The sequence below is a fragment of the Gopherus flavomarginatus genome, chromosome 2 (assembly GCF_025201925.1).
Source record: "Gopherus flavomarginatus isolate rGopFla2 chromosome 2, rGopFla2.mat.asm, whole genome shotgun sequence".
In the NCBI taxonomy this organism is placed as follows: Eukaryota; Metazoa; Chordata; order Testudines; family Testudinidae; genus Gopherus; species Gopherus flavomarginatus.
In genome coordinates, this window is record NC_066618.1 from 198,008,438 (window position 1) to 198,152,616 (window position 144,179).

The following is a 144,179-nucleotide window of genomic DNA, read 5'->3' on the forward strand; positions in this document are numbered from 1 at the left end:
GCCTGTAAAGGGTTAACAAGATCAGTGAGCCTGGCTGTCACCTGACCAGAGGACCAATCAGGGGACAGGATACTTTCAAATTTTGAGGGAGGGAAGTTTTTCGTGTGCGCTCTTAGATTTTGGTTGTTGTTCTCTCTGGGCTCTGACAGTGACCAGACGTGCAACCAGGTTTCTCTCCAATTTCCCTGATACAGGTTCTTATAGATTCAAATAGTAAGTACTAGGTGATAAAGCGAGTTAGGCTTATGTTTGTTTTCTTTATTTGCAAATGTGTATTTGGCTGGGAGGAGTTCAAAGGTGTATTTGGCTGGGAGGAGTTCAAATTTGTATTTGGCTGAAAGGATTTTAATTTGTACTTGTATACTTAGGCTGGGAGGGTATTCCAGTGTCTATAGCTGAAAGACCTTGTAACATATTCCATCTCAAATTTACAAAGATAATTTTAACTGTTTTTTTCTTTCTTTAATTAAAGCTTTTCTTGTTTAAGAACCTGATCGTTTTTTTATTCTGGTGAGACCCCAGGGGACTAGGTCTGGATCCACCAGGGAATTGGTGGGGAGAAAGAGGGAAGGGGGAGAGAGAGGTTAATTTTCTCTCGGTGTTAGGATTACTTTCTCTCTCAGGGAGAGTCTGGGAGGGGGAGAGAGAAGGAGGGGGGAAGGTGAATTTTCCTCTCTGTTTTAAGATTCAAGGAGTTTGAATCACAGTGATCTTCCAGGGTAACCCAGGGAGGGGAAGCCTGGGAGAGGCAACGGTGAGGGAAAAGGTTTACTTTCCTTGTGTTAAGATCCAGAGGGACTGGTCTTGGGGGTCCCCGGGCAAGGTTTTAGGGGGACCAGAGTGTACCAGGCACTGGGATTCCTGGTTGGTGGCAGTGCTACATGTACTAAGCTGGTAATTGAGCTTAGAGGAATTCATGCTGGTACCTCATCTTTTGGATGCTAAGGTTCAGAGGTGGGGAATTATACCATGACACTACCTTTGACAGAAAGAGAATGGTTGGGAAAGGAATCTGCATTTCTAAGTCAGCTGCTTCTTTTTGTCAGATTTTTTAAGTCTGAAGACCTTTTCACCAAGACCATAGATAAGCTGCGGCGAGGAGACATCATAGGAGTTTTGGGATATCCTGGAAGAACCAAGCATGGAGAACTTAGCATCATAGCTACAGAAATAACTCTGCTGTCACCATGCTTGCATATGCTGCCTCATCTTCATTATGGATTCAAAGATCAGGTAACTTCAATCAGGGACAATGGTTGGGGAGCCCATCGCTGGCTGCCTAGAAGCAATTGTTCCATGGGATTTACTTTTGATATTTTTGTACAAGTAAATTCATGTTGGCCTTTTTTTGTCTGTACAGTTTGAACACAAAGCTATAGATCTCATATAATATCTTGAATTAATATAACACTTTTCAGCTCAAACTGCCACAAAGTGATTTATGAAGAATATGCATGCAAACACCATTACTGAATTTCAGCCACTGCTGGGGTGTAGGAGGGCAGAAGTCAGCTTGCACAGAGAGGGATGGGGAAATTTTGTACTAGGTTATTCGGGCAGTGATTTCCAAACGAAGCTGATAGAGAGAGAGAGAGTGTGAGTGTGTGTTTGTGCGTAAGGGTTGGGCAGGGGGCAGCCTGAAGGAAGGCAGGCAGACTGTATCCACTGAGGCAGAGCAATCGACAGAGGTAGGACCAAACTGTGAGTGAGACTTGGCTGGAAGCCTAACCCCCACTTCCCACCTTTCCCACCCTTTCCTTGACTAGGGGCAACAACTGGACTCTGAGTGAGTTGGGAAGCCCCCATCTCCCACCAGCTGAGGCTCTGAATTCCTGAGACTTTGTTTTCCCTTCAGTTTGGGGCATGGCCCCAGCTTTTTGCTTGTAGAGAAGGTAGAAAGCAGCCCAGGGGAGGCAAATCTGGAGTGGCAGCCAGAAGTGACAGAGCCACCCCATCCTCTCTCCCCTTGAGCCCTCAGAGGGGACCTGGTGGAGAACGAGGGCCTAGGTCCTCCTATGCTTCCCTTCAGGGCTGGCTCTAGGTTTTTTGCCGCCCCAAGCAAAAAAAGTTTTGGCTGCCCCCCTCCCCAGCCCTGCTGCCCCAGCGCTGGGCTCCCTCCTTTCCTCCCCACCAGTGCCTTCCCCCCACCCACACTCCCCTGTCACCCCAGCCCTGGGCTCTCCCACCAACCTGCAGCCTCCTGCTGTCCCAGCCCAGGGTCACTGGTAACTCGCTCCCAGGGCGGATCATTCAGCAGGAATTTTGGATGTGCACAGAACACAGACAGATTGGTTCCCATATGGTTACAGAATTGCAGTAAAGTGGAACAATTTTCAGCTTGTGTGATTGGAGGATATCGGATGCATATTATAAGACTGTCCTACGTAAATGAGGAAAGTTGAGATGCCATTTTATTATTCTTTTGTTCCGCTCTTTGTTTCTATGGGGAATTTGCCATGCAATATCACTTGTCTCCTTTTAAACAAATAAACTTAAAATAAAAAAAAAGGCAATAGCTGTTGATAATAGCAATTCCAGTCCTAAAAACCACTGGGAAGCATTTCTTGCTTCTTCATTTCTTATCCGACTTTTTCTACAGCAAGTTACAGTGGATCAGTATATTTGATTTGGGAGAAATGAAGTAACAGTTGCCCAAATTGAGCTTGAGCACTCCTGAATTTTGAGGTGTTCAAATCTGGAAGGCAGGTGCTAGATTCCCTTTCTGAATATTAGCTAAATCTGGAAAGGAAAAGTCAATTTCCGCTTCCATGGCTCAGACATGCAAATTCTCCTACGTGCCTGGTACAGTATCTAAAGCTGCCGAAGTCCCCTAGCAGAGCCTCCCCTCCCTTACTTTTTATTTGAAATTCTAGTGGGATCCACGTACCTCCCTTGCTAGGCTTCAGATGGAGAGGGGCAGTGTCCATTTAGTCCACCCAATTCCTTCTTTGTGGGCTGCAAGGTGAGGTCACACCAGTATCCGTAATGCAGTCTGGGGAAGTCTTCTGAAGGGGACATCTGGGGCAAACCCTTCTACTACTTGGGCACACTTATTTCCCATTCGCAGTGCCACCTCTTTCGACTCGCAGCATGGCTCAGCTACCTCACTCACTACCCCTCCCTTTCCTGTTGATAGCGGCCAAGGGATTGCTGGGAAATGTAGTTCTTTCCCTGCTCCAGGGCTGGCTCTATAGGCAGGGAGCTAGGAAAGGAACTACAGCTCCCAGGGTCTCATGGGTTCTCAGCTCCCATTGTGGATCCCCAGCTGCTCCATGGCTCCACTTCTGCAGGGTTGTGAGAGGGGAGGAAGTGAGTTTAAAAAAAAAAAAGAAAGGATGACCAAAAGTACCTGCTTGTTTTGCTGGTGCCTAGAGCCAGCCCTGCTTCCCTTCTCCGCCAGCCACCTGAGACGTCGCAGAGGACTTCAGGGGACAACGAACTGTGACTTGGCTGCTGGGCCCTCTGGACTGCCCAGAAGAGCAGTCCCAAGACCAGAGAGAGAGAGTTTGGCCATGGCCTGACCACTAGGCCTGATGGCCCCCAAATGACGCCTGCTATAGTACCCTACAAAAGACCCCATCTCAGAGTTCTTCATGGCACTCAATATACTTACTGTGAAGACTAAGTAGGACTTGCTTAATTTGAATTCAGTTCAAGGGAGTCTACATATTCCAAGGCTGATGCTTAGACCACAGATACATCCCTGTGTTGTTTTTTAACACTTGGATAATGTTATGTTTCAAAAGGAAGGAATTTGGGACAGTTAAACTGAAACATAAACTTGATTTTTAAAAAAATGTGGGGTTTTATTTTTTAATTTGTATTTCTGTTTGGCAGGTCATAACATATCTGTTTTCTTGCTTCTTTCTGGAATAGGAATGCAGGTTATTCTTCCTACTGAGGGAAATATCTGAGTCAAAAGAAATTACATACTTGAGTAGTAACTCGATTAATTTTGAATGTTGATTTAATAGCTGGATATTGTGCTTCATCAGTATCTATATTATCATTTTTTGTGATTCTTTGTAGGAAACCAGATATCGTCAACGTTACCTAGATTTGATCATGAATGAGAATGTGAGGCAGAAGTTTATTACGAGGAGTAAAATTATCACTTTCTTACGAAACTTCCTGGATAACCTTGGATTTCTTGAGGTATGGCCTGAGAAGATGATTGACATGATGGTTGCATTATGTCACGACATGCTTCGTAATCATTCAGATACATAATATTTTAATGGCCAAGACTTTCAAAAGTAACACACAATTTTGAGTGCCCACCCAACCTGAGACAAGTTTACAGGGTCAAGTTTTCAGCTGAAGGATGGTAAATACTTTCTGAAAATCAATCTCTCTTAAGGTGTGTCAAGTTGGGCACCCAAAATCATTAGTTGCTTTTGAAGACTTTGGCATATGTGTTCAAAGCACTGTACAGACATTAATTCTCACAACACTCCTCAGAGGTAGGTGGGTAACTATTCTCCATGCTTTAGCGGGTGAAACTGAGAGAAAATGGTTAAATGACTCGCCTAAGGCCAGTATCTCCTGACTCCATTTCTGTCCTCATTCCTCTAGATCACACCATCTTACATGGTATAAAAAGTATCCTGTTCATTACTGGAAAAGGCTTGATTTGCACTGATCAGAATAAGTGAAAGAAATTCACATGCTGAATTAATCTAAGAATGTTTCATTGGTGATTCATAGTCAATTATAGCCTCCATGAAGATACATGTTATTCCTGGTGTTTAAAATTCTAAGGCAGGTTATACAGTATCATATACAGCAAGGATGCCCAAAGTGTGGCCTGAAGGCTATGTGTGGCCTGCAGAGTTCTAAAATGCAGCCTGCAGCTGCCCTCCAACTCGCTATGTCTTGCGCATAGAAGAGAGGTCCATGGAAAGGAATGATTCCCCAGCCAGATGCAAATTCCTTTCAAATAGTTCTGCTTTCTTTGGTGGCGAAACAAAAAAGACTAATAAACAATATCTAACCATATGTCAAGGAAGATTGAAGTGCAAGTTACTGTTATGATAGTGTAGGTATGTTTGGTTTCTAAAGTATTGATATGTAATTCATGTCCTTTACCAGGCAAAGCTCACATTGAAATCAATAAAGACTGCAGGGGCAGGCCTGAATGTAGTCTTCAGCCTGCCATCAAATTGCCAGTGTTGCCCTCGGGGTTTAGGGCCCCTCAACTGACTGTGTGGGCCTGCGTGCGGGTGCGTGCATCCATATGTTTAAAAACTCAACACACACTTAGCTAAGAAATCACAACAAGTACCTCCATTGTGTATATGAATATATACTCAAACAATACGGACATGGAATCTTGTCAGTGTCGTCTTGCAGCATTCTAATTCAAATGAATATGCCATAATAGAATATACAGAGATATTAGTTGCTGGAAAGTTATTGTACATGTTACTTTATGCTGAATTCACATCTAGTTACTGTGCCAATTCTGAGGTCTTTTGTAATCTGTGCTAGTGGGAGTCAGAAGAAGGACCTGTTTCAATGTGATATGTTGGAGCCCTTCAGCAAACTGGGTGTCAAAAGACCCAGGGGCCACTTGGGTCATCTGAATGTTTAGTGTTTCCAGTGCAGTGGCTGATTACTTTATGAGACTGGGTACTGGGATACCCTCTGTGGGGGGAGCCCACTTCACAGGCAGTGTTTCAAACATTCTGGCACCTGCTGAGTGCACTAGTCTTAGTTTGATTTTTGCTTTTTTAAGAGGTCTTTATGTAGCTTTTGTATCTCCTAGTTGACAGTATTCTAGGAGAAGCTGGTCGTGACCTCTCTGCTTGGGTTGCCCAACACTTTTCTATGGTAAAGGATTCTTGTGACTTTTTTGAGATAGTCTAAGATCTCCATTGTTTGCAGCAGGCCTTTGAAATTCACCTTAGGTTAGAAAAGTGCCTTTTTTGCCCCATAAAATTCTGTTAAGGTTTGCTGAGATTGCAAGTATTAAATCACAACTACCCTTTCATGCCTCAGGAAAATTGTGGCACCAGGCCCTATGTACACAGCGGCAGCACATGGTGCATTGGGAATGCCTGGGAGCTGCTGCAGAGGCCGGTTAGGAAGAAGAGAACTGGGCTGGGCTTCCTCCCATTCCAGAACATGGTCACAGTTCTGACAGAACCCTTGGTACCATTGCTGCTTCATCAAAATCAAACTTTCTCTGTGAAATCTTTTCATTTTGATGAATCTACATTCTCCAATTGCAACAATGTTCTGTTAGAAACTTTCCAACCTGCTCTACTCCTAAGTCAGCTAGCATATGTCTACACTGGAGCTGGGAGGTGTGATTCCTAGTGTAAAAGTCACACTAGTTTGGTTCAAGCTAGCACACTAAAAATAGGAGTGTGGAAGTTGCGGCATGGACTTGGGCTAGACACCTGAGTCCAAGCCATCCCAACCCCTGAGCCCAAGCTTGGCTAGCTAACACACGTCACTGCCTGTGCTGCAACATCCACATTGCCATTTTTGGGGCTCTAGTGCGAGTCTGTCTACTCGTGCTAGGAATCACGCCTCCCAGATGCTATGTAGACATATCTTCAAGCACTTCTGAAAATGTAACCCCAAGACAAGTTTGTATCTTTTTCTAGCTTTAATCACCAAGATCAGGGGTGGGCAAACTACAGCTCGGGGGCCACATCCAGCCCTCCAGACATTTTAATCTGGCCCTCGAGCTCCCGCAGGGGAGCAGGGTCTGGGGCTTCCTCTGCTCCGGCACTCCAGACAGGGAGCAGGATCAGGGGCTTGCCCCACTCCCTGCAGCTCCTGGAAGCAGCAGCACATCCTCCCTCTGGCTCCGATATGTAGGGGCAGCCAGGGGGTTTGCACGCTGCCCCCTCCCAAAGCACCTGCAGACAGGGCAGTGTGCAGAGCCACCTGGCTGCGTCTCCACATAGGAGCCAGAGAGGGGACATGCCGCTGCTTCTAGGAGCTGCTTGAGGTAAGCGCTGCCCAGAGCCTGCACTCCTGATCCCTCTCCTGCATCCCAACCCCCTGCCCCAGCCTAGAGCATCCTCCCACTCTCCGAACTCCTCGGTCCCAGCCCGAAGCAACCTCCTGCACCCCCAACCCCTTATCCCCAGCCCCAACCCAGAGCCTGCACCCCCAGCTGGAGCCCACGCCCCCTTGCACCCCAGCCTGGAGCCCCCTCACACATCCTTGCCCCAGCCTGGAGCCCCCTCACACACCCTGAACTCCTAATTTCTGTCCCCACCCCAGAGCCTGCGCTCCCAGCAGGATCCCACTCCCCAACCCCTAATTTCATGAGCATTCATGGCCCACCATACAATTTCTATACCTAGATGTGGCCCTCGGCCAAAAAGTTTGCCCACTCCTGACCAAGAGGATAGTTCTGAGTGTGCCACTGAATTTTCTTCCATTCTGATTCTTTTTGGTTTGTTATAACAAAAAAGATGCATCTTATAGTGCCACCTGAATATAGGGCCTTATCCAGCAAAGACTTAAGCACATGTGTAAGTTCGAACTTGTGAGTAGTCCCTCTGAAGCCAATACTTCTACTTGAGTGCTTAGTTACACACACACTTAAGAATGTACTGGATCAGAGCAAGAGTGAAGTTGGGACTTGTCCTGTCCTCTTCTGTGACAGTGTTCTAGAATATTGAGCTTGCAACTGAAAAGTCTCTACCTCCCGCCCCCTTACATCTTGGCCTCCAACACCATTTTCTTAGTGCAAAATTCAAAAATGTGTATTTGTGCTGTCAGAAATGTGACACATTTACAGAGAAAACACAAACAGTTTCTTTCTGCAGGTGAGAAACTCACCTTTTAGTTTTGTGAATAAAAAAGTCATGATTAGGACAAATAATTATTTTGGGGGAGGGTTGCTTTTTATTGCAAACTAGTAACAATATTGGTGAGAATCTTTTTGTACAGCTGATGTTACTGAACTTTTTCTCCCTTTACAGAGTATGGTTTAGAAGTGTTTATCTATTTCTTGACTATAATAGGCTGAACTCATCCTTTACTCAAATTCTCATTAAAGCATCCATGTGGAAAAACGTAATGTGTTTCCAGTCTAAATGGCTGTCTGTGTCTAGCTCATCCTTCTGCTTCTTATCTGCCAAACTTGGCTTGTTGTAGGGGAATTGCTCTTTCATAGGTCTTTAAGGCGAGAAGGGACCATTATGGTCATTTAGTGCGACTCCCTGAATATATCACAGACCATAGAACATCACCCAATATTTCCTGCATCAAGCCAGTAACTTCTGTTTGAGCTACAGAATATCTTTTAGAAAGACATCCAAGCTCTTTCTTCTTTTAAAGGTGGAGACTCCCATGATGAACATGATAGCAGGTGGTGCAGCAGCCAGACCTTTTATCACACATCACAATGACCTCAACATGGACTTGTACATGAGGATAGCTCCTGAACTATACCACAAGGTGCAGCTTACATGCCTAACAATGATATGCAATGCTCTCACTTTCCCACAGAACAAGATTGTGCATATATTTTTGCATTATAGTGTTGTCCGTCTAATACTATAAACAGTTTAAGCCCAAAAACTTGGACTCTGCTATATGAATTAAAAATTGTACTGCTGGCAATGACTAATTGTTTTGGAAATGTTCTGTGGTGACTAAGTATATCTATTTGACTTAGGAATCAGTGTCATTCCTCTGTGGACAGGTAGGAGTTATTGAATCACATCTCTCAAATTGGTACTGCAGCATGATTTAAAGCTACCTAAGTCTTCACGGATCTACCTTTAACATTTGCAGTTCATTTACACTTAGGAAAAGCAAATACCTGCCAATTGTAAAACATCTCTTTAAAAGAGTGGCTTTAGACTTTGTGTTTTATATATTGGTTCTCAGTCCCAAATACTAAGGACTCCCCTTCTGTAAGTCGCCTCCCACAGCAAACCAGCCATTGGAAAGCAACAGGCAGTCACTGGGAGTTGTATACACAGAGGGCTTACAAGACTGGATTCTAATTTTAGACTGGCTCTTATTATTTCAATGAAGGGCTGCCATACAGAATTGGCAGGAAAAACTGTCAAAGATCACATACCCATATATACTGCTTCACCTAACGTATGGTGAATAGTATGGCTAATCATCCTTAGACAGACACTTGTAATATAGAATTATTCTATAGAATAGAATAGAAGAAAGTCACTAGGGAATAATCTGGATCTTCTTCCCAGATGCTAGTAGTTGGAGGTCTGGAGAGGGTATATGAAGTTGGACGTCAGTTCAGAAATGAAGGAATTGATCAAACCCACAATCCAGAATTTACTACGTGTGAGTTCTACATGGCTTATGCAGATTACAATGATCTCATGGACATCACTGAACAGCTGCTGTCAGGTATGTCCTTAGGTGATGATTGTATACATTCATTAATGAGTAACTTCAGTGGTTTGGGTTGGGTGAGAGTCACTCAAAGACCATAAAGGTGTGGAAATAGGTCCATAACTTATATTTCCCAAATAAAAATGCAACCAATTAAGAAATATAAAGGGGAGGAGGGGGGATAATACTTTCTTGCTTGGATAATATTGAATAATTAGATCCAGGGAACAAGATATGAGGGGACAGGAGAGAACTTTCCCTGACTTCCCTCTTGCAAATAAATTGCTGTATATGATTATCAGGTAATGTTTGGTATCTCTTGATCAGAACAGACAATATGTTGCAAGTTATACTGCAGCTGCTTATATAAAAGTCCAGGAATTCAGTCAGGTTAAGATGACTTCTCTGACACCTCACATTTTACTTACCCTAAGGCATGGTGAAGCATGTGACAGGTGGCTACAAGATCACTTACCATCCAGATGGCCCTGAGGGAAAGGCAGTAGAAATTGACTTCACTCCTCCTTTTAAACGAGTCAGAATGATGGAAGAATTGGAGAAAGTCACGGGAGAAAAAATGCCAGCACCAGAAAGTCTGGAAACTGAGGGTACATTAAACCTGTTAGGGCTTGTCTCTGGGTTTTGAATGGTGTAAAGAATTAAGTAGTAAGACATTTTCATTTTAAAGTTATTTGACATTTCAATGATCACTAAAGAAATGTTTGTCTCACAGGATTGCAACTGCATGATAGTCTCTCGCTTCTTGTAACAGTGTGTTTCACACCGTGGTTAAGTTTCACCTCTTTGGTGAGGAAAGAAGTCTGTGTGTGTCTCTACCATAATATCAATGTTTATCATAAAGTGTATGGTTATCCATTTAGTCACTTTCCCCCGCTTATTTATGCCTTTCTCTTGAATATTCCTTTGAGACAGAAATGTTCTATTCTCTGCTTTCAGCCCAAAGGTGATTTCTTTCTTTATTTCTTTCTTTTATTTTTTAAAGTTCAGGAAAAATTGGGTCCACTGTGTTTGAATGATGGAAATCTGAGAAGACACTTTTGTATTGCAGTGAAAAATTACTGACTACAAAAATGCTAGGCCTGGCATATGAATAGGTCTCAGTGAGGGATGAGTTGCTATTCTGGTGTTAAAGAAAAGTGATTTAGTAATGTAAAAAGGGTTTTATATGGTTGCACAAATGCACAAGTTTAATTTGCATGATTGTATTAGCATGAATTACTTCCTACCCAGGTCCAAGGTGTAGCATCAGGAATACATACCAGTGTATGTTATGTGAAGTAACCTATATCTATGTGAGGACTCAGATTAGGGGGCTCTTTATTCCAGCCCTGTGGAAGAGGAACCTCAAGGCTGGAATGAAGGAGCTGGCTTCCTGCCAGGGAAGCCCAATTCCTGGGTAGGAGTGAGGTAGACTCATATACTTTAAGGTCAGAAGGGACCATTATGATCATCTAGTCTGACCTCCTGCACAACGTAGGCCACAGAATCTCACCCATCCACTTCTATAACAAACCCCTAACCTATGTCTGAGTTATTGAAGTCCTCAAATTGTGGTTTTGAAGACCTCAAGCTGCAGAGAATCCTTCAGCAAGTGACCCGTGCCCCATGTTGCAGAGAAAGGCGAAAAATCTCCAGGGCCTCTGCCAATCTGCCCTGGAGGAAAATTCCTTTCCGACCCCAAATATGGCGACCGGTTAAACCCTGAGCATGTGGGCAAGACTCACCAGCCAGCACCCAGGAAAGAATTCTCTATAGTAACTCAGACCCCAACCCATCTAACATCCCATCACAGACCACTAGGCATACTTACTTGCTAATAACCAATGATCAATTGCTAAATTAATTGCCAAAATTAGGCTATTCCATCATACCATCCCCTCCATAAAATTATCAAGCTTAGTTTTAAAGCTAGATATGTCTTTTGCCCCCACTACTCCCCCTTGGAAGGCTGTTCCAGAACTTCACTCCTCTAATGGTTAGAAACCTTTGTCTTAGGCAGGGATCCCGTTCCCCAATAAAGGGGGAAGGAAGAGGAGCTGCCTCAGTGCATCCTATTTGACACATGCTTCTAGCTCTAAAGGGAATAGCAATTCTTTTTGGAACTTGTCCTGTAAAATAAATTTTGAGATGCTGATGAAAACTGCTAAGAGTTCACAACTGATCAGGGTTGGAAGGGACCTTAGGAGATCATCTAGTCCAACCCTCTGCTCAAAGCCAATCCCCAGGCAGATTTTTACCCCAGTTCCCTAAATGGCCCCCTCAAGGATTGAACTCACAACCCTGGGTTTAGCAGGCCAATGCTCAAACCATTGAGCTATCCCTCCTTGCAAGACCTTAGCCAGTGGAGGTTGTGTTAATAGTTTCTGCTGTTTGCACGTGTGTTTCTATTCATGTTATTTCACATGAACCACCACTCTTTTTTTTTTTTTTGCTTTAAGAGAGAGCTCTGAACAGAGAAATCCATCCACCAAATGATTGTAATAGAATGAGGAAAACAGTGTGAGCAATGAGATTTAATGGAGGGGAGGGGGATAAAAGCTTATGCATATAAGAGGAGTGAGCCAAGGATGAAGGAAAAGATCAACAATGGGTGGAACACTGGATGAGGGGGAAGAGAGAGAAGAAATACAGGTGTGGCTGTTAGAGGAAAGGGTGGGCATAAGAGAATGGTGGGAAAAAATGGGGAATGATGGGAGGTGGCAGAAATCCTGGAGTAGTGGGAAGAGGTGAACTTCAGGCAAAAGAAGGGGTGGTTGGGAAGAGTATAAGGAACATGAGAGAAGTGTCTTTGTAGGATACCTTACATAGGTACACTGGGGGAGAGGAATAGTCATGGCTTATACAGATGGTTCTTGTAAGTGGACAGGAAGGTGGCTGACAGAAGAGCTTCTTTCTAGTTGGGAAGCTCCTCTTCCACAGGGTTGGAATAGAGAGCCCCCTAATCCGAGTCCTCACATTCTCAGTCATTTCTTCCTGTCCCTTTTAGCTTTTGTTCTCCCACATTCTGACCTAGCAGTGGTGTAAAAGGAAACGAGTTGTACACAGCCCTTGATCTAAATGTCCATTGTTATGCAAGGAAAGCAACTGGCCATGTCTAGAGGATAGATATGTTTCTCTGTTTGCAACTGGGGCCTGGTCTACACTATGCGTTTAAACCAATTTTAGCAGCGTTAAACCGATTTAACGCTGCACCCGTCCACACAACGAGGCCCTTTATATCGATATAAAGGGCTCTTTAAACCGGTTTCTGTACTCCTCCCCGACGAGGGAGTAGCGCTGAAATCGGTATTACCATATCGGATTAGGGTTAGTGTGGCCGCAAATCGGCGGTATTGGCCTCCAGGCGGTATCCCACAGTGCACCATCATGACCGCTCTGGACAGCAATCTGAACTTGGATGCACTGGCCAGGTAGACAGGAAAAGCCCCGTGAACTTTTGAATTTCATTTCCTGTTTGCCCAACGTGGAGCTCTGATCAGCATGGGTGGCGATGCAGTCCCAAATCCAAAAAGAGCTCCAGTATGGACCGTACGGGAGATACTGGATCTGACTGCTGTATGGGGAGACAAATCTGTTCTATCACAGCTCCGTTACAGAAGACGAAATGAGAAAGCATTTGAAAAATCTCCAGGCTATGATACAGAGTCCACAGCACAGTGCTGTGTGACAAGCGTAACGGAAAGCCAAAGAATCAAATGGACGCTCATGGAGGGAGGGAGGGGGTACTGAGGACTCCAGCTATCCCACAGTCCCTGCAGTCTCTGAAAAGTATTTGCATTCTTGGCTGAGCTCCCAATGCCTGTAGGGTCAAACACATTGTCCAGGGTGGTTCGGGGTATATGTCGTCAATTTACCACCACCCCCCATGAAAGAAGAGGGGGAAAAAATCGTTTCTTGCCTTTTTTATATGTCACCCTATGTCTACTGCATGCTGCTGGTAGACACGGTGTTGCAGCAATGAATAGTAGCATCCTCTCCCTTCTCCTCCCCGGTAGCAGATGTTACCGTACAAAAGGACTGATAGCCATCCTCATCATCCTGTGAGTGCTCCTGGCTGGCCTCAGGTGAGGTCGGCCGGGAGCGCCTGGGTAAAAATAGGAATGACTCCCGGTCATTCCCGGTAGATGGTACAGAATGGCTGGTAACTGTCCTCATCATAGCAACCGGGGGATGAGTTCCATTAGCCCCTCCCCACTTTCATGTCTAAAGAAAAGATTCTGTACTGCCTGGACTATCATAGCACCGGGATGCTGGGCTCCTCTCCCCCACACCGTTTAATGTCCTGCCTGGACTATCATAGCAGCTGGAGGCTGCCTTCCCCTCATTTTATCTCACTAAAAACTCTATGTTTCTTATTCCTGCACTCTTTATGACTTCATCACACAAATGGGGGGACACTGCCATGGTAGCCCAGGAAGGTTGGGGGAGGAGGGAAGCAACGGGTGGAGTTGTTGCAGAGGCACCCCCTAGAATGGCATGCAGCTCATCATTGCTGCGGGATCTGACATGGAGCGGCTGTGCTCTCTGGTTCTCTGATACACTGGTTCTCTACTACACTTGCCCCGTATTCTAGGCAACACTGACTGTATTTTTAGATAAACCATAAAGGAGGGATTGACTCAGGGAGTCATTCCCATTTTTGTCTTTGCGCCCCCTGCCAACCTCAGCGAAGGCCAGCCAGGAGCACCCATAACAGCAGCAGATGGTACAGAATGACTGATAGCCGTCATCTCATCGCCAATTTACAATGGCACAGCAGACAGTACAGAATGACTGGTAACCGTCTCTGCTACCTTGCAATGGCAAATGAATGCTGCTGTGTAGCACTGCAGTACCACCTCTGTCAGCGGCATCCAGTACATATGTGGTGACAGTGACAAAAGGCAAAATGGGCTCCATGGTTGCCATGCTATGGCGTCTGCCAGGGCAATCCAAGGAAAAAGGGCGCGAAATGATTGTCTGCCGTTGCTTTCATGGAGGAAGGAATGAGTGACGACATTTACCCAGAATCACCCGGGACACTGTTTTTGCACCATCATGCATTGGGATCTGAACCCAGAATTCCAATGGGCGGGGGAGACTGCGGGAACTATGGGATAGCTACCCACAGTGCAACGCTGCGGAAATCGACTCTAGCCTCGGTACATGGACGCAAACTGCCGAATTAATGTGCTTAGTGTGGCTGCGTGCACTCAATTTTATACAATCTGTTTTACAAAACCGGTTTATGTAAAATTGGAATAACCCTGTAGTGTAGACGTACCCTGGCTTGTGGTATGAAATGCAGGCTAATGGACAGATTGAATATAAAGCTAGAATTCTCTCAAGCTCCTCTCCTGACGTAACGCTAATGAAGCACAGCGGAACTTTGAGGATGAATTCAGCCATGTGTTCCGCGTCTATGCATGGGAGCTATTAGAACACATCAGTATGGCTGAAATTACAGCGTTTTCAATGGAACACAGAGCTATCACTGTACAATTAAGATTGCAAATGCAGTACAACCTAGTTTATATCCAAAAAAGTGCAAGGAAAACACATTTGGATAAATGGAGGTCAAGTAAATTAGAGGGAGCAACTTAAGAAAGCAATTCATACTGGGGAACGTAATTGTGATTCAAATAAAAAGGAGTTGTGATTAAATGGAGGTTGGATGAACATGATTATTCTGTAAAGGTTTTCAGGAATGTTAGCAAGCGGGGTGATTTAAGATGAGGGAGCAGAAACATGAGCGTGTTCTGGAACTAGAGGAGAATTGGAATTAACTCGTTGTGCAAGGACAGTTCAACTTATCTACACTTGTGTTAACACCTCTCCAGTTAGCCTAGCTCTAGTGAGAGTGGTCTCACTGTGAAATAACACATGGATTGCACAGTTGGTATTAGCAGCACAGAGTAGCTGTTCCCTGCCTGCCCACCTTCCAGCATTACTTGCCCCAGCATCAGCAGCACTCAGACTTCAACCTACCCTCATTGTTGGGCCAGCAAGAACAGGAGTTTAAGATTTTTTTTGGTAGGCAGGAGTCAGATTAGGGGCAACACTCACATTATAGCTCGAGCTAACACTGCAGGGAAGACCAAGCCTTGAAATTCAGTTGTCTAAGGGAACTAGTGATATAGTATAGAGTCATTCAGCTCAGTCAGAGATTCAAATCGAGCCTGGAATCCAAGTGACAGAAGAGAGTTGTCTCTGTATCGGATGACAGTGGAGCAGTGGCCTATCTGAATAAATTGGAGTCTTTTTGGATAGGCTATGGTATTGCAGAAACTGCTGTCTTAATCAGCACCTTTGCCCTTTCAGCTGAGATTCTCAACAAAGAGTGCATAGGAGTGGAGATTGCCCTACACAGTCTCCCCTGACCTCCACGCTGGGGCAGAGTTCCACTGGCGGATGCGGGAGGAATTGGAGGAGGCTGTTGCCCATGATGTACTTGGTCTGTGGATAGATAGATAAATGTTTGTACATGACAGATCTGGCCTGAAAAGCTGACACTTTTCACTAACTTTAAATTCCCTGACACTTTCCTTTTCTAGCTCCTGCTCCTATCTCCTTTATGGAGACAATTACAAGCTTATTTATTAGGTGGTTTCCAGAGCTTGTATTTTTCTGTTATGTCAACATTTAAATTGTAAACAACAGTTGGTACTGAATGTTGAGAGGAAATGTACCTTTCTTTTGTTCCATTGCAAACAAAATGATTCGTAACTGAGCTCCTTTATTGACACACAGTTATAATTATTTTCATTTACAGAAGCCCAAAAGTTCCTTGACAAGCTATGTGTGAAGAAGGGAATCCAATGTTCTCCTCCTCGGACTACAGCAAGACTTCTAGATAAGGTTTTCTTGGATTTGGTTTATTTCCAGCTTATGTATCATTTTTGCTACTATTTCCAACTTTTGGTTACATAATACTTAAAAAAATCTTAATATGCTGTGTGTATTGGGGTGACATCAATTCATATTTCTGTATGGTTCTTTATATACTGTATATATAAATGTCAGCTCTACGTATTATATATACATATATAAAAACTTGGTGAGATTTTACTGAAACTTGATCAAAGATATTTTCATCATATTGTTCTTTTAGAAGATCTTTTAGAGTTGTTTTAGTTAGCTTAGAATGGTTGTCAATAATTTCAGAATTTTTCTGGTGTATTCAACTGTATGTTTGACAACATTGCAAGTAGCCTAGACAGGGTGTACATTGTGGTTCTACCATAGTGCATATAATATACTAGTAACTAAGTAGAGTGATTAGAGCTGGGTTTTTAAAGATGAGGTTTTTCAAATGTGAGTTGTGTGCTTAATTGCCTGAGATATCTTTGAAAACTTCAGAATATTAGAATGGATTATAGATTCCCTTTGTTCCCACTATTGAGGAGAAATAGTGACATCTCTTCTGAAGCTTAGCTTCTCCCCAACTCCACTCACAGTGATCAAATTGTGAGATCCCTACTCCAGTTTCATCCTCTGAAGACCTTATTGCTATCTTTGATGCAGTCAAGTGACCCTTATCTTTGAGTCTTTCTACCCAGTAGTCTTTGAACTCTGTGTTCTCCTGGTTCTACTACTGCTTTAATTTATTTTCAGTGTTAACTTTCATGCCTCCAAAGTGATTTTAGGGCCTATCAATATCCCTGAAACTAGTTGGCCCTGATAAAATTGGAATAATCTCTTAAATACTGGGATGAATGGAAATCATACTGGTGCCATCTGGGATAATAAGATGACAGAGAACAAAATGAAATGCAAGTAAAAGGGAAAAACAGAAGTCTTGTCTCTTTGCAGTTGGTAGGGGAGTTTATTGAAGTTTCCTGCATCAACCCCACATTCATTTGTGACCATCCCCAGATCATGAGTCCTCTGGCTAAATGGCAGGTATCTTCAGTGCAGGGGGTGGATTTTTAGACTTCAGCTAACCATATATTCATTTCAGGGTTTAGTAAATTGTGACTTCTGTTCATGTTGTTGTTTTATTATATTATGGTATAAAAGTTAGTCAGCTGCTGATGCTGTAGTTAAGGTTTTTGAGTTCCAGCAACATGAATCCCCTCCAGATACATTACTTTCATGGACCCACACTCAATGACAATTACAGTACGTAAGGACATATGACTCAGATTTTCAAACAATTGTTTACATGCATGCAATTTAGGTCATTAATATGTAAAAGTAACATGATTGTTCCCAGAACCAGCTACATAGATGTCTGCTACCTGGACTATGCTCACACTTATTTGCACCTACAAAACTGAGGGCACAAAAGTGGAAGTCTGGTTAAGGCCAGGATGCAAATATGCCTTGAAGTCCATTTTAAATAATCCATAATACATTTTTCTGGAGAAACAGTCATTTTCATAGGCACTCTTTCATCCCCTGAAAGAGAGAGAAGTGGTTGTTGTAGGGAAGAAAAAAAATCAAAACTAACTCTAGAAAATGTTTAATTTCCATGACAATTTCACTGTTTTGGCTCTGATTTGCTGGTAGTGAGTTTTTTTCTTTTCACAGCTCTAATAAGTATTAAATAGTTTTTCGTCAGAAAATAAGTGGCAAATGGTAAAATTAAGTGGCTTTCTAAAGAACTAGGGGAAAGATGTTTGGAAACAAAGTCAAAACCCTAAACTGCTTGTATGGGTTGAACTCTTTATTGGAATTTTTTATCCCAATCTGCAGCAGGACCCCAAAATGTTAAATTGTGCCTCATAATTTGTCTTTTTCTAACTAGGCATCGTTCAAAGAAAGGCCTGAGTGAACGTTTTGAACTCTTTGTGATGGAGAAGGAGATTTGCAATGCTTACACTGAACTCAATGATCCAATGAGGCAGAGAGAGCTTTTTATGGACCAATCGAAGGTAACATCTTTCAAAATTATAACAGTATGAACTAAAATATTACATTTAAGAGCAATGACCGCAAGCTCTTGCCTTGAAAATTAACAGCCACAAGACAATATGCTGTTGAGCCAAATGCTGAATTGTTCTATATTCTCTGCACTGCACCTGAATTACTGGTTGGGCTAAATTTGCTGTGCTTAACTCAGGGGAGGTTTTCTTCTAAATGTTCATCTACTTTCAATTGGGTTTGGGTAAGATATAATTTTTAAAAAATCCTTTGAATCTTTTATTTGTCGTCTGTCTGATTTAAAAACCCTGTGGTATTACGAAAGCCTGGTTAAAGATGGATTTTCTTTTCACATCCACAGACATTTTGTCTACATTTATGTTGCATGTTATGAGCTTTTTCAGAAGGCAGGAAAAAGTGGTTTTCTCTAAAAACCCAAATTATAAAGAAAAACGTTATTCAATTTCAATTTTTTTTCCTTTCTCTTGCTAGTGCCAATGCTTCTAGGTAGTGATTGGCTGCAGAAGGGAAGGTTTAAATGTAGTGCTTAGTCAGTTCTTCAAAATGTTTTGAGCCCATGACATTCGTTACCAGTTACTTTTTTTTTTTAAAAGGGGTCCACAGCAGAAATCATATTGAGCTTTTTGACTCCCTAGCCATATTGTATTTGTGTGACCCTCCCACATGATGCTGCACTTGGCTAACATTTCCATTCTGAGACTTAGAGGTGGAGTGTGCTGACTGAGCATACCACATTTAGATGCCTTCTCTGTTCCCCAGTAAAGTCTGCTCTATGGAAGTACCTGAAGTATCTGACAACTTTACATCTGGGGGTTAAGAATCTTCCCTGCTTCAAGAGGACACTTTAGCCAGCTGGAAAGTAGCTAGTATTACATGGTGAATTGTCTAGCTTTCCTCCGGGATTAAATTATCAAGAGTATTTCCTGGAGCCATGGGTTTTGGGGTTTCTGCCCCACAGGTTTGAAAATGTTTATCAGTGCTCTGCTCCGGACAGCTCCAGCTGAATTTAAGCCCAGGTTTTCCTATAGTGAATGACAGTCCTGTATCCTGCCATCATCAGCCTAAGGAGTAATTCACTCTTGGTCACAACCAAAGCTCTGCCCTTCTGAACTGCAGCTAACGTGATATTATATATTTTTAAGAAATTTTTTATCTTGGGGAGAAGCTAAATGTAGGTCTTACACCTCTGTTTGAAGAACACGTTTATATAGATCCATAAAGACTGCTACTCAACTGCATCTCAGGCAAGGAGAGATACAGACAACAGCTTCCTAGACTGAATCAATAAACACCAGCCTCTTCCCTGCTGACAGAAAATGCTGCAGCTTCAGCAGCATGTGTCAGTAGAATGTCAGGGTGTTACTTGGGACATTCAGCAGCACTAAATATAGCTGGCACTGCATATCTTTTATCATTGAGTTACAAGTGCCTAGAGGCTTGCCAGATACTTGAAATACTGTATGTTCATATTGTTTTGGGGCCTTAGGCTAAAGCAGCAGGTGATGAAGAAGCCATGAGTATTGATGAAAACTTCTGCACAGCATTGGAATATGGACTTCCTCCTACTGCTGGCTGGGGGATAGGAATTGACCGTCTTGCCATGTTCCTCACAGACTCCAACAACATTAAGGTGGGTTAGGCTGTAATTAGAAAAAAGCAAAAGGTAGATAAATAGTTTTTATGCCTATGGTTACTGTTCTGCTATTTTTTTCCATAAAAGGCAAAATATTATTTTGCTTCCCTGCAGCTCTTTGCTGTTTGTAAAGCAGGCAGAAACGAGGATGAAGAATAGGTTTAAAATGTCCTGTACTGCAACTTTACCCAACCTGTGAGGGGTGTCCTACACCCAGGGTTGTATATGCATCCTTACTGCAAGTGTTGCTGCTTAGGGCATGTTTGTATATGCCTCAGCTTTCCCCTTCATAATGAGTGATGTGGTGGAAAGAGCAGCCACACTGCTGTGAAGCCCAATCTCACTCTGGCAGCCACCTACCAACTTCCAAGTATCTCTGCCCAGGAAAAAGATGAGATGTAGCAGTTGCAACAGAGTACAGCTCGATCATGTTGGGGGTGGATCGAACCAAAAAAAGTTTGGAACCCCTGCCCCATCTCTTTCTTTGTGTATTCTACAGCTCCCTGAAAAGCAGTACAGTACGTAAAGCTCCGTACTTCAGTATTAGACACCTACAGCTTCTTGCAGTAAATTACAATAGGTCACTAGCATTAAGGTCAAATTCAAAAAGCACTTATCCATATATTTTAGAAGTGTCTCTCTCTCCCCCTAGTACCTAAGAAACCAGGGATGGTCTGTCTCTGTACCCTCATCTGGGTCAAATGTGGCTGCCCTTTGAAGGGTCATACAAAACAACTATATTACTTTGCAGTACCTCTTTTGACAACTGTATTTGTAGCACTCATCCTTAACTAGGCGGCACGTGACTGGGCATTGAGGCAAATACCAATGCCAGTCCAGACTATGAATTAGGAGAGCAGAAGTTGTCAGTGTAACTATAACTTAATGTAGGTGCCTTAACTCTGCATCTCCAGCCAATGGTGCTGAGATGCTTAGAGAATTTAAAGGTCCATCAATTCCAATGTACAATGTCCAGCATTCAGAAGACCCAGGGCCTGATTCTCACTTACACAAAGGCTCTCTTACATTGATCTGTAAGTAAATGACATTTACTCCCTCTTTAGGACTCCTTTACTACTAGAACAGAATAAAATGGCTTTGACTGTGAATAAGAATAAGGTTGAGAGTTTGCTTTATCAAATTAACTGAAGTGAATCTAAAGCCAATAATTAGTGTTGCCAATTCTTGCAATCTTATTGCAAGTCTTGTGAGAGTTGATGTTTAACTTCCCTAAACAGACGAGCGTTTAGGTGAGAATCTCAGCTTTCTTCTTTTTCCCTCCCTCAAGTTTCTAGCCCTTATAGCTGCAGAGACAAACTTGAAAAAGTGACCCAAGTGCGCTGAAAAGGCTCAAAAATGGAAAGACTAATAAGAACCCAACATTTTTTTAATCTCATTTTTAATCTAGTTTCATTACTTTTTGGGACCTTACTCAAGATTTTTTTCAAAGTTTTGGGTTTGGCAACACTGACTTGTGGTGTATGTGTTTTTCCCCGCCCTGCTTTAGGAAGTGCTATTCTTCCCAGCGATGAAGCCCATTGAAAACAAACCTCAGTCAGAGAAACAAGAGAACTGAAGTGCAGTTTAGAGGTAAAGGGCGAAGAACTAACCTAATGGCAGAATTTCACATGGAAATTTACAAGAACGTTGAGACAACTTGTTAAAGAAAAATATATTAATACAGAGTTTCTCTACTGTAAAAATGTGGCATTTTACTAGCTAGACTAACAACATTGACACATTTTGTAAACAGAAAGTACTATATAGGGGAAAACCCTTTTTCAAGGTAGAATGCACAGTCATGCCAGCTGCATGTGCCTAATGTTTTTCCTTTGCTGTGGCTATTTGCTCTGTCCTAGTACATACAATAAAACCCTTGGAGAGCAAGTCTGTTGTAAATGTCAATACTGTGCCTGCTCATATGAATAGAACAGATAGGCACAAGCAGGGAAACATTATATGCAACACTGAAGCTTGCACATGAATATTATGTCTTAATAGTTTACTTTTTATTGCTGTCGTGATAATGTAAGAGTGATTTGAGATTCTGAAATCAAGCAGAATGTTAAAAGTTGGGGATATGGCGTGAAAGATGCTGACTGCATTACTTTCAGTGAAGTGACGTGAGAGATGAATTTGGACATTAAAGTTACCACATGGTGGAATCTCAATTTCCATAATTATCGCCTATACTTGGAATAGGAAAGCTGTAGAAACAGTTGGCAAAAGTTCAATTTAATGGCTTCTGATATAGGTAAAATTGAATTGTGGGGTTCTTAGCCTTGATGAGCTTCCTTTAAGGAACAAAGGAAATGAGTCCAACTTCTAAGGATAAGTCCAATAAAGGAGATTACTTCATACTTAATATTGTAGGAGCAACATGGTTACAACAATCCTGCAAACAACTTATTCTTTGTCATTCCACAGAAGTTCACTGATGTGAATTTGGTTTGGTCAGTCTTGGTTGATATTACTAACCTTGTAATCTGCCTCTTGTCTTCAACATAATCAAACTCTATTTCATATAACTAAGTAAAGACTAAAATGCTTTAGTGTTAATCAGATTTGTATCAATAGCTGCACATCTATGATTTGTGACCATTATTTTCTATTAGCAGTTGTGACAAAGTTCCTCCTCTATCTTGGTGGGTCCTGTGCTTATTTGGCAGATTTGCTCACCTCAGTGATCTTCCCCACAGTCTGGGTCAACTTCTCCTGTGTCTGATCAGGAGTTGGGAGGTTTGGGGGGAACCTAGGCCCGCCCTCTACTCCGGGTTCCAACCCAGGGCCCTGTGGATTGCAGCTGTCTAGAGTGCCTCCTGTAACAGCTGCATGACAGTTACAACTCCCTGAGCTACTTCCCCATGGCCTCCTCCAAACACCTTCTTTATCCTCACCACAGGACCTTCCTCTGATGTCTGATAATGCTTGTACTCCTTAGTCCTCCAGCAGCACACCCTGTCACTCTCCGCTCCTTGTGCCTCTTGCTCCCAGCTCCTTACACGTACCTCCTCTCCTCTGGCTCTCCCCTCCCTGACTGGAGTGAGCTCCTTTTTAAACCCAGGTGCCCTGACTAGCCTGCCTTGATTGGCTGCAGGTGTTCTAATCAGTCTGTCTGCCTTAATTGGTTCTAGCAGGTTCCTGATTACTCTACTGCAGCCCCTGCTCTGGTCACTCAGGGAACAGAAAACTACTCACTCAGTGACCAGTATATTTGCCCTCGACCAGACTCCTGTACCCCACTGGTCTGGGTCTGTCACACAATATACAATATATATAATTGTTGTGATGAATGTGAGTTGCTATGCATTAATTCATGAATGCTATATGGTTGTGCAATTGCTGTAAGTGTAAGGGATGTTTTCTGACTAGTGTTAAATCAAAAGGGGCTGTTAAATTTCATTTCCTGCTTGTTTTTGCTATGACTAGACATAAGATACCTTCCAGTAAACCACTTCAGGGTTGTTAAGAGAACAGGGACTGGGCTAACAACTGGGAAGACCTACCTGCTTTGGCTCTATGTTAAGAGACTTATCATGCCTAATCTTAAGGAATAGAAGGACTCTAAACAATTGGGATTTGCTAAGGTATTTAGCTAATTGACTTCCATTTGGTATTATCTAAATACCTTTTTGAATTCCACCCTTAGTCACTCTCTAGAAAGAGAAGTGCGAGTGGAGTCCGTTTCAGGGGTAATGGCTACCAAAGACACTTTACAGAGGGAATCTGAAGAAGTTGGGCTTCCTGGGTACCAATATAGGAATAGTAAGCTTGAGGTACATAATCAATTTAAAAATCCATGTTCAAAGATTGTATGGTCACTGTGTATGTACCACTGGTCACAGCTCCCAGAGTGCATAACTGCAGGAACTGAATTTAAGCTGGGTTTGCTGAGCTAATCCTGGTTAGCAAACAAGGATCCGTAACACAGGTCCTGGTCTAGAGGTGGGAGAAGCACATAACTATAGCAAGAAAGAGGTGAAAGTTTGAGGCTTGTCACCCTTGGGGTGCCCTGAGACCCAGAGAGGGATGGGGATACATCTAACCCTGTAACTGTGACAAGTGTATATATTTCAATAAATAGATACAAACCTGGGGATACTTTTTTAGTCCTGTATGGGGAGATTTTGGCAAACCAGTAAAGTGCCTGAAACCACTCTGGCTTATTGCTAAAAGCAGCCTAGTCAGCAGTCTGATTGACCAAGGCAGGAGGGGGTTTTGGGTGCCACAGAAAGGGCAGCTTGACCCCATGTCCTTCCTGATAAGAATTGTGTTGAGGTTGCTGATACATGCATTTTAAAAGAGCAGGATGTGCCACAGGAAAGTCTATGGGGGTCTCAAGGCTGCAAACTCTGAAAAAACCCACACCTGATTAATCAATCAGAAGGAACCTCTTGCTTGACCATTGAAACTGCTTACTTAACAAGTTTTCTTTAAGGGACATGTCATTCTATTACTAATGTATAAATAAGGGGGAAAAGTTTGAGGTAGTTGGACTCCTTTCGGACTCTTTTTGGACTCTCCCTCTGGATACATCTTGCGGTCCCCATCGGCAGACGGATTTGGCCACTGGAAGCCTGCCGCTGTGTCACTCAAGAACCACACTCAGCTTTGGTAATTATCAAGGGTTGGGGGTGTTTTACTAACCTGTTGAGGACGTGTGTTAAGTGGTTGTGACTAAGTGAAGTTTAGCTTTAAGTGAAAGCACCCTTGTATTGTCCTGTATGTGCCAGCCATCTATCGATCGGACAGCTGTGTCTCCCCTGATTTATTTGCTGACACCACCTCGCACACAGTAAAAGTACCAAGAGCTTTGAGTTGAAAGAACCCTGGGTAACAGTCCTGCCTGAGGTTTTGTTTTGCTGTGGAGTTTATATATCATGACTATTAAATATTCCTTTTCTGTTAGCTGTGGACTTTATAAAAATAGCCACGAGTCAGTATATTTGTTCAGTATCGCTTTCTCTTAATTTTCTTACCTGAGACTTTCAACCTGTATTGTCATGCCAAAAGGAATATATATATACAACTTCTGTAGGAAAGAACTAAGGACAACAGAGGTTGAGGTATAACCATTGATTTAACTTTTAATTTGTTAAAATAAATCTTAAGAAAATAGCACACCGCTTAGTAAATTCTGATTTTTTTTCCCCATTAAACTATTTTGGACTTTATCTTTAAAAAATCATATAATAACAGATTTAAAGTCATGCACACCTCATGGGATGCATTATTGGCTTCTTTTGCAAAAGCATGGAATCCCTGAGAGCCTATCACTGCCCTATTCCCTTTTGTGCACTTGGTTTGGACTCTGTAATATGATGTGGATACACCTGTACCCCGATATAATGTGACCCGATATAACACGAATTTGGATATAACACGGTAAAGCAATGCTCCGGGGGGCAGGGCTTCGTGCTACGGTGGATCGAAGCAAGTTCAATATAACGCGGTTTCACCTATAATGCGGTAAGATTTTTTGGCTCCTGAAGACAGTGTTATATCGAGGTAGAGGTGTGTAACATTTATACTTTGTCTCAGTCACTTTGTGTGTTTCTAATTATGGGATGGTATATGCTCCTTCAACTAGTAAAATCAACCATGAAAAAATTCAGTATGAATTTTATACAATCCTCTAATATACTTACAGTGTTGCGGGGACAATACTCCAGACTGCTGCCAAGTGGCAAGCGTCTGTGGCCACTATGCCTAGTGGCTAGAGCCAGTGATAATGTCATCCAATGGCAAGAGTTTTGGCTGCCTGGCTTAGCAGCTAGAGCCAGTGGCGGTGTTACTCAAGGGCGAGAGCCGATGGTTGGGGGTAGGGGAACCTGAGCCCATCCTGCTGCATCAGGTTCCAACCCAGGACCCTTCAAAACAATGGTCCAGATACATGGCCTAAGGGTGGATGCCCTTATGCCTGTTCCCTGGGTCACTTCCTATTTGATTCTGTTTGTTCATCTGTGCGACAGGTCTGTCTTGGGGTTCCCCTCACTGTCTTTTCAGGTCATGCTCCAAAGCATCTTCCCTTATCTGCAGAAATGCGTCGCCCTTGACCTCCACTGTTGAAAGGCTTGCGGCAGCTTGACTGTGAGGCCTGGGCCTGGTTGCTTGGAGTCCTGGTGGCTTTTTTGCTGGAGGCTGTAGCACCAAATTGCTCTCTTGTTCAGTCGGTCTAGACTGAGCTGCTCCCTTTTTGAACTCTTCCCTCCATTGGGATCAGGCCCAGCAGGGGTAAAGGGGTGTGACTTCCTGTGGCCAAAGCAACTCCGTAACCCTCACCTTTGTGGGGTTTGTGCCATCATACACAGGATCCCATTTAAAAAAACAAACCCTTTTCCTTGGCCTGCAACACATTCTGTGGCACAGAGGATTGTACAGAAGTGAAGCAAAGGGTGGAGGAATCAATTTGGCTTTTTTTTTTGTCATTTAAACAACAAGTGTCTCTTAAGCCTCCTCTGAAGAGCAGAGATATTTGCCTCATCAGTTAGGGGAAAGAGATTCAGAACTAAGGGCACCACAACTAAAGCATGAAGACCTGCAGCTCTGAAGGTTTGTTACAAGTGTTACAAGTCATTTCGGCCTGGTCTCTAAAGTGCCTGACGATCAAGGAGATACCTGGTACCAAACTGGCATTGTTTTCCATCAAGGGGCTGGTCTACACTACGGGGGGAAATCGATCTTAGATACGCAACTTCAGCTACGTGAATAACTTAGCTGAAGTCGAATAGATCGGATTACTCACCCGTTCTCACCGCGCGGGATCGATGTCCGCGGCTCCCCCTGTTGATTCCGCAACTCCGTTGGGGTTGGTGGAGTTCCGGAATCGATATAAGCGTGCTCGGGGATCGATATATCGCGTCTAGGTGAGACGCGATATATCGATCCCTGAGCAATCGATTTTAACCCGCCGATGCGGCGGGTAGTCTAGACATAGCCTAATAGACAGTGGCCACAATATGAAGTTCTGTCATTCAACTACTCCTCATAGTTATGTAGGGACTGCTTTGCAGCCCAAAATCCCCACAGTACTGAGTACTACAATCAAGTCCCCGGTCCTATATGTTTGAGTAGCTCAGAAGTTTGTACCTTCCTCATTCTATTGAGACTTCTTAGAAACTGCTAAATTTTGTTGCCTTTCATCCTAATTCATCTTGTCGGGCCACGCAATACTGTGATGCATATTCATAGCTGCATCTGCAATAAAGTCTCCTTGTATTGTTGCTATCTTCTCATTTTATCTCACTATCAAACACTAGCTGCACATAAATAAACATGTATTTTTCTACATTTTGTATGTCATTCTTTATTGAAGTGCTGTTGTGAAATATAAACAAAAGAAAAATAATTTTGAAATGTTGGAAGACAATATTAGGGGTTTGTGTAAAAATGCTATCCAGTATTAAATTCATTGTATAACCACTCTTTCCTGTCTCATGCCTTTTTGCCATAAAGGATGACACTATTTTAAAATTTGGTTCACTTCAAATCCTATTATACTTCCATTATAAATACACTGATAGTGACCAACTCTCTACTGGCTCCAGTTACACCTGTGCAATCCCAGTGCCTTCGATGAGATTCCATGGATGTAAGTAAGGGAGTAAGATTGTGAAATTGTAGATGGTATGCTGCATCACTCCGCGTTCATTTGTACACTGACTACGCATCATTCAGCACTCTTCAAGAACTGTCACAGTGAAAGAACCAAGTTACTATCTATTATCTTCAATTACAATGGTTCTTCTAGGGTAGGCCTCAACGTCCACAAATATGTAACGGTACTCATATCTTCTGCTTTCAGGATTCTGTAATAAGGAAAAATATGCAAGGGTTATTTTTTTCCCTTCAGTAGTTTAAGCATCAGGTGATGCTTGTGTACTGTATAACTCATTGAGACAATTTTACCTCTTTCACTTCCACATGGACTGTCCCTTGCTTTCCCCGTTCTGAGCCCTCAATGTAGAACTTCAAGCGCATGTATTTCAACCCATTTTTTACATACTCAGTGCGACTAAGAAAAAGGAACAAGGAAACATGTTACACATTCTGTGTATTGCAGTTTGAGAAACCATGAACAATGCAGGCACAATTATGTGAAGTAAAACATCTGTACTGACAGCAATTTTGTCTCAATGTATGATCTTACCTACATCTCAATGCCAGATTGTAATTGTATAGACAGAAGGTCTTAACTCTCACTTATTAGACATAAGATAGTTTAAGGAAAAGGTGCCAGACTGCACTTTTAAAAAAAACTGTGGCCTTCTTGCTATTTTAATGAATTGTATTTGAATTAACACACTTACCTAGAGAAGTTGTTTAGCTGTGTTGGGAGGGAATGAAGTCCAGTGCTTTCAAGAGACACTGGCATGGTCTTTTAGACAGCAAAGTTGTTTAACTTAGAACCATTTTAGGTATCTGAGGAACTACTGTGTAGGTCCCATTTTCAGAAAAAATTCTGTGGATTCCAGCCATACACGTGCATTCAATATCAGTCATCCGTTAGGAGTTAAAATCAAGAGCAAGAATGCTGAAGTAGATATATTACTCTACTATTAAAGATTGGAAAACAAAACAAATTAATGCTTATGTATAATGGTTGCTGACTGTGGTTTTATTCAACTTCAGGAAGCCGGTACATGGTTGGAAAAGAAAAAACAAAACACAAAAGCCAGTGGTTTTATTGGCTTTGAAGTTTAACTTTGATAGACTTGGTGGCTGACTAAAGATTATTTGCTTGTAGATGTCTAATCTTAAAAGTTTCATTTTGCTGGACTCTTACTACTCAACAGCCAACCAGGAGTGTGGAGTAAGTCAAAATGTTTTGTCAGGCATGGTTGCACTATATAGCTAGTTCCTCCTCCTTGGAGCTACTTCTCTTGAGGTCACTAGCATCTTGCAATGGGATATAATTAATTACCTTTATGCTAATGAAGGAGCTCCCCATTCTGGTAACTTGCAGTTCAGAAACTCCAGAGATCCAAAAATACACCCAATGAGCAGGCCCATGGTATTCTGAGACACGTGAGATCATGGGGCAGGCCACAGACTTGACTGCCACCTTCCTCAAAGTCCTGACTCAAAAATAACTTTAAAAAATGCACAGCTAGCAAAAAGTTGGAACTGAAATCATAGGAACCAATAACCTCTTCATTCAGCTATGGCCCGAGAAAAGCAGTTCCTGTTTTTATGGACAGATGCTTAAAACTTCCCTTTTACATTTTAGTATTCAGCAGATCAACCGTGAGCAGCATTTTTGACACACAATCTGGTAAAAGAATTCTTTTCCTTTAAAAAAAAACAAAAACAACCTCTCAATTTTGGGGTTGAGTTTTTCTATGCAGGCCCATCAATCTGCCTCACACTAAATCCATTTTGGTAACTGAAGCCCAAAGGCCCAAGTGGGGATTGAGATCTAATCGTGTTGGGCACTGTACTAAGCCATAGGAAGTCCATGCCCCCAAAGTGCTTCTAATTTAATTTAAGAACAGCTAGAGCAAGTGAATATGACAAATAGGAGAGAAGTGGGAATGTAATAAATTTTCACACTTTCAGAGGACTACATCCATTTCAAAGGTGTTGTGTGAGATCAAAATGATTAGTGTATAATATATGCGTAGTGTCAAATGTAAGGAACTATATGACTGAAAAGTGGTCAGTGTTGGATATAAACAGACATTCTGCTGTATCATATTAAAGCAGTGATTCTCAAACTTTTGTACTGGTGACCCCTTTCACATAACAAGCCACTGATTGCGATCCCCCTTATAAATTAAAAACACTTTTAAATATATTTAACACCATTATGAATGGTGAATGCAAAGTGGTGTGGGCGCTAACAGTATGTAACCTCACGACCCTCTGAAAGGTCCCAACCCGCAGTATTAAAAGCTTTTACAAAGCATGTTCATTTTAGTATTCTAACACTAAGGTGTTTCTTCAGTTTCCTGCCAGTCTTACAACAGAAGGAATTAGACCAATTGGAATAGAGGACCTTTGTGCATCTTTATATTCAGGACAAGGAAAATAAACCTGTCCTTGACTGACCTTTTTTTAAAAAGATCTTTTTCCAGCCTTCTCTCTTCCTTTAAAAATTAAATGCTCTTTTAGGTGGCAGTTCAGGAAACAGGGTCGAGCTACTCTTTAAACAAAATGGACCCCACCAGAATACTTTTCAATCTGCAGGTTAAATGATCAGCATAACTACAAATAGAATATGAAAAATATTGCCTCTGTGTTTGCAATCCTAAAAACTCAAATTCTGTGCCCTCAGAAAGATGAACTTGGAAAAAATCTTCCACCTAAATTTGTTCTCAAATATCCTCTAACCCTAGCAAACACTTGCAACCTATGTGCCATGTAAGTAGCCCTGCAAAAAAGGTTGCTCAGCTCCTTTTATAAATGACAGATCAAATATATCCTATGCAGCTAAATTAGTCTAGATGTAACCTTGGCCCAAAGCGTCTTTGCAGAAATTGGTGTTTGTACAGAACAAATGCAAACAAGTACCTGACAAGCTGTCGTCTTCCTCGTCGCGTTGGCTCACCATAACCTTTAATGGGTTCTCCAAAAACACCTATTACCTACGAAAAAGAACAGAGATGAGGTATAGCATGTCTAAAGGGTTACATTCAAACAGATACTCCAGTGTCATCCCACCTCCTCATCTGAAATCATTTTCATTTCACCAAATGTTTCTAGTATACTACTGATAGTGACAACCCAAGAATTTAGGAAACAAACTAGAAGAGAGCAGCAGATTCATATCAAATAGTATTTCTATATTTCAATGGATTTCTTTATAAACTAGATTATTCAATTATCCTTAAAATCCTGTAAAGACCTGCATTATGAGCATCTATCTTAGCTGACACAATTCTAACTTTTACTTGTACTGTATGTATATTATTGACTTTAGTCTTCCCAGGTTTACTATATAAAGAAAGAAAAAAAAGCAAAATCCACTCCCATCTCATCAGAGACATTGTCTTGGCGTATTTCAAAGTTGTAGTTTAAAAAGTAATCTGATAATCTAATAAAACAGCAATGATTTCTTTTATTGAAAACTAGAAACAAAAGGTTTTGTCATTTCTATAAATCTGGTTCCAAAGCACAGCAAACAATCAGCTAGGTTTCCAAACTTAAGTTTAGTCAGATCAGAGAGGAAGCATGATTTTGCGGTATGGCACCAGAATGAGGTTATTTTTATAAGCCTAGTTCCAAAGTATAGATCTCTATTTTTATCTAATATTTTTTATATTTCTAGATGAATTCCACTTACACCTTAGTAATCTTGTCTGGAGGCTATTACACACATTTATGGCTTTATCTTAAAATGTGATTTTTAAGGTCTAGCTCTGAGTTAATTTTTATTTGTATCTAGCTAACCTACACAACCGAATGGTCTTATTACTGTTAACTTCATCCTTCCTTCTCTTCTACTACAAAAGACACTTTGTTTCAAATTACATTAAGTTTTTTGGGTGAGGGGGGCCATGTCTTCCTGCAGAATTGTATAGCACTTAGCACAATGGTGTTCTGATCTTAATGAGACTCTTGTTTAGTACCACAGTATAAATAAGAAGAGACTATCATTCAGTGAAGAAAGCAGTCAGAAACTACATGGTGTATTTTAGTGGGCACCAATTCCCACTGTATTGAGTGGAATTATGTGCGTGACTAAGTCAACTGGAATTTTCTTTGGAGCTTAATGGTACATGCTCTTTGAATGGAAGATCTAAAAAAGACAGCAATTAATAAGAAATCCTTTTGTTCAACTATGAAACTGTAATTTAGGTTTGAAAAACAACCTCTGGGTGAGATTTGCATTTCTCCAAGGCATCGCCATAGATCTTACTGGGACTGGAGGAAGAGAATAGTTCTTTAAAAATCACATAGAACAATCCACCTGAAATAGAGGGAAACAAAAGCAAATAAAATGAGAATTAATCTAATCTGATGAACAATAAATAAAGAATATTTATAGGGCATACAGCTTTTTATATAACCTGTAACACCAATCCCAACGAGCACCACTATTAAGTAGGTAAAATCCCTTCCAACTTCTTTCACTGTAATAGAGAGAAAAAATATACTAGTTAAAATGTCAGTTAATATGATTAGAATAAGTGTATCATATAAATATCTTCTCTTCTATGTGCTAGTCTAAGATTCAATTTAGCATTTTGGTTAGTAGGTCTCATAGTGATAAGGGGGGAAAAAGTTAGCTTTTAGTCCATTCCTTCTGTTATATCTCAGCAGTAAAATAAAAAGACCATTAAAAGTTTTTGTTAGTTCTAGCAGAATTTTTTATTAAACTTTTCAACTAGTTTGAACCCAGAACAACCTGTGCTATTGCTCTCATGTTGACATACAGTCATTTTCTTTTAAGTTTTAGTAACACATTTTCAGCTGCAAAGTATTCAAGGTACAATATAACATTCATTTATAGCAATTTTTTAACAAAAGTATGGAGGAAAGAGTCAACACTACTGACAAAGACTATGAATGAGGAATTACCAAGTATGTGAACAATAAAAAGCAAGGATGCCACAAAAGCATATACTTTATTTAGTCAATTGTAATTTATTTATAATATTTCATCATGTACAAGAGTAAGAAGTTATTATGAGACCTCATTACAACCTCTGCTATAAAGTCTTCCTTGAGAAGTGGGAAGAGGTCACCAATTTGTGTGGATTATAAATTGTGCTTTTTAGCAAGTTCCAAATTAGTGGGGAAACTTAATAACCTCTTTTCCTTCCACTTTTCACAGCTGAGAAGGTTTTATCCAAAGAAAAGTCCTTTCACTTTCTGAAGCTGTGTAACAATCACTTCTTCCTCAAAGGAATGAATGGGAGGAACTAGGGGTCACATGATGGAACTGTCATCACACATTACATAATTACAAACATAATGAATAGAAGATAACTAAATTACTATAATTTTAAGAAAAGCCCTCTCATCCTACTCTACCTCTAAGCAAAGTATTTCATTTTTATTTCACTAGTAGTGGAACTAAATAGAAAAAACTGCTAGAGCCTTTAAGGAACTAAATTGCGTACTGTAACAAGAGCTACATATTGTAACTGCTTGACAGACGTTCAAAGCATTCAAGATCAATTAAGACATTATATTCTGATATTCACTTATGTCTATCAATGAAGTGGAACCTCCTTGGTCTCAGAGAAATAAAATTACATGGTTTAGCATTGTCTTTATTCTATTGAAGGTTTAAGCAAAGAATTATGAATGTCCAAGGCAGTTCCTGGGGATTAATACCTAGCTGAGACACCTCAAACTTGGGATCTCCAAACATGGACCACATCAAAGTCTCTTATGGGCCATCTTCCTTCCCATTTGGAACAACATGGACTGCCTCCCCTTCCACCGGTGATCAAATGACAACGTCAATGACAACTACAGTATATTAATTATGTACATGGAAATGCACTATGAGGAAAGCGTTCACTATTTTTAAGATGTACCAGTTGCAAAGAAGGAGCCAATACCATGTGATCAGCCAACTCTGCTGGCAACCAGCAAATGGACCACTGTTTGGAAACTGCTCTCTTACATCATTAAACCCAGTCAGTCTTAATCTTCAGGAAATGACATGGACATAGAATTTACATGGGCACTTATAAACAATGAATTGCAATAGTGATAAAAGTCTGAGTCACCTCTATATTCCATTCAGTTTTTTTCTGTTTGAACTGATGGATGATGTTCAATTTAAGACCATCGTTGTGGCCATATGGAAGAAATCCACAAAAGTGAGTTACAATTTCCATATTAAATAGGGACTGATGAAACTGATATCAAATATCAGCCTAATATATCGATGTGGAAATTATTAGATACAAAGCCTTTCCTTCCCACCCAAACTAAAAGAAAAAATATTTTGTTATGATGTCAATAAGAAAATTTGATGTGTGCGTTGGAGGAAGAAAATGATTTTAGAAGAGTTAATTAACAGTCTATTTGAATTTGTATTAGCCTTCAACCGAAGTGTTGCTGCAATTTTTTTCCAGCAGCTCTGAACCAGGTATCTTCCTTGTTTCCCCATCTATGATCCCATCTGACTTGGGTGGCACTTTGCAGAAGCAGAGGTTTATCCCTGAGAGTCTTTGTGTGGACTCTCTGCTTGGAAAATGTACTTTTACTTCATTTCTTGGCTTCCTGTTCCATGGGAAAGTGGGGGCAGCAGGGCTGGTGTAATACAAAAAGCTGATGGCAGGCAGGCTAAAGGCAAGGGAGTGGGAATACAGTGGTAAACCTATGCATGTCCAGGGGAGTGTTCAGCCATAACTGAGGAGATAGATGGAGAGGCACCGTGTATTACTTAAAAGGATCCTACAAAATATATTAGGCTTACTCCAATTAGTCTAAATATAAGAGGCCTGCCACTTAGCTGTTTAATATGCATGAGAAAGTGTGTGATGGCATGCAAAATACAAGCCTAAATTTGCACAACTGGAGCAGTACTGTCCAGTTTGTCAAGCATTTACAACAGGACAGTTTTCCAAAAACCAAAGTCCCTATTGCTAACAACATCATTAAAGTTGAACTTGAATTAGCAACACGTGAACTTTATTTTTTCCTCTAATGTAGACATATATTCAGAGTCCTCCTCACGCCCTCAAACACTTGATGCATCAGATTCTTCCCTCATATATAAAAATACCACTCCCAATAAAGTCAAGAAGAGCTGTAACTGGGAATCCAAGCAAAATTTTACCCTCTGTGTGTAATATACACATACAACTTAACACTATATGAAATCATGCAAAACAATGCAATGTGTACACCAGGGAACGAGTTGCAGCTGTGGGAACCACAAATTTTTAATTCATCAAGTTCTGGGTGCCTAAAATCTCAATTGCAAGGCTGCAGCTAGTTCCTGCAGCAACAATCTCTAAAAACAATACATGTTGCTCCTAATTAATAATGGCCATAGGCCCACTTACCTTTCTGAGCAGCTGACACGGGGGCTCCTCCTTTTTGACTTTTTTGTACAGACACTTGTTTACTTTCATTCCCAGCTCTCAGCGACCCCTCCTGGGTCCAGATATTTTGTTTAGCAACTTGGAAAAACATACGAGGGCGCAACACAGATTCTCTGTGGGCAAATTCCTGCCCCCACCTAAAACACCGCCAAGTCCTTAGGAACACCTTCCCATGGGGTGCAAGCAACCACTTTCCTGGCGAGCCTTGTAACTTCTCGCTGCATTGAATAACTCGCATAAACGAAGCAGAAAACATGATGAGGCAAAACAAGTCTTAGTATGTTATCAACAAACTAAGATCTAGATTAGCTGAACTAAAACATCCCTTGACTGCTGCATAGATCTATCCTACGATAGTCTGCACCTACGCAATACATGCACAGTGTGTGCACGGAAGGTGCAGCCCTTACACTGAAACAGAATTAAAGCAATCTCTGACTTTGAATTTTGCTTTTACCTTGTTGATTTACTTTAATTGAGAACCCTACATTACCCCTCGCTCGCTGACATTTGCAACTTCTTCGCCATTGCGTTTGCAAAGTTCCCTGGAAAAAAAATACCAGGAAGCTCTGGGAATTGTAGTTCACAGAAATTCTCTTCACGTCCACAGTTAATAGTAGCTTAAAGGGAAAAAAGACTACAACTACCACAATGCAAAGCGCCACCTCCCGCTGTTGAGATCAAATTTACAGCTAGACACGAAACTACAGTAATTTCAATCCACTGGTTCTGGTACAGATAGCACATAACGAAACTGTAGGGGAGGCTGGACTTTTTTGACCTCCTTTAACTTGTAATTAAAATTAGCGTGTGTTTTGTAGTGTTTTTTCTATTTTGATTTTTTTTCAAGTTTCCGATCATCTTATCTTTAGGAAAACATTATGACCATGCAATAATGCAAACTGTCTGTTTTCTTTTCTTTTTTTTTAAATAAAGTGGTAAAACTACAAATTGGAAGTACACCTCTACCTCAATATAACGCGGTCCTCGGGAGCCAAAAAATCTTACCGCGTTATACGTTATATCGAAGTTGCTTTACTTCACTGGCGTGCGCAGCCTCACCCTCCTGGAGCACTGCTTTACTACGTTATATCTGAATTCGTGTTATATTGGCTCGCATTATATTGGGGTAGAGGTGTATTTCTTCCTTTTCCAGGGTGAATAAAATTAATCACATTAAGACCTCAATCCAACAAAGATTTAGGTACACGGTTAGTCTCATTGTCTTTGGAGGATCTAAGGTTGTAGTTTTTGTTAAGGAAACTAATGGATGCAAAATCTATTTTAAAAGGCCCTGATCCAGCAACTGGATCAGCATAGATGTAACTCTGTCTGTATGGTTCAAACTCTATTTATTATTTTTCCTCAGTTTAATAATTCCTTTGTGGTCAGCATGTACATAAAACTCAGATACAATCATATATATACTTATTAATTCAACTCAGTAAATAATTGTAGAAAGCCACCACTCAAAAACAGTTGTAAAGATTTTACTCAAACTTTACAGGAAAATTCACACCCAAAAGGAATTTGTTTAAGGAAGTTCTGAGCAATGAAAAAGCAGTGGTTATAATGATAGTTGGAATTCAATCACAACTTTAGATTTTGCTGCCTCTACCATGGATGCTATAATATTGATAATAACAGAAATAATAGAATTTTACTTTAAAACATCTTTCAGAATCTATGATATGCCATTCCATAAACAGAGTTGCAGTTCTTTATGTCCTAACCTACATCAATGCACTATTGAGATGGTTTCATTGTTTACAAATTCTTTGTAATATTAGATATATTTTAATATTTTCTTTAAGCCCTATCTACATAAAACTTTCATTGGAGTTTAAATACAGTGCTTAATAACTAATAATACCTACCATCTCTGTAGTACTTTACATTTTCAAAGCACCTTACCGCCTTGCTGTTAAACTCAGATGGAAGTCCCATGTAATATATAATTAGAAGTGGACTTTTGGCGCAAAATTTGAATCCAAACGTCTCCAAAATTTGGGGGTTGTGACAAGATGAGACTTGAGGGACATAAGAGAGCAGTCCAGTTGGGTTCCAGGAAATGGGCGGGCACAAGCCTACCCATGGCTAAAGGACCTTCCCCTTCCCACAGGATGAGATGAAGCAGGTACACTGCCAGAGGGTGTTCAGATGCTGAGTTTTGGTTTACTTCAACATAGTGATGTGGGGACATCTCTACATTTGGATTCTGGGCTTTCAGTGAGTCTAGCTCTAGTTAGGTGTAGCAATAAGAACTACATTTCACCTCACATAATAATATATTGGCTTATAATTATGTCTCCTTCTAGTGGGTGAGTGCAATGACTATACCAACCTATTATCCCTAATACTTCTACTTCTGCCATATATCCTCACACTGAATTTACTCCCTGCTGGTGACTGTAGTAGTGCCTGTCTGAATATTATGGTTACCCTGAAATTCCTATTTATTTATGTATACAACTCCATAGGTTCCCTTCTCTGTTACGTATGTAATGGTTTTCTTTGGTCCAGTCTATATCATTTACCTAGCACACTTTAGGTATAAATAAGTTAAAAAGATCACCAAAACCAATAATAAAAATACTTTGGTGAAGTGGTCACAAAACCACAGCCCCCAGTAAGGTTATTATGAAAGTACCAATTGCAGCTCCATTGCTTAGATGTTTTGCACTTAAAGCTGAGGTTCAACTCTTTTGTAATGTATAAAAATCATACACTACTCTTTTACACAATTACTCTTTGAAAATAGGTTAAATTTTCTGAGAATTTACAAGTAAACCCATTAATTAGTTTAGGAATTCAAATTAATAATAAGTTAGGTCTTTTAAAAATGTAGTATGTGTCAAACTGATTTTTTGTCCCAAATTAGCTCAATAACAATACACAGACGCTTCAACCTCCCCACATAGTTTAAATTCACAGAAATCTTGTTCACAGGCCTCTTTTGGTGGGTTTTAAAGGACTGATAATTTTCTTCCAATTAGTCTTCATAACTGCAAGTTTCTCCTTCAGCAGAGGATGAACAATAAAGTTCTGCTACAGAAAATTCCAACCAGAGCTGCCCTCTTTCAAAACAACTGCCATCTCCCATTGTTCTCAACAAGCCTGAAGCCATCGGTTGTCCTCAAGTGGCCATTCTCAATAGCACTGGGCTTTATGCCAAAGTGTGGGGAAAACAATCTTTCTTGGTTTTACTCTCATCAGAACAAATGGCCAGTTTGAAAGAGGGCACTTCTTTGGGGGTTTCTCTGAAGAAGTTTAAGAACATAAGAACACAGGAACGGCCATATTGAGTTAGACCAAAGGTCCATCCAGCCCAGTGTCCTGTCTACCAACAGTGGCCAATGCCAGGTGCCCCAGAGGGAGTGAATCTAACAGGTAATGATCAAGTGACCCCTCTTCTGCCATTCATCACCACCCTCTGACAAACGGAGGCTAGGGACACCATTCCTTACCCATCCTCGCTAATAGCCATTAATAGACTTAACCTCCATGAATTTATCTAGTTCTCTTTTAAACCCTGTTATAGTCCTAGCCTTCACAACCTCCTCAGGCAAGGAGTTCCACAGGTTGACTGTGCGCTGTGTGAAGAACTCCCTTTTATTTGTTTTAAACCTGCTGCCCATTAATTTCATTTGGTGGCCCCTAGTTCTTATATTATGGGAACAAGTAAATAACTTTTCCTTATTCACTTTTTCCACACCATTCATGATTTTATATACCTCTATCATATCCCCCCTTAGTCTCCTCTTTTCCAAGCTGAAAAGTCCTAGCCTTTTTAATTTCTCCTCATATGGGACCTCTTCCAAACCCCTAATCATTTTAGCTGTCCTTTTCTGAACTTTTTCTAATGCCAGTATATCTTTTTTGAGATGAGGAGACCACATCTGTACGCAGTATCCAAGATGTGGGTGTACCATGGATTTTTATAAGGGTAATAAGATATTCTCCATCTTATTCTCTATCCCTTTTAAAATGATTCCTAACATCCTGTTTGCTTTTTTGACTGCCACTGCACACTGCGTGGACATCTTCAGAGAACTATTCACGATGACTCCAAGACCTTTTTCCTGACTCATAGCTAAATTAGCCCCCATCATATTGTATGTATAGTTGGATTGTTTTTTCCAATGTGCATAACTTTACATTTATCCACATTAAATTTCATTTGCCATTTTGTTGCCCAATCACTTAGTTTTGTGAGATCTTTTTGAAGTTTTTCACAGTCTGCTTTGGTCTTAACTATCTTGAGCAGTTTAGTATCATCTGCAAACTTTGCCACTTCACTGTTTACCCCTTTCTCCAGATCATTTATGAATAAGTTGAATAGGATTGGTCCTAGGACTGACCCTTGGGGAACACCACTATTTACCCCTCTCCATTCTGAAAATCCATTTATTCCTACCCTTTGTTCCCTGTCTTTTAACCAGTTCTCAATCCGTGAAAGGATCTTCCCTCTTATCTCATGATAACTTAATTTACTTAAGAGCCTTTGGTGAGGGATCTGGAAATCTAAGTACACTATGTCCATTGGATCCCCCTTGTCCACATATTTGTTAACCCCTTCAAAGAACACTAATAGATTAGTAAGACATGATTTCCCTTTACAGGAACCATGTTGACTTTTGCCCAACAAGTTATGTTCTTTTATGTGTCTGACAATTTTATTCTTTACCATTGTTTCAACTAATTTGCCCGGTACTGACATTAGACTTACTGGTCTGTAATTGCTGGGATCACCACTCAGGACTAAATCGAGAATTGCCTCTCCCCTTGTGGGTTCCTGTACCAGCTGCTCCAAGAAGCAGTCATTTAAAATATCAAGAAATTTTGTCTCTGCATTTCATCCTGAGGTGACATGTACCCAGTCAATATGGGGATAATTGAAATCCCCCATTATTATCAAGTCAGGGGAGGGGAGGCTGGCTGGCTGCGTGCTGAGGAATGAAAGTGAAAGTAACTCACTTCCTGGGCAGCGAGCCAGGATTGGAATGTCACACAGGGCTTGGCTGGGGTTAGCCAGATGTGTGAAAAATCAGGATAGGGGATTGGGGTAGAGTGAGCAAATATCCCTATTTTATAGGGACAGTCCCAATTTTGGGGTCTTTTTCTTATCTAGGCTCCTTTTAACCCCCCCCCCCAACCCTGTCCTGATTTTACACACTTTCTGTCTGGTCACTCTAGGTGGGGGTAATTGGTGCCTATATAAGACAAAGCCCCAAATATCAGGACTGGCCCTATAAAATCAGGACATCTGGATCTGGCCACCCTAGCTGGGGAGCGCCTCTCCCCCGGGCTGGCAGCTGCCAGCGATCCATCTCATCCGGGGGGAGCTGCACAGGGCAGGACGACATAGAGAGAAACCTTCTACAAACATTAAAACGTATTACTGGCACGAGAAACCTTAAATTACAGTGAACTTGGCACACCACTTCTGAAAGGTTGCTAACCCCTGGTATAGAGTGACCATATGTTGTACTAAGATTCTCCTGCTTTTTTTTTTCCCTGTGAGTCAGTATAACTTTTGCCAGCCCAGAAGTTGGGCAGCCAATATTTTACGTTTTCACAATGTTTTCTCCAACTTTCATAAAGTAAATACATAGTTAATATGAGTTAAAAAGGCCAGGAACACTTCTTTATGAAGAATCTGTACAGCAGATCATGCCCATAGACGATCCAGAAAAGAAATTTGAGGTTGAATTTTTAATGTTGTGATGGATAAAGCAGTATCTGCTGTTGATGAAAGGTTTAATACCTTGCAATTACACCATGAACAGTTTGGATTTTTGTATGACATAACTAAATTCAACGAAATCAGAAAAGAAGAGCAACTAATGACGAAGTGCAAGAATCTAGAGAGCCTCCTGAAGCATGGTGATACTTTTGATTTAAATGGACTTGAACTGTACGAAGAATTGAGTACACTGTCATCAATGTTGCCACATGCAAAATCGGTGATGGACATTGTACAGTTTATTCATACCCGCAAACTTGTTGACATATATCCTAATGTGTACATTGCCACTCGTATTCTACTGACAATTCCTGTAACAGTAGCATCAGGAGAATGGAGTTTCTCAAAACTAAAGCTCATTAAAAACTATCTCCGCTCTACAATGAGTCAGGAACGCTTGACTGGTCTTGCTATTCTTGCGATCGAACAAGACACGACTTTGTCTTTGTCATATGATGACATTATTACTGATTTTGCAGCCAAAAGAGCCAGAAAGATTGCTTTTAATTAAAAACAAATCTTTGTTTCAATACCTCTTCATATACATTTCCAATAAAATTTTGATAAATTAAAAAAATATATTATTTGCGTCATTCTGTCATATTAGAATTTTTTCTATAGTGCTGCTTCTTTAGTGCTAGTTCATCAGCATTACAGTGTGCTTAATTAAGTTAAACTGGTTTTAATAATGTGAATGTGGCAAGTTTTCCAATACTATAAGCTTATGTTTGTGTTGCTAAGAGCAGATCAGGCACAGGGGCACCAGTTTAATAATCTCACCTAGGGCACCATAAATCCTAAGGCTGGCCCTGGCTCCCCCAATCCCAAAAGTTTCCCCAGTTCCTAATAAACCAAACCCCCTCCTCTGTACACTATTGTCTCATCCACACTTTGAGACTCTGAAGCTTTGCCTGCCTACCTGGCCCAGCCCATGGAAGTTGAAGCATTTCTGAGAATGCCACCATAGAGGTCCTGGATTTCAGACTCTTTCCTAGCAGCCTAAATTTAATCAGGATGTCTCTCCTACCCTTCTCTATGTCACGGGTACCTACATGTACCACGACTACCAGCTCCACCCCAGCACTACACATAAGTCTATCTAGATGCCTTGAGAGATCTGCAACCTTCGCACCAGGCAGGCAAGTCACCCAGCTGTTTCTAATGATTGAATCTCCCATTACTAACACCTGCCTTCCTAATGACTGGAGTTCCCTCCCCCAGAGAGGTAACCTCAGTGTGAGAGGATACCCCAACATCATCTGGAAGGAGGGTCCCAACTATGGGAAGGTTTTCCTCTGCTCCCATTGACTGCTCTCCTTCCCTGAGCCTTTCATCCTACTTAACAGCACAGGGGCTGTCTGACCGGAGGTGGGACAAATCTACAGTGTCCTGGAAAGCCTCATCAACATACCTCTCTGCCTCCCTTAGCTCCTCCAGTTCTGCCACCCTGGCCTCCAAAGCCCATACTCGGTCTTTGAGGGCCAGGAGCTCCTTGCACTGAATGCACACATATGCCACCCGCCCACAGGGCAGGTAATCATAAATGCTACACTGAGCGCAATCAACTTGATAACCCTCAGTCTACTGCTGGGCTTCTGTCTGCATTCGCTCCTACAGCTACCTAGGTTAATGAAAGGATTTTTGTCTAAATCAAGATTTGATTATATAGTTTAGGCTAAAGATTTTAAAAAATGGCAAGTGTACCTTACCCCCTTTCCACTCCCCTTCCAAACTCCCTCTCAAAGCTCCCTGTTAGTGGCCCCTGGTTTGGTGCAGCAACCTCTGCAAACAAGCTTTCAGTGATGAAAATGGCAAAAATGAGTCAACCATTATTAATCCTATAGTCTTCTTTCCAAAAATCTATCCATTGCACCAAATCTGCTCCAAAGGGATAACAGGAAAGAGGGGGAAACTGGTATGTGTCTAGAACAAAGTGTACTAGGAAAGTACAATTTAGATGGGGCTACTATAAGGTGGGTGCATAACTGGCTGGATAACCGTACTCAGAGAGTAGTTGTTAATGGCTCCCAATCCTGCTGGAAAGGTATAACAAGAGTGGTTCCGCAGGGGTCTGTTTTGGGACTGGTTCTGTTCAATAGCTTCATCAACGATTTAGATGTTGGCATAGAAAGTACGCTTATTAAGTTTGCGGACGATACCAAACTGGGAGGGATTGCAACTGCTTTGGAGAACAGGGTCAAAATTCAAAATGATCTGGACAAATTGGAGAAATGGTCTGAGGTAAACAGGATGAAGTTCAATAAAGATAAATGCAAAGTGCTCCACTTAGGAAGGAACAATCAGTTTCACACATACAGAATGGGAAGAGACTGTCTAGGAAGGAGTATGGCAGAAAGAGATCTAGGGGTCATAGTGGACCACAAGCTTAATATGAGTTCAACAGTGTGATACTGTTGCAAAAAAAGCAAACGTGATTCTGGGATGCAATAATCCTGTTTACAACACACCAACAGGTGTGTTGTAAACAAGACACGAGAAGTCATTCTTCCGCTTTACTCTGCACTGGTTAGGCCTCAACTGGAGTATTGTGTCCAGTTCTGGGCACCGCATTTCAAGAAAGATGTGGAGAAATTGGAGAGGGTCCAGAGAAGAGCAACAAGAATGATTAAAGGTCTTGAGAACATGACCTATGAAGGAAGGCTGAAGGAATTGGGTTTGTTTAGTTTGGAAAAGAGAAGACTGAGAGGGGACATGATAGCAGTTTTCAGGTATCTAAAAGGGTGTCATCAGGAGGAGGGAGAAAACTTGTTCACCTTCGCCTCCAATGATAGAACAAGAAGCAATGGGCTTAAACTGCAGCAAGGGAGATTTAGGTTGGACATTAGGAAAAAGTTCCTAACTGTCAGGGTAGTTAAACACTGGAATAGATTGCCTAGGGAAGTTGTGGAATCTCCATCTCTGGAGATATTTAAGAGTAGGTTAGATAAATGTCTATTAGGGATGGTCTAGACAGTATTTGGTCCTGCCATGAGGGCAGGGGACTGGACTCGATGACCTCTCGAGGTCCCTTCCAGTCCTAGAGTCTATGAGTCTATGAAGCGTTGTAGGGAGATGGAGATGGAGCTGGGCTGTCCGGGTGTATGCAGGCAAATATGAGTTGCAGATGGGAAACTGGTGGTTGTGCCTGCAGTGGAAAATGGAGGATAGGAAGGAGAAGGAAATGAGAGAGCATGCGCAGGGGAGCATAGAGATGCCTGATGAGGCAGTGGGCATTTGGGGGAAGCAACGGTGGGAGCACTGAACTGGGTTCTAGAGAAGAGGGCTATAAATTAGGGGAATGCGCTTATCTTTATGTTGCCCACTATGGGGTGACACAATCCAAGGATGTTTTAGGGGGTGGTTAGGGGTGCACCCGCTCTGCCCTGGCCTGCAACCCTGACAGCATGTGGGGCTCACTACCAGATAGCACCCTAGACTGGGCCCTTCTCTGGGCTGAAATGTGTTGAGTGTGTGTGGGGGGGGGGGGGGCAGCTGAACCTCTGTAACCAGGATGTGTGGAAGAGCCAGGCCCTTCAATGGGCTGCAACCAGTAACTTCAGGCTACGGAGAGGCCGCTGCCACCTCCTGACCAACTCCAACGCCGCCCTCGAGCCGCGGGTGCCCGGCAGAGGCAACACCACGCGGGCGGGCAGGCGCGCGGGCTTGTAGCCGGGCCGCTTGGAACGCTGGGCCGTTCGGGTTCCGGTGTCACTATGGCGACTGGACGCGGCTGGATCCTGCAGCAGCACAGCCTCGGGCTAGCGTGGGCAGCGGCTGCTCCCCAGCGCCCGGCGCCGCCCGCCCTCCCCAGCCGGAGCCCCCCGACCTCCGCGGCTCTTGCCCCAGGCCCGGACCGCGGGAGCTTGGCCGTGCGGCTCAGGTAACCGCCCCCCTCGCCTGCTGGCTCCCCCTGGCTGAGCGGGACTCGGGGTCCAGGTGAAGTGGGCGCAGAGCCGAGTCACGCGAGTCCCTCTGCCTCCTCCAGACGCTGTGTTTAATTGTGCTGTGGTGCCCATGCAGCCAGGCCCGCTCCCGATCTTCCCCCGGGCCACGGGCGCTCGTGGGAGCTTTGACTCGGAACCCTAATGATGGCGTCCTCACTAGTGCGCCACGTGCAAGGGGACGAGAGCTGTAAAGGCTGCGGTGAGCCGGCAGCTTGTAGATCTGCTTCACCTATGGGCAGAGCTTGGGAAAGTGTGGCCACTTTTTATTTCTCCCCGGTAGGGTCAGTGCCAGCCACTGGGGAGAGTGACGTGATTGGAGTCTCCCCTATTCCCAGGGTTTGTCTGCTGCACTCAGCTGCTGCATAGTTTGGACTCATTGCTGCAACCGCTTAGAAAACTTTCAGGGAAGTAAGTGCATGAAAGGGACTTCAGTAGGATGACAGTGGAGAACAATCTCAAAAGGAGAACAGTTAGTTCCCTTCTTATTTCTCCTCTCAGTCATTGTGACCCTGACTGTACTGCTTCAGAGCCCTAGTACATCATGCGTTGGTCTTGCTGCCCATGTTGTACCTTAGGCCATTTTGAAACCAAAACTTCATCAGGGGTTAGGACACCAAAGGTCATTGAGAGAGAGGCAGAAGTGGTTAATCAATCTTTAGTGAAAAGGCTTTTTAGAAGGCAATAAAGGAAGAAGCTAGATCTGGTATTTTTGGTCTGGTAGTTTAAGGTTTGTAAAACTAGCCCTAGAAGTGTAAAGTAGACTTGCTGGATCTTGTGGTTTCATCTTGAATCTCTCAATATATGCTGTTTTCTTCAAGGTCCTAGCTCCTGGAGTCATGCTATTATGTAAATATTTCTAGTTTCCAGCCACAATTGGTGTGTAGAAAAGCTTGAAAACATTAACTTTAAAGACTCAAAAAAGAAGCAAATAAAGGTCTTCCATAATCTCCATCCAAAAGTAATTTTAAAAATTTGAAGATTTTGGAAGGCCTAACATGATTTTTTGACTTCTTGGACTAGTAATACAAGTGAAGAAACTGTACTGGTAGCTGCTACTCACTGTTGGGAATCATTGTCTTTTTTTCATGTTAGTCAGTCAAAACTATCTTGATTGGTACCAGTATCTGCAATAATTGAGGATCTAATCCTTGCAGGACTGGGCCTTAATATTGCAAGTCTCATTGACTCATAGACTTTAAGGTAAGAAGGGACCATCGTGATCATCTAGTGATGACCTCCTGCACAAGTCAAGCCTCTTTTCTCATGTGTTTAAATCTTTCTGGAATATTCTCTCTCAAAGGTGGCATTTTTCATGTTTGTTCATGGCACAAAGATATTTTGTTTGTTTCTGGTCTGAAAGCTTGAGCAAAATTCCGTGAACTGTTTTTGGGTTATGGAGAATGAAACTCTCTTTTTCTGTTAAAGATTTCTAACACCACTCTCATAAATGCCTGTGGCAAAAATGGCAGAAGTTTGAAACTTGGCATGGATTTTGTACTCAGAGAAGGTGTACTTTTGTCTGGTTTGATTTAACAAAATATGGCTATTTGAAAATTTCATGCTGAGATTATGACATATTTATTTAAAGTCTTTTCTATGACACTAATCATTGTAGCATCTAAGCACGTCACAAACAATTATTATTTTTCCTATCTCAAGGGAGTATTGCAAATATATTATTATCCCTATTTTGCAGATGGGGAAACAGGATTAAAGAGGTCCATAAGGGTATGTGACACTTCAGTTGTGAAAGTTATCTTGAATAAAATATATGGGGAATAAAGTGTCTTGTGTAGTTATTTACATCTCTGTAAAGTAGTTGTAAAAAGCTAACAAATCAAAATTCTCACTCCTGCTGTCGGAGGTGTTTAATTTAGAAAGGGTGTAAAGGACTAAGCAATGTGAAAGGCCAAGCAAATTGCAAAAAAGATGTATTCACTTAACATAGAGAATATATTGTTATTCCTGATTTAAATATGTATTTGATGTAATTCTCCTTCCTGCTTTCCAAAATTGCAGTTTTCTATTACAGGCAAATGTAGGTCCAAGAAAGCTGTCCACATGGAAAGCCATGGCAGTGTAATCAAACCATTTCTGAAGCAGTCTCAGGATGACTGCTGCTGGTCACATAAGTATTGCTAAGGAACACCTCAGCTTCTCTGTGGTTGGGGTGCTATCTTAGGTGGGACATTGTAGTCAAGGGGGCCTCCAGGAGGGGCATTTATTTTGAATTGGTGAGTAAGAAAGGGAGTAAAGTACATTCTAAGATTATATATAAATAATATGAAGTGAGGAAGGAACTGTAAGGTTGTGTCCAATTAATTTATATTGAAAAAACAGAAGAGGATCTGGGTTGGGTAAGGGTATGGGATAGGACTTCAAACTTTTCTGGCCCTGGAAGACCTTATTTCAGGTCTGGGTGGTGAGAACTTTGGATGGAATACCTCTAAGGGAAAACCCAGGGTGTTGTAGGACGTGGTATTGGTGATTTAGTAGGTGATACTTGAGAGAGAGTTGCCTTTGAACAAAAGGCATCAGAAGTGGTTACTTGGTTGCTAGAGGTGCGATTCTTGGATGTGATATAAAACTGAAGTCGTGCCCTCTTATTGCATCAGAAATTCAACATGGAAAACAGCCCAGTTTTAACTGTCGTGCCCACCCCATGGTCCTCCTCCACTGTTTCATTATCTATTCCTCCCCTGCCTCTTCCACTGCTACTTTAAGCATATACAGTTTTCCACATTGAAAACTACCCAAGTTTAATTGTGATGTCTCCAGGCTGCCTAGCCAGTTTAAATGCATACCTGCAGGTTCTGTGCTGTAAATATAAAGATATTATGCCTCCCACACAATGGAACTGTTATACTGCATGCGACAGGAGCCTCAGGCAAGACCAGTTCAAACAAATTTGGCCCCCTTCTGCAAAACAAATAACAACCCAAAACCAAACAAACAAAATCACCACCACACCATGAGGAACTTCCAAAAAGGTAACTTAATAAAGGCCTTTGTCTGCCAGGCTTGAGATTTGATGAGTGACTTTCTCCCTCCACCTGTCCAGACTCTTATGCCACAGAAATTGCATAGGTTTGAGTCACAGGGGTTGAAGAAAAATAGAATACATACTGTGTTCAGAACTTGTGCCTGTGTTTGTGGAGAGAGCTGGGGTTAGAGCAGATGGAGGTTTCCTGTTAAACTAAGGTGACTAGATGTCCTGATTTTATAGGGACAGTCCTGATTTTTGGGTCTTTTTCTTATATAGGCTTCTATTACCCCTCCACCCCCATCCCGATTTTTCACATTTGCTGTCTAGTCACCCTATGTTAATCAGACATTGTGGAAAACACTACAAGTTTGACAGAATTATTTGAACCAGCCATGATCTCTTGTGCCATACTGTGGACTTTGCGATCTACTTTTGGTCAGTTTAGCACTATTTTGTTTATTTATTTCTTCCCTCCACCCAAGATAAAAAGGGTCATGGTTATGGTTTGGCGGCTAGCCTAACATTTGACTTTTTTTTTTTATTGTGAACTCTCCTATATTGTCTTGGTGATACTTGTAAATAATATTTTGTTTGTATTTAGAACATAAGAACGGCCATACTGGGTCAAAACAAAGGTCCATCTAGCCCAGTATCCTGTCTGCCAACAGTAGCCTATGCCAGATGACCCAGAGGAAATGAACAGAACAGGTACCCATCCAGTGATCCATCCTGTCGCCCATTCCCAGCTTCTGGAAAGCAGAGGCTGGGGTCACCATCCCTCTCCATCTTGGCTAACAGTGAACTTATCCAGTTTTTTTTTTTTTAACTCTGTTATAATCTTGGCCTTCACAACATCCTCTGACAAAGAGTTCCACAGGCTGACTCTGCGTTGTGTGAAAAATACTTCCTTTTTTCGTTTTAAATCTGCTGCCTATTAATTTCGTTTGGTGACTCCTGGTTCTTGTGTTATGAGAAGTAAATAACACTTCCTTATTTACTTTCTCCACACCAGTCATGATTTTATAGACCTCAATCATATCCCCCCTTAGTCGTCTCTTTTCCAAGCTAAAAAGTTCCAATCTTATTAATCTCTCCTCATACGTCAGCCATTCCATATCCCTAATAATTTTTGTTGCCCTTTTCTGAACCTTTTCCAATTCCAATATATCTTTTTTGAGATGGGACCACATCTGCATGGAGTGTTCAGGTTGTGAGTGTATCATGGATTTATACAGAGGCGATATGATGTTTTCTGTCTTATCTGTCCCTTTCTTAATGATTCCCAACATTATGTTCACTTTTTTGACTGCTACTGCACATTGAGTGGATGTTTTCAGAGAACTATCCACAATTACTTCAAGATCTCTTTCTTGAGTGGTAGGGAACAGCTAATTTAGACCCCATTCTTTTTTATATATAGTTGTTTTCCAGTGTGCATTACTTTGCATTTATCACCATTGAATTTCATCTGCCATTTTGTTACCCAGTCACCCAGTTTTGAGAGATCCTTTTGTAGCTCTTTGCAGTCTGCCTGGGACTTAACTATCTTGAGCAATTTTGTATCATCTGCAAATTTTGCCACCTCACTGTTTACCCCTTTTTCCAGATCATTTATGAATATATTGAATAGGACTGGAACCAGTACAGACTCCTGACCACTTGTTCCTACTCATTGTTTCCTATCTTTTAACCAGTTACCAGTCCATGAGAGGACCTTCTCTCTTATCCCACAACAGCTTATTTTGCTTAAGAGCCTTTGGTGAGGGACCTTGTCAAAGGCTTTCTGAAAATCTAAGTACACTGTATCTACTGGGTCCCCCTTGTCCACATGCTTGTTGACTCCCCTCAAAGAATTCTAGTAGATTGGTGAGGCATGATTTCCCTTTACAAATACCATGTTGACTCTTCCCCAACAAATTATGTTCATCTATGTGTCTGACAATTTTGTTCTTTACTATAGTTTCAACCAGTTTGCCCAGTACAGAAGTCAGGCGTACTGGCTGACTGGTTGTTTAGCAGGCTTCCTGCTTCTGATGTACTTAATTTTTTCTTTTTTTGCTATTTTTGAGTCTTTGGCTAGCTGTTCTTCAAATTCTTTTTTGGCCTTTCTAAGTAGTTGAGTACTTAATGTTATTAAGTTACATTCCTAAATAGCTAAGGGTATGTCTACACTAGGAAATTAGGTCAAATTTATAGAAGTCGATCTTTAGAAAGCAATTTTAACAGTCGATCGTGTACGTCCCCACTAAGCTCAGTAGGTCGGTGGAATGTATCCTCAATATTGTGGCTAGCATCGATTCACAGAGCGGTGCACTGTGGGTAGCTATCCCACAGTTCCCACAGTCTCTGCGACCCATTGGAATTCTGGGTTAAGCTCCCAAGGCCTGATGGGGCAAAAACATTGTCACGGGCCCTGGCAATTCGGACATCATGGTGGTAATGGGGCAGGTTCATGCTGTGGAATGCCGATTCTGGGCCTGGGAAACAAGCGCAGACTGTTGAGACTGCATAGTATTGCAGGTCTGGGATGACTCCCAGTGGCTTTGAAACTTTCGCATGCGTAAGGGCACTTTCATGGAATTTTGTGACTTGCTTTCCCCTGCCCTGAAGCGCAAGAATACCAAGATGAGAGCAGTCCTCACAGTTGAGAAGCGAGTGGCGATAGCCCTCTGGAAGCTTTTAACGCCAGACAGCTACCAGTCAGTCAGGAATCAATTTGGAGTGGGTAAATCTACTGTGGGGGCTGCTGTGATCCAAATAACCAACATAAGCAAAGACTTGCTGATATCCAGGGTAGAGACTCGGTGAAATGTGCAGGTCATAGTGGATGGCTTTGCTGCAATGGGATTCCCTATTTGTGGTGGGGCGATAGACGGAACACATATTCCTATTTTGGGACCAGACCATCTTGGCAGCCAGTACATAAACTGCAAAGGGTACTTTTCATTGATGCTGCAAGCATTGGTGGATCACAAGGAACGTTTCACCGACATCAATGTGGATGGCTGGGAAAGGTACAAGACACTCGCATCTTCAGGAACTCTGTTCTGTTTGAACAGCTGCAGGAAGGGACTTACATCACAGACCAGAAAATAACTGTTGGGGATGTTGAAATGCCTATAGTTATCCTTGGGGACCCAGCCTACCGTTTAATGCCATGGCTCGTGAAGCCATACACAGGCATCCTGGATAGTAGTAAGGAGATGTTCAACTATAGGCTGAGCAAGTGCACATTCTACCATCATTCTGCATTTGGATGTTTAAAAGCTCGCTGGCACAGTTTACTGACTCAGTTAGACCTCAGCGAAACCAATATTCCAGTTGTTATTGCCGCTTGCTGTGTGCTCCACAGTATCTGTGAGAGTAAAGGGGAGATGTTTATGGCAGGGTGGGAGGTTGAGACAAATCGCTTGGCTGCTGATTACGCGCAGCCAGACACCAGGGTGATTAGAAGAGCACAGCAGGGCACGCTGCACATCAGAGAAGCTTTGAAAACCAGTTTAATGACTGGCCAGGCTACGGTGTGACAGTTCTGTTTCTCCTTGATGAAAACCCGCCCCCTCATTTCACTCTACTTCCCTATAAGCCAACCGCCTTCCCCGCTTCGATCACCGCTTGTAGAGGCAATAAAGTCATTATTGTTTCAAAATCATGCATTCTTTATTAATTCATCACACGAATAGGGAAATAACTGCAAAGGTAGCCTGGGAGGGGTGGGGCTGGAGGGACGCACTGGGCGGGGTGGTGGATGAGGGGAGGAGGGAAGGACAAGGCCACATCGCACTTCAAAACTTATTGAATGCCAGCCTTTTGTTGCTTGGGCAGTCCTCTGGGGTGGAATGGTTGGGTGCCTGAAGGCCCCCCCCCACGTTCTTGGGCGTCTGGGTGAGGATATGGAACTTGGGGAGGAGGGTAGGCGGTTACACAGAGGCAGCAGCTGCGGTCTGTGCTCCTGCTGCCTTTCCTGCAGCTTCACCAGATGCTGGAGCGTATCAGTGTGGTTCCCCCAGTAGCTTCAGCATTGCATCCTGCCTCTGCTCATCGCACTGCTGCCATCTCTCATCTTGCTCCCGCCATCTCTCATCTCGTTTGTCCCTCCTGTCCTGGCGTTCATTTTGTGCTTTCCTGGACTCTGACATTGTCTGCCTCCATGCAATCTGCTGAGCTCTTTCAGTGTGGGAGGACTGCATGAGCTCAGAGAACATTTCATTGCGAGTGCATTTTTTTTTCCTTCTTATCTGCTCTAGCCTCTGGGACGGAGATGATGGGAGTACCGTTGAAACATTTGTAGCTGTGGGAGTTAAAAATGGGAGAGTAGTATTAAAAAAGACACATTTTAGAAAACAATGGGTAGACTCTTTCACAGTGAACCAAGCTGTTAACATTACATAGCACATGCTTTCAGTACAAGGTCGCATTTTGCCTCTTATATTGAGGGCCTGCCGGTTTGTGTGAGATTACACATGCAGGGCCAGGCAACAGAATTCAGCTTGCAGCAATGCTAAGCCAGGGTAAGCCACTATCTTTCAGCTTCTTCAACCTTCATAACATGTGGGAATGGTTTCAAACAACAGTGCCCTCCTTTCCCATACCAAGCACTCGTTGGATTGGCCATTTAAAAGGAGGAGCTGTCCTGGCCGCGAATGCATCCCAAGTCTTCAGGGCAAATTAATCATTAAACATGCTTGCTTTTATATATGCATTATGTATACAAAGGTACACTCACCAGAGGTGCCTTCTCCGGCTTCATGGTCCATGAGCCTGCTTTGGGAGGGCTGGGAGGGTATTGGCTCCAGGGTGACAAACAGTTCCTGGGTGTCAGGGAGCATGCTGTGTGCTATCCTCATCCTCCTCCACCTCCTCATCTTCTTCGTCCCCAAAATCCTCATCCCTGCTGCATGAGACTCCCCCCTTGCAGATGTCCACGGAAAGGGGTGGGGTAGTGGTAGGCCCACCCCCTAGAATTGCATGCAGCTCATCACAGAAGCAGCATGTCTGGGGCTCTGACCTGGAGAAGCCATTTGCCTCTTTGGTTTTTTGGTAGGCTTGCCTGAACTCCTTAATTTTCATGCAGCACTGTTGCGGGTTCCTGTTGTAGCCTCTGACCATCACGCCCTTAGAGATTTTTTAAAAAATATTTTGGCATTTCTTCTTTTGGAATAGAGTTCAGATAGCATGGATTCATCTCCCTAAATAGCAATCAGATCCATTACCTCCCGTTCAGTCCATGCTGGAGCTCTTTTACGATTCTGGGACTGCATGGTCACCTGTGCTGATCAGCTTGCCGTGCTGGGCAAACAGGAAATGAAATTAAAAAGTTTCCGGGGCTTTTCCCGTCTACCTGGCCAGTGCATTTGAGTTGAGAGTGCTGTCCAGAGCGGTCACAATGGAGCACTCTGGGATAGCTCCTGGAGGCCAATATCGTCGAATTGCATTCACACTGCCCCAAATTCGACCCGGCGATGTTGATTTCAGTGCTACCCTCGTTGGGGAGGAGTACAGAAATTGACTTTAAGAGTCCTTTAAGTTGACAAAAATGGCTTTGTTGCGTGGACGGGTGCAGGGGTAAATCGATCTAACACTGCTAAATTCGACCTAAACTCGTAGTGTAGACCAGGGCTCAGAGGCATAGTGGAGGCAAGAGATCCAGAAGGGGGAGTAGGGGAGACTACCTATGCCAAAGCCCTGGGAATAAATTCTAATAGTCAGAAAAAGTGAACTTTTCACTTCCTGCATCACTGCTTATGACATTTCAGCTGGTGTGAGTGAAAGAATGACAGCAGGGGCAAATGTTTGAGTGACAGTTGTCAGGATGCTTAATATTAAACAAGACTTAAAGTCAGTGGGACTTCTAAAAAAAATGAAATACCAAAACTTCACTGAACTTGTTATGCAGCAGTAAAGTTGCACAGTTAACATTACAAAGTCTGGATGTGTAAATCGTAACTGGATACAATTCTATTAAATTGTTATTTATTTCTTCGGTATTGTTTTTTTGGAAGTGCTATTTGCTGAAATATTTGGGACAAGCTCTCTTCTTTCCGTTTGGCCTGATTCATTCAGCAATGACAGAATCCAGTGTTTTTGACATCGGAGGCCATCTCCATGAAATTTGTCACAAAAGATAGATTGTGGCATTACTGAATGAACTGTACAGGAAAAGAATGGGAAAGAGAAATCTGAGCAAACAGAAGCTTAGCTGGTATTTACCAATGGAAGTGTGGGAAACAAAGGAAAAAAATATGTGACAGTTAAACAAGATTTCCCATAATAATTGCTAACAAACACGCTGCCACCCGTTCCTTCCCCATTTCTAATGCAGGTAAACGCCAAACATCGAATACGGGAATCTCCAAAATTAATATCTAGTCCCATATTGCATATAACATTCACATTCTGTGACATTTATAAAACTGAGGTTTGCCAAGTTCAGCCAGTTGCATGATTGCTAAAATAAGGAAGGCGGGAATAGCATAGGTGGGGACAGGAGAAATGCGAAGCATAGGACCTCTGTGTTTTATTTTAAACCCTCAGTCCAATGTGCTTGGAGAACACAAGTCCAGGCATGTCTGGTGGGCACTGCTGAGTTACCAGGCAAGGGTGAGCAATTCCCCTAGTGTGGCCTTATGCAGCTGAGTCATTGAACCAGGGATCGGCAACCTTTGGCGCTTGGCCCATGAGAGTAAGCACCCTCGTGGGCCTGGCCTGTTATTTGGCCACACTTGCAGGTTTGGCCAATCGCGGCTCCCAATGGCCGCAATTCGCCGTCCCAGGCCAATGGGGGTGGGGGGAAGTGGTGTGTGCCAAGGGATATGCTGGCCGCTGCTTCCCGCTGCTCCCATTGTCCTGGAGCGGCGAACCATGGCCAGTGGGAGCTGCAATCGGCCAAACCTGCGAACATGTCAAAGGTTGCCGATCCCTGCATTGAACTGTAGCTCCCTTGCAGGACAATAGCTGTTAATGGTTGTTTGACACCTGCCTGGGTGTTGGTTACTTTCCTTGGCATTGTCTCTGGAGAGCTAGTATCTCAGCGCTTCCCATACTCACAGCATATTTTAGTGACAGCCATACAACTCAATTCTCATATGCACTAATGATATACGTATTTAGATATGAGTGACTTTCAGCAGATCATAACCTTTCCCCTGATACCTCACACAGCCTGCTTTATATGCAATATCACAAATATCTATAAATGGGGAATATGGGGGTTACAGGATGTGCCTCCAAGGCCTAGTGTCACACTGTCAACTTCAGTACTCTTCCTCAATGAGAGGTGGAAGCTGTCCCATTGACATAGTGTGGTGTAAACACTGCTTTAAGTCAGTGTAAATGTCGTTGAGTTAAATCATGTAATTTACATAATTTACCTAGCATAATTAGCATTAGTGTAGACAAGGCCAAAGTCTGTGGCCGTGTAGTGGCGATGGCTTAATGAACTGTAAAGGACTAAAAAGGAGCCATGAATAAGGAAAACAAGCTTCAGTGAAGTATTAAACTTATCTGGCAGATTATGGAGAGTATGTTGGGGTGAAGTGATTGTACAGATTATGAAATAATTGTGTCACACAACATTCTTGGGTGTTTGCCTGTCTTCAGGAGCTGTTAAGCCCGGAATTTTCAAAGGAGCCTAAGAGAGTTAGATGCCCAACTCTGTTAAAGTTCTAAGGGAACTGAGTGCCTAATCCCTAATGCTTCTTTGAAAATCTCAGGTTTATATATTAATCATCCATTAGGACTAGGATATAGTTTACCGATCTAAAATACATCTTAACCTGATGAGACTTTTTTTTCCCCTTTCTCCTTCATCATCATCTTGCATGTTTAGGACAGCTGTTTCTGGCAACTGGTGATCCTGGTAAATGTCAAATGCCAGGAGGTGCTGGTAAAGCACTAGTACGGAAGCTTGGTATTATTCTTCTGCAGCTGCTGACTTGAATGATAAGAAAAGGACTGAATTGATTAAGGGCACATTGGTTTCACTATAGCTTTTGACATTTAGAATGCAGAAAATTCAAAAGTGCTTCAGAGAAGATGATCCAATCTAATGGTAGGGAAGTTGTGCAGTTTTTCCCAAACTCTGGGGCACAGGTCTCGGGAATGCAAAGGACTAGCTATTGGAATGTGGACAGTTGTTTGTTCATTTAAAAAAAAAAGAGAAAAAGGATGTCTCTCTAGCTGTTATGGTTGTGAGGAAAACCTTTAAAACAAGATATTATGATGGCTGATGCAAAGACAAATTTGCACTGAGCTTGAAACAAGTTCTGAGCCGTGAACTGGGCTATTCATTTCAATGAGTGCTATCTCTGAATAGCAGTGATGATACTCAGGGTTCTCTCAACTGAATTTTTGGTGGCCTCAGCGTGCAGCCACCATCTCTCACTGGTGGCCGCACTGACATTTTTCCTTAAAATATTTAATTAACTTTAGGAAAAACAGATAAATATGCATATCCATCCATTCATCCATCCAAATCATTGTACTTCATGTAGGGTTTTTTTTTTTTCTCCAGACGGTAATAAAAATAATGCTGTGAAAAGTGATATTTGTATGCTCATTAGTATCACTTTTCAGAACACACTTAGTAGCTAGCTGAGAGGCTGTGATAAGTGATATTAACAAACATACAGGTATCACTTATCACAGCCTCCCAGCTAGTTAGTAAGTCTGCTCTGAAAATTGATACTTGCATGTTTGTTAATATCATCACTTTTCTCAGCAAGCCCCAGGACAAATTAAGTCCTAAATGGTGGAGTGAGAGGGGAAGTCAGCGGAGGCCAGGGGCAATATGGGGATGGATGTGGGGCTGGTGGGAGGCAGTGGGTGCCCAGGGCGATAGGGTAATGGATGGGGAAGGCAGTGGGGGACTGGTGTGATGGGAGGTGCCTGGAGCTGCCTGGTCAGAGCTGTGAGGCTGAAACCAGGGGTTGGAGCCTGCTGCCACATGGGTTGGGCTAGGGGTCAGCACCAGGGCCAGCTCCCGCTACCACGTGGCTGGAGCTTGGGACTGGAGCTGGGGTCAGCATGTGGAGCTGGGCACCAGAACCCAAAGCCCCATGGCCTGGATCCTGAAGCCCTGCCACTGGAGCCTGCTGCATAACCACCCTAAGGCTGAAGCCCAAGCCCCACTGCTGGCCCCCGTCCCCAGTGGGTTGAGAACTCATCTTGCTCCTGCAGCACTGTGCCATACCTGTCTCCAGAGATGGTGTAGGGCTGCGCATCCAGGAAGAACAGGGAGGGAGGGGGAGATGCCAATACTTCATCCCCCCATCACTGCCCAGGAGGCTGTTGTGGCTGCACAAAAAGCCCCTTGTGGCTGCATTTGAGAAACACTGCTCTAAATCATAGAATCATAGCAGTGTAGGACTGAAAGGGACCTCAGAAGGTCATCTAGTCCAGTCCCCTGCACTCAAGGCAGGACTAAGTAATAGTTAAGAATGTTATTAACTAGTTATTTCATTGTTCATGAAAGTACATGTAAGAAAGGAGAGAAAGCATGACATTACGAATATCTACACCAGCATTTCCAAAAGTGTTATGGGCATAGGTAAGAGTGTGCATGCAAAGATACTCCTGGGGGAATTCTGCTCCAGATTGCCCTACACAGAAACTTCTCACCCCACACCTGGATCTCCCCCACACTAAGCTCTTCCATAATTGGATCCTGCCATCCAGAGCCTGCTTGCCCCACACCTGGATTTGGGGTGAGGGCTGAGCATACATGTGAGACTCTGTCCCTCTCACTTGCTATCTTGGTGCACCTGGCGTGGAGGGGCAGGACCCTGGGATGTTTCTGCGGCAATTCCAGCTCTTTCACTGTGTGCTGGTCGCGTGCAGCCTCATCACTGAGTCCGTGTCTGGGGTGGAGGGTAGAGGAGGGAGGGACTACAGGGCGATCTCCCACCTCCATGCAGCCTGTGACTTGTGTTCCCTACTGCCATGCTGGAACCTCCACATTTATTGATTGATTTATATATTTATTCCCCTCTGTACCAGGTGCATCAGTTGTGGGCAGGCAGGCTCAGCAAGGGAGGATCCAATTGTGAGGGGATCCAGGTATGGGTTGAGAGGGTTCTGTATGGGGCAATCTGGGTGCGGGCAGCTCAGTGGGGGATCCTGGTGCAGGGAGGAGCCGGATGCACAGAGGTTTCTGGGTGCAACGGTAATGACTCTGCAGGGGGATCCAGGTGAAGGTGGTTGGGGCTCATTGGTGGGGGTCTGGGTATGGGGGATAGAGCTCAGCAGGGTGTATGGGTGTGAGGGCTCGTTGCGGGGGTCCATATGCAGCTGGTTGGGGCTCGTGGGGTGTGGATCTGGGTGTGGGCTGCTCTTTGGGGTGGTCCAGGTGCAGGGGGAGTGGGGCTCATTGGGGTGTGGGAGGGTGAGGCTCGGCGGGAGTGTCTGGATATAAGGGGGTCTGGGTGCACAAGGGTTGCACGGATGGGGGAGAAGCTCCCTGTGCAGGGTTCCTCCCCCTGCAGCTGAGGAGCGATGGGTGCAGTCAGTGGGGTGGGCAGGGGAGCAGTTTTTAGAACTTCCTTCAGCCGAGGGAGAAATCTGGGAGTGGGTCTGACCCGGCCCTGGATGCCGTGCAAGGGAAGAGGAAGTCTCGTACTCCTCAGGACTAGCAGCTGAGCCTGGCGCAGGGTAGGAGCCACCAGCTGAGTCTTCCCGAGTCCCTCCTCCTGGCCTCTGCTGGCTGCCCTGGGCCCCCGAAACATACCGCTGGGGACGGTCGCATGACCGCTCTTGTGGCTTCCCTTTGTTTCTCTGTCAGAAAGTCATTTTTCTGCGGGGAAGCAAAGAAATCTGTGAGGGACATAAATTCTGCACATGTGCAGTGGTGCAGAATTCCCCCAGGAATATAATTTATACACTTTCTGTGATTTCAGCGGGTGTGTGTGTGTCAGGTTTCATTTTTCTGGAATGGGGTTCAGCTTCCAAAGGTTTGAGAAACTCTGGCCTAGGAGCAATTTCAGAAGACTTGTGTTGTAGTCTCAATCCTTCTGTTGTGTGACCTTTGGCAAGTTTCTTATCCATTCTTCACGTCAGTTTCTCTGCTTGTAAAAGAGTTAGTAATACCCCCTCCCCTTGTAAAGCGCTTGGACATCATCAGACGAAATTAGGAATAACCATTTAAATTACTATCGTCTTTGTTTATGACTAGATATATTTTAAAATTTTGGAAACAGAATCAGTATTGTCATAACTTTAATTACAACTTGCTATGTTCTTTGAAACAGACTAGATTACTCCTTCTCTAAAAAAAAGGTTGTCTCCACTTTGCATATACTACAGTTATTGAGGTGAAAATACAGCTATAAAACTGAGTGCCACAAATTGAACAGCTAATGAATTAACCATTGAGGCTGTTGTGTCTTTGAGCTTGAATCTCTTAATATAATGATGTATGACACTTCTAAAAAAAGGTGTGTGGGGAATTAACATCTTGCATTTAGATTTTAAATGTCAGGCCAGCCTTATCTATTTCGTCATGAAAGTTTTTCTAGTGTTTGGACTGATTTCTTATCCTTGTGCACACAGTGCATGGGAAAGTGATTGAATTAGTTGATGAATTAGGGAACTGTGGACTTTTTGTTTTGAAAGATGAAAAATAATAAATGGAATACAAGTTTTAAAAACAAAGACTTTAGAAATGTGTAGAAGTAGAGTGAAAGATTTTCAAAAGCACCTTTGGGATTTAGGAACACATCCCATTGGCTTTAAAATGGATGTATGTTCCTAAATCCCTTAAGCACATTTGAAAACTTCCCTCAGAACACAGAAATCTTAATGACATTGCTTCATCCAAGATGACATCATTTCATCCCTTTTTCTAGACAGCGGTATTGCTAACCTGTGCACAGCTAAAGATTGGTGTTTTCTTTAACCTGTTAAGGATGGAGTTCTGTGTTTCAGTTGCTGAACAGTTTTACTGAAAAATGCAAAGTGACATTTTTCCCTTTCATAATAAAAAATGTCAGCTTTGATCCACAATTACCTATTAGCAGTAGTAGACATAGTCACACATACATCTGACCTTCAGGATCATATGTAACATATATTTAGAAATGTTATTACTGATTGTGCTGGTCCATTAGAGTAGTGGTTCTCAACAAGGGGTCCACATAACCCTGGGGATACACGGATGTCTTCCAAAGGGTATGTCAACTCATCTAGATACAGTATTTTCCTAGTTTTACAACAGTTTACAGGAATAGACTCAATATGGAGAAAAACTTAATTGTTGGTGTTGCTTCACTGCTTCCCAGAATGACAAGGCTCACAAGTGAAAAACAGGCTCGGGTATCACACAGAAATGCAAAGGGCAGTATTTATATTCCAATCAATTTATGTTATAATTATATGATAAAAAGAAGACAGTAAGCAATGTTTCATTAATAGTGTGCTGTGACGTTTGTATTTTTATGTCTGATTTTGTAAGCAAGTAGTTTTTAAGTGAGGTGAAACTTGGGGTACGCAAGAGAAATCAGACCCCTGAAAGGTGTACAATAGTCTGGAAAGGTTGAGAATCACTGCACTAGTGGATTGGCTTCTCAAGTGTGAACTGTATGACTTTTAGATCAGAAGGAAATATGCTTCTAATGGTGCCCAATGGGATCTTAGGGATTTCTACTGTGATGGGATAATAATTTGTGAAGGTAGCACAGTATATAGTGAGGTCAAAGTTAATTTTTGTTCCTTATCTAAGTTTTATTTCTGCTCCATGACCATAAAATGTTCTTTATTTATTACTCATGTGTATTAAATGTTCTGCTGATACATGTCCATGCAAATGAGATTTCTTTTTAAGCATCTCCAGCATCAGTTGGTTGCGTAGGTACAGAGAGTTGGATTGACCAGATATTTGAATGCCAGCTGGCAATCCAAACTCTGGAGCATTAACAAAGAGAGAATATAGGAAGCTCTGCTCTATGGCATTACAGGATGCTTGGTTGTCAGAGTCTGATTAGGTTTCTTAGGCTCCATCTACGTATTCTGCTTTTTCTTCCAGAGTTTTTGTGGGGTTTGATGATGATTAAGAATATTATGAATATATAGATAGTTTCAAATAGACTTACTGATTTGGAAACTATGGGTATGTCTAGACTACCCGCCGTATTGGCAGGTAGTAGTCAATTTCTTGGGGATCGATATATTGCGTCTCATCTAGACGCGATATATTGATCCCCAAAAGCGCTCCCGTTGACTCCGGAACTCCATCAGTGCGAACAGTGGTAGCGGAGTCAACAGGGGGAACCGCAGATGTCAATCCTGCACCATGAGGACAAGAGGTAAATCGATCTAAGATACTTCGACTTCAGCTTCACGTAGCTGAAGTTGCATATCTTAGATCGATTCCCGCCCCCCCAGTGTACACCAGCGCTTAGGTATAAAAGGTATGGCAGGTTAAGGTATGTGGCTTGATTTGCACTTGGCACAAGCATGCTACTTTTTTGTTTTGTGGGAAGAAACGGCAATTTTGTCTCACACTTCCAGCACACGTTAAAAACTAAATACATAAAAACAAAAGCAAAACCCACTTATCTAGTGATTTAGTATTCCTATAACTGCAAAATATATACTGTTAAACAAAAGCAGATCTTAAGTGGTAATATACTTGCACATTTTAGATATGATTCAGATTTATAGCTTTGTGAAATTTTTCTTGGGCTCTGACAAATTCAAAGCATAAGTTACACTGATTTTTATTTTTATTAACATACCAGCGTTAGGTGGGTCAACAAAAATGTACTATGTCTTGGTGCTAAACCTCTGTTTACAGTCTGAGCAGCTTGAGTCCTTGGCAGTCTCTTTTGGAGTATGATTATGCTGGTCATGGTGGAATTGCTCTTTGTAACAAGATGAATGGATTGTCTTAATTGGTAAAACTGATTGGGTATTGTCGTGGCACCATTCATCTCTGAGTATCAGTAGAGATTGACCTTAGTGGTCATAGCAGGGCCATATGTTCCAGCCCCATTTCTTCCCATCAGCTCAGTTATTTCACATTATTTAAGTGCTGGTTATGAAGTGAAACATTGGCCATATAACATGTACTTCTCAATCATGTTTCTTCTGTGAAGCATAGTACATATTGATACATATATTTTTTTCCAGGTAATGATCGTGTGACTATTAACAGCCTTATCTTTGTGTCTGTAGTAAGAGGTCAGGAATCTTCACTGCCATGTCTGCGAAACGATCTGAAACCCAAAATATTCGTATTCAAAGGCATTATCAGAAGACTTTTATGAAATCCAAATTTTGCCTACGCATTGAGAGGTGAGTATATCTGTGACTTCAATGTGATAATCAAATTTTAAAGGGCTGTTCTGCTCTGAAATATAATCATGTTTAAAAATAGCCTAGTGGAATTCCATGTTTGTGTCTCAGTGACTTCCATACCAAATATTTTTAGTATAAAAATGAACAGTGTTTTTTACCAGCCTACCTTGAAGCTTCAGATTGGGCCCTGAGTATTAAACTGGGTCTTTTCTTGTGCATTTTCACCCTTTAATGAAGGTTCTGCAGGCCAGGTTAGCCCCTAGTTACCTGTGTGCAACCCCATGGTCTTAATAAATGAACGAACTATCTCGCTTCTTAAAATCAAGGTTGTTACAGCTTTAGTTTAATAAATGACAGTTTGTAATTAAACTTTTCATGGTGAGAAGTATATTTAGCACACGAAATTTTAGAATGATGAGGTGTGTAAACTGGGTGGCCTCTTCCTTCAGAACAAGTCTTGAAGATGGGACTGTACCGCTGTGTCTGGTAATATTACAAGGACACCCTCAACATAAAAATCACATTTCTCTCTGAAAAATCTTGTACCTCCTGTTACAGGAAACATCTGAGATTTTTATAACTGGAAGATTAGAGAAACTTCTTTGACTTTGCTTACTTTGTACATTTGATAGCACTTTATGTGCAGCCATTTTCCTAATTTCCCTATGTAACTAATTATTTAATCACTTTTCCCTGTTGTCTATGTGGGTCTTTCACACAGCAAGAGGGAAGAGCATTTTCTAAAAAACAAAAAACAAAAAGGGAAAGTGTAGTTCTAAAATTCAAAACTGGTAGATGGGACTCTAGAGCAAGGGAATTACTTGATACTATTTTTAAATCTCTTTGTATCTTATGCTGGGATTTTGTGGTCCCCAATGAGTCTGATGCTGGGTAGAATCAAGGGACTTGGATTCAATGTGATGCGATTCAGTTCAACAAAGCTTTATTCAATATGTACAAAAGGAGAGCCCCTGGTACAAAAAATCAGGCAGAGTCCCTCCAGCAAGGAGTCCCTCCCCTTGCTATTTTATAGCACATGGCACTTACATAACAAGTTACATAACAAGGTACATAACATGAACCTCTAACCAATAAGAGTTAACCTTTCTATATATGGGTTTGTTTATCACATGCTCATAGTCCTCTATTCCACATGCTGAGCTTACCCACTCCCCCTGGCCTTCTCTAGAATGTTCCTAGACTGATGAGCCACAGCATGCTTCTCTATGCATAAGCAGCCTGCAAACCACATCTTATCCAAAATGAACATAAGCATACCCTTCACTTACTAGATATGACGTTATATTGGTACCCCAGGTAATTACTGGAGAGGCTGGCCCAGGTTGGAGCCCATGCTGCAATTGCTTCTCTGCTTCAGTATCTGAATTAGCTTGATTAAAAGGAGCATGAATTTCAGTCAGATTCCGTGACTGAAAGTGACCATACCCTTAGATGTTGAGTTTTTAACATATTTCCCTTAGTATTTAGTGGTATTTAGCAACCTGTGTTTGGAAGATCACAAATTGCTGGAGTAAACGGTAGTCTTAAATCTGCAGCTTCTTCATAAGAACCACAACTGACTTGTTCTGACCCACAGTTGATTTGCTCGGTCACTTGCAAATGGACATAGACATCAGGAAAGACGTTAAGGTTGCTGAGTCCCACAGTAGCTCCTTTGTTCAGTGGCATATCTGGCACCAGCGTACTGCAACACTCAGGGCTTGGCTACACTGGAGAGTTGCAGCGCTGGTGAGGGGGTTACAGCGCTGCAACTCAGGCTGTGGCCACACTTGCAAAGCACAGCCAGCGCTGCAGCTCCCTGGTTGCCGCGCTGGCTGTACACCTGGTCTGCCTCGGGTGTAGCGATTCCAGCGCTGGTGATGCAGCGCTGGTCAGCAAGTGTGGTCACCACAAGCGCTTTTATTGGCCTCCGGGGTATAAGGAGGTATCCCAGAATTCCTGTCCACAACAAACCAGAAGAATGGCTGAACTCCGATCTCCCCATAGCTACTTGCTAAAAAACAAACACAGCTGCTCTGTGCTCCAGCGGAAGGCAGGAGAATTGCTTTGGAATGTTCAAAGCTGTTTGCTTTAGGAGAGAGGGGGGAGGGGTAATGTTGAGCAACTGTTTATGTGGTCTATTTAGGAGTGCATAATTAGCATTTAGTGAATAAGAGACAGGTGGGGGAAAGGTCAAAACTTTTAAAATGATTGAAGGTAGGCACTGTGTATCTTCCAGTCCTTAGAACTTGCAAGGCAGGGAGCTGAGAACAGTGTCAGCTCCAAAAATCCACTCTCTCTGTCTCCCCCACGCTCCCTGTCACATTCCACCCCACCCCCCTCTTTTGAAAAGCACGTTGCAGCCACTTGAATGCTGGGATAGCTGCCCACAATACACCACTCCCAACAGCGCTGCAAATGCTGCAAATGTGGCCACACTGCAGCGCTGGTAGCTGTCAGTGTGGCCACACTGCAGCGCTGGCCTTACACAGCTGTACGAACACAGCTGTAACTACCAGCGCTGCAGAACTGTAAGTGTAGCCATGGCCTCAGAAAAATGAGGACAATAGAATAAGTTTATTTAAAATATATGATAATATATGGAGATATACCTATCTCATAGAGCTGGAAGGGACCCTGAAAGGTCATTGAGTCCAGCTCCCTGCTTTCACTAGCAGGACCAATTACTGATTTTTGCTCCAGATCACTAAGTGACCACCTCAAGGATTGAACTCGCAACCCTGCATATAGCAGGCCCATGCTCAAACCACTGAGCTATTCCCTCCAATTTTTGTACCATGCGCAAATGTTAATCTAATGGCCTGGGGGTTCCAACCCCTAGAGTCTAGACAAAGAATTCATGCTCCAGGCTATGGTTTGTACATTCCACCAGGTGACTGCAAAGCAGCAGCAGCAGCAGCAATGGGATTTCAGGGAAGGCACCTGCCCTTCACTGAGCAGCCTGACAGCCACAGTGGAAAACAGATTTGCACTTTCAGAAGTGCCCTGAGGGTGGCTGCAAGTCCTGTTGAAGTTAGCAGTAGTCTTTCCATTGACTTTAATGGCGGTTAGATTATACCTTTTACAAGTACACATGGAGCTGAGAAGAGATACAGCATCCCACCAAACTTTGGCTTGGAGTAGGCACTGTTGGTAAAGTACCTTGGGACCTGACACCACATTTGAAAGGTAATAATGAACACACAAGATTCTGGGATACATTTGAGAAGTTATTAGTGGTGAATGACTGAATGTGGAGCCATGATATGAAAAAGACTGTGAACTTCGGGGGTGTGTGGAGGAGTGAACAGAATAATTTCACATAATTTGAATAAAGTTACTTTTCACAACTTAAAGCTCAAAAAAAGTAACATGAATGCATGAGGATCTTAGCTAGCAGTTAACATCTTGTGCCACTTCAGTAGACTGTTGTGAAGTGCAGTAAGCAAAGGCTTTCGATCAGAGCAACAAATCAAAACTGAGGAGGCTGCAGATTAATGCTCTAGGTGAGAACACAGCGTTTTACATAGACAGGTTTGACATGTGGATTTATGAAGTGGTGGCTTCTCTCTTTTCTGTTCACTTTCCTGTGCTGAGGGGTTAAAGGTTTTAGCCACTTGTCAACTCTATTTTGCACATAAGTCCAGTAATATTTTCCCTTCCTTTTTGTTTTCAGTATGCCATCAGAGATACTACTGAAGATATTTTCTTATTTGGATGCTGTATCCCTGTTGTGTATCGGTTGTGTGAATAAACGCTTCTATCATCTGGCCAATGACAAGTAAGGAAGAGGGGAAACATAGTAATTTCAATCTCACAGCAATCAAGTTAACCTGAGTTATATGAGACTTTTTAATTTAGTTTCATTGATGCCAGGGAATTGATGTAATTACCCAGCAGCTATTTTTCTGTTGTATTGCAATCTATATGGTAAATTTTCAATATACTGGATGCAGTTTTAGCTGTGTGAGTTCCATTAAAGTTAATGGGACTTGTGTGGCTAAAACCAAGCACACTGCTTTGAAAACTTACCTGTTTTTTTGCATGTATTGCTTTATAAGATCAATTTCTACTTTACTTTTCTTTCTGATTTAGATTAACCAGCACAGGATGCTGGACTCCCTCCTCACAGGCAGGGATTTTTGCACCTTCTTTTCAGGTTCCTGCTTTTTCATTCCAGTTTTTCCCCTGCACTATTGCAGGGGGGTTATGTAGCCAGGCAGTTCTGGTGGTGGTTTCAGCAGCTTTCATTTGTCACAGTGCAATGAATTTATTTTTGATACAAACAGGAGAAAAAAAACAAATAGAGAAAGGTTTATCACAAGGGTATCAGTTCAAAGGGCTAAATTCTATGTTTAATTATGGTCCATGGGTCAGAGTATACATTTAAGACTCAATTCATATTGATCTCCCACTGATGTCATTGGGAGTTTTGCAGATGGATCAAGTGGAGAGGCCAACTTCTGTGTAGTAATTAAAATGTTTAGGTATCATTTTTTCAGTACCATGTTGTGGTATTTAGCATCTATTAGGGAGAAAATCTGCTTGCCTTAGACCCACCACTATTTCTCCAATTTCTCCCATTCCATTTCCCACCGCATCTGCTAAAATGATATGCACTGAATTGTTACTGTTGTCATTGAAGTGTCATCACTGAGCTTTGGAGCGGACACTCCAGTAAGATTAAAGAGTCAGGGAAATCCACACCTCTGAGTTATGGTCTGAAATGTATGCTTGCATCTGCTGACATTCACTGCATTGATTGCATTTGGTTCACATATGGTAGATTTACTTTGCAACCATGAGGGCTAGAAATATACTTTGTAAATAAGCTCCGATTTCATTTCATTTTTAAATGTGATTATATTACACAGGTCACATATAAATGCAAGGGGGCACCCCTGGTGTAGGGAGCTTGTGGCCCATAGTAACTCCTTTGCCTTTTCCCAGCTACTTTCTTCTGCTCACACCATGAATGACTGCAACTACTGCCAGTGGGAGAGATTGCAACAGTGTGGGCTGGTGCATGCCTCCCTCCTAGTTGGTAAATACTGTACTTGACGCCTCAGGGATGTTTTGGACCTTTCTGAGAACAAGGTCTCCTTTCCCATCTCAGCCTCCAGTGCTAAACATTTTCAGCTCTCTGTCCTGCTTCTGGGATTTTCTCTGAAATCTTACTTTTCCATCCTGAATTCCTTTTTCAAATCAGAATCTAGAAGGGGGAGGAGGGAGGAGGAGACTTGAAAGCTTGGGCTGTTGGTGGTATGATCTTTGCAACCTCTTACAGGGGGCAGCTCCTCAGTTGTGCCTCCCAGGCTGCATGCCTTACACAGCCTCAGCTCAAAGAGTTGAAGAGAGGAAACTTCGCATAAATCTTACATGAATTAGACAATCAGACTAATGTTGATTTCCCTACAAAAGGAATGATGTATTCATAGGAAGAGAGAGCTTGGTGGTAGTGATGTGTAATGACTTACATCAACCACTGAGGGCATGGGAAACAGGCTACTATGAGAGACTGACTGTTCTCTTGAACGGAGGTCAGCGTGAGAGCCATCTAAGCCCTGAATATTTTATGGAAAAAGACCCAGAGAAACATACTAGAGCAAGATAACATAGTTTTCATCTGGGAAAAAGCAGGGACTGGTAAGGAAGATCTGGCTGGCCAGTGGATGTGAAAATCCTGTGCTGAGGCTAATTTCTAAGTGAGAAATAAAACCCCATAATGTGTCTTTGGTATAATTACTATGGATTGTGTGGTTGATATTTTGGTAGCATATCCTGTTCATCAATTGTAAAATTGTATTCAAAGGATAAATGGTAACATATTTATTGCATACTGTCCCCCTCTCCCTTCCTATTGTCTCTAATTTGTATGATTTTTAACATGTTTTAATGAGGAAAGGACAGCCCCAGAGGGAAAGAATTATAACATGAGGAAGGAAGGGTGTTTTTTAAATGCATACAAAAATGCATGAAAAAGAGAGAGAGAGATGTTGTCTAGTGCTGCAGCACAAGGCTAGGGATTGGGAAGTCCTGAGTTCTTATTCTGGCCCTGAAAATGACTTTTTTATGAATTGGGCAATCTTTTAACTTTGCTGTTGCATTTTCCACATACATAAGTGATAGTTATCTACCTCTCTGAGGTACGGTGGGAATTAACTAGATAACATTTATAAAACACTCTTGATGCGGAAAAGTGGCGACTCTTGGGTAGCAGGGAGCCACTGTAGCAGTTTTGATGCCACCTTCTTCTAACCATGGTGGAAGGGATGTGGCTTGGTACAAAAAGGGCATGTTGAGTACATCCCTGGTATGGCCCAGCTGTTGGATTAGCCCTTGGGGACATTAGCAGCCATCACAACTTAAAGCAGCCTTCTAATTTGTACCAGGTGACTGCCCTGGCATTATGTTGGCTGAGGACAGGTCTAGGAATGCAGCACAAATGGCACTTTTGCATCTCCCTGTTGGTTATGATTATGATGTCCTTACTCAGTCTTTGCTCAGACATTCCCACTGATCTCAGTGTGAATTGTTTGAGAAGGTAATGAGTACAAGTAGGATGTCTGGTAAAACTTTTTATATCCAACAAAAATATCAAGATGTGTATAAATGCTCTTTGGTTCTCATTATGTGACTTGTCTTTCCCCCAGCAATCTAATTTCTAGCTTATCCGCACTAATACAGAATATGGGGTTTAACAACAAACTAAAAGAAGGGGAAATTATGAATACAGAAGGACATCAGCCATTGAGGCAAAACTCAGATGTTGAGACTTTCTAGAAATTGCACTGCTCTACGGCCAAAATGCTTCTGAAATAAATGTAGTCCAACTTTACTAATTCTGGGTCACTGAGAACGAAAATGATGCTTAAAATTGTTGATTGGCTCTGGTTTTCAAGATACGCAATTGGGTCAGTGTATATGACCCTTGACTTGGGAGTGGCGGAGGATAAGTGAGTTATAAAGGGAAGGGATCTCAATTTAAACCAGAAATGACTAAAATACATCTTTGACTGGATCTGTGAATAAATCTATGACTGGGTTTGGACAGTACTTGCTTTTTAGGCAAAACAATGAATGATGCAATCTGAAGCTGGTATTGCGTCATACATGATATGAATTGCATCACGTTGTTCCTAGAAGTCATGGATGATGCAATCATAACGAAGCTTATATCACTCTGCTGAAGAAATTGCCCTAGATCAGCTCTAGAAGTCATATAGTGTCGTGCTCTCTTCTTTGTCAGTGTTTAATTTTGCAAAGGGACACATCTCTGTTTAGTCAAAGTGAACAGAGGTGCCTCGTACTTGTGTGAAGAGTGCAGATAACTTCTGCTATGTTTGTGGTGAAGTGACTTTTGCATCACAAAAGCGCAATATAACCGCTATGGTTAAGAAAGCCTATCCCCTTTCTTTTGGCTGCAAAATTGGAGATCAGGACAAGAGGTGGGCCCCACACATATGCTGCAAGACTTGTGCATCAAATCTTGGCCGGTGATTGAACAGGAAAAGGAAATCTATGCCTTTTGCAGTGCCAATGATTTGGAGAGAGCCAACAGATCATAGCAGCAATTGTTCCTTCTGCATGGTGCCTCCATTTGGGAAAGGTGTGTCAAAGAAGAAAAAGTGGACTGTGCATTATCCAAACATTCCATCAGCTATACGCCCAGTACCCCCCGGAGAAGGACTGCCAGTTCCTGATGCACCAGAATAATTCTCATTTGAGTCAGACGAGGAAGAGGAAGAGGATGAAACTTCTGGTCCTGAACCATCAATGTCACAGGACCCACATTTTCTCCCATCCTCCTCCTCTGAACCACACTGCATAACACAAGGTGAACTGAATGACCTTGTCAGGGATTTGGAACTCCCCAAGAGTAAGGCAGAGCTATTGGGCTCCAGACTACAGCAGTGGAATCTCCTGGCAGGCTATCAGGGCAAATGGAGCCCATCAATGCTTGCAGACTATTGCTGGACAGTGACAAGAGATGCTCCATTTAATGAATACAAGAGACAAGCCAAGAAGCGCCGAGTAGACACTGAATAGGACTAAACTATGTACATAATAGTTTTTTGCCTTTTGTTTCATAATAAATTGTATTTATATAACCCTTTTGCTGATTTTTAAAGTGTTACATAAACAGGACAGGTGAAATATTATCCTGTAAAGCAACCATAAATGCATGAAAAGACCTAGGTTTACAATTTATGATTAAAAATCTACTATCTACACAATATACATAGACATAAAATGTAAAAACTTAAATATCTTAGAAACAGTAACCAATCAGTTGTTTTAATTGTCATATTTGAATTCAGCACATCAAAATACATAATAAATATCACATTTTATCTCTAAAGCAGATGACGTCTCAAAAATTATAGACCAGTGTAGGCCAGTATTCCCTTTCTCCACCTAAATCAAACAAACTCAACTTGTTCTTAAAGTTGGATAATACATTTTTTTCTTAATAAAATTCTCAATAATTCCTGAGATGCACATGCAACTGTATATTTTAATTCTGATGCTGGTGAGTCTGTTCTTTACTGATCTGTGCCCTCACTGGTAATAACTCTTTATGGGATTTACTTTGTCTCTTGAATGTTTTTTCCAGTGTGATCTGGTTCAAAATTTACTCCAGTTTTTTTCCACCTAAAAGAACAAATTGGAAAACTAACTCTGTTGAAAGAACAGCTGTCTTACTAAGCCATGCTACAATTCAGGACAGAGAATCAGGATATTGGAAGAATGAATATATCATGAAACAAACAGCAACTGGCAAAACTAGAATAATGCAGCTTCTGAAACCTATAAACCCTTCCACTGGCCTTCCACTTAAAACCAAAGAAGCTATCAAGTAAGTATTGTCTTGTCATAAAGTGTGTTTACTCCCAAGCTACATTCAGAATGTTGGTGTAGTGGTTTTATATGGTATCTGTGTATGGCGAAATAGAGTTGTGAATTCAGATCATGATGAGGAGATGCTCTCACAATCTGATTAATGTGATTTAGTCACAAAATAAAAGTAAGGAAAATAAAAGTGAAATAAGAAATATTTCTAAGTTTTTTGCTTGCAGGAAAGAAGATACTTTAAGAGAAATTACCTTGGTTATTTCCATTGAAAGTAATAGGAAGGATACATGCCCTTCTCCAAGGAATCCCCAGGGACATTGCTGCCTGAATTTCTAAAGTTCCATACATTCTTCTTGTCACTTCTGACAGGTTGTTTTAATAACTTTTTAATTGTTTTTACTTCCTCAATAACAGAACATATCGTTTGAGATGGGTGATTGTACTGAAGGACAGAAACGGAAAGGAACATGTAATGGAGCAAGTGGACATCTCTTATAATGACACATCTATTACTATATTTTGGTATGGTACAAACTGGCCATGTTTAGACACCTTATCAACTCTGGAATTATGTGGCGTGACACCATTGCTTCTTGACCAATGTAAAGTTCCCACCAAGAATGGGTGAGTTTAAATTAAAGTATTTTTATACAATTAAATATTGTTGGAATTGTCTGTGTGGAAATTGCCTGACCTAAAACTGACCTAACCAGTGAAATTATTTTTAGTCCTTCCACAGCTTATCCTAGGAAATTTATTTCTTGTTTTTCACTGGCACCAGGGAGTTCCAGGGAGAATAGAGAATTTAACAAAATGATATATTTATTTATTTATTATCACATTATTTTATGAACTGAGCAGGTATGATATAGTGATTGACCATGTACAATACAGAAAAATAAAGACACTTCTTGCCTTGGAAAACTTACAGTCTAAGCATAGATATAAATAAGACAGAATGGTAAATCCAGACCCATGGAAAACTTGTAATTAAAAATCCAGTGAGAACAATTCTTTACCTCTATTTAATCATATATATAAATCTAAGACATTTGTTACACAAGTAAGGAAATGTTGTTAAAATATATTTTAATCTGAATGTTTTTTGTTTAAAACAAATGTGTGTGTTTAGAAGACCTAATATGAATAAAAGGGAGGTTTTAATAAAATCTTAAAAAAAATCCATGAAAGGATTTCTTTGGTGTAAGTGGAAGGACTTCAGAGTATTAGTAATTTAAATGTTTATGTGTGACATTGTGAAACTGCACACAACAGTATGGTAGTGCATAAGACCCAGAGCACAAACGTTTTGATCTAGTGTCATTGTCCAGGAAGAGTGAGTGATGTATGTGGAGAAGAGAAAACATTATATATATATATTTAAATTCTTTGATGTTATTGGTAATATGCCCATTGACTTTCTTAGTGCCCACAACCTCATATACTTTTTAAAATTGGTGATCTAACTCTTTTTGATCTGTTAACTGAAATAGTTTACAAAGTAGACGTTCTTATGTCTGGAAAGAAGACTTTTTGAGCCTGCCTTACACAATCTGGTTTATTAGGGAAGGCGGTGTGTTTGTAGTCCTAGGAACTTACACTTTTAGTTTATTAGCTGTAGCCATCGAGAGGTGTTTGACTATGATTAAAAGAAGACCTTATGCATATAAAAAGTACAGTGTTTTCCTTCTTATTGGAAAATGTTGGCTTATTTTGGTTTCCCTGGGTAATTTCCCAATCTTTGTCTGGAACTATATTAACAAAGTATTCTAGTTAACAAATCACAACGAATTAGACTTCTGATTTTTAAGAAAAAGTACATGTGATTGTGAAATTCATTATTTTTTTCATAGGGCAATCAATACCATCAAGTTGCCTAGGATTATGAAACTACATATAATCAAAAATGCAACATTTGTTAAGGCTACATAGTCAGTTGTCTTTTCTCTTAAAATAAGTTTTCCTATATAACTCTAATGTAGCTCTATCAGAAAGTCAACCTTTTCATTTCCTTGAGAGGGGAAAATTAAGCACTTCCATATTTAATTTACAGGTCTGTTCAAATGGCTCATCCTTTTTTGTACAATGGTTGTGGAATACATTCTTAGCCAGTAGTTTAGGGACAACGCTTTAAAAGTCCATAGGCCTCCATCCCTTTCTAAGGAGAGACTTCTGTCTGTGTCATAGTAAGATGGGAGGTTGGGGTCAAAAGGGAAGTAGGTTGCACCCTTACTTTTGTATTGTACTTGTTAGGTTACAGTTTGTCAACAACAAAAGGCATGTAGACAACCTGTTCCTCTGACAAGGGTCCCCTTATGTTTGTGTGTGAGTGTAAGAAATCTAGGCAGCAGGGCATCTGGGCCATCCTAATATAGCCTCAGAACACCTCTTAAACCATGCTTTGTTCTGCTTCAGCTGTACTTTTCAATTTTTCCCCTGGCCCTCTGCTTTAGGGCTTTAGTCAACATAGCACCTCTGTTTTCAGTACAAAAACAACAAGGAGTCCAGCGGCACCTTAAAGACTAACAGATTTATTTGGGCATAAGCTTTTCAGTACTTTTCTCATTATTTAATGCTGCAAAGCATCTAGGGTTACAGCTTTTACAAAGGTAAAATGTAAAGTGTTATAGAACTCCAGAAAAAACAATTCTTTAGGGCCTCTTGAATGTAATGATAAACAAAAAAAAAATTGTGATTGTTACTTTGCAGTTACTTCTAAATATCTCCAAGCATGCAATCCCTCAGTGTTTTTGCTAATCTTATTTGATTTATTATTTCTGATAGTCCATTATCTGAAGGAAATAGTGCCTCATAAAGTTTCTGTATGACAAATGCTTGCCCATGCTCAAAGCATGACAGTTAACAAAGAATGGCCCATGACAAGACTGTTTCACTAAAAAAGATTTCAGTCAGTTATCCCTGTTGCCCTAAAATCCAGGGCATTTCTGTTATTCCCATCTCCTGTTTTGCATGTTAACCTTTTACATTTATTTTTGAAAACTTAAAAACGGTATATTTAGCAAAAGACAATTACAGTTGTCAATTTAAAAAGACATCAGGAAAAGAAGAGTTGGGAAGTGGGGTGGGGTAGGAGCTGTTTCTTCAGATAAACTGTGTCAAAGGCCACAGACTTATCATCTAGCTTCATGCAGTCACAAAGCTATTCCTTTTGTCTTTTTTTATTTTTTATTGTAAAAACCATCTGTTACCAGATTTGCTCATTACTTTGGGTACAGTCATTTATTAGGGTTACTCTTTGGGGCAGGGAGGGGGTTCTGTAATTCTGTCAATGTACTGCTTGTGTCACTTGTGTTTTCATATGGAGCGCTACTCCTCCGTTCTGCAAGTCCCTCCCAATGGAGCTGTCCTGCAGGACCTAGTTTCCCCAGGGCTGGGTTCCTCCAGCCCCGGAATCAGATGCGCGCGCATGCGCACACACACACACACACTCACTCACTCACACTCTCTCTCTAACAGAGCAAGTCTGAGTGGACTGGGTCAATCAGCACTCTCAAACTGCCACCCTTATATGCCCTTGGGCTCAATAGGCTGGGCCAAGCAGCACTTCCATGCCACAGGTACTGCACCGGAACAGAGTAAGCCTGAGCAGGCTAGGTCGAACAGCACTTCCAGGCTGCCACCCTCGTATGTCACAGGTTCAGCACATCCCTATTCCCACTTTCACGTCACAATTTTTCTGGTAGTAACCCACTTGATGAGCAAACTCCACGCTATTTTTGGACTCTACAGGGATCTTTAGCTTTAGTAAGAGGAGCGTTGCTGTTGTGGAAGTAAAGGAAGAACACTCTCCAGTACTGCAGAATAAATGGGGGAAGCCAAACCACAAAAGAGTAAAGTTCAGAGAGAAAGAGGGAGGGAAGCAACCAACTTAACCATAAAAGTTATTTATTGAATAATAGTGATAACTACACAAGGAGAGCCAAAAAAGTATAACAGTTACATTGTTAAAGGTTACAAAAGTCATATATAGAAAACTACACCTGATCAAATAAGTCAGGGTTAGAAAGTTATACCTGAGGTAGAAAAGAAAACAGAGAGAGAGAGAGTGAGCTGGGATCTCACCACTCCATGAAGCTTAAACTGGTCATGGTTCCCAGGTGATGGTGGTAGCTCAGGGTCCTCAGTGCTGGAGACAGGCCAAAGCCCCCAGCACAATCAGTCAGGAGAGGATGAAATCCTAGTGGAACTGATGCAGAGTTTGGATCCATTCATCGGAACACTTACTTGAGCGTGGGTAGTTTTTTTTGGTTTTGGTAAGGAAACAATAATGGTGCAAGGGAGAACACTAGATTTGTTTATGGGTAAACTGATAACTCAAGGGTTTTCTTTAGGCTAGACAATAAGAGCTGATCACTCTTGGATATGAGTGGTATTCCTTCCAGGGAGCTCACAGTGCAATTAGGCAGCTTCAGTATTTGGATATCAATCAAGGATTCATTACTAGAATTGGTCTGATAACTACTGAGCTGGGTGTGTGCAGGCATAGGTTCATTAACATCTGGAGCAGAGATCCCCCGGAATACAGGGCTCCCCTGCTGTTCTGGTCCCAGAATTCAGTGCGGTTCTTGCCTTGGGAATCTCTGTTCTCCATTCTGTAAGCTAATGGAGATTCTGCCCTGTCCCGTCTCTGATGCAGATGAGGCTAGGGGAGTTGCCTTAATCCTGTCGCCCTTGTCAGGAGGGAACTAGGTGTGTCTCCCACCGCCCTTCACTGCTCTCTGCAAGTCTTTTCTCTGATAGGTTTTGGTTCAAGCAGAGGCTGGGGAGGGGGTGTCCTTCATGAATCAGACAGGCTGGATACTGCGCCCTAGTTCCCCAAGAACACAGAGTGACTGGTATCACATCATTGGTGGGTTTCATACTGTACCCTAAATTGTAAAGCTTTCTTTATAGTTTCTGAGTAGAGAAATGTTTGTTTGATTGGATTTTTTACATTCTGATCAATTCATTTAGGTAAAACTCTAAAAAGCAAACTAAACAGCTCCTTTCAACATTTAGGAAGCTATGACATGTCTTTACATTTTATTTTTTAATTGTAAACCCCTTCTTTACAAGAGAGTTTTGTATAATATTGGTATTCCACGGGAACATATTTCTTCACAATTTACATTCCTGTAAACTACTTTTTGCTTCTTACTATGCAAGTCATTTAGAGAAAAAAAAGACTTAAGATCTTTATTTCAGCTATGTCACAGAGATAATAATTATTTAGTTATGGAAATTAACTTAGCATTTTCCTGCTCTTCATGTTTCTTTAGTGTATAAAAAACATGCTTACGTTATTTAGGAGACAAATCTGAGGAACTGTCCCAGATTGAGGTGTCTGTAGAGGAGGTTTTGGAACAAACTGATAAATGAAACAGTAATAAGTTACCAGGACCAGATGGTATTCACCGAAGAGTTCTGAAGGAACTCAGATGTGAAATTGTAGAACTATTAACTTATCGCTTAAATCAGCCTCTGAACCCAATGACTGGAGGATGACTAATGTAATGTAATGCCGATTTTAAAAAAACGCTCCAGAGGCAATCGTGGCAATTGCAGGACAATAAGCCTAACTTTAGTACTAAGCAAATTGTTTGTTTGAAACTGTAGTAAAGAACAGAATTACCAGACACAGATGAATATGATATGCTGGGAAAGAATCAATGTGACCTTTGTAAAAAGAAATCATGCCTCATGAATCTATTAGAATTCTTTGAGGGGGTCAACAAGGGTGATCTCGTGGATATAAGGTACTTGGATTTTCAGAAAGCCTTTTGACAAGTTCCCTTACCAGAGGCTTTTAAGCAAAGTAAGCAGTAAGGGGATAATAAGGATGGTCCCCTCTTGGATCAGCAACTGGTTAAAAGATAGGAAACAAAAGGTATGAATAAATGGTCAGTTTTCATAGTGGAGAGAGATAAATAGTGGGGTATCCCAAAGATCTGTGCTGGGACTTGTGCTGTTCAACATATTTATAAATGATCTGGAAAAAGGGGAAAACATCGAGGTTGCCAACTTTGCAGACAATACAAAATTACTCAAGATAGTTAAGTCCAAAGCAGACTGCGAAGAATTACAAAAGGATCTCACAAAACTGGGCAACAAAATGGCAGATGAAATTCAATGTTGATAAATGCAAAGTAATTTACATTAGAAAACAATCTCAACTATACATACAAAATGATGGGGTCTAAATTAGCTCTTAGCATTCAAGAAAGAGATCCTGGAGTCATGCATAGTTTTCTGAAAACATCTGTTCAATGTGCAGCTGCAGTCAAAAAAGCTAACAATATTAGGAATCATTAGGAAAGGGAGAGAAAATAAGGCAGAAAATACCATGCTTACTAACCCTGACTTATGCCACTTTATAAATCTATGGTACACCCACACTCTGAATACTGCATTGCAATTCTGGTCGCCCCCATGTCAAGAAAGATATATTAGAATTGGAAAAAAGTACAGAGAAAGGCAACGAAGATGATTAGCGGTATGGAACAGCTACTATGTGAGGAGACGCTAAAAAGACTTCAGCGTTCAGCTTAGAAAAGAGACATGAGGGATATGATAAGGGTCTATAAAATCATGAATGTTGTGGAGAAAGTGAATAAGGAAGTGTTGTTTACCCCTTTCTGCTGTTTTGAACCTTTCTCTTTCTTTTTTTCCTTTCTTGCCATTTTAAAACGTTCTGTATTTTCCTTTTGTGCAGTCTTAAGTTTCTCTTTTTTCCTTTTTCTCACTTTGCAATAATCCACTTTCTTTTGTAAATTATTGAAAAAGGGCCTAATCTCTATTTACTAAACTTCATTTAAAATGTGTAAAAACCTATTTTCTTCTGAAAATCTAACGTTAACGTGTGAAAAAACACACGGAAGCAGTCCTAATGCATCCATAAAAGAAAAACTAAAACATTTTTTTTTCAAAATGCCTGCCATATCAAAAAGTATACACTTTCAAAAATGAGGCCAGAGGGTGGGACATAAAGCAAGTAGGGGCATGGAAACCTGTCAAAATTATATGATAATGAATACTGAAAAGGTCTTCACTTTGCTATGTGCGGGTTTCTTTGTTTTTTGTTTTTTAAACCATGCACGAAGGGTTTCTTGCACTGGAGGTTTCTGTGTGTTGGCTCTTGTAGGCTGCAATGATAGCAAATTCCAGAGGTGCAAGCTCTCAGGTCTTGGAATTGGTTGGCCATTTTGATTTTGATGTTTCCCCATCTCTGCTTAACTTTTGTGATGTGCTAACATATGAGAGAGAGAGAGAGAGAGACACTCTCAAATAACTAAGTTCTAGGCCTTTTGATGATGATGATCCATACACCTTGAACAAGTCCCAGAAGCAAACTGGGAACCATTGCAGAGATTAAAAGGAGGTCTTTTATGTTCACAGCAGCCTGAGATGGGAAGTCTATTTTTTTCTTCCCTAGCTTTCTGGAGTTTCAGAGTGGACATCATAGGAAGCCGTAAGTGGACCATGGCAGTAGGCAAACTGGAAGTTGTAGAGGTGTCAGTAACTTTTGTAAGGTTCACCTTTCTTCACCTACTGCTGTATTGCTAGGTGAAGAAAGGTAATACTGCTACTATCAGGAAATCCAGGAAAAGTTTTGGATCTACTTAGGATCCTAAAGTAGTGAACTATTTTAGCAGAAGTTAGTTCTCCTCAATCGATAATACAGACTCTTTGTTCCTTACTGCCTGTTCCTCCTAAATGTCTCTCTTGCCTTATTTGGATGAGTTGCTGCTTGTTCATTTTCATCAGATCCCTGTTCTTGGTCACACACTGGGAGAGTTACTGAGCCTGCAGAATCTGAATTTCAGTAAAAGGACGTTTAGTCTTATATCCTAAAAATTACACTGTTGAAGTTCTAGGAATGAAGAACTGAGTATTACAAGCATATTGCTGTGATTGGGACGTGTTTGCAGCTGCAATCTCCTGCTGATGGCATCCTGCTTTTTTTTAAACAAACAAACACACACAAACAAACAAGCATGGGAAGAGTGACATTATGGATCTTTATAAGGGTCTGTCTGGAGAATGAGCAGTTGCCGGACAATATCTTGTGAAACTTCTCTGATGTGAAGGATTGAATACACGAAAGAGCCACTGCGTACATTCCTGCAAACAGCCAACAAGGCAGCAGTCAGTGGTATTAAATATATATTACCATTGTGATTCTACACCAATTTTTGATCCCAGATTGGTAGGGTACAAAAAACCTGAAGAATATAACCGTATTCACTAGTAAATGATCTTTCTGTTCAGATTTCACTTGTTCCAAGAAAGCTTTACCTTCCTAAGTTGCCTGCTTCATGTTGATGAATATTTCATGATTCCCTTTGCTATGGTAGCATTTTCTTTATAATAAACCATTTTGTTAATAATAAGAACCCTCTGGGATGTAAGAAATTTAGTCAGCATATCAGTTCCTCTTGTTGAACTGTACAGTGGGTATGTTATATCAGCCTGCGATAGATTTTGGTAGACACCCTTATTGGAGATTCTCTTCCCACTTGGCTTTGCAAACCTGCTGGTAAGCTGCTAGCTAGACTTTTTACTGCATTTCATATTGCACAGTTTCAGAACAATTTGTTTTAGTGCCCAGGGAGAAAATGAAAAGTGGCTGAACTTTCATATTACTAATGGCGCACTCGTGTCTTTCTTTACTCTGCTATGTCTCTTCAAAGACCTCGGCGACGTTCCTTAATTGCTGAATTCAACCTTACTAACCTCACTAAAGTGACAACAATGATTGGCTCTGACATGCTTGTGCAACTTTTCCGTTTGAACCCAGGACTCCTGATGGGTCTCTGGAAGGTAAGATTACATTCAGCTACAGTATGTTGTTCATTATGGTAGCCTGGAAGGCACAGTTTCATAGACTCTAGGACTGGAAGGGACCTCGAGAGGTCATCGAGTCCAGTCCCCTGCCCTCATGGCAGGACCAAATACTGTCTAGACCATCCCTAATAGACATTTATCTAACCTACTCTTAAATATCTCCAGAGATGGAGATTCCACAACTTCCCTAGGCAATCTATTCCAGTGTTTAACTACCCTGACAGTTAGGAACTTTTTCCTAATGTCCAACCTAAATCTCCCTTGCTGCAGTTTAAGCCCATTGCTTCTTGTTCTATCATTGGAGGCTAAGGTGAACAAGTTTTCTCCCTCCTCCTGATGACACCCTTTTAGATACCTGAAAACTGCTATCATGTCCCCTCTCAGTCTTCTCTTTTCTAAACTAAACAAACCCAATTCCTTCAGCCTTCCTTCATAGGTCATGTTCTCAAGACCTTTAATCATTCTTGTTGCTCTTCTCTGGACCCTCTCCAATTTCTCCACATCTTTCTTGAAATGTGGTGCCCAGAACTGGACACAATACTCCAGTTGAGGCCTAACCAGCGCAGAGTAAAGCGGAAGAATGACTTCTCGTGTCTTGTTTACAACACACCTGTTAATGCATCCCAGAATCACGTTTGCTTTTTTTGCAACAGTATCACACTGTTGACTCATATTAAGCTTGTGGTCCACTATGACCCCTAGATCTCTTTCTGCCATACTCCTTCCTAGACAGTCTCCTCCCATTCTGTATGTGTGAAACTGATTGCTCCTTCCTAAGTGGAGGACTTTGCATTTATCTTTATTGAACTTCATCCTGTTTACCTCAGACCATTTCTCCAATTTGTTCAGATCATTTTGAATTTTGACCCTGTCCTCCAAAGCAGTTGCAATCCCTCCCAGTTTGGTATCGTCCGCAAACTTAATAAGCGTACTTTCTATGCCAACATCTAAATCGTTGATGAAGATATTGAACAGAGCCGGTCCCAAAACAGACCCCTGCGGAACCCCACTTCTTATACCTTTCCAGCAGGATTGGGAGCCATTAATAACTACTCTCTGATTACGGTTATCCAGCCAGTTATGCACCCACCTTATAGTAGCCCCATCTAAATTGTACTTTCCTAGTTTATCTATAAGAATATCATGCGAGACCGTATCAAATGCCTTACTAAAGTCTAGGTATATCACATCCACTGCTTCTCCCTTGTCCACAAAGCTCGTTATCCTATCAAAGAATGCTATCAGATTAGTTTGACACGATTCGTTCTTTACAAATCCATGCTGGCTATTCCCTATCACCTTACCACCTTCCAAGTGTTTGCAGATGATTTCTTTAATTACTTGCTCCATTATTTTCCCTGGCACAGAAGTTAAACTAACTGGTCTGTAGTTTCCTGGGTTGTTTTTATTTCCCTTTTTATAGATGGGCACTATATTTGCCCTTTTCCAATCTTCTGGAATCTCCCCCGTCTCCCATGATTTCCCAAAGATAATAGCTAGAGGCTCAGATACCTCCTCTATTAACTCCTTGAGTATTCTAGGATGCATTTCATCAGGCCCTGGTGACTTGCAGGCATCTAACTTTTCTAAGTGATTTTTTACTTGCTCTTTTTTTATTTTATCTTTTAAACCTACCCTCTTCCCGTAAGCATTCACTATATTGGACATTCCTTCAGACTTCTCAGTGAAGACTGAAACAAAGAAGTCATTAAGCATCTCTGCCATTTCCAAGTCTCCCGTTACTGTTTTCCCCTCCTCACTGAGCAGTGGGCCTGCCCTGTCCTTGGTCTTCCTCTTGCTTCTAATGTATTGATTAAAAATATTCTTGTTTCCCTTTATTCCCATAGCTAGTTTGAGTTCATTTTGTGCCTTTGCCTTTCTAATCTTGCCTCTGCATTCCTGTGTTATTTGCCTATATTCATCCTTTGTAATCTGACCTAGTTTCCATTTTTTATATGACGCCTTTTTATTTTGTAGGTCACGCAAGATCTCGTGGTTAAGCCAAGGTGGTCTTTTGCCACATTTTCTATCTTTCCTACCCATCGGAATAGCTTGCTTTTGGGCCCTTAATAGCGTCCCTTTGAAAAACTGCCAACTCTCCTCAGCTGTTTTTCCCCTCAGTCTTGATTCCTATGGGACCTTACCTATCAGCTCTCTGAGCTTACCAAAATCCGCCTTCCTGAAATCCATTGTCTCTATTTTGCTGTATTCCCTTCTACCCTTCCTTAGAATTGCAAACTCTATGATTTCATGATCACTTTCACCCAAGCTTCCTTCTACTTTCAAATTCTCAATGAGTTCCTCCCTATTTGTTAAAATCAAGTCTAGAACAGCTTCCCCCCTAGTAGCTTTTTCAACTTTCTGAAATAAAAAGTTGTCTGCAATGCAGTCCAGGAACTTATTGGATAGTCTGTGCCCCGCGGTGTTATTTTCCCAACATATATCTGGATAGTTGAAGTCCCCCATCACCACCAAATCTTGGGCTTCAGATGATTTTGTTAGTTGTTGGAAAAAAGCCTCATCCACCTCTTCCACCTGATTAGGTGGCCTGTAGTAGACTCCCAGCATGACATCACCCGTGTTTTTTACCCCTTTTAGCCTAACCCAGAGACTCTCAACACTTCCATCTCCTATATCCATCTCCACCTCAGTCCAAGTGTGTACATTTTTAATATATAAGGCAACACCTCCTCCCTTTTTCCCCTGTCTATCCTTCCTGAGCAAACTATACCCATCCACACCAACATTCCAGTCATGTGTATTATCCCACCAAGTTTCAGTAATGCCAACAATGTCATAGTTGTATTTATTTATTAGCACTTCCAGTTCTTCTTGCTTATTACCCATACTTCTTGCATTTGTATATAGGCATCTAAGATACTGGTTTAATCTTGCCTCCCAGCTTTGCCCTGACCCTCCTTTCTCTTTGCCATTATAGCCCATGCTCCCTTCTGTTTCCGACTCATCTCCCAGGTCTTGTTCCCCACTTATCTGTGGGGTTTGCTGACCTGTCCCCGTCGAACCTAGTTTAAAGCCCTCCTTACTAGGTTAGTCAGTCTGTGCACAAATAAGGCCTTTCCCCTCCTCGAAAGGTGAAGGCCATCTCTGCCTAGCAGTCCTTCCTCGAATAGCATCCCGTGGTCCACGAAGCCAAAGCCCTCCTGGCGACACCATCTTCGCAGCCAGGCATTCACCTCCACGATGCATCTATCTCTGCCCGGGCCCCTACCTTCGACAGGAAGAATCGAAGAGAATACCACCTGCGCTCCAAACTCCTTAACCCGTACTCCCAGAGCCCTGTAGTCACTCTTGATCTGCTCAGTGTCACACCTCACAGTATCATTTGTGCCCACATGGATGAGTAGCATGGGGTAGTAGTCAGAAGGCTGGATAATCCTCAACAATGCCTCTGTAACATCTTGGATATGAGCCCCTGGCAGGCAGCATACCTCCCGGGATGAACGGTCAGGGCGACAGATGGGTGTCTCCGTCCCCCTCAGCAGAGAGTCTCCAACCACCACTACCCTAAGTTTCATATTATCAGTGGTGGCAGCAGACCTCCCAGCCTTAGGGGTACGAGGCTTCCCCTCCTTAACTGTTGGGGGTGATTCCTTCTCTCCTGTATCAAGAAGAGCATAACGGTTATCCATTACCACAGCAGGAGGGTTCGCAGCAGGGGTGGAGCACTGCCTGCTGCCAGAAATAACCAGCTGCCAGTGTCCACCCTGAGCCATCTCCTCCTCCACTGGCATGTCAGTAGTCCTGTGAACTGGGACAGCTATGTCAGCTGTCTCCACATGGATACTGTCCAGGAATTTCTCATGGATATGGATGTTCCTCAGCCTAGCCACCTCCTTCTGTAGCTTTCCCACTTGCTGCCTGAGAGATTCCTCCATCTTTCTTTCTTTTTTTTCTTTTGTAAAGTTCACACATATATATGCAGATAAAGAAGATGCGTGCAAATGACTTCCATAGCCTAATAGGAATCCACAGTCAAGGCCCCCTGTACTGTTTATGCTTTAAAAATATATGGATTTCTGATTATTTCAATGTGACATTCAGATGTGCATTGTACAGTTTATTTTCCTCTTCCAGTTTTTGATATGCCAGGGATTTTTTTAATTGACATAATGTCACATTTCAAGGGCAAGCTGCACCTGTGATCTCTCCCCCAGACTTTCTGTTTGCACTCTTTCCAAGAGACAGGCCCTGATCTGCACTTCTCCCAGAGTGCTACTCTCTGGTTCCCCCCACTTGAGAGTGGATCACCAGGCTACAACACCACCTAGTCTCACTGTACCATCACAGTTACAGGGCATGAGGTGCCTTAGACCTCTTTACGGTCCTTTAAGAGTGCTCTCCTTGGGTGATGTGCGTCACTAATTTCATCCTTCTCTGGGTGGAATCCTGTGGTTCTACCACTATTAGACTGATACTGAGTAGCACCTTACTCTTCAGCTAGTCCCACTCATCATGGCCTTAGCTGTTTATTAAGTATCTAAATTTACCTAGTTAAGTTTGTTTGGGTACTTAGCACTTCAGAAAAAGGTTTGGGGTTTTTTCCCCTGTTTTTGTTCACCTTTTTAAGAGTGCTAATTATAAGGTAGAAAAATAAGTTTAATGAATTGTTTCTGATACTGCAGAAAATCTTCCTATCTGGGTAGCTGTCCAGTGGTGCCTTATGTATTCATATGCTGAGATAATGTGTATGGTAGCATTTTATGTGAATAGTGGCCCATATATAACTACTATTAAATTTGTACTAATACTTTGTGGTAATCTCGCAGCCACAAAAGAAGAAGCATTTATCTGTGAGCTTTAATGCACAATACTTCCAGGTGAGAAATGTATTCACTGTAATTAACTTTTCAGAAAGGAAATGGAATTGCTTTTGTTATGGCGAGTCTTCATCATCATCAACTTATTGAGAGAAGCACTTTGGGCTCTGCCACTAAGTAAGTACTGGTTTCTCTTTGCCTGTGGATGTTAGGGATGATCTTTTAAATAAAACATTGAGTTTGAAAATTAAAATTGATTGGTGATAAAGTTCAGTAACAATTGTAATTCCCTCTAACCAAGAATAAGAACTCTGTTGTGCACTAGAGTTGCAACAACTGGTTTACAAAATGATATGGAAGAGGCCTATGTTTTTCAAGCTAAAATGTACTGCGGTTAAAGAGACGCTAAACTTAATTACACATGTGTCTGAAACCTTTTACTGTAACTGAAGGAGATTAGAAATTTTTCTGTATTTTTTTTCTTTCAGTTTATTTTAGTCACTTTCTCCTGATGTGTGACAGACACACAGGGAAGAGGGATGTTTTAAAAAATAGGAAAATGTCATTGTAAATCCAAAAAAGTGACAGAGTGACTTAATTTAGAATCTAAATCTAACTTTTAAATCTTATTGAAAAAGTTATTAGATTTCTAGTAGACAATGTCCTTTAAATAGGTATATTTAACATTGTATATTAATGCAATATATTAATGTGTGAGCTTTTCCTCACACATGTTAAAATAGCCAAAATAATGATTACTATGTCAACTAACTTCCATGAGCAGCTCTTTTTTTCTTCTTCGTCATACCTTTTCCTCCTAGGCTGAAGGAACATTTTATCTGGCATAGATATGCTTTCTTTCTCTCCTCCTCTCCCAATCCCCTTCATTGGGATTCTCTTCACACACAGAATATCTAATAACTTTCACTCCACGGGGACAGTCATTTATATGGGTAAAAATTTCCAATATGTTTAAGTGACTTAGTTTGGTAAGTGTAAGTGACTTAAGAGTCTGTCTCATTGACTTTCATTGCGACTTATGTCACTTTGGTGCTTCTGAAAATGTTACCCCACATCAGTGATTCAATACTCTGCTCCTTCCACTAGTTTTCAGGCACAGGGACACTATTTCCATGCCTGCTCAACCTGGTTCTCAACCTGTTGCACGTGGGCCACATGCGACCCAGTTAGAACACAGCTGTGGCCCAGGTCAGCTGTGTGTTAAAGACCATGGATGTGCCCTGGGTTCCAGGTTCCTAGCTGCCTGAGTAGAAAGGTGGCTGCCCCGCCACCTACTGCCAGGGGGTCAGGCTCCCTTGTGGCCCCAGGGTGTTGTGAGCTCTGGGGTCCAGGGCAGCCGGCTGGCCCCGCCACTTCTAGGGTCCAGGGCAGCTGGCCCACCCTGCAGGGTCTGTGGCCTGGGGCAGTTGCCTGGTCCTGTGAGCTCTGAGGGCTGGGGCAACCACGTGGCAGGGGACCGGGGCGGGCAGTTGGAGCAGCCGCATGGCTGGGGGTTGGGGGACGTGGCAGCTGACCCACCCCGAGTGGCGGGGGTCCTGGTGTTGGGGCAGCTGGCTGGTCCTGAGGTCCGGGGGCGGCAGCCCACACATATATTCCCACAATGTGTAATATGTTGAGAACCACTGTGTTAGAAAAAAGCAGGTGGCCAGATGGGTGTTCGATTCAGAGTAATGCATACAAGTCCATCTATTAAAGTTTTACATGTACACACTTTAGGTGTGTTTTAGTGGTAAATTTAGTTAGCTGCCTTTGACTAGTCTTTACAGCACATTAATAAACCTTGTAATGAATATGGTAAACTATTATGAAACTTCGAGATTCAGAAATTTAAGTAGGAAAGCAGAACACCTTGACTGCTAATTGCATTTGCCCTTTTCCAAATCTTTTTAAAATACCTCCTCTGCTGAAACTACTCAGCATTTTTTGCCATGCTAAATTGTTTTTTCCCCACCTGATTTGTCTTGATTTTATTTAAGACAATATATCCTGCCCCCTCATAAACCTATACTGGATGATGTTGACCCAGAATATGGACTGCATGGCTACCAACTACATATTGATATGCACAGCGGAGGACATACTTACATGTGTGGTACATTTCGCAATCTGTTCTGCAGAAAAGGTAGAGTTAATGGATTTTAGATTTTCCTTTAAAAATGGTTCCTGGGTTCATTTTCCCCCATTTGTATTCAACTCCTTTCTGTTCAAGGGGGAATATAGAATTGACTTTTAGGATAAACTAGTTTTTTCTTTCTTTAATTTTTGTTGTGGAATTATTTTGTTGGCTACTGCTGGCAAATTGACAGTCTAGATATTGTAATGTCTGTTGTTTCTTTAAAAAAAATGCAGGTTGCTAGATTGAAAATAAAACTGTTCTCTACCTTTTAAGGCTGAAATTGGGATAAAGCCTCTTGGTAACAAACAAAGCATTTCCAAAAACAGAATTAATTTTATAATGTATTAAACAAATGTAATAACCAGGACTTGATTTCAGTGTGGTTTTATTTTTAATTTACTGCTCTTCTGCAATTACTTAAGTTTGCTTTGACTAGATGTGATTTTTAACAAAGCTTTATTGTTCAGATACAGTGCAACTTAATAAGCATACTGTGATTCAGACAAAGTATAATTGTTTGGTCTACTTCTCTAGACTGACATATGTTATTGTTACGGCAATCAATACAAAGTTGTGAGAAATTGGGTAAGCATTTGTAAATAATTTACAATAATATTTATTTACTTTTATTTATTTCCTTGGGCTTAACAGTAAAGCATGCCTATGCAGAAGCACTGAGGGTCCTAATAATAATTAAACTTACAATAATAACCACCAAGCAGCATTAAATAATAATATACAAATAAATCCTGCCACCTGGCAGCATTAAATAATTAAACTCAGATAACAATTTCCCCAGACAACAAATAAAATTAGAAAATCCTGTTTTCTCCCCCATCCTTCTCACCTCCCCCCACCCCGAGTCCCTCAAATTACATGATGAAAAATATGCATTCCTTTTTATGTTGGATGTAGGAGGTAAGGAAACTTTTTAAATTTTAAAAATCAGAGAGAGAGAGAACAAAATCTGTATCCTATGATCAGTTTTTTAAAAAATGAGGTAAGCAATTATTACTGCTTCATATTATTTTTCCAATAAATGGCTAATGTTGATGCTTTGTTACCAAATTTGCCTGTTACTTTGGGGTACGCTCATTTATTCGGGTTATTCTTCTGGTGGCTGGCGTTCTGTAATTCTATCAATGTACTGCTTGTGTCACTTGTGTTCTCATACGGAGCTCTACTTCTCCCTTCTCCAAGTCCCCTCACAGTGGAGGTATCCTGCAGGACCTAGGTTCCCCAGAGCTGGGTTCTTCCAGCTCCAGAATCAGACAGACAGACAAACACACGTTAACAGAGCGCATCTGAGAGGACCAGGTTAATCAGCATTCCCAAGCTGACCCTGCATATGTTCCTGGACTCAGTAGCCTGGGTCGAGCAGCACTTCCAAGCTGTTACCCTCATATGCCTCAGGTTCAGCATGTACCTGTCCCCACGTTCACATTACAATTGTTCTGGTAGTAACTCACTTGATGCAAACCGCACAGGATTTTTGGGAGCTGCAGGGATCTTTAGCTTAGGTACGAGGCGTACTGCTGCAGAGTGAACGGGGAAGCCAAAAAACACCATGGACGGGTGAGTGGGGGGGAGGAAAAGAGAGAGAGAGAGAAGCAACCAGCTTAACCATGAAAATTATTTATTGCAGGTAATAATCATACGAGGGGAGCCAAACAAACAAAACAGTGATAATATTAAATCTAACTTAAATTTGATTATAAAAATCAGGTTTAGAAAACTATAACTGATCACAAAAGTCAGAATCAGAAGACTATACCGAGAGAAAGAGAGATGGGTTCTCACCACTCTGTGAAGCTTGAATCAATTGGGGTTCCCAGGGTGGTGGTGGTAGCTGAGGAAGCAGAGGGTAGAGACAGGCAGAGCCCCCAGTACAATCGTTCAGGAGAAGATCAAGTCCCAGTGGAACTGATGCAGATTTTGGATCCAGGCATCAGAGCACTTACTTGAGCATGGGTAGGGGTTTTTGTAGGGAAAGAACAATGGTTCAAGGGAGAACATAGATTTATTTTTGGGTAAACTGATGGCTCAAGGGAGTATACCAAAGAGCTAAACATTAGGAGCTGCCCATTCTTGGCTAGGGGCGGTGTTCCTCTGAAAGAGCTCTGACATAAACAGATGGTTAAGGGTTAATGTCTCTTTTACCTGTAAAGGGTTAAGAAGCTTAGTAAACCTGGCTGACACCTGACCAGAGGAACGATAGGGGGACAAGATACTTTCAAATCTTGGTGGAGGGAAGCCTTTTGTTTGTGCTCTTTCTGTTGTTGTTCTTCGCTCTCGGGACTGAGAGGGACGGGACATCAATCCAGGCTCTCCAAATCTTTCTGAATCAGTCTCTCATGTTTCAGACTTGTAAGTAATTAGCCAGGCAAGGCTTGTTAGTCTTATGTTTGTTTTCTCAACTTGTAAATGTTTCTTTTGCTGGAAGGATTTTACCTCTGTTTGCTGTAACTTTGAATCTAAGGCTGGGGGGGGGCCCTCTGATCTATAGGAATCTGATTACCCTGTAAAGCATTTTCCATCCTGATTTTACAGAGATAATTTTTACCTTTTCTTTCTTTAATTAAAAGCTTTCTTTTTAAGTACCTGATTGATTTTTCCTTGTTTTAAGATCCAAGGGGACTGGATCTGGACTCACCAGGGATTGGTGGGGGGAAAGGAGGGAGATGGTAAATTTCTCCTTGTTTTAAGATCCAAGGGGTGTGTTCACCAGGGAATTGGTGAAGTCCCTCAAGGCAACCCAGGGAGGGGACGAAGTTTTGGGGGAATAGAGAGTGCCCCAGACACTGGAATTCTGGGTGGTGGCAGTGTATACCAGATCTAAGCTAGTAATTAGGCTTAGAAGTATCCATGTCCCCACATTTGTACCCATAAGTTCAGAGTGGGGAAAGAAACCTTGACAAGCTCACAATGCAATTAGGCAGCTTCAGTATTTTGGAAACCAGTAAAGAATTTATTACTAGAATTGGTTTGATAACTACTGAGCTGGGTGTGTGAAGGTGTGGGTTCATTAACATCTGGATCAGAGATCACCCAGAATGCAGGGCTCCCCTGCTGTTGCCTTGTAATCTCTGTTCTCCATTTTGTATGCTAATAGGGATGCCTCTCTGTCCCATCCTTAATGCAGATGAGGCTAGGGGAGTTCCCTTAATCCCTTGCCCGGAGGGGTTTAGTGTCTTCCACTGCCTTTGGTAAGTCTTTCTTCTGATTGGCTTTAGTTCAAACAGAGGCTGCGGGGGTGGGGGAAGGTCTTTTGTGAGTCAGATAGGCTCGGTAATGCGCCCTGATTCTCCAAGAACACAGCTGATAGGTAACAGCTTCTGTTCACTGTAGTAGATGCACTTTTTTTTTTTTTTGGTGAAGACAGTAGAGTGCACTATTGGCTTCCGACTTAAAGTTTGTGCAGCTCTTAGAGCAGAGTTGGTCAAAAGTTATGAAATCTTAATTCAGCACGTGTATTTGGTAACCCCCAAGAATGCCATTTGAACTGAGAACAGCAACAAACAAAAGCTTTATTTTGATGGACAATAATCTCTATTCAGGCAGCTGGCTGTGTACTATAACTTGATGGATTGTTTTATTGGAGGATAAAATAATCTACATTTTTGTTTCCATGGATATCTAGCTTTCTTTGAATTCTGGATAGTGTTTACTTGTGGATTTCATATGTTCCTTTAACATACTCTCCTGTGCCATATGTTTTTTGCTTATTTGGCCGAGGACTCTTTAGCACTGCTCTCTGTTGATTCAGGTTGATACGTGTTTGGTTTTATGTTTGTTTTTCTAACGCAAGAATCCTAACAGGGTGGTTCCATATGTTCTAGACTCTTTTCAGGTATATATTTTTAAATTAACCAAGTTTGTTGTAAATAATTTTTACACTAGCTATTTGAAACACACTTGAGGATTGGTTTGCAAATTAAGCTGACTCTGGCAGCAATAGCTAATCTTGCAAAGATGAAATAAAGCATTAAAAAGAGCAGCTCTGTGCTAAAATCACATCTAGTTGTGTTTTGCAGCAGCAAGTAATCAAATGATGGTTTATTTTACAACAAAGGCTACTCTGGCTTGGTTGACTCATTAATGCATCTTTTATGTATATAGCAAAACAGTCCCTTTGAATAACCCATCTGTAGCTGAAAAGCCCCAGCCCAGTCTCTTGCTTCCCCAGTCATTGCACTAGCAGAGGTCACATTCAGAGTTTCAACTTCAGATATGCTGAGCCATGCACCTGGAACCGAACCCCCTTTCTCCTAAAGAGGTACTTGTATGGGTAACATCAACCATATCCATCCCTTTGATTGGCAGTTCAGCTCTATTGCCCCTCCTCCTTCTGCTCCCTATCAGTGCTCTTTGCTTCACTCCCTTTCAACCCCTCAACTGCCTTGCCCAGATGTTGTGCAGATGTCCTTCAGTCAGCTGCTGTGGCTGCTGCATCTCCTGTTTTCCTTATCTGAAAGGCAAAAAAACCTTACACTTGTCTACATAGTACTTCTGCTTGTCCTGAGCTTCTGGGCAGTAGGAATTTTTCCAGTCTGCCCATATATTGAGGCTTGAAAAACCCACTCATTCTTCACCTAGAGCAAATGGAAATATTGCTTGGACAAGTGTGGGTGGGGTTGAGTAGCCATTATCTCCTTCTGTTGGGAGGAGGAGGGAGGTACTGGACAAAGCAGCAGAAGTACCATTGATTCTTTTGAGGAGTAGAGGTGAGGTGGGCAACAAAGTGAGGAGGGAGCTGCTGTATTCCTCATCAAAGGGGAATGAGGAGCAGATCATGAATTCTGTGAACTACAGGAGGGATGAGGATGCAATAAGGGGGGTGGCCCAAGGGTTTTCTGCACACTTGGGAGGAGATGGGGAAGTAGCCCTGAAAAGGGTAGGGAGGAGGTTGTGTAATTGTTTAAATTTGGAATCCATTTTGAGGGGAGAGACAGAATTTTGATGTATTGGGAATGGGAATGTGTCTCAATTTGGAGGTGTGCCTTTTGTGGACAATGACAGCAGCATCAGTACAGGGATTTTCTAGCTTGGCTATACACATCTAAAATGCTAACAGTTCTATAAATCTGTTTGTGTGTCTTGGGGTCTCCATAATGAAGGAAGAAGTCTACAAAGTAGGTTTGGATGATTAATGAATTGATTTATTCATGAATGATGAGTTCATTTTTTAAAAGCATAAATTCTCAGTGGCTTCTATTTGCATCAAATGATTCAGCTGGTGTTAGTGAAAAGGTCAGAGAAATGTTCAGAGCTCTACAAAGTCCTGTAAATTAAAAAGAGAGCTGCCGAGTCCTTGGAATTTAAGTGCAGTGTCTGTAGCCAGAACTTCCTCCAGGAGGCGAGGGTAAAAGTTTGTTATGTAAAAAGACATGCAGTAACCGAATACCATGACAAGGTATTTGGTTTAATTTTTTCTTCAATTGTTGGCTGAACCTCACTGTTCCAAGTGATGAGTGAAGTATTCCTTATGCAGTATTCTAGTGCAGAGATGCATTTATAGCCTCCAGGATAATGTAAAGCTTAATTTTTCTCATGTGTGCATGCACACTTAAGGAGTGTTTAAAGCATGAGATCTCCTTTTATCAGCTCTATCTTAGAGAGTACAGAAGTAGTTCTAAGAGGAAATGTATTACATGCAGAATAGCTTCCCCAAGTGGTCCATCAAGGATGTGGGGATTCCTTTTATTAATATCTGTAATAACTGTGGTGTCCTGAACGTTCGTTCTTTATTGATGGCATGGTTCCATCAGTTGCTTTATTTTATTTCCATTAAAATGTGATTGATCCTGAGTGGGTTATGAGAGTAGAAATAGTCATTCCATTATAGAGTCTGACTTGTGAATAAGTGAATATCATTCCTTTGAGGAAAATGCTTATTAACCAATTTTGTCTTTTAAAATTCCATTTGCAAAAGCTTAGCTCCAAATGGAAGCTCTTAATGTTCTCTCTGTGCTAACAGTAGGTATTTATCCTGATCTAAACTCTGTTGTATTGGATTTATATTACCTAGGTTTGGAATTTGACCTCTTCAAATATCCATTAGCCTTTCAGATCTAGAGAAACGAAGTAAAATAAGTTACCTTCACCCTGGCTTAATGTATGATGTTTTTAAAAAGCAGCAAAATTGTTAACCATAAATGAAAACTTTTTCATAGTATGACACATCATAGAAATGTAAGGGCAGGCTGCAAAAGGGAGAGCAGATACTCCCAGAACTGGTGGGTAACACTGAAGTTAAACTCCCCAACCAGTGCAGAGGCTTCTTATCCTCCACACTGGTTATCAAGAAGCAAAAAAAAAGAAATCACATATCCCCCCTTATTGCATTCCAGTTCTCTGGCTCCCAATCAGCACTTAGGTCCAATATAGTGAGAAGTTGTTTAAAAAACTCTGCTGATATATACCAAATGTTCTTCTGACCCCAAAGGGTCAGCCACATCACCAGGTCAGTATAGGTTTGGGCCTTACCCAAAATACCACACTGCCAGCCAATCCTTTAGTGTCTAACACTAAAGGTTTATTATAAAGAAAAAAGAACAAGAAGAGAGATGTTAAATGGTAAAACATCACATACATACAAAGACTTCAGGTTCCTAGGAGTATTGGTGAGTTTGCTGGCTTGAAAGTCACTCTGGAATACATCCACAGCTTGGATGAGTCATTCAGTCCTTTGTTCAGAGATCCAGTTTGTAGCTGTCATAACTCTCCTACTCAGATCTGAACCTTAGAGTTCAGAACATGAGAAGCTAGCATGAAACCTCCAAACTTAATTACCAGCTTGGATCTGATATCGCTGCCACCAGCCAGAATTCCAGTGTCTGGCTCACTCTGGTCTCCCCAAAACCTTCCCTGGGGAACCCCCAAAACTCCGATGCCCTGAGTCTTACCACAAAGGGAAATAACCCACTTCCCTTCTCCCTCTTCCCCTCCAGGTGTTCCCTCCCTGGGTTCCTGGAGAGATATACAGATTCAAGCTCTGTGAATCTAAACAAAGGGATTCCACCCTCTTTACCTCCTCCCAGATTTCCCCGCCCTGGGTACTCTAGGAGATTCCCTGCTTCAAGTCCTTGAAACACAAGTACCGAGAGATCTAATCTCTCTCCCCCCTCACCCAGAGGGTATGCAAAGTCAGGCTTAGTAAATGTAACACAAAGAGATTTTCCCCCTCCCTTCGTTTCTTAGCCTTAACCAGTGAAAAACACTCAAACAGGTCTTAAAAAGAAAGAAAAAGGACATAAAATGGTCTCTGTATCAAGGTGACAATATACAGGGTCAATTGCTTAAAGGAAAAAATGAATAAACAGCTTTATCCAAAAAGAATACAATTTAACACATTCCAGCAACTACACACATGTAAATACAAAAAAAAACAATATAAACCTATTGTCTTACTATCCTGGTACTTACAACTTGGAAACAGAAGGTTAGAAAGCCTGGAGATAGAAAGATCACTCTCAGAGCCGAGAGGGTCACCGAACCAAGACAAAGAACAAAGAACTGACACCCAAAACTTCCCTCCACCCAGATTTGAAAAAGTCTTGTTTCCTGATTGGTCCTCTGATCAGGTGTTTGGTTCCCTTTGTTAACCCTTTACAGGTAAAAGAACATTAACCCTTAGCTATCTGTTTATGACAGTAGCAAAGGTTCCTCTAGAGGTAAGAAGCAGGATTAGACAAAATGGAGAAGATGCAGCTGCCTTTTGTAGTCTTTTGCCATGCAGCCTGTGCTTCCTTTTGTTTCAAACACAAGCGGCCCGCACATGGCTTGAAATCCTTAGAGTGCTATCCATAGGCATGCCCCTGCATGCCTTGTTGAGTCATAAGGTGTATCTGCCTTCTCTCAATGAGTCAGTTGTATAGCTGATGTTCCTTAATGGGCCATCAAGCAGGCTAGGCAGTGCTGATGTCAAACCGTCTGGGAGTGTCACCCAGAAGCATAACACAAGTTTGAAATACAGATATACATACATATCTATAACCCATAATACAAAAGGGATACAAACACATAAATGAGATTATCATATCTGGCAAAGTATAACATTTTTTGCAGATACCTCACATGGCATATCTGGCATAACTCATTACATTTTTACAATATTAATATTCATAATATTCTCAAGTGTCCCCCAGATTCCATGCAGTGTCACATTATAGATCAAAATTTTCAAATGGTGCCTAAAGGTAAGCAGTTTAATTTTTGTATTATTGCACGTAGCTTTAAGCATCAAAGTTTTTAAAAAATTTGGCCATTTTACATAAGGAAATGGTATTTTTTTTGTTCTATAGTAGAACTAGAGTATAGTTTGTTAAAAATTGTATGTAATAATACTTTGTCTCTTTAATTTAAATTCTTTTCAAGTAAGGCTTGCAAAGCACTTTACAAGCATTTGTAAATGGGAGGAGAGAACTTCCCCTCTGTCTCTCACTGCTCTATTTCTGCATACCATATGCTTCTCACTGAGGATTTTGATGTCATAAAGTTTTAGATGTGAGCCAATACAAATGTGAATTTTGATAGCTTGCCAGACAGTCATGCAGTACTTTAAATCAGTTTGCTTTCAACTTTGTAGGGATATGAGTGGAAGGAGAGAACAGCATTGTTTAAAAACAAATTTAATAAGTTTATTAAAGCTAATGTTAAAAAATTATATAATACATAGGTTGAGAAAAGTGTCTGTACATCTGGGTATAGTGCTTAGATTATCCACAAATACAAAGTTTGTTTTTAAAAGTCATATGATACACATAGTACATAATCAACAATAACCTAAATTTAGGTGAATAAATTTAAGAATACAGCTTAGATATTAGCATCCAAGTATTCAGGTACATCACTCATGAAAAGTTGTACAAAGATTTAGTTGTGTAAAGCAAAATATGTCAATGAGTGAAGATTGTCCCTCAGTAATTGAGCATTTAGGATAGGTTGTCCATGTACAAAATACAATCCATGAAGAAATTATTTAAATTACTTTCCTGACTGCACTTGTCATTGGCACTCCAGCTCATCCCTCCTGGTATTGCTGATGTCCGGTGATGTGTTCTATGTAGATATCCCTTGACCACCTGATGGCATCTGACACCATGAGTTGCCATATCAGCTAAGCGTAACACTGAATGATTCCACATTCCTGCAACACTCACTCGTTACTGGGGTCCCATGCGCCCAGGGCTCTGATGATCTGAACCTGGAAACCCTAGCTCTCAAGGTTTCAGCCTGAGGGGTGTATTTCTCCACGTTTTGAACTTGGGCATCGTGGAAGGCCGGGGTCCTGTTCTCGAAGGGCACTGTGACGTCCATCATGATGATCTTATTCCGGTCCTATTGTTGATGATGATGATGTCCAGTCGCAGTTGGCTGTCGGTTCCGGGGATTGTGGAGTTCACGGCAATCTTCCCTATGGGTGTTAGGATGGCTCTGGCCAGGCGATCTTGGATGGCATTGTGTTGTAGCTGCTAGGCTCTGGAATGAGGCTTGCAACTACAAAGGACGTGGAGTAGTGTCTTGTTGGTATAGCCACACGTCCTACATCGCCTGTCCCGATTCCCGTGGCAGACAACTCCTTTCAGTGGAATGCAGTTGATCCAGCCCCTGTGGATGAACCCTCCATTCAGCAAATCGGGTGATGCCCCTGGGAAGGAAGTGGTTGCTGGTGTCCCACTTGCAGGTCACCTCAAACGTCTTGCCCTGGTCTGGCTTCCGCTTCAGGTTTTCCGCATACTGGCAGAGGGTGGCATCCTTCAAGGTCCTCTCCAGCATGGGTCTAGCTTTCAGAGTGAGGATTGTGTGGTCCGTGTTCTTCACCTGTGGCACCAGGACTCCCAGCTCCTGGGTATTATAACAAATCCTTTCCCATCTGTGAATTCTTTAGTTCTCACTATACTGTGCACCACAGCCATTAGGAACTGCACTGTGACATTGAGGATAGAAGTCAGGAATGCTGGAACAATGTTTATAGTGGGGGTGCTGAGAGCCATTGAACCAAATTGTAAACCCTGTATATAATGGAAACTACTTCAAGCCAGGAGGTGTGGCAGTACCCTCAGCACCCCTAATTCCAGCACCTATGATGGAAGTCAAATAATTTTGCTCCTAAACCTAAAGCAGACCCTTACCACATGAGCTCATGCAAAATCTCTGTTACCCTCACAGTATTTCCACCAATAGTTTAGCAAACTGTGGAATTGTATATATACAGTATGTTACCCAAATGCCAGAAGTGCAAGGAAAATCTAACTATGGTTTGGGTGTAGTAGTGAAATTCATCCACAAAATAATGAAATGGCTAGCACATCTGTGTACCACTACTCTTTACTGGACAAAAAAAGAACTGCTTGACTTTGGCATAGGCCCTATGCTAAGCTCATGCAAAATCTCTGTTACCCTCAGCATAGGGCCTATGCCAAAGTCAAGCAGTTCTTTTTTTGTCCAGTAAAGAGTAGTGGTACACAGATGTGCTAGCCATTTCATTATTTTGTGGATGAATTTCACTACTACACCCAAACCATAGTTAGATTTTCCTTGCACTTCTGGCATTTGGGTAACATACTGTATATATACAATTCCACAGTTTGCTAAACTATTGGTGGAAATACTGTGAGTTAGATTCAGGCATTGGTTTCCTGGGCTTCTGTCAGCTTAACTTTAGGTTCCAGGTGAAGAGTCCACCAGGGAGGTTGCATCCCAGAAAACATTTGACCACCCTTGCCTCTGTTTTTGTGTGTGTGTGTGGGGGGGGGGGTAATAGAAGTGTGGGTGTGGATTTTGCAGGTAGGTATTGGAGCCCCAAAAAGTGTTCAGCTAGGTTATAGAGATGATATGGCTAGGATGTCTGCGCTGCCTCAGCACTTCCCTGCTGTGTTTGTGAAAGGTGGTGTTCTGTAGAGACACTGGGGGAATATAAACATGTTCCAACTTTCCATTCACTAGTAACAACCTTCAGGGAGATAGTCAGGACTATAAACACCTATCCTCCCGGTATAGTTGAGCCAGGCTCATGCCGGGAGGATAATTTACATCACCTTTTATGCCAGCATGAGTGACTCTAACCCTGTATTCATAAGTAATTGAGATCATCTATGGAGGGCTAGACCCGATGTTTTCTTTTCCTTCATTAGTATAGTAAAGAACTCCAATGACACTCCCTCCTTCCTTCTTGCTCATGGTGATTTATCAGCCTCAGTATCTCTTCTTCAAAGAGACCTAGTTTTATGGTGTGTCCTATGAAGAAGCTCACTTATCTCATGAAGTGATAGTTTGTCCTTGTAAGATATCTATGTATTATTAAGATAAACACCATAATATAATCAGGCCTCAGAATTCGCCACTGAATATTCCATGTCCATTAGAAAGGAAACTCTTCCCATTTGGGGGAAGAACACAGGACTTCTTTCTCTCTTAGCAAAAAGACGTATCAGATCCAATATAAAGGCTATATTTAATTGTAAATAATCATAACAATATGTTTTAATGGTTGTACTAACCAATGAAAATGAATCTTTCTTTGGGGAAAAAACAGGACAAGCAAGAAGCATAAATCATTTATTTAAATCAAGGTTTTCCACTTGCTGATATAAATAAATGCACCCTGGAATCGATATTGGTTCAGCATGATACCATGCATCAGACAAAGTGGACAACAGAGTGGTAATGAAGCACCACTTGTCTTCTCCTTCTCTGATGTGTTAAGCTTGATGTTTTTGTTGTATTCGAAGGGATTGAAACATTTAATTTGGAACTCTTCATTTGCATTCTTTTTAACTCTACTTGGTTGGCCTCAGATTTCTGTATTTGAATAAAATGAAAATCCCAACTCCACCCCATCTGTTGTCACCTCAGAAAATAAACTAATCCTTTTCATCTTTGAGACATGCTGGCTTGAATTTTTCAGCTGGTTGGGCATGAAGAATTATTGGCTCTTGAGGAAAGTATCCTATTAATGTGCAGGAGACAAACAGAGGGTTTAGAAAAAGGAAATGTAAAGGTAAGAACATTCCCTGAGTGGCTGACCTAGTTTGATTTGTTGTGCTGTAACTATGCATGTATTGTTAATCTTTTCAGATTACATTCGAAATGGATACTTGAGGCTTACAGTTATAAGTTTAAAAAATAATTCACAACATTTGCCTCTTGCTGGGAAAGTTGGCATCTTCTGGAGAACTGATGTGTTTGAAGGCAATGTACAGGTAAATCACTAATGTTTTGTTTCTGGAAATGCTTATTTCAAAAAAAAAGTGACATGCATTCTAAATATGTTACAAAGTTGTTTTGGGTAATTGAACTTGTAAAAATCTCATAAAATCCAGATGTTATGGAGGTTGTGAAGCAAATGCTGTTCTTGAGAAATGCCTGCCTAGGACTCAGTTGTACTAAATTCCTAAAAGAGGGTATCCAAAAACTACAAACATGCATATTTTTAATAAGAAGAATGAAGTAATATACCACAGTACTACAACAGTGTTTAAAAATATATTTTTAACCATACTTAACTTTTGTAGATCGGAAACTTTTAAATGAGTTCACATTTGAAGTAATCCATGCAACAGTCTTTCAAACAGTCCTAAAAATGAATATATACTAAAAAGTTTATGTTTGAATTTGACATTTTGATAATATTATTTTGACATAAACAAATACAATTAATAGTTGCTATTTTGCAGTTAGGCAGGCTGAGCAGAAAGAAATACTGTATGATGAATGAGTTAATGTTTGGTTCCTACATGTTAAAGTAACTGCATTGTGCTTTACAGTGTTAATCAGTTGTCCTGGGCAACAGTGAGTGTAAAATTCAGCTTAATTTTTAGTGATTTACTGCAGCTGCTGTTGGCAGTACGTGCTACAGTTAAGATTGAATTATAACTTCCACTGAGTCCTCGCTCTTCAATTGTTTATAACATTCTCAAATTCCTTTTCTGACTGAAATTTCTTATGCTTGGTCTTTGCCCAGACGTAGGGTTGCCAACTTTCCAATTGCACAAATCCAAACACCCTTGTCCCGCTCCCTTCCCTGTCTCATATCCAAGGCCATGACCCTTCTCTGAGGCCCTCCTCCCACCACCACCACTCACTCCAGTCACCCTCTGTCTGTCGCTCGCTCTCCCCCACCCTCACTCACTTTCACTGGGCTGGGGCACGGGGTTGGGGTGTGGGCTCTGGGGTGGAGCCAGAAATGAGGCTGGGGCTCCAGGATGGGGCAGGGGGTTGGGGTATGAGAGGGGGTGAGTGCTCTGGCTGGGGGTGCAGACTCTGGGGTGGGGCTGGGGATGATGGGTTTTGGAGTGTGGGAGCAGGCTTAGGGCTGGGGCAGGGGCTAGGGGGTGCAGGCTCTGGCTCAAGGTGTGGACTCTGGGGTGGGACCAAGGATGAGGAGTTTGGGGGGCAGGAGGGGACTCTGGGCTGGAGCTGAGGGGTTTTGTGTGCGGGAGGGGCTCAGGGCTGGGGCAAGGGTATGGGAAGGGGTTTGGGCTCTCAGAGGGAGTTTGGGTGAGGGAGGGGGTTCTGACCCGGGGCAGAGGGTTGGGGTGTAGGCTCTCGCTGGGTGGCGCTTACCTCTGGTGGCTCCCAGTCGGCAGCGCAGCAGGGCTAAGGCAAGCTCCCTGCCTGCCCTGGCTTCATGCTGCTCCTGGAAGTGGCTGGAATGTCTGGCTCCTAGGCGGAGAAGCCAGAGGGCTCTGCGTGTTGCCCGTGCCCGCAGGCATTGCCCCTGCAGCTCCCATTGGCCATGGTTCCCAGCCAATGCGAGCTGCGGATCCAGTGCTTGAGGTGAGGGCTTCTCTGGCCTCTCTTCCACCTAGGGGCTGGAGGACATGCCGCCTGCTTTTGGAAGCTGTGCGGAGCCAGGGCAAGCAGAAAGTCTGCCTTAGCCCTGCTGCTTCGCCGACTGTACTTTAAACAGCTTGGTCAGCTGTGCTGTCCGGAGCCGCCAGGGTCCCTTTTTGACCCGGCATTCTGATTGAAAACCGGATGCCTGGCAACCCTACCGAGAGGTGAAATTTCTTTTTCTAGTATCTGCAAGATCAGCTGAGGCTTTTTAAGTTTTACATATATGAAAAATACACATTTCCCATTTGTATCAATCAGTCAGAAATGTTGTGGTTAGAAAACTGAAAATAGCTGAATCCAGAAATAGCCATATCTGAAAGTTTGAGAGCTATGATCATTTTAAGTCAGAAATGCTATGCACAGTAGATTACTTTTAAACTTCTTTGAGGCTTTTAAAAAGTTTGTGTTGGCTCTTCAGTTTGTCAGCCTAGAGTTTAAACCCTGTTTATGTAGAATTCCTAAGCATGTGTATAAGTCCCATTAACTTCATAAAATTATTCATGTGCTTAAGGTCAGTGGGATGTAAGCACATGCTTACGTGATTTACTGAATCAGGGCAAAAAAGTCTTTATGGAAGATGATTTTAGGAGGTCTTGTTTAAAAATGTACTGGGTTCAGGAAGTGTCAAGCTAAAGACCATAAAGCTATGGAACTTACACCTAACTGGCACTCTGTTTTTCTTTCTTTTTTTAAAAATGTATTTCATGCAAACAATTATTAATGTAACAGCAAAAAGGATGAGAAATCAAGCTCTCAAAAGAAATAGAGAACTAAGGGTGAAACCATCTGAACTCTGCCTCATTGTACCTATAATATAAAAGGTTTATTTTTATATCTTCACATACATCTATTTTTTACAAATAATATATCAACTAACGTTTTTTATGTGTACAATGTTACAGGAAAAAGGGGTGCTATGGGTGATTTTCTTCAACCTTCACGTGTTTTGATGATTTCATTGATATTTAAGATATAAGCTAAATTTATTTCTATCTCCAGCAATTGAGTCGATGTGCATGAATTTGATTGGAAAATAACGAGATGTTATGCACACATTGCAAAAGCAGTCCAGCCATTTTTGCTGAAACATAAAAAGAATCTCCATTTGCAACTGAGACATCCATTTAGAAAAAATTATCTCTGCTCTTCAAGTAGTAATTATGGAAGCCCTAATATTTGGAAGGTGGGGCAGGCAGGCAGATATCAAAGTCTAGGCTGTTCAGATTTGAACTTTCATAATAGGCCTACGTTATGCAAGAGGTCAGACAAGAAGATAACACCACCCTTAAAATCTATGACCCTTGAATTTACGGAACTGATTTTCTTCAACTTGGCTTGTATTTTAAGTCTCATGAAGATCCAAAGAAAGCTAATTCTGAAGATTGTATGTACTGTATTATAACATCTATAATCTAGCGTACTCTGTACTATATATTATATGATAAAATAATGTATGACGAGAGACCGTATTTTAAGGCATATGCATAAGGGACAGAGTTAAGATTGAGTTTACATCACAAATCTGTATTTCCTGACTTCGGAATGCTTTATTTCTCCACCTTAACATTTCATTAACTTTTGGATTGTTTTATGATATGGGATATCGTATTTGCAGGTTAAGTGACTATACTAAAGTTAATGTATTTGAAAAGACATCAGCATTATGTTATACACAGATGTTTGATTTAAAAAAAAGTAATCTTGAGATAAGGAGTGCCTAATGTGTCATGATATATCTATCAGTAAAAAGTACATCCTAAGTCCGAACTAATTTGAAGCTAGTATTAATCTCTTTGCATCTAAATGTAACATCACTGTAATTGAACTACAAAATCAGTAATGAAAGGCAAGGATCTGGTCACTAAGAAGGGTTAGAAATCAAGGTCATGAGAAAGAAAAATGTGCTGAGACTTCCCTCATGACATCTTGTATGTGAAACATTGCACTGACTTGATTAACCTATGAATAAAAAAGTGTGAACCAGATATTTCTCTTATATTTTGAAAAACTGCCTGTTTTAATTGCTTTGTTTTTTACTTTGTATGTTTGGCTGAGAAACATCAGATAGTTTGTCAACACAACATAATTAATATGGTGTTACCCATAAAAGTAAAATATATGTCCTCATTCAGAGTACAGGAGTAGTTTTAACAATTCTGAATTCATTGCTGATTGGCAGTGACATATCACCTGGTGTGTATGTCTGTCCAGTGTTTGTATACCTGAAGAATGATAATGTACAAGCCTGTAAATACTACTTGAATCAAAACACCCAAGAATTCTATATGTTGACTGATGTACATCTTGATATTTTATAGTCTTGTGTAATATTTTCATACGTTGTTTTAAAGAATCATTTTAAAGTATTTTATTTAATTTTAGTATGTAATAATAAGGAAGATTAAAATATTGTATTTGTTCCCCTGGGAATCAAAGACCTGTACAGCCTCTGCCCATTCCTAGAAGGTTAAGCAGGGGCATGTCTTGCAGTATTTTTAGTTTAAAGGCTGATCTCTGTTTTGTGCACATCTGTATTTTTCTACAGTCATGGAACTCTTTGCACCTGTTTCGAGAAATTGCCTGGTCCATGGAAGTCCTGGGCCAAAGTTTAAACTCCACATTTCCTCATAATGGAGGACATCTTACTATTTTAACTAATAGCACACTAATTATTATTATTTATATATATAGTTTTAAATATTTTTTTTTAAAATGTTTAAAAGATGGCTGGTATCACCATGTGCTTGGCAGGAGGCTACCAATGGTATGCGTAGGCTATAATCCTATTCGTTGGAAACCTTTTCAGTTAAATAGATTGCAGTTCTTTTACATTGGCCGTTGAAGTGTTGTGAATTTTACTTTGACTATCTGCCTATGTGCCAAATCTTGCAGTCTGTACAGCCCTAAATCAGGGAGAATTCCCCCTAACAACAGTGGTAGTTCTACCTAACTGTGCAAGGACTATAAGATGTAGCCCTGTGGTAATTGATATATGCTGCACATAGAAAAATAATGTTGTGGTTTTTTGTTTTTTTTTTGCTTATGTTTTTAGAACTGTTACATGATGGATGTGACCCTCTTGGATGAAACTGAAAAACCCTTCTGGTGTTTCAGTGCCCCAGTCTACATGAAACTTTCTTCCAGGGCATCCTGCCTTTATGACTATATGGGTCACAACTATGACTTAAACTATATGGATTCAGAGGGTAAAGTCCACGTTGAGCTGGTTTGGATAGAAGAATCCAAGGAATACTATATAGTCAATCTAGTTCTTTATCTAAGCACTGAAAAAGTTAACCGCTGGTTTGGAACAAAATACTGATTCTAATAATTTGAGCAGTTACTTTCCCTGCTGGTATTTAGTTGATTTTTTGGAAGGGGGTGGGGATTAAGGTTGAAATGAACCCCACAATCCAGGTGCTACAAGTTGTTTTGTGCTTTATTTACTGAAAACTAGGAAGTGTAGTCACTTATTTATTTTTATTATTGTTCTCACTTTTGTTATTGGGGAGAGAAGTTAAACATAAAAAGTAATAGCTTTCCTGTGAAGCACCATGATGTGCTCTCTCTGTTGCAAGTACTGGGCAGGATATGGGTAAAAAGATCATTGTCACTCAATACAATCTTATCTGGCATAGTCAGATATGTAATGCTGCTTCTGAAACAGCTATTGTAAATATGACTCTGTTCTCTCTCCATATTTGTATGTTCTACACTGTTTCTAAGAACTTAAAAAATACCTTGAAAAACTCTACTCCGTGAAGTCTGAAGTAACAAAACAATGCCAAAGTGTTGTTGAGTGAGCTTCTAGATAATTGTCCTTTAGATAATTATGAGAAACTATTGCTAAATGAGCAAACTTATGCAGATGAAGTATTTTTAATCATAATTTGTAATCTAAAATTCACTGTGGTAGGGGCTTTAAAAATTTAGATTGGTCATCCCTGTGCCTTTCAATGTGAGGAAGAAGGCTTTTGCCAAGGGAAAGACTTCTATAGACCCTTTTCTTAAAAGTTGACTGTTAAAGCTGCTGTTGGGTCAGCGGGAAAAATGCAGTTGTTTTAATTTGGTTGCATGGATTGTGGTCCATGTCTGAAAACATTGAAGCCTTTAGTTAGGAACTGAAAGTGATATGTTGGCCCCTAAATAAGAGGTCTGATTTTTTTCCCCAGAGGAGCTGAGCGTCATCAGCTCCTATTGACATAGTTAAGATTCAGTTATTTAAGTAGAAAAGATGGATACCTAAAATATGGCTTTTAGTATCTATCTGTAGGACTTGTTTGAAAATTGTGTTTTATATGTTTACTCTTTCAGGCTACTTGGTTGTACCTCTTGGAGTCCAATCCTGTATGCCTTATTTGAAATCCATTGGGAGTTTTGCCTGAGGGAGATACATGGCACTGGCACAATTGTGTCTTTTTAGTAATGTGGATAATGTTCATGTGTAGTTTATTACAAATAGATAAATTTTGTGTTGTTTCCAAGTGCTTCCTATTACAGATAAGGTTGTCCGACCATAATTACTTGTTTGTTGTTTTCTGTGATTTGTTTTTAATTGTAGCAAAAGTGATTTGTTTTAATGTGTGTTTATTTACCTCCAGTCTCTATATTAACCTGCATATATGAGCCACATATTTAAACAGTCGCTGAGTTTAAGTATTTGTCCTTTGTACTACAGATATATTGATTCTTTTTGTTAATTTAATTTTTAAACTTGTTTACTGTTTTCTTTGAATTCTAAGATACTAAGTAAAGAAAATAGAAAAGCTGGTCTGGTTCAGCATATGTTTACAGTTTGACATCTGTGTAACCTTGCCTAATCAATAAACAAAATATCTGCACATTTTCAGTGGCCAGTAAACATTATTTCTGCTTCTCTGCTTCAGACCCAGCCACATCATCCTTATTCTCCTCTCCCCTCCCCATCCCACTCCCCTGCCATTGCCCTTCCTGGCTATTTTATAATGATGGGCAGTGCTGTGTGCAAGAGGTGTAAGCAGGAGCGTGGGACTCCCCAATAATCATCTCTGCCACCCTCCACAGCTTCTGCCCTGGCCGCCGCCCTGGGATTCCCTCCCCTAAGCCCCTCCTCCCCCATTTCTGCCAGTATGGGAGTTGGGCTGAGCTCTGCTGAAGAGATGTGCCTGGGAAAGGCACTCCAGCGAATGGTCCCACTGAGCCCCACTAGATGGCGCCCAGAGCAGCAGAGTTCTGTGAGAAGGGGCCTGGGAAGCCTGCAGAGCCCCATCCCTTCCTCACCCGCAGCCTCCAGTAAGTATTTGGAGCCTGGGACAATGAGGGGGGAGGAGAGGCAGTGAGGCACGGGGGAATAGGTGGGGATGAACTGGGGAGGCAGCAGGAGCCAGGGAGGTAAGGGGAAACAACAAGGCCTGGAGGCACTGAGTGAGGGGCTAGTGTTTAAAGTGCCCATCCCAAAAGTAGTCACGTTTAACTCGCTGTGCATGCCCTTGAAGACGGGGAACCTAGAGTTGCTAACTTTCTAATCACACAAAACTGAACACTCCTGGCCCACCGCTTCTCGAAGGCCCCACTCGCTCAACCCATCGCCTTCTCCTCCCTCCCCCTCATGGTTCCCTCACTCGCTCATTTGCACCAGGCTGGGGAGGGGCCCGCAACCCTATCCACTTAGCATGTTCAAGATCCCCGATAACCGGAGCTGATTGGAGGATAACAATTCCATTTTGTGGCAACTCTTTAGATTGACCTCTGTGTTTGTTCTGCAGTGGAATAACTAACGCTTTCAAATGTTTTCTCAAAAACAGAATTGTGTCCAAGTATCCCCCCTCCTGCAGGGACATAATATTAGCTGCTTCCGGGAGCGGCTTTGTGCCAGGGCAGGCAGGGAGCCCGTCTTCGCCCCATTGCCATCCTGGAACTGCTCCTGGTAAGCGGCGCCTGCCCGGATCCCGCACTTCTCCGACGCCCCAACCCCCTGCCCCGAGACCCTTGCTGTACCCCTCCTCCATCCCAATCCCTTGTCCTGAACCCCCTCCCACACTCCGCACTCCCTCCCGCACCCCAACCCTCTGCCCCAGCCCTACAGTCATGGTCCTGCATGCAATTTCCACACTCAGATATGACCCTCAGGCCAAAAAGTTTGCCCACTCGTGGTGTAGCCGTAACCTGGTGGTTAGGGGACTTGGGTCTGGGAGGATGAGGCACAAGTCCTGCTCTGCCTGATTCACAGCAGAATTTTTCATCCCAGATCACTTTATAATCAGGCAGATCAAAGACTTGGACCTGGGTCTTCCACATCCCAAACCAGCACCCTGATCACCAAGCTATAGAGCAAGACAGAGCATTGGACTCTGTCTCCCCCACACCACACCACACCACACCACCCCTGCCACCCGATAAATATTGTATGTTGAAATGGGTACATCTTCACAAAATATTTCAGCTTTGATGAAACTTCATTTCCTCTAAAAATGTTCCAAATCTAACACCAATGGGTTTTCTGTCTGGCTAAACAATCATTTACTTCTTCAATACAAAGAGAAGTTTCTTTAAGGTACTGTATGAAATTGCACTGAGATATAAAAATTAAATTATGTTGAAAGAAATGCTTAATTCTCTGTTTTAGTTTAAAAATATAGCTTTTGACTCTATACCACGAGGCGTCTTTGAGGACTGAAACTTTTCAGACTGTCATCTACCACAAAATGTATCTTATCACAAAGTGTGCACCTGACCATAAGAAATCACAAATCTGAGGGTCCAGCCAGGAATTTTTGTCATATTCTGAATGCATGAATTGGGATAGGAAAGGAAGTTATCCTGATTAATCCAACTCTTTGCTGCTGAAAAACATGCTTTGTTTTTGAAGCCTGCGTCCCAAGCAAGGGGAAAAAATTCAGAGGGAAGAGTTGCAGACCAAGCTGGATGAGCAAACATCTCAAACTGGTGATTAAGAGAAAGCAGTCCAGGAATGGAAGATGGGATGGATCAGCAAAGAAAGCTACTTCTTGGAGGTCAGAAAGTATAGAGATAAAGCAAGAGCTGCCAAAAGCCAAGCAGAGTTGGATCTTGCAAAGGAAATTAAAACTAAAAGCAAAAGTTTCTATAGCCATATAAATAAAAAGAAACCAAGGAAAGAAGAAGTGGGACCACTAAGCACTGAGGATGCGGTGGAGATTAAAGATAATCTAGGCCAGGGGTAGGCAACCTATGGCACGTGTGCCGATTTTCAGTGGCACTCACACTGCCTGGGTCCTGGCCACCAGTCCGGGGGGCTCTCCATTTTAAATTAATTTTAAATGAAGTTTCTTAAACATTTTAAAAACCTTTTTACTTTACATACAACAATAATTTAGTTATATATTATAGACTTATAGAAAGAGATCTTCTAAAAACGTTAAAATGTATTACTGGCGCGCGAAATCTTAAATCAGAGTGAATAAACGAAGACTCGGCACACCACTACTGAAAGGGGGCTAACCCCTTATCTAGGCATAGCCCAATGCCTAAACAAATACTTTTCCTCCATTTTTAATAAGAGTTACAAAGAAGTTGGGGTAGTGGCAGGGGGCAAAAACCTAACTGGCTTCAAGTTTGAGCTTGATAAAGGTATGGAGGGCATAAGACTGCTTACAATGGCATATAGCTTATCTGCGACTGCCAGCAGCAAATATCACCAGCAAATATCCCAGTGATGGGACACTAGATGGAGAGGGCTCTGAGTTACTACAGAGAATTCTTTCCCAGGTGTCTGGATGGTGGGTCTTGCCCACATGCTTAGGGTCTAACTGATCACCATATTTGGGATTGGGAAGGAATTTCCCCCCAGGTCAGGTTGGCAGAGACCCTGGGTTTTTTTCACCATTTTCTATAGCATGGGGCATAGGTCACTTGCAGGTTTAAACTAGTGTTAAGGATGGATTCTCTGTAACTTGAAGTCTTTAAATCCTGATTTAAAGACTTCAGTTATTCAGCCAGAAGTTATGGGTCTGTTACAGGAGTGAGTGGGTGAGGTTCTGTGGCCAGCAATGTGCAGAAGGTCAGACTAGATGATCATGATGGTCCTTTCTGGCCTTAAAGTCTTTGAGTCTATATAACTCTTGAAGGGGAAAAAAGCAAGTTGGCCAATAATAGGTTAAATGATCATTTCAAAGCAAGAGTTTTTCATATCCTTATTAGTAATGTTTTTGGCTTAAAACAGAAGCCTTCATTTTTAGCAAACTGTGTGGTGTGAAAAGTGCTGGAATGACAGACACTGAAGTACTCTATGCACAGACAAGTGGTGCATGGGCAGCAGCAGCTCAAACTGCTTTACCAGTGTGTCTCATGTCTGGCTTTGAAGGACCACCTTTAGTGGAGAAAGGATAGTTCAGCTTCCGTATCCTTTCAGCCTTTGGCCTCACTTCACTAGGGTGCAGATTAGGTCCGGTTGCATTGATAACTTTGTGATGTAATCACACTTGTCCTCTAAGACTTGGTATGAAACCACCAAACTCATTTTACATTGGCCACTAAACAGCCATTGGATGGTTAAAACCTTCTACCAGTGCTGACTTGAAATGAATTTGTTTTATTAATACTTTATATTTCCAGTGTAAAACACTTGAGAACTTCTATGATTTCAAATGTTTTTTCAACTAAAAATGCTATATTATGCAAAGGAAACAGTGTAACAAACACAATATGACAGCATAATAAAAACTGGTCAAGAAAATATTTGTTGTAGTCTCTATAAACTGATAGAAATCTAATTATCTGCAATTTTTTTTTATTAAGGGAGCCCATGAGGAAAGCGATAAGTCTTTTAATAGCCTTATCATTTATCAACTTGCACACAGTGAAAGTGGATAACAGTTAAACTGGGAACAATTTTATTATAGATTAACTCACAGTAGCTACTTGGATTCTACAAATGTTGAATCCCAAAAGAAACTACTTTCCATTCCAGTTATGTTCAAACCTCTTCTAGGGCATGAAAAATCCACTTACCCACAGCAAAGTTGGGAACAGAATTAACCCTAAGCTAACTAGCTTTTAATTTTAAAAATTATGCTCCTAGCTGCTAGGGTTATGAAGATGTTTGGAATAAAGTAAATCAATGCAGTCCTGCTGTCTTTTTGGGTCTTCAGACCAACAACTCCTGTGCATTTCTTACTACTTATGAACAGGGCTGTCCTTACCCATACGCAAAGTATGCAGCTGCATAGGGCACCAGGAAATTTGGGATACCAAATTGCCCCAGATTTCCTGGTGCCCTACACAGCTGCGTGCTGCTCTGTCGGCCAGCCCAATCTCCCGGCCGGCTGTGCTGCCCAGGAAAGCTGCCCCCGCCCCTGCTCTTCCTCTTCCCAGCCCTGCCCCCACTCCACCCCTTCCTCAAAGCCCCTGTCCCTGCTTCACCCCCACCCTGCCTCTTCCTGCCCCTACTCCATCCCAGCCCCACCCCCACTCCACCCCTTCCCCTGAGCAATGTCCTGGGGGACTGCAGCAGGGGTCGGGCGCTCCCTGCACTCATCAGACAGTGGGAAGTGGAGCGACTTGGCCCCAGCCTGCTCTGTGCCACCGGCTCCCAGCCATACTACTAGTGAGTGTGGCTATTCTCCCCCCCCCTTACCCGCCCAGTCCCAAGGCTGGGAGCCAGGGGAGCAGAGCGGAGCAGTCTGGGACCGGGCCACTCCACTTTCCACCGCCCTATGAGTGTGGGGTTGGGCCTGCCTGCACTCATTGGACGGCAGGAAATGGAGCGATCTGGCTCCAACCCGCTCTGCTGGCTTGTGCTGGAGGGCAGTTCCCCTCTGCCCCCCAAGCCTGCTCCTGCCCCCCCTCCCCTGTGGTGGCCTCGGGCAAGCCCCCACTTCCTCCCGTGAGGCTGTGTAGGGCACCAAAATGTCTAGGGATGGCCCTGCTTATGAGTTAGCAACATTATTAAATTAACACACTCTGGTCATTTCCATTTCTGCCTCTTCTATTCAGAACCCTATAGATAGCAGCAAAACTGACCAGGATCATCTTGATTTCACTCTGATAGTGGATAGGAAAGCTATAAACAGCACCAAGGGAGAGGAGGGCCTGAAGGAAAAAGGAGGCTGCTATGACAGACCTCGCTGGTTTGCCTCTTCACCTCAAAGAAAAGGACAGGTTGGGGATCTTGATTCTTAGCAGTATGAGACAAACTGAACTTAAAGTTAACAAAGAGGTGGCTGCATAACAGTCATAATAAATATCTTAGTCACTCCTAGATGTGGCAGCAATACATTGCTGGATGTTGTCTGTCCAAAAATACAGAATCATAGTTATTCCTAAATATTTACTTTAAGCATAGATTTATTGATAAATTGGATATGCCTCCTAGAATGTGATATTATGAATAATAAAATTAATCTCAGGATATTTCTACTTTGTTTTTAATATTTAATAAGTGCATATTATACAAGCAATAGTTTTGACACCTTCTAAAGAAACATGGATATATATGGTCATGAAACTATTTTTTGTACATTTTCAGTGTGTCAATTTCAGGTGAATGGCTGATGGCCTTACTCTGTCTGGAAACGAAGGTTGAGGTTCCATATGCCCTCCTATTAATAGACTTGTGGTCGGCCTGATTCGCTTTACATCTGTTTTACACTGCTGTAACTATTGACTTCAGTGGATTTACTCTTGATTTATTTGGCAGCAGAATCAAACGCAACTTGCATGAACTGGCTCCTATAATGATGTATGTATTGCCTGATAGGAGCTTGCATGTTTTTCAGTTCCTCGTATGGTTGTAGATGTGTAAGCAGAGTCAAGATGAGCTCTACCCTGACAACTGGTGGTGAATTGTGGTGAGTTGTGCAAAAGAACTTCAGGGGCTGATCTTGTTTGCATAGGCACACCCATTCCACCTAGTATGAGCCCACAGCAGTTCAAATGGTCACTTTGGCTGCTGTGGAATCCCCAGTTTCTCTGTTGTTGGGGCAGGAAGAATGAAGTGTTGTTACTGTGATTATGTGAATCAAGGCCAGTGGAACTGTTTTATGACAGAGGGACTTGCCATCAACTAAGTAGCATTTCCTTGACAAGGGACGTGGGTTCCAAACCCCAGTGAATTGAGAGAGACTGGGAACAGATATTTGTACCTGGTGGCGTGGGTCCCTTTTGAGGGCCTGAAACACCAATTGCACCTCCTCCTCTCTCCACTGTTGAATATCAGACCTAATTTTGATTCCATTAGGAATCTAGTTACAGGCTACGGAGCTGAAGTCACTGTGGGCCAATAGTTACTGGGGCTCCCCTACTACCAGCTGAAATCACTAAAGAGCTAAAATTACTAAGAGCTGAAATCACTGAGTGCCATGATAACTAGTGGGGAGGGGTGGGGGGCTGAAGATATATTGCTAAGCGGCTGGTAGAGTGGAGCAGTTTGTGGGACGGTTGGAGTGGCTCACGGGACGGCTGGTGGAGTGAAGTGAAGCAGAGTGGCTGGCAGAGCGGCATGGGCCGAGGGATATACTGGCCGCCACTTCCAGCAGCTCCCATTGGCCTGGAGCAGCGAACCGTGGCCACTGGGAGCCGTGATCGTCCGCATCTGCAGACACGGCAGGTAAACAAACCAGCCCAGCCCACCAGGGGCTTTCCCTACATAAGTGGCGGAACAAGTTTGGGAACCACTGCTCTAAGGCATCTGGTATTGGAGTTGTTCTTTTGGCTTAGATTAGATGGACAACTAGTCTGATCTGCTGTGGTAATCTCTATGGCATATTGCTACCAGTAAGTAAAAGCGAATCCAGAAATGAAGAAAGCTTTCTGTTTTTATACATTTTCGAAGACAAACTCATCGAAGTGAAAGAGAGAAACTGCCAAAATTTTGAATGTGCATATTTAACTACTATGCGACAGAACTTTTAAAAAGGTAATTTACCTGGTAGGCAAGCATAAAAACAGTAGTTATGTTTATTTTATTACATGTATAATAGTGTTCATTTAATGTAATGAGCTTAACTTGCCTTGAAAAGGGATCGATGGGTATGAAAGAGTGATTTAACTACAGGGCCTTTCCCCTAAAACAATTGTAGCAATGCAGAAATTTGTCTTTTTTTAAAGAAAGCTACATCACAATGTTAACCCTGCAGTTGTCATTGGTGGCCTACTGCTTAAATAAATTACTTTATTTGTGTCCTATGGTATTGGTTTTTTGTACATTTTGCTGTGGAATGTCCTCCTTGATTTGTAGTTCTTTTAATGAATAATGTATAAATTCTCTTGGGCCATATCTTTAGCTGGTATAAAATAGTGTAACTCCACTGACTTAAATGGAGCTAGAGACACAAGTTAGGTGCAGTAATACCTTTTAGTGGACCAACTTCTGTTGGTGAGAGAGACAAGCTTGTGAGCTTCACAGAACTCTAGGCCTGGGGAAGAGCTCTGTGTAGCTTGAAAGCTTGTCTCTCTCAGCAACAGAAGTTGGTCCAATAAAAGATATTACCTTACCCACCTTGTCTCTCTAATATCTGGTACTGACACAGCTACAACAACAGTGCATACTCAAATGGAGCTACACAGATTTACACTAGCTAAGAATTTTGTCCCTCTTAATTTTAACAGTAAATATCCAGATGGTGCTGGAATATTTAAGTACTTTATTCAGCCATTTTTTCATTCAGAGAGCTTATCAGAGGAGCTGCAGATCACCGGAACCTTTGGAGTGTGGCCTGGGGACCAATGTGTTTTCTCTTCATCTTATCCCAGAGATGTTTTCCCACTGCATCTTCTGCAGTGGCTACTAAGAGAGCCAGATCTGCTTCCACAATGCATATAATGTTCTCAATATTGTAAGCTTGCTGGAAATAGTACATAGCATTTGTGTCATAAACAGATGATTAAAGGTTAATGTCTCTTTTACCTGTAAAGGGTTAAGAAGCTCAGTAAACTAGGCTGACACCTGACCAGAGGACCAATAGGGGGATAAGATACTTTCAAATCTTGGTGGAGGGAAGTCTTTGTTTGTGCTTTTTGTTTTGTTCGTTGTTCGCTCTCGGGACTGAGAGGGACGGGACACCATTCCAGGCTCTCCAAATCTTTCTGAATCAGTCTGTCATGTTTCAAAATTGTAAGTAATAGCCAGGCAAGGCGGATTAGTCTTATGTTTGTTTTCTCAACTTGTGAATGTTTCTTTTTGCTGGAAGGATTTTTACCTCTGTTTGCTGTAACTTTGAATCTAAGGCTTGGAGGGCTGGATTCCTCTGGTCTATATGAATCTGAGTACCCTGTAAAGCATTTTCCATCCTGATTTTACAGAGATAATTTTTACCTTTTCTTTCTTCAATTAAAAGCTTTCTTTTTAAGAACCTGATTGATTTTTCCTTGTTTTAAGATCCAAGGGATTGGGTCTGAACTCACCAGGGATTGGTGGGGGTGGGGGGAAGGTAGGGAGGATGGTTAATTCCTCCTTGTTTTAAGATCCAAGGAGTTTGGATCAATGTGAAGCCTCTCAAGGCAACCCAGGGAGGGGAAAGTCTGGGGGGGAAAGGAGGGGGATGGTTAATTTCTCCTAGTTTTAAGACCCAAGGGGTTTGGATCTGGGTTCCCCAGGGAAGGTTTTGGGGGAACAGAAAGTGTGCCAGACACTAAATTCTGGCTGGTGACAGCGTACCAGACCTAAGCTAGTAATTAAGCTTAGAAGTGTCCATGCAGGTCCCCACTTTTTTGTACTCTAAAGTTCAAAGTGGGGAAAAAACCTTGACAATTTGTACTGAGTTTATCTTGTTACACTTTTTTCCTCCTGTGCTGTGCAAATCAAAATCTTTCTGGCTTTGATTCTTTAGACACTCAGGCATATGCTTAATTTTACTGAAACTACTCAAATACTTAGCTATGTACACGTTTGCAGGATCAGACTAAATTTTATGTGTTTTTTAACAAATAAACATAATTATATTTCTAATTGTGGTTAGCTCATGCACTTAAACACACTTTAGAATGGCTGTCACATATATGTTTATTTTTGATGATAAAACATGTTAGTTTCACTGTTTGGAGTGCTCAGTGAATATCTCTTTCTTTTTAGTCATCTGAATGCAAAAACTAGAAAGCTGAAATGTCTTGTTTACCTGTTAGAAAATCATAAACATATTCAATAAAATTTTAATGTCTACAGATTTAATTTGTTTTTGTTGAATTATGGTTTGAGTTCTGGCTACAGATTATTCCTGTGTCTTGTTTATTGATTAAAATTAGTTATTGGTAGAGTTATGAGCAGAAAGAAGAAATGTTTAAAAGAATGGGAATAAGGTGACTTGAAATGGCTTAGTATGTGTTCACACTAATACTACATAAGGCTGAACAGATTGCACAGATGAAATAGTTTTTCCACAAATCACTAAGAATTGGGATGACAACACAACAGAAGAGTTTCTAAACTACAGTTTGTGGTTATTTTTATAGCTGTTGTGAACTGTTAAATTTGATCAGCTAACTTCCTTTCTTCTACCTCCCTTATAAATCAAAATGGAAATGGTGGTAGCAAGGATATTTGTAGTAAGCTGTCTGCGATAAGGAAAGATATATTGAATGTCAGTGCATCACTTGTTCTTTTCTCATTTTCAAACTTGGTCAAATCCCTCTGGGAATTGTTCTCATCTTGTACCATCTCTAAAATGTCTGCAGAGTAGGAGCAGAGATACTTTGTACTTACTGCAGGTCTGGTCAAGACAGATGATTATAATAAAAGGAGAAAACTATAAGGCTTGTAAACACTCAGAGAGAAGATGGAATTGGAGAGCTTAGACCCTGGATTTGATTGACGTCGTTTCATCTCTCAAAAGTATATTGTGAGAGAACAAAGCACCAAAGCTTAACAAAGTCTGAAAGTGCAGACCCATTGAGAGGGAAATACATGTACTACAAGTCAGAAGTATTGATCAGATACCCATGGTTAACGTTACATTTGTTCTACATATGGATAATTTCCAATTATATTCATTTCTCTGGGTTCTTGATGATGATGAATCTGTCAACAGCTAAGCTCTTTAAAATAAAAAAAATCAGAGCAAGAAAAATGGTTAATAACCAGCTGACTAAGTAACCCTTTATTCAAATTATTAATTTGTTTTTTAGTGCAAGCTGAAGTACTGTAAATCAATGTAGCCGTAAGAGAGCAATTCTATGTACAGTGCTTATTAATTATTTCCAAACAAAACAGATTCAGACCAAATATGTTTAGTATTGGAGTTCTACAACCCCCCCGCCCAATCATAACTGCCCTTTTTTTGCAAATAAATAATAAGATAAATTTACATTAAGAAAAACTCACTGTTTAAAAAAATCTGAAAATGAACAATTAAGGGATGATGTCAATTCCCTACTGCTTTATAACCATTCGTCACTTTGACTTCACATGACCACCACCCACCCGGTTACAGCTTTGTGTCTCGTTTTCTTTGTAATAGAAATGTGCGGCTGGATGTATATTTCTGATTTCATATATTGTTCGTTAAATGTGTAATATAGAGTGTGAAACAAGGAGGCTGTAGCCAGAGCCTATGGCAGAGTTCCGTAGGTTCTGTGTTAGTGTGGTGTTGAACAGAAGATTGGTTTTGGGAATAGGACTAGAATCTGTCCTGTTACAAAAGATGCTGATCATATTGGTGTTCTTTGGTTATGTAAGTGGGTGCAGACCTTACCATTTATATGTTTAACTGTATTTTGTAGGAACTAATGTGTGTGGGGGACAGGAGCAGAAGATTTTGTAGTGTATAAAGCTACATATGCCAAAGCAGGGAATGTTGCACTGAGGAGGGAGGTAAAGTGGGACCCAGCCCAGTAGCGTAGCTAGTGGGATGCATCAGAAGCAGCTGCTTCTCCTGCCCACATTTTTAAAAAAGCAGCACCTCATGGGCTCCGCTCTGAACGGCCTGCCCGGCTTCCTCCCTGCCCCTGCCGATCAGCTGTGTCTCCCATCAGGAGGGAGATAGCTGATTGTGGGGCGGAAGCGACGCCTGCCAGCCAGCACTGCCAGCAACACGGCCGAAGAAGCCATGGGGCGGGCGGCTGCGACAGGCTGGCACGGAAGCAGCTAGCTTGGACCGCGCCTGGCGGGGCTCGCTGTCTTCTTCCTCCACCCCACAAGAGGTAGGGCCAGTGCTGAGCTGGGCTTGTGCTGCATGCGGCGAGCCCCTCCCAGGCTCTCCCGGTCCCAGGGGCAGCTCCAGCCCCCTCTGCACAGAGAGCCCCAGGGACTCCAGCCCACTCCCATCCCCGGTAACTCCTCCCCAAGCTCCATACCCCGTGTACCCCTCCCATGTACCCCGTGCCCCTGCCTTTCCATCCCCTTCACCTCCCCTTGTATCTCCGTCCTCTGCCAGCCTTGGGGCATGGCCAGGGCGGGGTGCAGCATAGCCGCAGTGTGGCTGGAGGACCCAGCCAAGGGGGAGAGGGAGCACGGCATGGTCGGAGGAGCCGGGGGGCATGGCCAGAGGAGGAGCCAAGGGAGGCGCCTTTTTTATGTTTTCTTGCTCCCCCTGCTGTTAAAACCTAGCTATGCCACTGAGCCTTGTTCACCCCTCTCCCCAGCATCCCCCTTAACCCAATACTGTACAGAGGAGACACATCACTTCATGCTGGGGGAACTATGACCCAGATCCTATCTCCCCCTAATGTGGGCTGCAGAGAAGAACCAGCCAGAGACTCCAGCTGGTAGAGGCAGAACCAGCCAAAGCAGGGACCTCTGGACACTCAGAGAACTTTCTACAGTTTTGACTCGACTTTCTGTGCCCTGTGCTGATGGGCTGTTTGCTCCAACACTCGTCGTCCTCTTCTCCTTCACAGTCTTCACCCCCTCAGCTTCACACCACGCTCTCCTACCCTCTTGACCCCTGCCCAGTCCCCCTTCCCTTTTCTTTCCATCTAGCTTATCCCCTCCTAATTAAACTCATAAATAAAATTTTATTTATTTATTCTGTTGCACTATCATGCTGTTTGCTGCCATTGCATTGTTTGTTCTGCTGGTGTGTTCTATTCCTTCCCCCACCCTGCGTCTCTCTTGCCTGTCAGATTGTAAGCTCTTTGGGGCAGGGACTTTCTATTACTCTGTGTTTGTACAACATCTAGTGCAGTGGGTCCCCAGTTTTGATTGGCCCTTGGGCACTACCAAAATGAATATGTTAAATATACAATAATAATATCTTAATGTGGCATCATATCAGAAGTGGATTTGGTGAGAGCAGGGGACTGGACTCGATGACCTCTCCAGGTCCCTTCCAGTCCTTGAATCTATGAAGAGACAATGGGATTTTACAATTTCATGGTAAATGTTCACGTTCACCTTTTGTGTGTGGTTTTGCACATTGTAGGGGACAGAGCTGAAGCTGAACTGGCAAGCCACAATCTACCACATGCAGTCTGAGAACTGTGCTAGCGCGCAGCTGTTTTGATACCTATTCAAACAGTTAGCTACATTCTCAATAATGTGAATGTAAATGTTGATAGAGTGCTAGTACCTGCCCCTCTGCAAACCCCTCAAAAACCCCATCACTGAGTAGACCTCGTACAGGAGATTCCTCTTAATGAAAAGCCTTTTACCCAAATTCCCCAGCATTACTCCATGCAAATACATAGTCTGTCCTCAGATGTGTAGGTGCCTTCCTACGTCATGGAGCCCTCTCACAGGAGGAATTTTATCTCTGTGAGCACAAGCTCCTTATCTATAGATGTCTGTAAATTTAGAATACAGCTGGAGGCCCACCTGCAGTTCAGACCTTCCATCGAGAAGTGTGTTTTTCAGTGCATTGAAACAATTGGGGATTTTCATTTTGAAGTACTTCATTATAATTGGATCTTAAATCTATCACAGTTGGTACTAAGCAGGCTCAGCGCTCTACACCCACCCGTACAAATTCACGGGTAACATTTTGCAGCTGAGTCATTTTTAAATAAAATGCATTAACTATACTTATGCTGCCTTGATTTCTCAAGCAGTGAAACTGGGCAAAATTACATTTCAATGGGAGAAGGATTTAAAGTTTGTGATTCATATTGATAGTTAGCCTTGACTATTAAAATACGAATCAACCTCAGGTTACAACTAATACTTTGGAATTAGGATACAAGCAGTTGTTCCATCCCTATCTCTCGCCACAAATCTGTTCTGAAATCAATTCTCTGGCCTTAGAAGTCTGCCCCAAATGCATGGCTGCTAAAGCTAATTGGAAACTGCATGTAATCTGGCTGTGCCATGTTCCCTATTTATTATTTCTGAGTTTTGGTAATTTCCACTATCTCAGAAATAACAGTAATGCAAATAGATTTAGATCCTCTTTCCTTAATGCTTTAGGAGATGGTAGTGAATTATAAGGCAGACATACTCTCCTGGCTTAAAATAATATTTTTCCACAGCCACAAAACGTATGATGACTGACTGGAGCTGTGACTTCCTGCCTCCTTTTGAAATTTGCAGTTTGACTGTCTTCCAAGGATTAAGCTTTTTGAAACAATGGAACTGGAAACAAACTGACCCAAAGAGGATTTTAATGCAGTGACTTTTCCCAACACCTATGCCGCAAGCACTGCAGCAAATTTCAGACACAACGCTTTCTCATTTTATCCTTTATTCTTATTTTCAGCTCCCAGGTAGTGCACAGAATCTTCTGCAAACCTTGTTGTGTATTTGGCATTCCAGACAGGTAGCATGTGAAGTGATCACCTCATTCTTTTTATTTTCCCTTCTCATTTCAGTATGATGTATAAAATGACACATGCTGAGTTGGACAAACAGAAGCTTGTACAGACTGAATAAACTGTGATTGTTCACCCTATTTTCCTGCATACAAAGAACTGCTAGTGACTGGAATTCGCATAAGATTACCTTCAGTAAAGTATTATTTCCTGCTATTTGGTTGCTTTCTCCCAAGGCATCAAAATGACTGGCAGTCCAGCCGTCCTTGCAAATCACAGTTTCCGCTATTTGTATTCTAGTGTGTGCCCGTAACCCCCTTTCCTCACCACATACACTTTTGATAAAGGTTTTTGTATTAGTGAAGGACAAAACCTTGTTAGTAATAATGTGGGATAGGCTTGATAGCTAAGGTACTGCTCAGGTCCCCACTGTCCTGGGTTTCCACCATTTGGTAAACTGGATCTTGCACCCAGAGCCTAAGCAGAAGATAAAGAATTGCATGGTTGGGACAGGTCTCAGCCTTTGAATAGCAGCATCCAGGTCTTGGCTGTTCCATATTTAACAAGTCAGCCTTTTCTTGGCCCTCTTGTCCTATATTACGCACTCTTAAAGAAACAAGTGGATCCAACTCTTAGGGGCACTGCTTTGTGTATGAACATACCAGAGCTCAAGAGAGATGTGTTAACGCTTCGGTGGACCAAACATGGGAAACAGGTGCAACTGGTGCCCAAATTGATGTATGTGGTAGGTGAAAGCCTTTACTCTCCTTAAGGCTACTTTTGCCACACACAAAAACAACAGGTGGGAGCTGGGTGAACTATCCAGAGAATTCTCTTGATTAGTGTAGCCTCTCTTTTCCCCCATTCATGAATTATTGTCTGTTTTTATGAATTTGTTCATAATTGTTGCCAAACACGTCATGCAAAAATATTTCTGCTTATGAGTTGTTCACAAATTATTCTACTCAGCTATGTGACTGATTATTTGCTATTCATTGTTTGTGGTGTGTGACTAATTGTCTAACTCATGACATTGTTTCTGCTCTCTTATTACATGAATAAAACTTCCATAAACAGGTGTGAAAAGCATGTGTGTCAATAATGGGTATATGAACGCTTCAGGTGCACGTCTGTCGCACGAAGCACGTTCATATAGGTATTCATGAGACTTGCACTTTCCATTAACATTCCTGTAAGAAATCCCTCCCCGCCATTTGTATAAATGTTTATAGAAAATTAATAAAAAGGTTTTCAAATACTCTTGAAGTGAATTTGTGGTGGTTATTCCAGTGACTGATTCTGAATACTGTTTGTGTAGTATTTGCTCAGTTTTACTATTTTTTTTAACCCTTTGGCTTCTGTAATTAGGCTTTTCCAATGTGGTAGAATACACTGAGTTTGATCTCTTGTGAGTCTGATTTTCAGAGGTGCCGAGCATGCAGCTCCCAGTGACTTCAGCTGGATTTGTGGGTATTCAGCAGCTCAGATATCTGTTAGGCTTTCAGATTTTCCTGGTGCCAGTAGGTTAAAACAATTTTTTTCAATTGTGAGGTCTGTAATATGGCAATTGCTGTAGCCACTGCTTTATTAGTTTTCTACATTCACCCGTTTGAGTGCTGAGACACTATAACAGTGAGCCTATAAACCACCAGACATACAAAATGTTCACCACTGTTCCTTTTCTATTTTGAAATTGACTTGTCTTCTGGAGTATTTTGGTCAGAATGCAAACACGGAAAGAATGTTAAAAGATCAGTTCATTAAATACCACCTTTCCCCTTAAAGCCTCCAAATCCAGGAACCAAGATCTGGGCAGAGAGGGTGAACATAACTCCTGATTCCTCCTGATTGAATAAAAGGTGTGAGAGCTGTGTGAAATGTCCTCCTTTTCTGAGAACTCAAGAAATGTGTGATGAATACAGCCTGTTGTTGACAGTAGGAGTCAGTCTTGGGCTTTTTCCCATTCCCTTGGTGGCACTGCCCTCAATGGGCTTGAAAACAGATTGGTCAAACTACTGTCTGCAACTAAAACAGAAGGGAACTGGACACTGAGTGAAATCCTGGTTTCATTGAAGTCAATGGCAAAATTCTCTTTGACTTCAGTAGAGCCAGTATTTCATCCCTGGTGCACAAGAATGTCTAGCAGGGGTGCAGTATTTAGCTCTTGAAAAGGGGTTTGGCCAAGTCTATGTTAATGGCCACATTTTTTCCACCTTAGTTGGGTGTGGGATAAGGGTTAGCTCCATGGCTGACATCCATTGTCAACAATAGGTTATTTTCTTACTGCAGACATGGTCTTAGTTGGTTCACTCTGTTTCTTCTGATCCTGTCTTGCAGTACTGAACTGTTAAATTCCTTCCACTTCCTCCTAGAGCTGTCATGGACAGTAGTAACAGAATTTTGGAAGTTGGGGAGATGAAGATAGAAACAGAATCCTTAGCCTGTAGTATCCCTAGCCCATATTTTAGCCTTCATTATCTTCATCTGTTTTTTCCTAATTTTTCTGTTATTCTTCATTCTGTACTTAGCTCTTACTATCCCTTTTCTCTTGATGAGCGCCCTCTGACCTTTCTCTTCCCATCACCATCCACATTCAAGGAATAGATCAGAGGGGCCCCTACTTCTTTCATGTACTGAATATTTGGCAGGTTTGCTGCTGGGCAATGCCAGAACCTTTTCTTGTGTCTTGCTGCATTTCCTTCCTAGTTTCATCATCCTCGGGCAAATGGTCTGACCACACACAATGCTTCCAATAAATCTGGTTTGATCTCTTTCCCTAAGTACAGAACTGAATATTTAATGGCATCAAAGAGTGATTCCTAATGTCAGTAGTGAACATAACTGTAGCTTCCCATTAGTCCTATGGTTATATAGGAGAAAAAAATATCCCAGCCATAGTATAAATTGCAAAACCGCAGAGGTCTTCCCATTTTAGCACAATACCTTTAGTGGCAGACAGAGTAAAGGAATGATATTATAGAAGAGATTTCAGCCATTGGCAATGACAAACATAAACTGATACAAATTTTATTACATACAATATGTATGTCACCTGTAATTTGGAAACAGGGACTAAATTAATATTCTATAAGAAGTTTAAATCATAAATCAATCACACCACAAGTATTTCCCTTCACATACAAAATCATGTACTCTTATTACCCTGAAGATGTGATATACAGTGAGACACATTACACAGATGTGTAAATGTGAACCTCCATTACAGCTACTGAATAGCATCCTTGGAGACCAAGGCTATGTCTACACTACACACCACTGGTAGTGGATGTAGGATATGTGTAGCTACGTGCTGCAGCGAAAAGTAAAGGGGGAAGAGTAGAGTGGTAAATGTACTTTGTTAAAACTTTACTACAGCTTACTAATTCAACAGTATGAAACATAAACAGTAGAACCACAGAATTACAAACACCAGCGTTATGAACTGACCAGTCAACTACACACCTCATTTGGAACCGGAAATACACAATCAGGCAGCAGCAGAGACCAAAAAAAAAAAAAAAGGCAAATATAGTACAGTACTGTGTTAAACGTAACTACTAAAAAATAGCTGCATTTTTCTTCTGCATAATGAAGTTTCAAAGATGTATTAAGTGAATGTTCAGTTGTAAACTTTTGAAAGACCAACCATAATGTTTTGTTCAGTTATGAACAACCTCCATTCCCGAGGTTTTTGTAACTCTGAGGTTCTACTGTACTAATTATTTTGCCAGTTAAAAGTTAGCTGTAAAGTAGCTTAATGGGTTAATTTCAATAGATAGTGATTTTCTAAATTATACTGATATTGGTTAATTTTGTCCACTAGATTTTGAGAATTTGGATCTGTAGTATGTGTAGGTGACACCTTTCTGGTTTACATTTTAAGTGAATTTAAGGTTCTTGGCAGACTCCAAACTGACAGCCCTTGAGGCAGAAGATTTCTGCCCTTCCAAAGAATTTGTAGAACATGGATGACAGCAGAGTTCACCAACTCCTAATCTAGGGGTGTTAACCTTGAGGAGTGAAAAAATAGCTCAATTCCAATGCCAGTTCAATTCCTCTGCCTAGAAGGGTGCTTATTTTTCATTTTAAACAGTGACTGTAAAGGTGAAAGAGAGTTCATTCCAACTCTCTCTCTCTGGCTTTTTTAAATAAAATTACATCAAATATATGCCTGTGTACTGTGTTGGCAGTATAAGCCCATCTGCATTAGAGAGCCTGAGAAGTGCTGAGCACCTGAAAATCCAGTTGATTTCAATCTCCTTGAGGCAGAATTTTATTAAAGATTTGTACTGTGCACAAAAAGGTATGCTAAACACCCAAGAGAACAAATAGAGAAGGCCCTCGCCTCAAAATGAAAATCTAAACTTCAAATATAGCAGCATAAGGGTCAGAGAGAACAAATCTGGGTGTAGGGAGGAAGGAGGAAGAGCAGCGTCACAACAAATTATGTGGATTGGTTAGAGCAGCAGTTCTCAAACTTTGGGTCATGACCCCGAAGTGGGTTGTGACCCCATTTTAAATGAGATTGTCAGGGCTGGCTTAGACTTGCTGGACTTCAGCCCTGAGCAGCAAGGCTCAGGCTGGGCTTAGGCTTTGGTTTCCCTGCCTGAGGCAATGGAGCTTTGGCTTTGCCCTCCTCCCCCAGCTGGGGCAGCAGGACTTGAGGGGGTTCAGGCTTCGGTTCCCCCTCCTGGGATTGTGTAGTAATTTTTATTGTCAGAAGGGGATCACGGTGCAATGAAATTTGAGAACCCTTGGGTTAGAGAATGCCAGGAGTGGAGGGCAGCATGTAAGATTGGTGTGTGAGAGGACTAAAGGAGTATCAAGGCTGGTTTCTTTGGGGGCACAGGGCGGAAGATGAATGCAAGTAAGTCAGACACATAGCAAGAACTGGCCTTTGAAAACAAGGATAAGTTTGAATTTGTTACACAGAATGATGGCACATCAGTGAAGTGATTCAAAGATTGTAGGTGAAATGGCCATAGTAGATGAGAAGAAAGAGGCTTTTGGCAGTAGTCATGTAATGGACAGACTAGAGCGTATCATGAAGACCAAAGAAAAGGAGGTATGCAGTAGTAATTCCAGGAGATGCTTAGGACATGGAGACATAGTTTAGCCATAGAGACAGAGAAGAAAGGATCTATTTTAGAGATGTTATGGAAGCAGAAGCAACAGGATTAAATCCCTTTAGGTAGAGGATGAGTATGGAGTCACAGACAATCCCCTAGGTTTTTGGCCTAGGGAGAATGACAGGTGTTCTCAACTGTGATGAAGAATGGGGTCTGGATGGAGCGGGAGAGGACGATTTAGAAGAAAAGATCAAGAGCTCTGATTCAACCATCTTGAGTTTGACAAGACAGCAAGCTATCCAAGATGAAGTGCTGGAGAGACAATGGGATAGAGATCAGGTGTGGAGAAGTAGACCTGAGAGCTGTCAGCATAGAGGTGATAATTCAACCCAAGCAAGTGGATGAGATCTATGGAAAAGGTGATGAGGGAGAAAATGTGGGACCAAGAAGAGACCAATGCAGGGCACCTACAGAGAGGAGGAAATGAGCAAAACCAGACCAAAAAGAGCAGCTGGAGTGCACCAGAAGAGAAAATATGGTGATCATCATATACCAAAATAGAGAGGGAAATATAATGCAGCTGAAGGCAGCAGAAAGGTTAAGGCAGATGAGAGTGGATTGAAAAAAACCACTTGAGATCTAGTCAGGTACATTAGAATATTGGGTGACAGTAGTTTGACTAGATTGTCATGGATTCAGCAGTGGCAATGAATAACTTAATACATTGGCTGTAAAGAGAAAGGAAGATGAGAGCAAGAAAGGTAGAGAACCAAGAGGTGCCTAGAGTTGGTTTTTTTTGAGACTGGGAGAGATGTTTGTCTATACATGGAGAGGAAGGAACTAGGAGAAAATGAAAGGTTGACATTGAGAGAGGTTGATAAGAAGCTGAGAGCATTGGATTTCTAAAACTCTTAGACATCTACAGTTGAAAATTGCTCAAAAGTAATATTTTAGCACCTAATTTATGGAAACGTGCAAATTTGAGAACTATCTTCTTTAAAAAGTCTGCACTTTGGGATATTGCTTTTAAAATTGTGGTTTTTAGCCTGATTTAAAGTAGAGTGACTGGCTTCAGTGCATCTTTCCAATAGCTTTGTTGAAATGGGCTCACAAAGGGAATACAATATATGACACACAACTAAGATATTAAAAATAAAATAAAGGATTTGCACAAGAGCAATAAAACAGAAAAAAAGTAAAGCAAATTACCTTACCTGCCTATGGAAAGCTTAAAGTCCTATTGCCACATCATTTGCTTTTTGTATTCTTGTTTGTCTTTCTCCTTCATTGTCTTTGTGGGAGGGTTTAATCAGTTACTTAAGCTTGTTCCTGAACAATGCACACAGATGAAATATCTTTTTCTCTGCCTCCACTGCATCACTTACCCTGTTCTTGTGTGGTTTAAAGTATTACAATAACCACTTTTAAACTGGAAGAGTAAAATGCATTCTCCATTTAATGGCTTATGATCAAGTTACCAAGAAAGGAATAATTTTGTGTGTCTCAAAAAGCAAAAGTTACATTTTCTAAGCATTGGACTTGAGAAACATGATTTGAATGGATTTTTTGGGCTGGCCTGGGAGCCCAGCCATTTCTATGGCTGTCTGAACAGTTAGATGAATATTCATATGATATCCCACCCCTTGCCATTGGCCCCCATTTTGAAACTGTGCAAGGAAATATTATGAGGCTGTTCATACATATCCTCCATTTTCAGTGGTTGTTTTTTTTCCATGTAACTACAGCCATCTTATATTTGAGGATCTCAAATCACTTTATAATACCATGTGTGGAAAACATGAGAAATGTCTGCATTACTTTTATGACAAAATATGCATGACTCAGTTTCCCCACTAACTTTTATATTATATATTATGACTGAAGGGGTTAATTTGTTCTCTGGGACAGAAGCATAGGAGATGGGAACTGGTGCATGTCTGGGGGCTTGTCTACACTGAGAGGAGGGGACTACTGTGGCATATCTGCAGCACTATAGCTATGACACTGTAATCCCATAGCATGGATGCATCCTACATCATTGGAAATGGTTTTTCAGTCACTGTAGAAACACCACCTCCCCAAATGGCAGTTGCTAGGTTGATAGAAGCATTCTGTCTACACCAGAGGTTAGGTTGACATAACTGCTGCACTCAAGGGTGTGAATTTTTCATACTCCTTAGTGGCGTAGCTCTATCAATCTAAATTTTTAGTGTAGGCCAGGCCTGGCTTGGTATGAATGAACTATCAAGAGCTGTCAGCGTGGAAATGGAGTAATCTGAGAGATATCATGGAAGACTAACAAATGGACATTTAGTTTTAGTGACTGCTAGACATGTGAAACCAGCATGTCTAGAGCTTGAAACAAAGAATGGAGGAGTCAGGAGAAGAGCTGGTTGGAGATTTTCAGAAGAAACAGAAACTGGAGGTGCAAAGCCCTTCAGGGGATGGTGGGGTAGGCCTTTCTGGGAGATGGAGATGGGAGATGGAGACTGTGGTAAGAACTCTGTTTCGCGGTGTAGTGGGAGATGGAATCCTGGATTCCTTAGGACCGGAGAAGCAAGTTGTGCTGCCAGAATGGACATGCGTGTAAGCTTTGCTTATCCATTCTAATCTAAAGACCTTAAAACTCTGTATTCCAGTTGCCTAAAAAATGCTGACTTGTATTGAAAAGGCTGCAAACAGCATTGCTTTGCTTCCAAAAGGTAAAGCCTCCATCAGGAGTTCAAGTTTGTTTGGACTTTCTGAAGAAGCCCTGCTGAAAAGCAGTGGTCATAGAATCATAGACTATCAGGGTTGGAAGGGACCTCAGGAGGTCATCTAGTCCTGTGGTTCTCAAACTAGGGCTGCTGCTTGTTCAGGGAAAGTCCCTGGCAGGCCAGGATGGTTTGTTTACCTGCTGCGTCCTCAGGTTCGGCCGATCACTGCTCCCACTGACTGTGGTTTGCCGCTCTAGGCCAATCGGGGCTGCAGGAAGGGCAGACAGCATGTGCCTCGGCCTGTGCACTTCCTACAGCCCCCATTAGCCTGGAGCGGTGAACCACAGCCAGTGGGAGCAGTGATCGGCCAAACCTGAGGACGAGGCAGGTAAACAAACTGGCCTGGCCTGCCACGGGCTTTCCCTGAACAAGTGGCAGCCCTAGTTTGAGAACATTGATCTAGTCCAACCCCCTGGTGCTGAACTCAGGGCCTGCTCTTGGAGTAATGCAGCTCCAGAGCTCTCTCTTGCAAAAAGTGGAAGCTTAGGGCCCAGCACTAGAAGATAGACACTCCCAGAGAGACTGCAGCTTGCAGAGGCAGTTCACCCTGTGGGATCTGAGACACCATTACTGGTTATTGTAGCACTGGACATGGTAAATATATTATTACACACACACACACACACACACACACACACAAACAAATCAGTTAAAAGAACATTAAGGTTGCAAAGTCAAGCACTCAGAAATTAGGACATGCCAGAATTCAGGCTGACTGTGTATGACGCTCTGTACCTCGGGGGAACACCCTGCACCCCCACGTTCATCCTTATAATATGATTGTGTGGTATCCCATGCAAAGTTTGTCATGTTGGATGTCTTTGGAAGGCTCATGATGCACTGAGCATTGTTATTATAGTAATGTTACAGGTTGTCATTTCATATATATATATATATATATATATATATATATATATATAGTTATGAGGCTGAAAATGTCTCGTCATGGCTTAAAACAAGCCCAGGCAAAACTCTCCAGGAGCAGAGGGGCAGTTCGCACCTCAGCAGGGCATGTATGGGACAAACCCAGCCCAACCTCACAGGAACAAAGGACACTGGCCTAGGCAGCAACAAAGGATCTGTTGGACTCTTGAGTGAGTCACTCCTCTTCCTTTGGTCAGTTTGAGACTACAATGAGGTAATTCTCACCTGACTCTGAAGAGGGAGGGCAAAGCTAAGAGGGAAGAAAGAACATGATAAAAGGGAGAGATGTTTGCCATCCTCTCTCTCTTTCACCTCCATCTACAGACACCACCACCAAGCAACTGAAGAGCTGATCAAAGGGGAGAGGCCTGGCTGAAGAGCAACCAGCCAGTCTGAGGTGAGAAGCATCTAAGTTTTTAAGGCCACTGAAAGTGTTAAGATCAGCTTAGAATGCATTTTGCTTTTATTTTATTTGACCAAATCTTTGTGCTCTGACTTATAATCACTTAAAATCTATCTTTGTAGTTAATAAATTTGTTTGTTTATTCTACCTGAAGCAGTGCACTTGGTTTGAAGCATGTCAGAGGCTCCCCTTGGGATAACAAGCCTGTTACATATCAATTTCTTTGTTAATCTGATGAAATTGTATAAGCTTGCAGTGTCCAGCAGGCATAACTGGACACTGCAAGATGGAGGTTCCTAGGGTTGTGTCTAGGACTGGAGATATTGGCTAGTGTTATTTGGTTGCACAGTCCAAGCAGCAGCTGGCCAAAAGTGCTCGCTCACATAGCTGGGAGCAGCTTACATGCTAGAGGCTGTGCGTGAACAGCCTGGGAGCAGGGGTTCTCACAGCAGAGCAGGGGAAGGCTAGCTCCCAGAGTTGAGGATTGGAGTGACCTAGCTGATCACCGGTCCAGATAACACCAGGGGAACGTCACACTGTGCAATCTTAATTTACACCCCTTTTGCATATGCATTATGGTACAGTCTTTAATTACACAATCATCTACTGTTTTTTACACAGGACCCCTGCCTCCTTATCCCAGTCCCAGTCTCCTCCACAATTTCTTTTTTCTGAGATCCAGCCTTCCACCCACTCTATCTCCTTCTGTAGATTGCCAGATTGAGCTCTGCACTGCATAGAGGTCCAAACTTTTTGTGCAGTGGAACCACCTGGCTTCCATTGCCTCTAGAGTGATAGAGATGGGGGCTGAATTTTGACCCTAATGTATACATTAAAATTGAATATGAAATATGAGAGAGACATAATTCTTCTCATGCGTCATGTCTAGTGTTGAAAAAAAATCCAAATAAGTTGAAATCAAGCGAATACTTTGAAATACTTTTCTTATGCCAGCAGGTCTTTGATCAAGGAGCAGAGACTAAAGCGTTTGTGTATTTTAAAACTTTTCACCCACCTACAGTAAGAAACTTGCCATGTATTCAAGTTTAAGTGACATTGTAACAATCTACAATTATTTTACCCTCTCTGTTAACTTTCCCACGCAGTGCAGGAAATCATATGGGTTTAGACAGAGGGTGTTCCATTTTACCAAAAAAGGAAACAATCAAAAGCAAAGAACTTAGGGAGACTTGAGTCATCATAGGTGCTGATCCGGCATTGTTTTTATTGTATTTATAGAAAGATAAGTTCATTTTTATCCTGACACTGGCAGTGTTGCAGTTTTGGATTTGTTCTTGAAACTTGTGAGCAGGTAAAATCTCAGCCTTATTTTTGTTTTGTTTTAAAGTAAGTTTCTAGCTATTATGCTTGTGGGGAAAAGATTGAAAATGTGACCCAAGTGAACTGTGAAAACTCGGAAACCAGAAGGCAAATAAAAACCACTAAATGTATTTTCTTCAAATATCATGATTTTGGGGAGGCCTGACTCAAATTTTTGGGATCCTTTGGGTTGGCAATACTGCACAGGTGTCTTTGACCCATGCTTTTACCAGGTGTTAGAACCCTGAGTGGATACGCTGACTGATTCCTTCTCACTCACCAAAGCTCTTTAACTCCAGCCAGGAGATCATGGAGGTGGGAATGGCTTTCTAGCTAGAAAGAAACAGTCTGGGATAGAAAGGTTGTGGGACAGAGATAACAACAGGTGATGGTGTTTGAATTGCCTTTATGGAACCCTAGCTCCACATTACAACAGGTGAAAGGGCCAGCCCTCCAGCCCAGAGCCATGGGGAGCTGACAGGATATCTCACCCCTATTTCCTGCTGTTAGGCTAAGAGTCTGAGGTTGGGGACAGGCCCAAAGAGCAGCTTCTCAACATGTGGCTATTATGGATTGTGTGTGGCTTAGCTTGAGTAGCACATTAAAAGTAGCAGTGTGGATGTTGTGGCAAAGGCTTGGGCTAGCCACTCAAGTTCGGACCCACCCAACCGCATGGGGCCTAAGCCTCCACCAATGCTGCAATGTCCATACTGCTACTTTTAGTGCAGTAGCTCAAGCCCCATTAGCATAAGTCTCACTACCTGGGCTGAGAGGCACTCTCCCAGCTGCAGTGTAGACATACCATATGAGCTTGCACCACCTGTGAACATAGGAGCACCCGGGCTGTTTGTCTGCTGATAAAGGCATTACAATGATTTCTTATCTCCTCAAGGCTATAGGTGAGTCTTCCCCCATGTAAAGCCGCAGTAATAGAAGGTCCCCAAAAAGGCAGCTGAGTTTAAGTAATAAGCCAGAATGAGGGTGCTCTGTAGTAGAGTAGGGTAAATGTTGAGCTAGTTTCCATGTCTGTACTGTGCTTTACACTGTACAGAATGTAACCCGAGACTTCTGAAATTTTTAAAAGGTGTGTGTGCCATAATATTGCCAGCAACTACTAAGCCATGAAACTTGGGCACTACCATCAGTGTTGTGATAATAGATTTATGGCTTTCCACAAGTGGTTAGCCGAGGTGTTCTTGCTATGGGTCATTTTGAAAACCGAATTATATCCCCGTGAGAAACTATGCTGTAAAAAGATTTTCACTCTAGAAACATTATTTTTTAGATGCTGAGATGTAGGGATGATGGATTATTTTCTACGCGCCCATGCACAAATGCTGAAGTGGAATTTCTGCTAGCCAGTGACAGAAAGCTGCCATTTATGTACGTTAATATGAATGGCACTGCTTTAAAATATCTCCCACATACTCTGAAAAGGGTTTTTTTGGTTTAGTTTTTTTTAAACTTAGTGAAATTATGAATGCACCAAACTTTATAGAAACCAAACAATGGTCAAGGAATTCTTGGTTTGGTTGCATTTCTCTAAACTAATCCTCAGCTAAAACATCATCAAACCCACATCTTACCAAATTGTAACTGTAATCACAGTACATGGTAGAGCTGATCAAATAATGAGAAGACTATGATTTGCAGATTGTGGATTCATATTGCTTCTCATTAAGCCCTAAAGCTATCTGAAAATGTCTATGAATGCCAGAGTTTCAGTGTGAAAGGTTGTCTGCCCAAAAACTTACACCAGAGGTATGTTCTTTATTCTCATGTTCTAATGATCCGGGGTGGGGGTGGGTGAACATTTTCAAAACTCAGGTTCAATGATCAAACAACTTAAAAGAACTTTTACTACTTCACATTATGTATAATCTGGGCTGACTGGCCCTAGAGTTTCCATCCAGAACCAATTTGTTGCAGACCACCGTTCCTCACAGCTGAAAGCCACTCAGTTACTTGCAGGATGGGGTTTGAAGAGCCAGAGTGCATCAACGGAAATGTCACTATTACCATGCAAAGTTCTAACACCTGATATTTAAGTGCTGGTCAGCAGGAGTCAGGAGCCCAGGAGCAAGGGAAACTGATATTATTTGCAAAAAATAATTTAATCAGCTGTAGTAAGCAATGCTTCAATCAAAACAATAAAGGCAGAAAAGTTAGACAAAGGGGGGAATACATACTTGTTTCTTGCATCCAAAATAGATGCACTTTAATACAGGAAATGTCTGATAAATTAGACCTAAGGGTAATTCTTTATTCTTTTGTGGAGAATACGCTTGTTGTTGAATGACTGTAAGCTCTTTAACTTTAGACCAGAATAAGAGAAGGTAAATTGCAATAATTATGGTCATTCAGTGACCAGAACGTTTTCCATCAAATTAAACATTTGATGCTATATCATTAGGGACTCGTATACTGTACATTGAACTCTGAAGAATGGAAAGGGTATTAATCAAGCATTAACAGAAGATAATTTCCTTTAAATGTGCCTTGGTACACACATAAGAGTGATTTATTACTACAATGGGAGACTATGCTCAAATCCAGTGTGCCTATATAAGAACGTAATTTTTCCTTTTCTTTTATACTGATGGCATTTGAAAGCTTTGAAAGCATTCCCAGCTGTGGTGGTTCTTTCTGGGGGGGATATAGAGCAACACTCATCACATTTCTGAGGCTAAGATCAGTTAGCACAGTTGGGTGAGTGAAACCCCTTGCACTACTGTGCACTCACTATCCTTCCATTTTAGGAAGACTGAAAAGCGAAGAGGTGACTACAGATTACCCGTAACAGGTGGCCTTTAGTAATTTATTTTCTTATAATCATCGATGGTTGTTGGAAGTTACTACTTCAAGGCTATGACACTAAATAATACTTGGGTTTGTTCCTTAGACCAAGTGGTCAGATCTTTCTCTTAGGTGACCACCGCCAAAATTCTATTGCCCCCTAACCTCATGCTATCAAAGAGTTCTGGTGATCTCATGTAAAAATGATGAGATCCCCTAAGTGAACTTTACACACACTAAATTTAGCGGTGGTTCTCCTATTACCATTGTGCTTAAATTTCAAAGCATACACATTTGTGGTTTTTATGGCTAGCATCCTTTGCAGGCTGCTTTCCAGTAAAAACATGATCAAAATAATGGTTCAAAAAGGCAGCTGCACATGAATGTTTCTTTAGCGTTAAAAGCTGTCAGTCATAAAAAGTGGTTTATGAGGATAAAAGAATTAAGAGATATGGAACAACTTGTTGCCTGTCTTGGATTCCTCAAATAGTTTAGTTGTTAAAGATGGGCCTATAGAGATGAACAGATTTTTTTTTAAAGTAACCTTATGAAAACAGTATCTTATCTCCTACTGTGACTTATCACATACCTTCAATTGTGCTTCATCCTCCTTTCCTTTTGTATTTGCCACCTCTGAATATTTAAGTACACATATAATTTGTGCAGTAAAAGTTATGTATCTTCAATTAAAAAATTAGTATCTGAATAGAAATGAAGTGTGTTCCTCCTAGCGATTAAATTGTTCCTAGGACAAACCAAATAGGCTGCTGATTATGATCCCTAGTGGACAGCCAAAGTGGGTACCAATAAGAGTTTAGATACAGAGGACCACAACTATTAGTGAGTAAGAACACTTAAAAATTAATCCATACTTCAGTGGGAAGCCAGTGTAGGGGTCTTAAAATACAGGTGATGTGAATCATCCATAAAGAATGGGGACATTAGATCTCTCTAGAGTGCCACTTGGAATAGCTAAAATTAGTGCCACTTTGTACAGAAGGGGGCTCTGAAACTTTGTTTCTGGGATGGTTTATACCACTGTTCACTATGTGGATGAGGGAGACCTGCTGCACCTCTTCCTTTGTTCATTGAGGTCCTGAATCTGTGAGGTCCTGAGCACTCTCAACTCCCATTGAGGTCTGTAGGAGTGAGGGGTACCCACTCCCTGAAGTATTAGACCCTAACTGTGGACAGTAATAGGAGATTCACCCTGCACAAAGGGGGTCTGCCTTTAATGTGTTTTTCTTTATTTTATCTTCTGAGTTGTGGAGAGGGACTGAATTTTCATAACTGGTAACATAGACTTCAATGAAGGATTTTTTGCAAAGGTTCTAAGAATACAGATAGCTTCATTAGAAGTAGTTTTAATTATTAAAGGTCTTGGTGCAATTCCTCTTCATGTTATTAGGAGTTGTACACATGTTTTGAGGTGAAAATAGTACCCATTTATAGGAATGAAAGTCATTCTGAATCAGTCTTTTAACTGAGAGAGGTCATTTGAACTACAATTCCCAGAACACCTATGCTGATATAGCTGAAAGTTCCCAAAATAAATCATAATCCATCATTTTGAAGCCAGATTGATGTTAATGTTAGAAGGATTGATTGTGACTTTACAGAATGCTTTAGTATACATTTTTTTGTTACCATCCATATATTATATGGTTTATTTCCATCTTAGAGGTCTGATTATTGCATGAATTGTCTGACCTTCTCTGTCAGACACTATTGCCTCAGCAAAACCTATTAGTTTGCACTTGGCATTGAAACTTGTCCCTACATTATCCTGATTATAATGTGACAAATTCTGAATCAGTATAGTTAGCAGGGATTGAGTTTTGTGCTGTGTTTTCAAGTCCTAAAAACCTTCACTCCATCCCCTTTATTTATACCACTGACTCCAAGGATAACTTTGCTTTTTAACAAATACTTCTCACTGAATGGCAGCCCATTCAAGTAATAAAGATTTTTGGTTGAAGATAATTCTTGCCCTGATTAACCAGGCAACTAAATAAAAATGTAGTATCCCAGGACTCTAGTTTTGTGAGAAGTAAGAAGAACTTTAATTGCAAAAGTCCTGTTCTAATTCTAGAAGTCATGATTTCTGAGGTGTGCTGTGTTATGCAATGTGACTCGTCCTAGCACCTATTGTTAGGCTGATGTTGGTTAGCAGAATAGAAATCTGATAATTTGTTTCTATAATATTTAAGGTAACAGGGATATATCATTACTAATTATCTATTACTGTAGTAAGAATGGCAATAGGTTAGCATTCTCATTGTGCACCTCATGAGTATAGGGGAAACTGATCATCCAATCAGAAGACAGTATCCAAAGTCCTTTTAGGGCAAAATTTCAGTCACTTGCCAGCCAACATTCCGATGGAATTCCACACCCCAATGTTTGTGTCTTCGTGCTAGCCCTGAGAATATTACAGCTGAATACTGAGGGATTGTCAGCAGTCCAATGTAGCATTATATATTACTGTAGTTACAGATAGACAATAGAGGCTACAACATCAAATACAGGAAAATAGTTTGTGTCAGATTCATCAGGAAAAAGGTTTATTAGAACACAAGATTCCTGAGTCTGCTATACAGCAGTGAAATGCTGATATTGTATGACCTGCGCTATCCTTGAGCTTCAACTCCAGACCTGTGCTAATGACTGCCCACTTCTCAAGGCCTTCAAAACAGCTAGTTGGCTGTATTAGCTTTCTTCTCTTTCAGAGCCAGCCCTTCAATTCTATTGGGAAGACAGAAAAGCAAGGTTTGGGGGCCACCAAAATCCAAGCCATGAACATTTGCATCCTCCTGTCATGACCCTTCATGATGATGGAAATTGAAGGATGCAATGTCATTACCATACCTAGAGTTACCTACTCCTCCTCTAGCCCCGTCTCCCTAATATCATGTTCTCTGCTCATCACATCATCTTTAATTAGGATCCCCACTTTCTGTAAATTCACATTGGACTTTGCCACTAAAAACCTGGATCCAGCTACTTCTCCCTTTCCTCACTATTCCACATCAGATTACTCATAACGCCATTTGTAAAATGGGACAACCAGAAGGGTGTGTGCTTTCTTCTGTTTTCCTTTCTTCCTTCTTTCAGTCTTCATTCTCTTTTTGTTTTGTTTTATTTGTTTCCTCTTAATATCCTCTGTACCCTTTTTCTCTGGGTGTCACAGCCCTTTTTCAATAAGTCCTCTCTGTTCCTCTGTGCTGTCTTAGTTATTCCCTCTCACAGTACCGGAATAAGCACTCTTTCCCTGTCCTCTCTCTCCCAGCTCTTTCCCTGCTTCACATTTCCTCCCTTGAGCCTGTCAAGTGCCTTCCCCTCCTTCTGTGCACACCCCATCCCCACAAACTCCCTACACATAATTTTGCCCCCTCCCCTAAGATCTTTTTTAACTTCCTCTTTGCTTAGAAGCCACTGTAATTCCTGTATGGATGAGACAAGATGCTTGAGAAAACTGGGATGTATTCCAACTTTGAAGGGTGAGCTTAGGCTCCAGATGGGTTAGGAAAAAAAGTTTTCACCTGCACCTGCTTAAGAGCTGTGTTCTTATTTCTGCATAGTTAGCCTTTGAGCCCACCAGGACTGGCTATTGAGATCACAGTACCCACAATGTAAGCTCCACATTGACAGTTAGACCCCTTACAAAACAGGGCACAAATGCTTAGGGGCCTGGTGTACCGGTGGTGTACCAAGCAGGTGCTGTAACCTCTGTCAGATAATTAGCTATGATTTACAAGGAAACATGCTAAAGGGAGCTTGTAAGCACTGTAGATTGAAGAGCTGCCACTTTACATTCTCTGCGGGCAAAACCACAGCAGATTCTCAGTTCCACGAGAAATAAAGGGAAGTTTTTTTTTTAAAAACCAGTTGCTTCTTTCCCCCTGACCTAAATAATATACAGGAGTCTAATGGTTGCTGGAGTAAAATGTAGCCTCAGTTACCCGCATGCATTCAAGGAACTGACTCAGTATGCAAGAAAGGCTATGACTTGCTCATCAACTGATCAAATGATGATCAGTAACTCCCCAGTTATATGAAGATATCCTCTGGGGCTTTCAGATAATCAGCAGAGATGTATATTTCAATTCTGAATTCTTACATAGCTTGAGGGTGTTAAGAATCTGAATTTAGATTAGACAGACAGGCCTGGACCTATTTCTCTTCCAAAATCCCTGAAATTTTCCTAAATTAAATTGTGGAAATTTCATTTTGATCCACTGAAACATTGCAGTTAAAAGGTGACTAGAGTTAAGTTGCTCTCCCTACTGTTTATCCTTTTGGTCTTCCTTACTTTTAACATAAGGTTGTAACTTGTTTTAAAATGCAGCTTCTGCTCAAACAGATGCTGCATCTGTATTTAGCTTTTTATTCCTTATCTACTGGATGGTGCTGAAACTAATTTTGTCTAGCTGGAGGGATGGAGCTGTGTCTTCCACCACAGCCAGTATGGAATGTTATACAAAATGCTTACATGGGGTTTAAAAAAAGCTGTACTGAAACCAGCTTGCTGCAATGTCATGGTAAAGTCACAACTTGTCCAGCAAATTAGATGCTGCAAGCAACACAGTCCAGTTACAACTGGTACTTGTGTAAGTTACAATTATTCCCCTAGGGCTTATCAGATAAGGTGATTGAATAGCAAAATGAAAAGCTTTCACTTGTAGAGAAATGGAGAGAGCTCTGATGTTACAAGAGAGAGAATTATCACTCATCCCTTCTTCTGGATATTAGTTATGTTTACAACGAGCAGCCTACCAGCAATCTGAGTAGATAGTACAGCTGATGGTTGCTATTTGAGTAGTCATTATTTGCTAACTGCTACCACCAGATACTTGTGTGGTAATGGTTGGCAACTTCTGACACTTTAATGGTGACTGCTGTACTTAACTTTTCAAGGTTTTCTAAACTGCGCTAACTTCTCAGCTTGATTTAAAAATACAACTTTTTCTAATTCTCCAAAGTGTATGACCAAACTCAATGTTATACTACAAGGGCTACATCAGAGAGCTGTTACACTCATTTGCAGCTACTAAACCTAGAGAGGTTCTACGTATTCTGTAGCAACACAGCGATGTATAGCTGATGATGACTTGCTTTTTTTCTGAGGCCAGGGCAATGGACTTGAGGTGGGTATCCATGAATGAAAGTAAGATCAGCATTAGCAAATGCTACTGTGAGTAAAGAGGGCATATTTGTAATGCATATCAGGAGCCTTTCTTCCACTCTAGGACTTCTACTCTAGCACTGCCATGGGATCCCTCAGGGCCGGGTGGATGTGACCACTGGTACTTGTTTGTGCCCCCCTCAAAATCATACCCCCCAGGTTGAAAAACAATGTCCTATTCCACCCTAGACAGAATCATAGGCTAAGTCAATGATAGTCTGATGTATTCAACAAGGGCAGAGCCACCTGCGGCAAGAAAAATCATGGTCTCCCCTGAGCTCAAGCAAGTGATTCAAAGCATTGCCACGTGAAAGCCTAGGGACTCCAGGGTGGAGGAGGAGCTGCTGATATTAAAGGCACATTCTTCACCTAAGTGAAGAGACAGGTACTGGTGGACTTAGTCTTAATACCACTAAAATGTTGTGACTATTAATAAAGTTATGTCTGTGCTACAGCAGCACAGGTTCTTCCATCAGTCTAGCTAAATCAGCACAGAGGTTAAGAACATAACAACGACTAAAGGTCCATCTAGCACAGTATCCTGTCTGTCAACAGTGATCAATGCCAGGTGCATCAGAAGGAAATGAACAGAACAGGTACCCATCAAGTGATCCATCCCCTTAGTGAACCATCAAGTCATCCATTCCCAGCTTCTGGCAAACAGAATCTTGGGACACCGTTATTATGTTGCTCTATGGTGCTCAAGGTATGACATTTTTCACAGCCACCAGCAATGTAACTAGATCAATATAATTTAAGTGTAGCCGAGAGCTAAGTAACTTTGTTTCTCTGCTGTTCTCCAAAGCTTCTTGGTGAACTGATCATTGTTAATGGCATTGCATTCAAATCATAAGGCTACTCTGTTTTTTTTTCTAACATTGCTGGGCCACCTACAGTGGAAATACTGATAGCCAGTCCAACGCACTGTCAAGAACTGATAGCTGGAAAGCCCCAAAGAACATCATCCCCCAGTAGCATATTGTGAGTGGACAGCAAGTCTTCATGTATGGACCCTTCCTACTCACAATATTAAGTTAGACAGAAGACGCCTGTAGTTTCATCCAGTTGTACTGAGAAATACTGTACTATCTTTCCAGAACTCTTCTAACCAGCTGTTCCCAAACACTTACAGTCATTCCATGAAATTGACAGCTGACCAGGTCATTGGAGAGGGGAATTGCTTTGACTGGAAGCGGCAAATACCAATGTAACATTGACGACATCCTAGCCAGGGCCCAACTAAATTTCTCCAGTTTTTGCAAGGCGTGGCAGGCTTTGCAATCTGCAGGACACCAAGTACAATGCTTGGAGGGCTTTCCAGTATTGCCATTCAACACACTTCTGAGTTTTGTAAACCTATAACTTTTGTTTGAAGAATTTATTGTGTTTCCTTTGTAACTCTGAACGTTTGGTATACAAATGGCACAGATCTCCCTCCTTCTCATTGGCCATATGCATCTCTGAAAAAATCTTTGTGCACTACTGCAACAACTCCTTTAAAGTACTGCAATAGTGGGCAAGCTTTCTGGTGAATGTTTTGGTCTGAGTTTGCCGGAGGGTGGCATGTGATCCATTGAAAAGGGAAGCAAGGTAATGCTTGTTAGCTCTGTTGCTTGACTCCTGGGAACAGTGCAGGGAATATGCACTGTAATGCAATTAACTTCTTCTTGAGGGACAGCTGAAGAGCAAAAGGAGCTGTAGGCATGTCCTGGAAGAAAAGGGAGACAAAACAGAATGCTGGGCATCTGGTTGCCATAAAATGGTGAATTTGTTTAGTGAAAAATGTTGATTTCTGTAGCATATTGGGAAAGTGTCATTCCGTGGCAGCAGAACCACAGAATTCACAGGGCTATGACTGAGACAGATGACACCTCTTAGAACTATTGTATCAGACTGCTTGAAGGTTTGGGCAAGTATTGCTGCATCAGTTTATGCCTGGTTCATGTTTTCAAAGTTATCTCTGCAATCAAAAACTAGAGACTTTTTCCTTTAAATAGAAGGCAGGACTCCTTCTCCTGAGGGGCTTAGAACCCAAAGGTTTGAAACCCATGTGCTGGAGAGTACATCTCCAGCACTTGCACATGAAAACAGATTAGTAGTTGCCTGATTCTTCACATAATAAATACAGTCTTTAAAATATAACGTTGATTCAGGAAATTGGCAAGCACAGCAAAAATACCAATGAAGTTGTCAGATATGGGTCTTTGTCCACTAGATTGGTGTCCATTTTACACTCTCAGCAGATTGCAGAGTTGTCCAATGCTACAAACCTTTGTTCACTACTGGTCTGGATTTGAACTAAAGAACTAGACATAAGCCACACTCCCAGCTATATTACTTTTAGAGATTGTTCTAATAGGGTTGAAACACACTGAGATACAAGGAAAATACTTTACTCTTCCCTGTTCTGTGGTGAAACAGGGGACTTAAGTCTCAAGGGCCTTTAATCAGCATCTTTCACCAGTATAAATGTGGTTTAAATCTCCTGGTAGAACTGCAGCTTTTAGAACGAAAGCTTTTCATTGCATCTCTCAGTGCAGTTATAGTCGACTCCAAAGCCACCTAAAGTCCATGGGATTCCTTCTGTGGACTTTGGATCCAAACAACAATCCATTAAGTTTCTTTGTGGAGTTAAACTCCAAAAGGTCTATAGCTGAGCACTTTCAGCAGAAGGCCCATCCCTTGGGAATCTCTGCTTAGTATACCAAATGCCTGTTGAACTGTGAATAGAGGGTTAAGGCTGAGTATCCAAGTTTGGTGAGCTTTTTACAATACAGTGTAAGACTGATCTGTTTCGTCAAGCTTTTTTAGAGACTTTAATATTATGGAACAGGAGTGGAGGGGTGATTAGTGGAGGAGGTGGATTGGAAGACATGATGTGCCTTGTCAATGGATGCTAATCTAAATGTCAAAAGTACTGTAAAGGAAAAGTATATGTAGAATGCCCGTCATTTACTGTACAGTGTATATACACAGTGAAATTACCCTTCTTGTCAAATCCTCACAGCTGGGAATAAAGTTTTCTTCAAAAAAATGCTCTTTGAGCTCTAAATGCTTTCTGCCTTAATAAAAAGTATTCTTGAGCGAGTGGTGGTGGTGGTGGTGGTGGGGGGGAACCTATCTCTTTCCACAATACAAAAAGCATTCCCTTAAACAATTATTGGCCTGTCTCAGCAGGTAGCTGGGATTGCTTATTGGGACTGACTGTAATCCCCTTTCACCCCCCACAAACAAACAAAAAAAGAGGCAATTTAAAAGATATTCTAAACTATTATCTCCTACAGCCTTTGTGAAGCACGCTTTCTGATGGTGGTGTCATTTCTATTTGTTAAGTTCTGGAGCAGTGCATAGACTATAGTGATGGGGAGCGTAAGGTTTCTGGATAGATAGCCAGAACCTGTGTATAACAACAGGTCAGTAGGTCTTCCTTCAGTGGTGGAAGATAATTGCAGAAATGCTATTTGGGATGGTATAGTTAAGGTTTTGTCAACAACCTTTGCTAATAAAATCTGTTCTTCAGATGTTTGCTGCAAAAGTTTGCTTTGGGCTGAATCTTGGCCTGGATTCTCACCCTAACCCTGCCCCCACCTCTGTGAGTTGGGAAAGCTTTTTTCTTTTCTTCCTTCTCCTCCCTTCCTGCTGTGAGTCTGGTAGCTTCATTTACTATTTATAGATTATTTCCTTCTCCCTCCAAATAAAAAAAAAATCATGTTAAAATAAAATGTACAGGCTGGTGTTTTTAACCCCCATCAAGCAGTGTTTACTCAAAATTCTCAACCATAAGTTCCACCTTCAAAATTAGCCTCCTGGTGCATATACATTACAGTATTGTATTCTCCATTGTGTACATCTTTTGTCATGTGGTTTCAGAATGCTGGTCAGTGTGAAGTTATAATCCATTTTATACTGAAATGCTCAATGAGCTCTGGGCAAGCTTTTTTTATTCAGTTAGATTTGTGCCACCCCATCTTGTAACTGGACTTGTAAAGTGCTAATTTTGGGCAGAATTTAGCTTCTTAAATAGCATTTTAGTCCCTGGCCAACAATGGCATTTGCTTGTTACTAGAAATAATCCTCAAACAAATGTTGATTTCTTTAAAATATATGAATACAGCACAGACTAATTTCACTGCTCTACAGCCAAAATGCTTCTGAAATAAATGTAGTCCAACTTTACTAATTCTGGGTCACTGAGAACGAAAATGATGCTTAAAATTGTTGATTGGCTCTAGTTTTCAAGATATGCTATTGGGTCAGTATATACGACCCTTGACTTGGGAATGGCGGAGGATAAGTGAGTTATAAAGGGAAGGGATCTCAATTTAAACCAGAAATGACTAAAATACATCTTTGACTGGATCTATGAATAAATCTATGACTGGGTTTGGACAGTACTTGCTTTTTAGGCAAAACAATGAATGATGCAATCTGAAGCTGGTATTGCATCATACATGATATGAATTGCATCATGTTATTCCTAGAAGTCATGGATGATGCAATCATAACGAAGCTTACATCACTCTGCTGAACAAATTGCCCTATATCAGCTCTAGAAATCATACAGTGTCGTGCTTTCTTCTTTGTCAGTGTTTGATTTTGCAAAGGGACACATCTCTGTTTAGTCAAAGTGAGCAGAGATGCCTCGTACTTGTGTGAACAGTGCAGATAACTTCTGCTATGTTTGTGGTGAAGTGACTTTTGCATCACAAAAGCGCAATATAACCACTATCGTTAAGAAAGCCTATCACCTTTCTTTTGGCTGCAAAATTGGAGATCAGGATGAGAGGTGGGCCCCACACATATGCTGCAAGACTTGTGCAACAAATCTTGGCCAGTGGTTGAACAGGAAAAGGAAATCTATGCCTTTTGCAGTGCCAATGATTTGGAGAGAGCCAACAGATCACAGCAGCAATTATTCCTTCTGCATGGTGCCTCCATTTGGGAAAGGTGTGTCAAAGAAGAAAAAGTGGACTGTGCATTATCCAAACATTCCATCAGCTATACGCCCAGTACCCCCCGGAGAAAGACTGCCAGTTCCTGATGCACCAGAATCATTCTCATTTGAGTCAGACGAGGAAGAGGATGAAACTTCTGGTCCTGAACCATCAATGTCACAGGACCCACATTTTCTCCCATCCTCCTCCTCTGAACCACACAGCATAACAGAAGGTGAACTGAATGACCTTGTCAGGGATTTGGAACTATCCAAGAGTAAGGCAGAGCTGTTGGGCTCCAGACTACAGCAGTGGAATCTCCTGGCAGGCTATCAGGGCAAATGGAGCCCATCAATGCTTGCAGACTATTGCTGGACAGTGACAAGAGATGCTCCATTTAATGAATACAAGAGACAAGCCAAGAAGCGCCGAGTAGACACTGAATAGGACTAAACTATGTACATAATAGTTTTTTTGCCTTTTGTTTCATAATAAATTGTATTTATATAACCCTTTTGCTGATTTTTAAAGTGTTACATAAACAGGACAGGTGAAATATTATCCTGTAAAGCAACCATAAACACATGAAAAGACCTAGGTTTACAATTTATGATTAAAAGTCTACTATCTACACAATATACATAGACATAAAATGTAAAAACTTAAATATCTTAGAAACAGTAGCCAATCAGTTGTTTTAATTGTCATATTTGAATTCAGCACACCAAAATACATAATAAATATCACATTTTATCTCTGAAGCAGACGACATCTCAAAAATTGTAGACCAGTGTTTTCAGAAAACATTTGGAGGGGCAGGTCTTCAACTGGGACAAACTGTCAGAGTGACATTGAAGTCAGAGCTATGACAGTTTACATCTGCTAAAATCTGCCCCTTATCTTATAGTGAGCTATATGAAATTTAAGAAAACAGAAATTACGATAAAGGGAAATCAGTCATCTCTTAAGATTTACTCTTGTTTGTTTGTGGGATTATTTTGATCTTCCTTGCAATGTAATTGGGACTAGTTGCTTGAATAGCAAAAAATAGTTTTAGGGCTCTCTTGAAAAATGTTATTTGAGGGCTCTCCTGTAAATCCTGTACTGACAGTGCAGACACAAGTGCAGCAAATGAGAGAGGGAAGGAAATAAAAGGGAAGGATGCTTTTAGAGAATGTTTACCAATCAACTATAAAACAATAAATCTTGGTGCATGTGTGATCAAGTCCTTTAGAATGCCCTACTAATCCTTTTCCATTTCTGGTGTGGTAGCTACATATATGCATATGTATAAGCACTGAAGGATGAAATATGTGGAGCGTATGCAGTAAATTATCAGAAAGAAGATGAATCCGATGCTGAAATATTCAACAGATATACCATGAAATGAAATATCACAGATCTAGAGCTTTTTCCTTCTTTATCTTGTATTCAAGAATTTCTGTGATTCTACTAAATAGACTTACTATTAGAGATAATTGTAGAGCATTGGGAACATAAGTGCATTTCTTTGAAAAACAACAAAGTGAAATGTAACATTATTGCTATGCAATAAGTATCTAAGCATATTCAGTAAGGCATATTGATTTTTCTGGGTTCCTACTGTGAACCTGAACTTTAAAATGACTGGCTAACAGTCTGATTCTGCAAACATATATCTATGTGCTCAGTTTTTAAGTGTAACCCCTGCCTGCTTGGTGTGGCACTCTGTTTCCCTCTAGTGGTGGCTAGTCCAACTAGAGATTGATGAGCCTATTACAGCCTTGGGTAACTGAGCTGTTTCTTCTAGTGCAGACAGTAGAGGCTCATGTGTTGAGGTCCCAGGTTTGATTCACACTGCTGACAACCCACTCTAGGGTATTGGTGTTATG

General features: G+C 41.6%; 3 protein-coding genes across 8 annotated transcripts in view; 2 read left to right on the top strand and 1 right to left on the bottom strand.

The window, feature by feature from the left end:
- LOC127045587 (lysine--tRNA ligase-like) overlaps window positions 1–21,940 on the top strand; it is a 61,675-nt gene extending 39,735 nt beyond the window's left edge. For 3 of the 4 annotated variants that reach the window (XM_050941814.1, XM_050941813.1, XM_050941815.1), the window contains exons 6-15: window positions 1,047–1,233; window positions 4,030–4,155; window positions 8,308–8,427; window positions 9,195–9,357; window positions 9,777–9,950; window positions 16,115–16,200; window positions 17,155–17,240; window positions 18,092–18,218; window positions 19,715–19,858; window positions 21,369–21,940. In XM_050941814.1, the coding sequence (XP_050797771.1) occupies window positions 1,047–1,233; window positions 4,030–4,155; window positions 8,308–8,427; window positions 9,195–9,357; window positions 9,777–9,950; window positions 16,115–16,200; window positions 17,155–17,240; window positions 18,092–18,218; window positions 19,715–19,858; window positions 21,369–21,437 (1,282 nt within the window). In that variant the 3' untranslated portion in view covers window positions 21,438–21,940. The remainder of the gene's footprint in view (window positions 1–1,046; window positions 1,234–4,029; window positions 4,156–8,307; window positions 8,428–9,194; window positions 9,358–9,776; window positions 9,951–16,114; window positions 16,201–17,154; window positions 17,241–18,091; window positions 18,219–19,714; window positions 19,859–21,368) is intronic. The other variant, XM_050941816.1, reaches the window with a different exon arrangement.
- Window positions 21,941–27,141: 5,201 nt separating this feature from the next.
- Window positions 27,142–35,421, bottom strand: TIMM21 (translocase of inner mitochondrial membrane 21). 2 transcript variants are annotated; one of them, XM_050941867.1, is made up of 6 exons: window positions 34,834–35,421; window positions 31,873–31,935; window positions 31,675–31,772; window positions 30,374–30,447; window positions 27,770–27,875; window positions 27,142–27,669 (listed from the first exon to the last, which is right to left on the bottom strand). In XM_050941867.1, the coding sequence occupies exons 1-6, from the start codon at window positions 35,126–35,128 to the stop codon at window positions 27,577–27,579; spliced, it is 729 nt and encodes a 242-aa protein (XP_050797824.1). In that variant the 5' UTR covers window positions 35,129–35,421; the 3' UTR covers window positions 27,142–27,576. The 2 variants fall into 2 exon arrangements, with proteins under 2 accessions (XP_050797824.1, XP_050797823.1); XM_050941866.1 differs by having other exon boundaries at window positions 31,858–31,935.
- Window positions 35,422–44,419: 8,998 nt separating this feature from the next.
- FBXO15 (F-box protein 15) lies at window positions 44,420–105,124 on the top strand. Of its 2 annotated transcripts, XM_050941836.1 has the most exons (10): window positions 44,420–44,498; window positions 61,715–61,834; window positions 65,514–65,618; window positions 70,455–70,697; window positions 71,108–71,317; window positions 79,384–79,513; window positions 84,410–84,492; window positions 86,313–86,458; window positions 98,531–98,655; window positions 103,344–105,124. In XM_050941836.1, exons 2-10 carry the CDS (start codon window positions 61,740–61,742, stop codon window positions 103,611–103,613), a joined length of 1,407 nt encoding a protein of 468 aa, XP_050797793.1. In that variant the 5' UTR covers window positions 44,420–44,498; window positions 61,715–61,739; the 3' UTR covers window positions 103,614–105,124. The 2 variants fall into 2 exon arrangements, with proteins under 2 accessions (XP_050797793.1, XP_050797794.1); XM_050941837.1 differs by lacking the exons at window positions 44,420–44,498; window positions 61,715–61,834 and adding an exon at window positions 63,982–65,026.
- Window positions 105,125–144,179: the final 39,055 nt, after the last annotated feature.

Bases quoted from the DNA above. Each gene is read 5' to 3' on its own strand.
- FBXO15 (XM_050941836.1), top strand. From the start codon at position 61,740: ATGTCTGCGAAACGATCTGAAACCCAAAATATTCGTATTCAAAGGCAT. The intron at 79,514-84,409 runs GTAAGATTACAT...TTAACTTTTCAG, and splicing joins TCCTGATGGGTCTCTGGAAG to AAAGGAAATGGAATTGCTTT. The intron at 84,493-86,312 runs GTAAGTACTGGT...ATTTTATTTAAG, and splicing joins ACTTTGGGCTCTGCCACTAA to ACAATATATCCTGCCCCCTC.
- TIMM21 (XM_050941866.1), bottom strand. From the start codon at position 35,128: ATGTTTTCTGCTTCGTTTATGCGAGTTATTCAATGCAGCGAGAAGTTA. The intron at 31,936-34,833 runs GTAAGTGGGCCT...TCTCTATTACAG, and splicing joins CGTGTCAGCTGCTCAGAAAG to TGAAAGAAGTTGGAAGGGAT. The intron at 31,773-31,857 runs GTATGCCCTATA...CCTCTATTTCAG, and splicing joins TACAGGTTATATAAAAAGCT to GTGGATTGTTCTATGTGATT.